At 47.7% G+C, this 142,550-nt stretch overlaps 3 protein-coding genes across 6 annotated transcripts; 1 reads left to right on the forward strand and 2 right to left on the reverse strand.

Moving 5' to 3' along the window:
- Positions 1-1,809: 1,809 nt before the first annotated feature.
- On the reverse strand, positions 1,810-33,599 carry GNPAT (glyceronephosphate O-acyltransferase). 2 transcript variants are annotated; one of them, XM_036827966.1, is made up of 16 exons: positions 33,528-33,599; positions 24,229-24,411; positions 19,222-19,398; positions 17,159-17,288; positions 13,964-14,091; positions 13,191-13,266; positions 12,787-12,938; positions 12,509-12,639; positions 10,804-11,027; positions 7,255-7,497; positions 5,761-5,840; positions 4,758-4,898; positions 4,383-4,482; positions 4,205-4,298; positions 3,663-3,724; positions 1,810-2,188 (listed from the first exon to the last, which is right to left on the reverse strand). In XM_036827966.1, the coding sequence occupies exons 2-16, from the start codon at positions 24,334-24,336 to the stop codon at positions 2,145-2,147; spliced, it is 1,890 nt and encodes a 629-aa protein (XP_036683861.1). In that variant the 5' UTR covers positions 24,337-24,411; positions 33,528-33,599; the 3' UTR covers positions 1,810-2,144. The 2 variants fall into 2 exon arrangements, with proteins under 2 accessions (XP_036683861.1, XP_036683860.1); XM_036827965.1 differs by lacking the exon at positions 33,528-33,599 and adding an exon at positions 32,793-33,049.
- C16H1orf131 (chromosome 16 C1orf131 homolog) lies at positions 33,044-54,283 on the forward strand. Of its 2 annotated transcripts, XM_036827967.1 has the most exons (7): positions 33,044-33,245; positions 35,190-35,533; positions 49,992-50,048; positions 51,017-51,112; positions 51,235-51,321; positions 51,886-51,938; positions 52,982-54,280. In XM_036827967.1, exons 1-7 carry the CDS (start codon positions 33,158-33,160, stop codon positions 53,118-53,120), a joined length of 864 nt encoding a protein of 287 aa, XP_036683862.1. In that variant the 5' UTR covers positions 33,044-33,157; the 3' UTR covers positions 53,121-54,280. The 2 variants fall into 2 exon arrangements, with proteins under 2 accessions (XP_036683862.1, XP_036683863.1); XM_036827968.1 differs by lacking the exon at positions 51,017-51,112 and having other exon boundaries at positions 52,982-54,283.
- Positions 54,284-57,483: 3,200 nt separating this feature from the next.
- TRIM67 (tripartite motif containing 67) lies at positions 57,484-110,409 on the reverse strand. 2 transcript variants are annotated; one of them, XM_036827964.1, is made up of 10 exons: positions 109,220-110,409; positions 76,893-76,988; positions 75,181-75,303; positions 73,999-74,109; positions 72,634-72,787; positions 70,453-70,598; positions 67,538-67,676; positions 66,143-66,446; positions 64,032-64,194; positions 57,484-62,888 (listed from the first exon to the last, which is right to left on the reverse strand). In XM_036827964.1, exons 1-10 carry the CDS (start codon positions 110,378-110,380, stop codon positions 62,823-62,825), a joined length of 2,463 nt encoding a protein of 820 aa, XP_036683859.1. In that variant the 5' UTR covers positions 110,381-110,409; the 3' UTR covers positions 57,484-62,822. The 2 variants fall into 2 exon arrangements, with proteins under 2 accessions (XP_036683859.1, XP_036683858.1); XM_036827963.1 differs by having other exon boundaries at positions 72,628-72,787.
- Positions 110,410-142,550: the final 32,141 nt, after the last annotated feature.

Consider the following 142,550-nt stretch of genomic DNA (forward strand, 5'->3'; position numbering starts at 1 on the left):
GTGGAGGGGAAGGCCTTAGGAACAGCAGTGTGGCTTGCAACTGCGGTGCGTGCAGGAGCTTGTGTGCGGCAGGGTACAGGATACACGCTTTGAAGCTCTGTCGGCATACGAAGCGTGCTGTTCTTTGACTAAGACTTTAGCTTGACTTTGGTGACTTGGGAGGGTTTGAGGAGACTGAGAGGGGAAAAGTGGCCCCTGCCATCTCCCACAGCTGTCTCCCTCTGCTGCAAGGCCTCATTTGGTTTGGGTTGCACCCCGTTTTCCTGCCTCTCCTCTGTCTGCTTACTTGTGTGGTTCTGATGCCAGAGCTGGCCAGGAGACAAGTCTAGAGCCACGTGCACCCAAAACTCCAAGGTCTTTGTCCCCAAACCTGAAACGCATTACGAACAGGTCTCAAAGTAGATAAAAGTCACCTTAGTCTTCAACACATATACTCATGGCATGAGAAGAAAACAAGTAACCAAACTAGGTGTACAGAGATTCTTTGTAAGGCATGCCTACGCAGCTAGAATTGGCCAGGACCCCGCCTCCCCACTGCTCTGGTCTCCCTGGAGGGCAGCAGCTCAGTGCCGTTTGGCTGGCATGCCATATAGCCCTCAGCCAGGAACAGCCCAATTGACTCCTCAGCTCTTAGGCAGCCTCAACACACGCCAGTCTTCTCTGGCTTCCCAAACAAGCAGAGCCACACGGAGGGCCCCTCTGCCCCCCACACACGGACTAGAGCAATGGCTCTCCAATCCGAATGTGCAGCAGAAACAGTTTGGCCTCTGGGGAACAAACGCACATTCCAGGAATTTGCATACAGACAGTCCTACAACCACATGTCGAGAAACTTTTCAGCATTTCCCATGGCACTTATATTCCTGTTCAAATGTTTTACAAGAGTCTCTAAGCCACTACAGATGTTGAGCCCTGCTGCTATGGACTCAATGGTGGCCCCCAAATTCAGATATTGAAGCCCTAATCCCCAGTGTGACATTATCTGGAGATGAGCCTTTGGGAAGTAATTAGGGCTAGATGGGGTCAATGGGGGTGGGGCCCTCATCTGACGGGGTTAGTGCCCTTCTAAGAATAGACAGCAGAGAAGACTGTTCTGTCTCCGGGTGCACAAAGAGTTAATGTGAACACACAGCAAGACGGTGGCCTCCTACAAGCCCAGAACAGAGGCTTCATAATGAAACCTACCTTGCTGGCACCTTGGTCTTGGACTTTCGGCCTCCAGAACTGTGAGAAAACAAATTTCTGCTGTTTAAGCCGCTCACTCTGTAGTATTCATATGGCAGCCCAAGCAGACGAATACACCTGCCTTTCTTTTAAATTTCACTTCCCATGACTCTTGTTTCAGCCACATTTCAGGTCCTTTGGAACCAATCCCAGGACATTTCGATCACTATTCTTTCTGCACACCCACCCGCCGTACCTCCTGTCACCTCAACCCCACACTTTGAGGACTGGCTCCTCTCACCCTAATTCTCAGCTTAAATGTCACTTCCAGTAGTGGCTAGCTGTCAAGTTTTTTGCTGTTCACCCACCTTATTTCAAACTTTTCTTCCCTTGAATTGTTAAGCCTATTTATGATACTTCTCCTAACTTCTCTTTGTTCCATGTACTTTCTCTAATTCAGTTTTATTGATTAAGGCCCTTAGGTGGCAAAATTTACTGTAAGCTAGCTACCATATTACAGATCTCTGTCAAACGTGCACTTGTTTGAGGAAACTTTAATTAAAGAAAGCCAGAAGTCTAAGATATGCCCTTTCTAGTAGTTTTCTTTTGATGGCCAGAGCCTTTAGACTCGATGCTGCACTTTAATCCAGAAGTCAACGTAACAGTTTAATACATGTAATAAGTTAAAAAGTGTTAGTGAAATAGGAGCTGGGTTTTGTTTTTCCAAACATGTTTCCGAAAGCCTGTTTTATTTTAAAACACACACGGAGTTGGACACAAATGCCTTTTTAACCATCGTGGAGGAGATTTCACGGATTGCTTAAATTGGTCACTCTTCCTCTCTATTGAGCCCGCCGTTCTTGATGCCTTATGAAGGACGAGAAGATGGGTCTCTTCCTTTGCTTCCCTCTTTGTTGTAATACGAGTCCTTGGATGACAGTAATTATACGACCAATTTTTCCGCAACCATTTGGCGATCACTAAAGCTTTGCAGTTGCCGGTTTTCCTACCGGTGTCTTACCACCTAAGGGAGAAAGACAGAGACGGCTCATGAAATGATATTGAGTTTGCCCTTCCTTGTACAACTGTTTAGGCACTGGCAAAAGAGAAACACATGACACTTGTGCAGAGTTTTACAGACTGACAAAGCACCAATGGAGACAGCAGCGCCCTTCGCAGAAGAAGCAGCGGTGTCTCAGAGGCGATGGGCATGGCCAGCCCCACAGCCATGTTTCCTGAACTTCACGTCTAGCATGGTCTAGTACATTCACACTCACATATCTGCCTTCCGAGAGGAAGAACTCAATCCCGTCGTCCTCACGACGAGGGCTTCGGGGTTTGTTTTAGCTTTACGCCCCTCTCACCAAATTCAAAATCGAGTTTCAAGGTTACGTATTCTGAAAGTTCAGACATACTATAAATAGAAGACTGGGGGGAAATTCCCTGGCGGTCCAGTGGTTAGGACTCCGCGCTTTCACTGCCGAGGGCCCAGGTTCATTCCCTGGTCAAGGAGCTAAGATCTCGCAAGTCGCGGCGCGGCCAAAAAAAAGAAAAAAGACTGGGATTTCAACCTACGTATTTTCTTCAACAAGAAATTAGTATTTTCACCTTCCCTATCTCTGTCAACTACACCTTTGCCCTCTATACTTTTTTCTTCAATGACTCTCCTTTAACCATATGCCTGCCCTGGTTTTCCCCTAATCCCAACAGACATCTATCTAAAGCTCTTCTATACAGGTTTGACAAGTGTACTGAGTTACGATTAGGTACAAAAATACTACTTGTAAGAATATCCACTCAGTGAGCTAGTCCTTTTTGAATATAATCAGCAGACAATTATTTTTTTCAAAAGCTAACACCCTCCCCTTCTAAAGTCACCCCATCATTCCTATGAGAAGTGTTCTCTACCTCCTCTGACCTTTCAAATCTGTTTATATCAAAAGTCTTGACTCTTACTGTATACCATAAACAAATGGCCTCGCCTTTTGGGGCTGGACTATTTCTTTATAAGCTGATAGGACCTGCAGAAGAGTCTGGATTGGATTATTCTCCCAAGGATGTGCTATCAGCCCCCAATTTCAAGTTCAGAGTCTACATATGATGTGGACATTGACCCCGACCCCTCCCACGGGAAAGAAGAGATCTGAGGGTGGAGAGGGAGCAAATGAATCCAAGGACCAAACCGAGAGGAATTTTCTTGATGTTCACCAGGGCTAGATGTAAAGGGTCTAGATCTTGGACCCTGATTAGTTATGTTAGGAGCTGATCATTTTTATGCTGTATAAGACCGCCTATTTTATGCCTGTTGTGTCTTCTCTGTTAGTTTTCTCCTTAGTTTCCTTGAGAAAATTCTAGATGATAGAAATAGTTCTCTGCGTATACTAAAACTCTACTGCTGTTCATTTTGATCAAGTATTTAGTGCCATACTTTCTTGTTTTACTATATGTTGATAAATGCAATGTGCAAACCCATCATATTTTTATTAAACAGCACTTACCAAGCATTTCTTCTAACTTTGTTGTGGCAGGTTCATTCACAGTAAATATATAATCATTATTTCTAGGAGAAAAAGTAACAAGCTTTCTTATTGAATAAACTAGGAGGAAAAGACAACATTCATTATTTATATAGTAAGACTACTTTTAAACAGTCTTCCTCAGGGCTAGTTTTAAATAGTTGAAAGTTGTGTGTATATATATGTAAGATTATACATACATACACACACACACACACACAAACACTACATGCCCCGCCCCCCAACTTTTCTTATAATTAACCTATAAATTTCCATATTAGGTCGAAGCTAAAACGCTGGCCTAAAGCACTTTCTTTCTTTGCTTCAATATGGTTTTTATTCACACCCACAATAAAATTCGCATGGTAACTCAGAGTGACTTAGCTAATCAGGACATGGATAAGTGAAGCATGATGTAATGTTTCCTAGATCCTGCATTTCCGCATCTCTCTCGACTTGGTGCTCAACTGTTCTGAGCTGTCGCTGCCCCGAGCTCACGCTGGGCGCCGTGCACAGTTACTTACACCTTCTTCTTCTGCACCACACCGAGCCTCACAAAAGCTGCTAAGGCATTTTTTTGTACATCGGAGGATAATACATCGTAACACTGTGAGGCACCTAAGAGAGAGGGAAAGGGAGAGTTAGTGGCTTACTTTCTGTGCTCAACTAACAGAAGTTACCCCCCACAGAGGTGTGACTCACCTTGATCGAGAAGCTGACCTGTGAATTTTCTAACTTTCACCAAGTACTGTTTCTCAGTGAAGTAGTCTTCTTCTTCGTTCAAGAGGTATTTGCAAATTATCTGAGTTTTAAGAGGGAGGATGAGAGGAACAGAAAGTGAAAAAGAGCAGCCAAATACAGGAGAAGAGTAAATAATTTTACACTGCCCCTCTTAACAGAATGATACATTATATTAGAGCAGAATAAAGACCTCCCCCCGAACCCCGCCAAAAAAAGTTCTACCTTTCACCTGGGGAAGACATTTGCTCTTCAGACCAGAAACAAGTACAGGGTAGGAAAGTCTTAGTTATATTTGCTATGGGAGGATGAAGGAGAACTTGCGAAAGATTTACACACCTGGTAAGATTCCACAAAAGGTTTAAAGAGTCCTATTAAAAACTCTAACACAGTATTTCCTTTTTCTGTAACTAGGATGTCCCTTGTCGTCACTTGCGCGGCCTCACTTTTACAAAGCAGGTAACAGCCTTCTTCAAAGTCCTGCAAGGGGAGGGGAGAAGACAGAATGCATCCTCTAATTTGTAACTCAGGTCAGCGATCCACTGCTGGGCTCAGCATGTGCAGCCCTGTGCCCTCCAAACAAGGGAGACACCGGCTAATTCTGCAAGCCTTCCCGGACTGTTGTGGCTGTCAGACAGGAGCCAGGGCAGCACTGTTCCAGCACTCACAATGCTGAACCTCAAATACAGCAAACACCGAAAACCTGATGAGCCTCAGAAATCGTCACCTGGGCCATAGATTTTCCTTCGCTTTGCACGGACGAGCCATACTCCTTGCACTTGAATAGAAGTGCATGCAGCAAGTCCGAAAAGTACTGAGAATCATGTTATGCTGAGAACGGCTGTCCTCATTTCCTACTGAATCAAACCTGTGGCCCTCAGCATAACGGACAGACACTTAAGCCAGTTGTCAATGCTGGCACTGCCCCCAGCCCAGCAGGCCAGAAGTCCAGCTCTGGGAGCCCGATCCTTCACCTGCTGTCTACACCCCCAGGCAGGACCACTGTTGTCTAACCGCAAAGCAAAAGGCCCTACTCATTCTAACAAGTGGTGCTGGAAAACGTGTGCTGGTTGCTAAATTTTCTGACAAAACAGAGTTGGTTTATTTACAGTGGCTGCACTAATGGCTCAAAGATTTGGTTCCTCTCACCAAATAATCCCTACATTATTGATTAAACCTGACCAAGAAGTAAAACAGTTTGTTGAACTGTGAGTGTCCATGTTTCTCTTTTGTTCTGCTGCACGTAGCCTTGAAGGAAGGGAAGACACACCCGTGAATCCAAGCCTAACATTTCCAGAACTCACACCGCAAACACACTTGCTCTTTGGCAGTAAGGATTTACCTTTAGTGCATTTCCTGGAAGAAAGATGAACTCATCTGAAAAAACATTGCATAGGAAGCGAAAGCAACTGTAGACATCCTCTGGAAATAAATTCATTACATAAAATTACAACTCTGCTTTTTAAACATTCAGGGAGTACCAAGAAGTCCATGATACTCCAAAATGCAGTATTTTAAAGGCATATTATTCATATACCAGGGACAAGAATTCAGGCCCCCAAAGGAAGCTATAACCAATCCAAATTTTACCTACAGAGAAACTACAGGCTAGCATAGTTTCAATGGTTGAGACTGAATTACAACCAGGTCTCTAACCAGTCAGTCTGGTAATGAGCAAGAGGCCGCATTCCGCAGAAGCCAGGGTACTTCATTTCCCCCGTATGTGGTTCCCTAGCAGAGAAGGAAAGGAATGGCTTCCTTCATTCCCTTCCACACTCGTATCTGCTGATGTCTCTACTGTACCCTTAGTGCTAGGACACACTGGCACACAATCATAGAGACTACTGTCTTAACCCTCGGGCGTGTAGGTCTGTCCTGCCCGTCGGCTATAGACCATCTTTCTGACGTGAATTTTCTCATTAGAAAAATATACATCCATATGGACACAAGCGGTTGCCTCCAATTTCAGGGTGTTCACACTGAAACACTCTAGAAGACCACGTATGTGCCCCTCGGTTGTGGACAAATCCCAACGTAAGAAGCCTCAGACAGAACTAAGATCAAGCTTTGAGCTTTCTGTGTCCTGAGCTAAGTTGTCTGACCTCTCTGGGACCCAGTTTCCTCATTCACAAAATGAGGATGAGCACTGGACCTCTGAGGTTCCTTCCAAGGCTAAAGGTCTGTGGCTGAGCCCAGTGTTTCTCAACTCTGGCTTTTCCTTATAATTATCTACAGAGCTTTGAAAAGCAAAAAACAAAAACATCGATTTCTGGCCCACACCCCAGACCAGTTGCATCAGAAACCTTTGGGGATGGGACTCAGCCTCCCAAAATCCTAAGGTGCAGCCCGGGTAGAAAACCCCTGACCTTGACTACAGGTTTCTGTGGAAAAAACCAGTTATACTCATTATTATACTCCTCGGTGCGACCAGAATGCTACCGTGTGCTGAGCTGGACTGTTTACCCGCCCTGCCTGCTTCTGTCAGATGAGGGAAGTGACGTCAGAAAAAGAGCATCCGACCAGCAAATGGGGAGCTGTGCTCTAGTCCCAGATCCTTAAGGGACCAGGAATCGCTGGGCCTCATTTTCCTTATTTACAAAAGGAGAGGTTGAGATGAGATGATTTCTTAGGTCCCTTGCAATTCCCAAATTCTACGGCCAGGTATGTAGGGGAAAAAATCCTAATGAGCTCTGACTAGAGGTCCCATCCCTTGCTGGTGTGTGGGCTGCAGGCATGTGACAGAGCATTATAATACAAGGCTTCAAACGTTGCTCTCTGTATGGAACTCAACGGCCAGGTCTCTTCCAAAACTCAAGACCACCTTCCCGCAAGTTACCTTTCCTGAACCCAGGCGTCATCTGCAATGCCACAGCTACTAAGGAAGGACGGACAAAAGTGTTGAGCAGCTGGTTCCTGTAAGCCGAGCACATGAGGAGAGTGACGTGCTGGAAAACAAGCCCGTCGACCACTTCTGCGTCTCCAGAGTCCACTTTCAGAGTCACCCGGTCTTTGGTGAGGCTGACGACGTTGGAGTGCAGAAGAAGGCTGGACTGGACCACTTCTTCAGCAAGTTCACCGTCTACGTGCACACAGACAATCCGTTCAGGCAAATGGCGAAGAAACGGGATGGTCACAGCCGGGAGTCTCAGGCCCAGCACGAGTCATCGCTAGTGACCCGACACGTTTATTCTCAAGCGCCGCGGACGGGTTTTACGCTCCACCAATTGAGGTAATGATACCATGTGTGAAGGATATTGTAAAGGCACTATTTCATAAATCAACTGCCTCTGAGGACATGTAACGTGCTTTCTTATCTACCCCAAATCTGTCAGGCATTCTGAAACGCACATCAATTCCCACTCTGAAAACCAACGCTTCCTCAGGAACCAAGGTTTTGTAATTGCAAGTTACATGACAAGAAAATCACATATATGGGAATGTAAGAATACTAACACAAGAAGACATGCTTCATACACACATACACACACCTCGCTTAGACCAATTCCGAGATGGCAAGAATATCGCTTTACAACTTTGCAGGTAAACCCAAGGGCAGCCCAGAGAGGCACTCTCCTAGCTTCAGGTCTCTCTGAGCACAGAGGGATGCCGAGGAGATTTTTCTGGTTTTCCTACATCAAAGATAACTAAAGAGGCAGGCTCATAACAGTTCCTGGTAAGCCATCACCTGACACTACACTGGCCTAGAGATAGCCAAGGAGTTAGAATTATAAGTATAATAAAGGGATGGTGATATTTAACAACATTCTTGATAAGGGAAATACTTTTATTGTTCCCCTGAGCCAAAGAGCTGGCTGACAGGTGTGCTAGGCAGGCACACTTCTGGAGCTGGGCGACAGGCTCTGCTGCTGCGTCACGCAAGGGACAAGTGGGAGGTGTGGTTTTCCTTTCGGACTCGATCACATTCGCTTGGACTAATCTGCCTTGTCTCAGCCCGCTCAAGGTAAGGGTGCAGCACATGATACCATATATATAATACAAGATGATTTATCTTACACACACAGTACAATGCTATGTATATCATAAAAAGGCCTAGATAGAATGCTTAAGAATATATGGGGTAATCTGGGTAAAAAAGCAAAAAGGAACCGAATACACATAACGTGTTCTAAATTAGGAACAGTGTTTGATAACTACATGATTTCCGGTACTTGGATACCAAGCGGCTCTCACTTTGTAACAACTGGAGCTGTCGTGGCAGCTGCACAGGTACTTTTCGCTGTGGACTGGCCACATATTTATCCCCTCTTGAAAAACCAACACCTCAGAAAGACAGGTGCCTCTGCTTTCCCACGTTTCTGGGCCAAACATTCCTCTTTCATGACTTTCTGCTTTATATTACAGTCGACATGTCCTTTGTTTCCCATCAGACTGTTAACAATACTGGGATTCGGATTCATCTTTACTTCCCTCCCGGTGACCAACGCTCAGCTGGCCGGCACTCCTGTTGGCAATTCTTCCCGGCCTCTCTCAGCCACACCGCCCTCTGCTGCTGCCTGGCTCGGCTTCCTGAGTTCTTATCTATGCACGGCAACCTTCTCGCTTGTCTCCCTGCCTCCAGTTTCTCCCCCCTGTGGTCCATCTTTAAAACTGACATCAGGGGACCTCCCTGGTGGTCCAGTGGGTAAGACTCCGCGCTCCCAATGCAGGGGCCCCGGGTCTGATCACCGGTCGGGGAACCATATCCCGCATGCCACGGGGCAACTAAGCCCGTGCGCCACAACTACCGAGCACGGGAGCTGCAACTAAGAGCCTGTGTGCTGCAACTAAGACCCAGTGCAGCCAAAATAAATTAAAAAAACAAAAACATACCTCCTTATAAAAAAAAACACAAAACCTGACACCAGGCTGCTTGCTAAAGGCCAATCCGTCACGCTTCCCTGCCTAAAACCCACGCCCGCGTCCTGTGACCTACAGACTCCAGTCCAGATCCCCAGGCAGCGGGCCTCTATGATCCAGCCTCTGTCCACATCTCCGTCTCCATCACTCCCTTCCCAGAGCCAGTGTTCTAATGTTACCAACCACCAGCAGGGCAAGGGATGCCCGGTGCTGTCACACCCACCATCGCATGCTTCCTGATCCCTACGTTAACAGCGCTCCTCGCCATCTGTCTTCCTGAAGCGCTCCTACTGTCCCACCAAGATGCGCTCAGTAACTTCTATGAAATCTTCCCTGCGCGTGGGCCCTTTCCTACACAGCAGTCTCAGCAAGCCCCAGCAATGTGTCCATAGCTCTCTGTCTTTATGGCACCCAGCCCTCTCTACTAGTTTACACATTACTACCCACCCTGTCTTCTACACACCAGCAGAACCTCCAGAACGGGGTTGCATCTAGTTCATCTTTGTACCCCTGGTAGTTCCCAGCACGCACTAGGTACTCAGTATAGGTTTAATGAGTGGAGAGTAAATACTTGACTATAAATAATTATCCGGTCTTAAAAAGACTGCATTTCCAATTGTAGTCAAAGAGATTGAAAACAACTTAAGCTAACTATTGTCATATACATCCCAAACTCCCAGCATAGTCTTCATAACTCCAATGAGGTTTTTACAAAGTTGTTATTATCAGAGAATTGTATACAGTTCTCCAAGATCAGCCCTTTAATCCTTACAATCCAGTGAGGCAAATGGGTTGCAAATATAATGTGGTAGAAAGAGGTGGGTGTAGGGGTTTCCCTGGTGTCGCAGTGGTTAAGAATCCACCTGCCAATGCAGGGGACACGGGGTCGAGCCGTGGTCCGGGAAGATCCCACATGCTGCGGAGAGACTAGGCCCGTGCGCCACAACTACTGAGCCTGCACTCTAGAGCCCATGAGCCACAACTACTGAGCCCGCGTGCCACAACTACTGAAGCCCGCGTGCCTAGAGCCCGTGCTCCGCAACAAGAGAAGCCACTGCAGTGAGAAGCCCGCACACCGCAATGAAGAGTAGCCCCCGCTCGCCTCAACTAGAGAAAGCCCGCGCGCAGCAACGAAGACCCAACGCAGCCAAAAATTAAAAAAAAATAAATAAAATTTAAAAAAAAAAGTTTAAAAGAGAAAAAAGAAAGAGGCGGGTGTAGAGGGAAGAATATGTGGAGTACAGAGTCATTGTTTAGTCTCCACTCTGCCAGGTAGCAAGGGCGGGTATTCTGGTCCTCTATCTACTCAGAGCCTCATAGGGAGAAATGACATGTAAACCGTTATTCTCAAATAACGGATATGCTACGTTCAATGTCCTAGAGTGATAAAAACAGATTAGGCTTTCTTTCATTGAGCAATGCTTTGCTTAAAGTCCTATATGGGTTTTTTTCACGTCTAGGCTACAACGTTTCCAAATTAAGAGATAAAAAAACAAGCATTCTCACCACATATGTCCCACATACATACCAGGCCAAGTGAGAAAACCCCCGAAGGCCTGGGCTAAGCCTTTCAGCCATAAAGTCTTTTCCAACAGGGCATCGAAGTCCATGGATGGCCGGTTCTGAAGCAGAACAGCAACTATTAGTGGCCACGGGCTCAGAACCAGGTTTTGAATTTGCAGGAGCTGCATTCTATAGGCAACTTCAGTGACAAAGGCATGCATGTCCTCTGACTGTTTCTGAGGAATATATCTAAAAGGAAGAAGACAGAACAACCAATTACAGTTCTGCTACTTAGACAATGTGAGTGGAGAAGGGAATGGGAGCAGACAGATCCTTTAGAAGGTTTCTCATACTTTCTGCCGACTGAATTCTCTCAGGTCACGCTGCAAAAATATACTTTCACTTTACTAGAGTGGGATCTGTCCATTCGTCTCTGGACTATGCTCTTGAGAGGTGCTTAAGAATACTCAAGGTAAGAGGGTTGGTTCTATTATCCCTGGTTCCAGGCCAAAACAAACAGACAAATAAACAGACAAAAAACACTTGCTGCTGCTTTGTAAGTGGTTGCATCACTTCTCCTGTGAAAACCGATGCCTCCTCCCGTGGACTGAACTGCTCTGTCTCCCGAGAATCCACAGTACTTTGAACACGTCTCTTGCAGAACACACCTAACAGGCGATGACATGATATGTATGGCAACTGCTCGTGCCTGTACTGACAGGCTGCACCGCTGGCCTGACTACTGCTACACCGCCCTTCCGAGCAGCTTCAGGGCACCTGCTAAGCACTGCCTCGGTCCTTGCCTGACAGATTCCTCATGCGTGGATCACCCAGCGTTGAGTCAGATGATAGCCGGAACCTACCCAGAGCCGGCTGGAGCGAGGATGTATGGGTAGGACCTAACAGCAGCCACATGATAAGGTGGCTTAATGTGAAAGCTGTAGCCAATGGGGACTCCCCGGTAATGGATACAACTGGCCAATTTGAGATGGACAAAGTGAAAGCTCGTGGCTGCAGAAAGCTAACGTCTGCTTCTGAGAGCTGACGAAGCTGCGAGCGCGGCTGCCGGCCGCTGTGGGGCCACTGGCGCTACAGATAAATTATGATGCTGCAGTCATGGAAGCCTGGTTGGGCAGGCGGTCTGTCCCCTTTACTCCTGCGGGTGTTTTTCTCTACATTAAGAAAACCCAAATGTGTATCTGTACCTGCACCCTGAAAGAAGCTAACACAGTTCCTTGCCCACAAAACTATAACCTTCTTGAGAACAGGGACTCACTCCCATTCATTATTATCAAACAATCCTTTCTAGGATCAAAAACAATACTTAGTACACACTTCGGCTGGCCTACCAATAGGAATTGTGCTCGACAATTCCCATACATGCACTTTTTAACACCAGCTTATTTCTTCACACTTTTAAGTCAGTAGGGTACTAGGGAGGGAGCTTGGGGAGAAGGAATCAAAAGAAGCATCTACTACTTTGACAGTAGGCAATGGGTTTTGCCTTTTGTTTTGTTTGTTTGAGCATTGTCTGGCTTTGCATGCTTAATGTATATATCCTGCAGTTAAGTGTCTGGCGAACATACTAATTGAAGCTTTCTGCTTCTCCGGGGTGTGATCTCAGATAACCAAGTTTCAGTGCCAGAAGTGGTCAACTCAAGAATCGCAGTTTACACTTTCAGATTTTCATCCTTGTTTCTATGTCAGTTATGAAAACACAGGCCTTGCACCTTGGAACCAAGTTATATGGGCTCTGATGCATCCTCCCAGCTGCCAGAGATCGAAGCGACACAGGGTCTCCGAAGTACACATGAATGTTTCCAAACTTTTCAGAGAGAATCTTCCTGGCTTTCAACAATCCCTGAGAGTACCACAACAGGGGAAAAGAAAACAGGAATACATTCAGAAATCAGTTGGTGTATAAAGTACATCATAAATAAATATAAATTGAAAGAAATTTAATTTCTTTAAATGCCAGTACAATCAAGCTTGGCTACCCTTTACGTACAGTTGTAGATTCTTTCGGCTTAGGAACCCCTAGGAGCTCATAAGCATACAGAGTTTCTTCCAATATCCTGTCGTAACTGATGCTGATTGGAACAAGGTAGGTATCAAAAACTTCTCTTTTAAAAAACGGTTCCATCACAATATTCAGAAGACCTGTAAACGTCGGGAGAAATGATTGTTCAAACATATTGAAAAGGAAAGCAAACAAGGCCGCAGGAACATACTAAAAGTATACATTATATACCAAGCCCATAAATAGAAACAGTTGAACTTAAAGAAACAGTTATACTTATGAAGTAAAGAACATCTTGCAAAAAAAGTGTCAAGTTCTATTTAGCAGCTACGATGACACCACGCCTGAAGCCTCTGGGTTTGTGTTTTCCCTTCAGTCTGTAAGGAACCTACCAAATTTTGGAGTCAGTGTCTTGGCGGAGCGGCTTCTGGTCCCTTCGAGGAAAAATTCAACAGGAGCATAACCATTCTTTAAAGAGAAAACACAAACAAACAAAACAAAACACAAAACCCATTGCCTACTCTCAAAGTGATAGATGCTCCTTTTGATTCCTTTTCCCGAGTTCCCTCCCCAGCCCTCTGAGCAAACACTGCTCACAGTGAAACTTAAACAAGAGAGTCACACAGAGTAAACAGATTGCGCAGGTTATGCACATTCCTCGAGGGGGAAAAACCAGCTAAGCAGTCCATTCAGAAGTTATGAACTTAGGGCTTCCCCGGTGGCACAGTGGATAAGAATCTGCCTGCCAATGCAGGGGACACAGGTTCGAGCCCTGGTCCGAGAAGATCCCACATGCCGCGCAGCAACTAAGCCCGTGTGCCGTTAACTACTGAGCCTGCGCTCTACAGCCCGTGAGCCACAACTACTGAAGCCCGCGCGCCTAGAGCCCCGTGTTCCGCGATGAGAGAAGCCACCGCACCGCAACGAAGAGTAGCCCCCGCTCGCTGCAACTAAAAGGAAAGCCCGTGCGCAGCAACGAAGACCCAATGCAGCTAAAAATAAATAAATAAATAAATTTATATTAAAAAAGTCTATTAAAACAAAAAAAAAAAACAAAAAAAACAAAAAAAAAGAGAAGAAGTCACGAATTTAAATAAGACCTTAGAGCAAACTTCAGTGAAAAGAAAATACAGCTTGAAAGTACTCGGTAATTATTTGCACCTACCCGTAACATAGTTTTCACATATTGGGAGAACACCGCCCAGTAGAGTTTATTGCCACCAAAGGTCCGCCGCATGAAAAATGCCCCCGACATTCGCAGCAGCTCACCAACCATCTTCATTCCTAGGAAGTCTACGAAAGAAACAATGGTTAATGTTTATTTGCAGACCTTGAAGCTTTCTATAAATATCTCAACTCAGATGCTATTAAGATAGATTTCACGTATGCAAGACACCCCTAATCTTAAGAAGAAACATCTAATGGAATTAAGGAAAGAAGGGACTCTGTCAGCAGGTGCTGGCTGGGAGGTTACCTTGTGCACCCCACTCCCCATGCACCTCTGCATTTACAACCAGACCAGCTAGATAGAGATGGGGGAACAGCAGGCAATGGGACAGCCTTAACTACGCCAATTTCCTTAGTCAGCACTGCTGCTGACCTCAGTGACAGACCAACATATATCCTCCATGCTCTGGACAGTCAGGCCAAACTAGCTCTCACCTTTCCTTTTTAACCATCAGGTGAAAATTATCAATCTTCTTTTAGTGGCACAGATTAAAAAAGAAAAGCAAGTCCAGAATGAGAGAAAGAGTTCTACCACCAGTTTTAAAACAGTTCTTTTCATTTTTCCCTAATTTTCAAATAACTTCCTCACGTGTCTATATAGATGGAAATGCTTTCAAAGTGCTTAAGGTCCTGGCAGTTTTTACCTTACTGTTTACTGTGTTTATTAGCAAAGGTGTAGGCTTGAACCCCAGCTTTCCTGGCTAGCTTATAAGGGAGATGATAAACAATTTATTTGCCTTAGCAATCCTACTTTTTGGAATCAATCCTACAGAAATAAAAGCACTAATATGAAAATATATTGAAAACTTGTTTGTAACAGCAAAACTACCACATTATGATACATATACACTGCTGAACATTATATAGCAATGAAAATGTTAGAGACATGAAGTTGGAGCCTTACCAAAAAAAATCACACCACATACAAAGATTAACTCAAAATGGATCAAGGACCTAAATATAATACCCAAGACGATAAAACTCTTAGAAGAAAATATAGGGGAAAAGCTTCATGACATTGGACTTCGCAATGATTTCTTGGATATGACACCAAAAGCACAGAAGATAAACAACAGAGAAACTGGACTACAGCTGTCCCTGGGGTTGGGGGGAGTCTGTGGGGCATTAATTCCAGGACTCTCCACGGATACCAAAACAAGAGGATGTTCAAGTCCTTTATATAAAAGGGCAGAGTATTTGTATATCACCTAGCACGTCCTCATACACTTTAAATCATCTCCAGATTACTTATAATTCCTAATACAATTACTATGTAAACAGTTGTAAATACCACGTAACTGCTGTGTAAATAGTTTCCTGTGAATGGCAAATTCAAGTATTGCTTTTTGGAACTTTCTGGAGTTTTTTTTCCTGAATATTTTTGATCAATGGTTGGTTGAATCCGTGGATGCGGAACCCGTGGATACAGAGGGCCGACTGTACACCAAAATTAAAAACTTCTGCTCATCAAACAATACAATCAACAGAGTGAAATGGGAGAAAATATTTACAAATCACATATCTGATAAGGGGTTAATATCCAGAACATATAAAGAACTCCTTCAATTAAACAACAAAGAAAACAAACAACCAAAAGGACTTGAATACTCCTCTGAAGAAGATATAGAATTGGCCAACAAGAACATGAAAAGATGCTCAACATCACTAATCACCAGGGAAATGCAAATCAAACTCATGATGAGATACCACTTCACACCCATTAGGATGGCTGTTATTAAAAACAAAAAAACAAAAAACCTAAAAAAACAGAAAATAACAAGTGTTGGTGAGGTTGTGGAGAAACTGAACCCTTGTGCACTGTTGGTGTGATTGTAACATGGTGCAGTGACTGTGGAAAACACTATGGCAGTTCCTCAAAAAATTAAAAATAAAATTACCATCTAACCCAGCAATTCTACTTCTGGGTGTATACCTGGAAGAATTGAAAGCAGAGACTCAAACAGGTATTTGTTCACCTATGCTCACTGCAGCACTAATCACAAGAGCCAAAAAGTGGAAGCAACCCAAGTGTCCAGGGACGGATCAATGCATAAACAAAATATGGTATATACATAGAGTGGAATATTATGCAGCCTTAAAAAAGGAGAATTCTGCCAGACACTACAATACGGATGAACCCTGAGGACGTTATGCTGAGTGAAATAGGACAGCAACAGAAGGACAAATCCTGTTTGACTCCATGTACAGGACGTATCTGGAGCCGACAGATTTCATAGAAATAGAAAGGCGAATGCTGGGTGCCAGGGGCTGGAGGGAGAACAGAATGGGGGGTTAAGTGTTTAATGCAGACAGAATTTCAGTTGTGCAAGGTGAAAAGACTTCTGTGGATGGATGACAGGACAACAATGTGAACTTAATGCTACTGAATGTGCACTTAAAAATGATGAAGATGTTAAATTTTATGTTTTGTGCATTTTACCACAATTGAAAAACATGGTAAAAGAATTTAGATCTATTTATTGACCTACAGAGATAGCCACTGATATATTATCAAATAAAAATAACAACAGCAAGTAATACATCCAGGTCGTATAATCTCATTTTTCAACCTGAACCAAAAACCCTATGTGCATATATGCTTGCTGACGTCTGGGTAGGCGCAGTAAAGCACAGTGCAGAGGACAGAATCCAAACTATTAAACACTGGGACTGGTAGAAAGAAGGGAGAGGGTTTCCCTGGTGGCACAGTGGTTAAGAATCCGCCTGCCAATGCAGGGGACACGGGTTGGAGGCCTGGTCTGGGAATATCCCACGTGCTGCGGAGCAACTAGGCCCGTGAGCCACAACTACTGAGCCTGAGTTCTAGAGCCCGTGAGCCACAACTACTGAAGCTCACGTGCCTAGAGCCCGTGCTCCGCAACAAGAGAAGCCACTGCCATGAGAAGCCCGCGCACCGCAACAAAGAGTAGTCCCCGCTCGCCGCAACTAGAGAAAGCCCGTGCACAGCAATGAAGACCCAACGCAGCCAAAAATAAATAAATTAATTAAAAAAAAAAAAAGAAGGGAGAGGTTATTTTCATCATTTTCTTCAAATAACCTCGGCACTGTTAAAATCATTCCCGTGAATGCCTTAATTTTTATAATTAAAAAAAGGGAGAAAACCAATGCATACCCATTCCTGCTGCTATGACCGGCACAGGTAAGTCGTAGTTGTATAAAAGAAAAGACAGCATCAGAAAGTCAATGTAACTTCGATGACTGGGCAACAGAACAACAGGATGCTCCTGGATGGCTCGCTGTAGCTTTAAAACAAATGTTACACTTTGAATAATTTCAGCTTTCATATTATTAAAATCGTATCTTAAATCAGAAAATGGAAGAACGTGCGTATGTACAGAGGGAATACGAGTAATGTTTTTCTGTCTCCCTACCACGTACGCAGAACTTATTTCAGAGTTCTAGTTAAATAATCTCCCATAACGCAAGAACAGCAAAAAGATAAATTTTACGGATCATAACAATGATGGTGATGATCACTAACACGTACTAGTTGAGAAGCAGACTAGGCACTTTACAGGCGCTGTTTAATGCCACGTGTTTGTACATAAGGACTAAGCCTCAGCTTCCTCATCTGTGACATGGCCACGCCTCTAACACATGGTGGAGCTAGGCCTGGATCTGTCAGTCTGAATTAAAAAGTCAACTGTCAGCCACTGCGCTAGACTGACTGCTAGTTTGTAGGAAGAGAAAACAAAACTCCTCTCAGGGAGATTAAAAACAATTACCAATTGTTAGGACCAAGGAAAGGACTGGTATTTCTCTATCTATGCACCGGGCTCACTGCCAGGGAGAGTGGGTGCCTCGTAGCAGGGAGGGAATGCATCCGAGCTCCCTGATCCACTCCTCGGGCTGTCAATCCCCAAAAATACCCACTGTGTCAAGGTGTGTCTGTCTTCCTGAAATCTAAATACGTAACCCACTGAGGCAAGGTGGTCTGCGGTCAGTTAAGACGTAGCCAGCAATATCCTCCGCTCCCAACACTGTAGCAAACGTTCTCCGACAGAGATGCAGATGGTAAGTCAGCAATCTAGAAATTAGTCATGGCAGGAAGAAATACTTGGAGGCAAAGTAAATGACTGAATAAAAACAAAGCATTAAAAGGCATGAGGAGGAAGGCCGGTGAAGGTAAGCGCTTCCTTGTAAGAGAAAAAAGGTATTAAAAACAAATGAACAGAAATAATCTTCATAGGGAAAGCTCTTACTTTCAGAAAAAAGTAAACAATTAAATGACAGGAGTGACAGAATTAGAAAAATCACCATTTGGCAATCATAAGAGTAATAACTGATTCAAGCAAAAAACATCAGTGGCTGTAAAAACGAGTGGAGGAAAGTATGATGAAAAACAGGACACCGAAGCATCCTTAAAGTCTCTTGTCCCAAGATACTTATTAATTACAGGGGGACAAAGAGTAACTCTACAGTGGCAAAGAGCACTGCAGCCAACTGACCAGCGTGAACATCACCAGGAACAGGCAGACAGAGGCCACGTGCTTCTGGGCTGATACACTGAGAAGGACACGGCCTGAGCCTAATCGAGAAGACATCCCAAACCCAAATCTAGGGACACTAGAATATAACTGGCCTGATGTCTTCCAAAGTAGTATCATGAAACACAAACAAAGACTAAGTAATTGTTCTAGATTAAAAGAGTCTAAAGAGATCCGGAAGCTGACTGTAACACACGACGCAGGACTCTCTTTTGCCTAGACAGGACACAGCTGGGACAGCTGGTGAAACATGAATAAGATCTGTACTACCAGCACTGTGTCAATGTTAATTTGCTTATTTTGATAATTACACCGTAAGACAATGTCCTTGTTTATAGGGAAAACACACCAGAAACGTGTGTGAGGAAAGGAAAAAGAACATGTTGTAGGGGAATCTTGGCGAAGAATATACAGAACTTCTTTGTACTACTTCTGTAACTCTGTGAACATCTGACTTTAGGTTAGTCTGTAAAGTCTGTAACTAAGTGACTAAGTTAGTTTGTCTGAAGCCCGTAGATCTGAAGGTCCGAGGAGAAAACACCCTGCAGAGAGGCGGAGTCTTTTCTGCTCAGGCTGGATGCCACCTGCTAACCAGGGCCTGCTCATCTAGTGCAAAGCGGGATGCCTTTGAGTTGAATAAATTGTGAGGGATTGAAGAAGAGGTTGCTTTTTTACAAGCAATACTCACTTTCTGAATACCTTCTTCATTTACACACACTTTCGAGAAAATTTGTTTAAATACTTTGCTCAGGGCAAAGGCACAGAACCGAATGGCTCCCAGACGCAGTTTGTGGTTCATTTCATCCAGGATCTCACAGGCTTCCTCTCGCAGGACCTCGGCAGATTGAAGGGATTCCCTGGAAAGCTACAAGAAAAGGGAAAGCAGGGATAAATTTCTGGAAAAAAAAAAAGAAGTCAAAATTCTTTTTGCTCAAATCAGTAGGACCAGTTCCAAATGGACCAATGTTATTCTATAACTCAAAATGGTATGTTTTCTTCTTAATTTAAATTGATATAATTTAAGCTTACATCCAAATTCTCTAAAATAAGTTGTTGCTCAAGATCTAGTGTCCGAGAGCATACACTTAGTAGTCACTTTCAGTAGATTGTTGCAGCTGATTTTTTTAAAAATTTATTTTATTGATTTATTTTTGGCTGTGTTGGGTCTTCGTTGCTGCGCACAGGCTTCCTCTAGTTGCGGCGAGCGGGGGCTGCTCTTTCTTGCGGTGCACGGGCTTCTCACTGCGGTGGCTTCTCTTGTTGCAGAGCATGGGCTCTAGGCACGCGGGCTCAGTAGTTGTGGCCGCGGGCTCTACAGTGCAGGCTCAGTAGTTGTGGCGCACAGGCTTAGTTGTTCCGTGGCATGTGGGATCTTCCCTGAGCAGGGATCAAACCTGTGTCCCCTGCATTGGCAGGCAGATTCTTCACCACTGCACCACCAGGGAAGTCCCACAGCCTACACATCTGAGGAATCAGGATCAGAAGGGAAGGAGAGAACTGGAGCATTAAAAAGAAAGAATACATTGCCAGGAGAGGACCTTCCTCGAGACAGAAAATGCTCATGCCCGTCTGAGCCAGTTGAGAAGGCTGGGGAGTAGGAAAGACAAGACCCCTGGGGACAGGAAGGACCTGGATAGGTGAAGAACACAGGTGAAAAGGCCGGTTTGTTTGGAAGGCACTGGAGGAAAGCAGAGAAGAAGAGAATGACCTGGCCTCTTAACCTGTGCACCTGGGCTTCTCATCTGCCCAACGGATACGCTGTCGCTACAGATCGCTCTCCCTGGAAACCTGAGAGAAGCGACGGTCTTACAAGTCCTTGCCCCCAGTGACGCCCCTCTTCAGCCTCTTCTCCACGTCACAGACCTGAGCAGTCTCCTCAGCGCAGAAGCCGTCACACCCTCCCTTGGCTAAAGCCCCTCAATGGCTGCGACTGCGCTGTGCGAGACAAAGGCAGCCTGCGCTAGGGAAGCGGCAGCAGGGATGGAAAGAGGTAGGCAAGTGCTATCTTTAGGAGGGTACATCACTTTTAGCAGAGCACATCAGCAGCTCTTAGTGCCTGAGAGCGTGTGAGAGGAGAGTAAGAAACTGAAGATGGCATCCAGATTTTTGGTTTGAGCAACTAGCATATGGGGGGGGGGCATTCTCAGAGACAGGACAATCTGGGTGGGAGGGGGGACTATACACAGTACAGGGGTGGGGTGGATCCAAGACTTTGACTTAGACATCTTGAATGCTTTTGGAGTGCTTTTGGAATTTCCAAGTGGATACCCAATAAACTATAAAAATATATGTATGAAACTCAAAAGAGATCTGGGCTGAAGCAACAGATACTAATTATCTATATTACTTACAATAATATATTATTTTTGTATAGTAATATTATAATACAGAGACATTAGCATAAGGAAGGTACTTAAAATTCTGGCAATAAATAAAACTGCCCAGCGAGTGGGTAGATAAGAAGAGGCTAGAACAAAATCTTGAGGAACAGCAGCATTTAAAGAGACAGGCAAAGGAAGAGAAGCCCATAAAGACAACTGGGAAATAATCAAAAAGATGTGGTGGGCAAGCGGGAGAGTATGGTGTCAGGGAAAGGAGAGAGCGTGTACCAAAAGCTATCCAGGATTTGAATGAGGTTGATTTTAGCCACGAGGAAGGAGGTCATTCACCATCTTGGGAAGAGCTCCTACAGGGCGCTGGAAATCAGATTCCAGTGAGTTGAGTGGTACACGAAGGGTGAAAAAGTAGGGCAACGAGCATAGAAAACACAGCCAACTTCTTCAAAGGGCAGAGCAGAAGTGGGAAAGGAAGAGATGGGTAGTAAGTAGAGAAGGAATGTGGTCAAAGGAAGTCTAATTAAGTTGGAAGAGAAGTGAGCATGTTAAATGCTGATGGTAAAGAGCCGGTAACAAGGAAGAAGTTCAGACAACTGAGGGGACAGAGGACAGAGCAGAGTCCCCGAGGAGGAGGGGGAGGTGGAATTCGGAGCAAAGGAGCAGGGTGGGGATTAAACTCGAACAGAAGGGGACCCCTGTTCCATTCTAGTAGGAGGGAGGAAGAAAATGATGGGTGTTAGATGCTGGTGAATTAGGAGCCTGACTTCAGGGAGCTGAAACAGCCCTCACTTACATAATGGCTTACATTTTCTTTGTGAAGTAGGAAGAAAAGTCATCTGTACAGAGTAAGCGGAGAAGGTAGGGTGGGAGGTTCAAGGAGAATGGGGCAACTGAAACTGCCGTTTTGGAGACAGGGAGAGAGTTTACTAGGGAGACAATCAGTGACTGGGTAACACAGAGGGCCCAAGGGTGCTGCGTAACCGAGAATTTACAATAATTCCAATCTACCTCGATTATATGATTCTTCTCAGCAGTACATTCAAGTCTGAAAAACACTGGCTTAAATCAGTCACACTTAACCTGGCTGTGCATTAGAATTACATGGGGAAACTTAAAAAAAAAAAAAAAAGAAGAAGAAGAAGAAGAAAAGAGAAATGCCTAGGTCCTAACCTAGACCAATTAAACCAGAATCTCTGTGGATAGGACCAAAGTATTTTTTTTTCATTCATTAATTCAAGAAATATTTATTGAATGTGTACTACATGCTAGGCACCAGGAATACAGCAATTTAAAAGAGACAGAGAGAGAGAGAGAGAGAACTTGACTTCACTTATGAAATAAGTTCAGTCAGACAAGATTAATAGATTCCCCAAGATAGATCACAACAATACGATTAAGAGCTTAGGTCATATGCCCGAATCAGAATAAAAGAGACAGCAAATAATAAAGACAATAAATAATTTTCCTGGGAGCTCCCCCGGCGGTCCAGTGGCTAGGACACCGTGCTGTCACTGTCTGGGCCCGGGTTCCATCCCTGGTCCACTGGCTAGGGCTCCGCGCTGTCAGTGTCTGGGCCCAGGTTCCATCCCTGGTCGGGGAACTAATATCCGGCAAGCCATGTGACGCAGCCCCCAACCCCACTGCCGCTGCAAAATGAAGAATTTCCCCAAGGCCACAAACCTGACTAACCTCCAGTTAAAAGTCAAAGAAGCAGGATCTCTCCGTGAACCTCAAGGCGCAAGAGCACGATACGATACAAGAGCCCGCCATCGGGGAGCTCCGATCATGCCCACCAAGGACCTCTATCTGGATGTCCTCAAATGACGCGTGCAAAACGGAGCACAGCTTCTCTCCCAAGCCCTCTTCTGCGTCCCTGTCTCAGTGAATGGCTCTAACAGCCTTGATTCTCCCTTCCTTCACTTCATGCACCCAACTGGCCACTTCTTAAGTCCGTCCACTGCTCTGTTTCTGTAACCACTTGCCAGCCCAGGCAGCTACGACCCTACCAAGGGGTTACTGCAGGAGCAGCGCACACAGCCCTCCCGTCTCCTTCTTCGGCAGAACGGCGCCTCTAAAACATAAACTGACCGTGCCGCACTGCAACCGGAAACCCTTCCACGGCTTTGCGCTGTACGTAGGATAAATCTAATTCCTTTGGACGGTTCACAAAGCCCTTCATGACGCGGCCCCGGCTTTCCCCTCCAGTCCAACTCTTGTCACTGCCCCTCCTTTGCTCTCTTCAGTCTGGTCCCATCGAACACCTCTCTACACCATGAACATACACGCGGTCTACTTAAAATAAGCTGGTGGTTCCCAAACTTCACTATACTTGGGAATTGACTGGGCTTTTAAAAAACTTCGGACGCCTGGTTCCTCACTCCTGACATTCTGATTTAACTGGTGTGAGGGTGAGACGTAGGTACAGGGATTTTTAAAAGCTCCCTGAATAATTTTTTTTTTAAACATTCTTTTAAAAAAAAAAATTTATTTATTTATTTATTTATTTTTGGCTGTGTTGGGTCTTCATTGCTGTGCACAGGCTTTCTCTAGTTGCGGCAAGCAGGGGCTACTCTTTGCTGCGGTGCATGGGCTTCTCATTGTGGTGGCTTCTCTTGTTGCGGAGCACGGGCTCTAGGCGCGCGGGCTTCAGTAGTTGTGGCACATGGGCTCAGTAGTTGTGGCACGCGGGCTCAGTAGTTGTGGAACGTGGGCTCAGTAGTTGTGGCTCGCAGGCTCTAGAGCGCAGGCTCACTAGCTGTGGTGCACGCGGCATGTGGGATCTTCCCGGACCAGGGCTCAAACCCGTGTCCCCTGCATTGGCAGGCAGATTCTTAACCACTGTGCCACCAGGGAAGCCCCTCCCCGAATAATTTTAATGTGCCATGAGGTTTGAAAACCACAGGGAAAAAGTTATTTGGTCTGCTAGGAACACTCTTCTTCACCACTTCACCTGGAAAACCCCCAAACATCTTTCAGGCCTCATTTATAAAATCACTTCTCTAACTCACTACACAAAATTAGTTGCTCTTATAACTAATTAATGCCCCTGTACACTGGCCTCCCATTAGCAATGTCTTGTATCATATTTCACTGTAATTGACTGCACAACTGTCATCATTCCCTATTAGACTATACACTTAAGAGGTCAAGAACGCTGCTCAACTAGCTATTAGACACAAAGTCTAGCAAAGAGGCTAAGACGCATTAATGGGTACAATAAACATTTGATGAATGTGCTGAATATAGCAAAATCTAAAAAGATACATTAAAAATAGCAAAATAAATTCACAGAATCAAGAAGAGATAGAACTTGCTGACAATGAACAAATCTGGCTATGGCTGAAGAGGGACTCACTTACCTGTTTAATGACATAATGAATCTCTTCAGAGTTGAGAACGTTACATTTAATCTCACTTGGCTTGCAAGGAGTAATTCCCTTGTAGACAAGAGGTGTGTAGCATTTCATGGCAAATTTCAGGTCGCTGACATGCCTCCTCTCCTCCAAAACATCTTCAAACTCATCCCACTTTTTGAGCTCCTTCTGTGGGTAAGGCAAATGAAAGAAAGTGATGCACATGCTGTAAAACTGCGTTGGTAAGGTTTCATCGTAGCCCAAATTCTTATTCTGTGACACAGAGTCAGAGGAGAGTGTTCTGATGTTAGGTTTTCATACAGTAAGAAAAAGAAATGTAGCTATTGGACTTCCCCGGTGGTTGAGAACCCACCTGCCAGTGCAGGGGACACGGGTTCGAGCCCTGGTCCGGGAGGATCCCACATGCCGCGGAGCAGCTAAGCCCACGTGCCACAGCTACTGAGACTGCACTCTAGAGCCCGCGAGGCACAACTACTGAGCCCTCGTGCCACAACTACTGAAGCCTGCGCGCCCTAGAGTCCATGCTCCACAACAAGAGAAGCCACCGCAATGAGAAGCCCGCACACTGCAACGAAGAGGAGCCCCCGCTTGCCGCAACTAGAGAAAGCCCACGTGCAGCAACGAAGACCCAACGCAGCCAAAAATAAAAATTAAAAAAAGAATAAAATTACCAAAAAGAAAAAGAAATGTAGCTATTATTAGGATCAATGAATTGATGATATTGAATTATAATATTTTATTATCATATTTCTGATTGCTATCTTTATAAAGCCAGTGCCCCTTTATGAAAGTTAACAAACATAGCAAAGGTGGGACATTAGGCTCTAGAGTAATCTGATCAACTTTACAGGTTTCGTCAATCACATCAATACACTTGTTTCGTCTGCCTCTCTCACTTAGTTTTAAAAATTAAAGCGTACATCAGAGAGTCAAGATTATGCCAAATCAAATAAAACTACATGGGTGCAAACCCAAGACAAACGTGCTCTCATATAAGCTACTACGAAGCAGTCTGTATTTTGCTGTGTTACTTTCTTTTCTCCTTTCAACCCACTGCAATTCAGCTTCTATCCAACCAGCCCCTGAAACTGCTCGTTATTAGGCTACCAACGACTGCTGAATTGTTAATTCTTAAAAGTTTGTTTTCCTGATGATAAAAGTAATAGCAGTAATAATAAGTACAGCTAACACGCGTCGTTGCTTCCTGAGTGTCAGGCACTATCCTGAGAACGTTACCTGTATGAAGGGGCAATCAATCCTCACAACAAACCTATGAGGTAGTTTTCATCACTACCACGTTTCACAATGGGGAGACCAAGGCACAGAGAAGCGAAATAACTCAGCCAAGGTCCCACAGCTCTCAGAGGGCAGAGACATGATTCAAGCTGAAGCCTTATCGCTTCACAGACCTTGCTCCTAACCACTACCCTATACTACTCAGCATGCTAATTATGGAAGATTTGGAAACGTGGAGACATACAAGCAAAGATAAACTGCCCACAATGTTACACTCTGGGAATAACTACTCTTAACACTTACTAGTTCCCTTATTTTTTTCATTCATAGATACAAAAATACATATTTTTAAATTTAAAACATGGACCCTACCAAATATAGTTTATCTTGCCTTATCAACTGTATTCTGAATACTTCCCTATATTGTTTTAAAATATTTTAGTGGCTGCACCGTCACCTTTATATTCCCTAATTTCTTAATATAATATTTTAATTACCAAAGTGATACATGTTCATTATAAAAATTGAGGAGATACAGAAAAACCCAAAGAAGAAAATTAAAATCAACTGTCTCCCAATGAGCCAGAGACCATTTCAGTGAATGCTTTTTTCTGTGCCTGTGAAAAGTCCCTCCCTCACCACACGTACATTTTGATTTGTCTCCTGATTTTTTTTTACTTAATGTTATAAACGCTCCTCCATGTCATTTAAGTTTCTCCCACAATATTACTTTTAATGTTCGATATTTGGACTCTTTTTTTCATTCATTGCTACTATAAAAAGCGTAACAAACATTAATATTTCTTTCAAATCTAATCATTAGACCCTGGCCTCTTGCAAGTCTTTGTCCTCCTAGATCTCCCCACCGTGGGACACCATTCTCAAGCACTCCTTCCTTTTATTACCTACAACTATTCTGAAATGTTCCTACTGTGGTCTTTAATTCATGACTCTGTCACAGCAGAAAACCCACCTCATTTCTCTAATCCAGAGATTCTCAACCTGGGGGAAATTTTCCTCCCCCGGTTACAAATATGCCTTCTTTCCTCCCACTTCCTTTAATGTATGTTAACATCTCCATCCCTCTTTTCTTCACGCCACACGGTGCTGAGTACTCTCACCTACTCAACTGGTTTCAAATATTTATGCTTCTGAATCCCTTGCCCTGTCCTCCTCTCCCATCTGGCTTTTCCAAAACTGAACTCACTTCTCCTCTGCACAATCCTACAAGCTGATTATTTTCCTGAAATCTCAATCGATAACCCCACACCATCTACATCCCTCTGTCTACATCACTCTAGCCCTTTCCTCCCTCACCCTTCACATCCAATCCGTTCCATCCTGCTAACACGGCCTTTAAGGATCCACCACGTCTACTCCTCATTCACATGCCCAGCCTGTGCTCTTTATCACAGCGGCTTCCTCACTGGTCTCCTTGCCTGTGCTTTGTCCCTTTGAATCAGCCTTCCATGCCACCATGCGCCCTTTTCAAAACACAATTCTGGCTTAAAATATTTACATGACACCCCTCACCTCCTTCAGAATAAGACCTAAGCCACTGCTGGCGTCATATGAGAACCTCTATGACCTGGCTTTTCCTTCTCACCACACTCATGGCCCACTCAACAGTGAGTGATTTGATTTCCCCAACAAGTCCATCGCTGACAGGCCTCGGGGCCTTTGCACGTGGCCATCTCTGCCTGGAATGCCCTTCTGTTCCTGTCATCCTTGCTTTGGCATCACTCTTCTGTGACAACTCTCCTTGAGTTCCCCTGATGGAATGACTCTGCCTTCCTCATTAGGACTTCTTTACCTTCTACATACGTCTATTGTGGTATGTATCCCATAACATGTAATCGTTTGCATGTCTGTCTCCCTACTAAAATGCAATTACCTTGAGGGCAGGACAGTTTGTGTCCTCTTTGTATTTCCATCATCTAGCTGTGTTTGGAATACAGCACAATTGATCAATAACTGACCAACTAAATGTTAAGGTAATAAAAAAAAACAAACAGAAAAACTGAGACCACCATTAGGCACGACGAGAATACAAATAGAAGCAAAGAGCATTTATAAGGAGTTTAAGTATAAAAGGATAGCATGTAAAACATGTGAAATACACAAACATGAACATTTTTATGCCTACATATATAAGTATAGAGAATATATGAGGGGAAAATATTCGAGCTTGGAATTCTGGTGTAAAACTGCAGTCGCTGTAACATATTGCATACTCCTGCTCATAAGGCTGAAGAACCTCAAATTTCACAGTTCTCATTAATGAAGTAATGGCGTAAGTTATACAGGCTCAGACTTGGTAGAATGCCACAAATTACCATTATAAATGATATAATTTTAGGGACAAAAAAGATCTTAGAGACTTCCCATTTAGCGGTCCTGGGTGTGGGAACAGAAAAGGATCACAATCAGTTGGGGAGGTGTGTGTGGGGTGGAGGAGGTGGGGGGGTTGGGGAAGAGAAAGAGAGAGCGGAAGGGGAGGAGAGAGGAAAGGGGGAGAGGGGAGGGAGGGCGTCCTCAGAACAAGAACCTGCAAGGCAGAGCAGCACGTATGTAGCCAGCAGGTATGTAACCTTGCCAGCTGTGATCATGTGCAATCCTTCCACGGTTCTGTTAACTGCAGGATCAAGCTCACACTTCTCAACACACGAGCCAGCTATACAAAGACCTAGTTGCCTAAACAAGCTATGACACCTCATGGCTCCCGCAGCTTTGTTCAAGTCACCTCTAAGAAGGGCATTCCTATCAAACACCTGAGCATCTGTTATATGCGTGCTATTGTGGTATGTGTTGGGGATATGTGTTGTCTAACCAAGACGGACACAGCCTCTTTTGTCAGTAACCCTGTGCATGGTGGTACCAGTTGTTGAGACAGGGCACTTACAAATGGCCATTCGCCACCGTTCACCTGGAAAACACTCAACCATCAGCCACAGCTTTTCTGTACACCTCCTCTGTGTACCACTTCCAGAGTCTCCCTTTAACGCAGGACCAAAATGGTCATCTTCTCCGTTGAGTCTTTAGGGAATCCTCATTACATTTTCAGCTAGAATACTTCACTAAACTTGTCTTTGGTGTCTCCCCTACAAGATTGTGAACTTCCTGTCATGTGTCTTATACATTTTTGTATTCCCAGTCCTTCAATCATTGTTTGTGGAATGAAGAAATAAATTACTAAATGAAGCCACTTCTTGAGCCCTGTTGATGACAGCTCTCCAACATTCACAGTCTAAAGCTCACACTTCTCCCACTCTGGTCTAACTGAATGTCTAATCCAGTGGTTTTTAACTCAGGCTGCACATTAAAATAACTCGGGGAACTTAAAATATTGATGCCCAGGCCCCCCCTAAAGATTCTTGATTAATTTGGTCTGGGAGGGGTACCTGGGTTATCAAAAGCATTTTTGAAAGTACTCTAAGTGATCCCTACATGCAGCCAGGGTTGAGTGTTACTGCTCATTAACTGGCCTTCCCTACGCCATGCTGGAGAAGTATTTACCATCATAAAATAAATACTCACCCAGGAGCACGATACAATGAGGAGGCCAAGTGAGAAGAATGAGGTGAAGGATTTTCCCCCCATTGTTCGTCTTCCCTATCTTACTTTGCAGAGTGGGCCTCTCCTGATTGCTAGTTAAACAGGCCTCTCCTTGTACCTCCCTTTCAACTGCTCTGGTGGATCCATCCATTCGACAGTTACTGACAGCCCCAAACGTACCAGGCACCGTTCTACAGGCTAAGAACACGGCATGAACACGGTGGACAAGGAGCGTGCCCTGAGGGAGTTGAAGGAAAGACAGACAACAAATAAACAAGGTAAGTTCACTTAGGGATGCCACCAGTAGCATGCTGGTAAATGTGCAACTACGGGAGAGCCCTGGTTTATAGCACCTGCCAGTTTCTGGGGTACACACGCTTCCAGCGTGGCAGATTTCAAGCTACCAATACGACCTCACTGAATGTGGAGTTGGGAGGAGATGCAAGGAGCCACCGTTCTCCAGGATTTCCACCTTACAGTGTGACAGATGGAAATAACTTCAAGAGCGTGGATAACAGGAAAATTTAGTAAAATAATTAGGAAGTGCTGAGTTCTGAGTATTAACTATTTTTAACGGAATTTGTTTAATTGTAAATGTATATAACAACCTTTAATTTTTAATAATGGCAATGTTTTAACAATAGGCTCGCAAGCTTCATACAAATTTAACAGTCAGCTTTGAGAGCCAGTATAAGACTGCTGTAGCACAACACTGACAAGAGAATATAAACAAAACAGAGGAACTAATGAGGAAGAGTGACTGGAGAGCTACTTTCGATTGAGTGGTGGGGAAAGGCCTCTTTGAGCTGGGACCTCAATAATAAAAAAAACAGCCAGCAATGCAAGGTTCTGGGAGAACAGAGCACACCACACAGAGAGGGCTACAAGCACTCCGAGAAGGAAGCATGCTTACTTCTGAGAAACGGAAGGCCAGTGCGGCTGGACCAGGGAGCAGGACCGGTCAAACCAGAGACGGAGCGATTACCTAATTACGTAGAGTCTTGTAGGACACGGTAAAGAGTCTAGACTTCCCATTCAGACTCCAACAGGGAGCCATCATTTGGGTTACGGGTACACCGGTGATTACGCAATCCCGGTCTGCTTTTCATCTGTGGTCTCATTGGAGGATTTCAAGCAGACGTACGGCTTCGGACACCACCTACTGGCGGAGGCTGCCATGTCTGTATATTTAGGCCAGACCCTCCTCTTCTACTCTGGTACCGCACTTCTAACGCTCTTTGGAGGTCTCCCCAACACTTTGTGAGGTATCTGGTCCGTAACAGGATAATCCACAAGTTAAAAATCATTAATTTTGCCTCTTCCACCTCAAACTCAACACATCCTAAGTTGAAATGACTGTTCTATTACCCCGACTAAATCTGCTCCTCTTCCTCTTTCTCATCAGTGAAAGGCATCGTCGTCTGCCCAGTTACCAGATCGCAGAAATGGGGAGTCAACTTCAGACTGCGGCCTCTTCCCTAGCTGCCACATTCAACTGCCCTGAATACCACACAAACTCACCCGCCTCCCTCCTCGCCAGACTCACGGCCACTGCCTCACTGCAGGCTTTCGTCACCTCCCTGGATTACTGCGACAGCGTCCTAACTGACCTCCACGCTTCCAGTATCAGATTCCTTCTGCAACGAATTCTCTTTCTACAGCCTCTGCTTACACATCGATAAAAGAGGTTACCCACATAATCATGCCAGAAACCTAGTAGTCTTCTCAGACTTTCAAAAATACAAATCCGATCATCCTTAAATGGTGTCCCATAGAATGAAGATTTTATCCTGAAGGGAGTTTAAAAACATATAAAATTCCTTTAGGAAATATCCTCTGCCTACTTCCTTAGTTTCGTTTCTCACGTCCCCTTTATTCTACCCTTACCTATCTTGGTTCCCCCAAACATGCCAAGGAGTGGTCTTCTTACACTGATGCCTAGGACAGCCTTCCTCTCCCTCACCTCCCGTTCATACCTCAAAATCTCAGCTCAGGTGTCACATTCTCTTAGAAGCCTCCTCCAAGTCCCCAGACAGGTCAGGTGCTCCTTCCCAGCCCTCCCACAATATACTGTGCATGCTTCAATCATTGGGCTTCTCTCACTTAACTGCGATTACTCCTTTATTCTCATGACACCCTTTGAAGTCCTTAAAGGCAAAGGCTGGATCTTTAACTTCCATATCTTGCACATTGAGAATACTGACTAGCACACAGTTAAGTACCTACAGCTGCAACGTCTGCTGCAATCAGCAGTATCTTAAATATCTCTAAGACTAGATTAGAGTATTGCACAATAAGAGTGTGGCCCAGGAAAGAAACAAGGGCAGTCTGAAACAGTAAGAAAAAGTTCAGGTTAACATGAAAGTTAAGACTGCCGTCACAGAGGAGTGAGGGCGGCTGTCCAGCTTCAGAAGCAGTAACGGCTTACATGCAATTAACTGCTTTAGTTTTTCACGTGAAAAAGGTGACCAAAGTCTTATCATTGGTGAATGGGGAAATAAAAAACCAACTCTTTCCTTCAATACACATGTGGAAAATTGCTGTAATTCACAAACAGTTTAGGGCTGAAAAAAACTACCCATGGGAAGTCAGAGCTACACAGCAACCCTCTTTCCCTACATTTCGAGGTTGAACTATTTCACCACTGCGCTGTGTGGTGAGGTCAACGAAGAGAGAGGTCCAAGTGATAAATCTTGGGAAAGTGGACAATTTAGCAGCAATCATAAGCCCAGAGCTCTTGACAGCAAGGGAACAGAAGTTTCCCCATGTTCCACTGGTCTCCCAATTTGAAGGTAGCCATAGGTATATACATTCTTTTCTGAAACTGAGTTTTTTATCTTGCTCTTTCGTGTTTTCCCTGTTATGACCTTCCTACATAAATTAACATTATATTTAAGCCAGAACATTGGTAACATGACTTTAAACTGCATTCTTTTATTTCCTCCTAAGGTAGATAAAAATTAATTTGGTTAAAAAAAAAAAAAAAAAAAGTCAGTTGCCCCAGGGTTGTGAAATACTTCCACCTGGTAATTTCTTCATGACAATTCTGAGTGACCAACATTCCGTCGGCCAAAAAGACCAGTTCAAATTAGAAGAGGGGGTTGTGGGGTGAAAGGGCCAACTGGAGAGAGGCCGGGGGGCATTAGTTCTCTTCCAAAATGACTTGTGGAAAAAGTACAATGATGGGCAGAAGACAGAAACACAATACAAATTTCCAGAAACTCCAAATCTTCTTAGATGAGAAACGTAAAGTCTTAGAAACTCAATGCCCACAGACAAGCCAAATACTTTTTCTCCCGGGAATATCACAGCTGCGAAAGAGCGGGGTGGGTGGGGAGCCACGGGCTACCTCGGGCTGAGTCAGACCCGCAGGTTCCTCGGGTTCGAGCGAAAGGTAGCCCGACACGCCTCGCAAGAGATAGAGAGACTCCAATTCTCCCCGCCTCGTTCCCGTGTCAGGGGCGTTCTGAAGGCCCAACGCCTGGTGGAGGGGAAGGGAAGGAACGAGCGGGAAGGAACCAGCGGAACCATCACCAGGAGAAACTTCTAAAAGCACACGGACATGCCCACACGCAGCGATACAACGTTGCCCTAGAAACCAAATCAACCACCTAATCTCTCCTGGGGGCGGGGGGGGGGACGGGGAGGCTCGGACCCACTCTTCTGGGCCCTGGGTCGCAGCCCGGAGGAACCCGGGACCAGGAGAAGGAGGTCCTCTCCCGCGGCCCCGCCCCGGCCTCGCTCCCCCGGGCGCATACCGAGTAGAGGAGCACGACAGCGCCGGGACTGGTGGAGCCGACGGAGAAGCAAGAGCTGGACGACCTGGAAGAATCCATGCTGCGGCCGCTGTCCCGGGCGTGGCCTGGGATTCTTAGCTAAGCGGTGGTTGGGGTGCTGCTGGGGGCGGTTCTTCCGCACGGGGCGGCCCGACCTCGCCTAGGGCGGCAGCACCCTCTACGGCCCCTCCGGAGGACCCCGGGCGCCGCCATCTTAACCAGGACGGAAGCCGCGCGGGGACCTGCAGCGCGCGCGTGCGCAGCACATCGGAACCCGGAAGCGGGCGCCGCGCGGACGGAGTCCCGCGCGTTCCGCGCTGTCCCGCCACGCCCGGCCGGGCCCCACGATGGCGCAGGAGCCCGGGTTAGCCGCCTCCGCACCTCCCGGTTCTCAGGCCCTTCTGGACGTTGTGCTCCAGAACCTCTACGACTTTGGTGAGTACGGGCCTTCGGAGCCCACGTGGAGAGCGGACTTGAGCAGCCCGGAACTGGGCCGGCCTCCGCTTTCAGGCTAAAGGTTCTTGAACGTCGAGCACCTCTCGGCTCGTCCGACCCGGTTCTGACAGTGGGTCCCCCACTCGCTTCCGTCGGAGATCACCCTCCCCCCCTCCCCCGTGACCGGAGTCTGTTGAGCGTTTTTTATGAATTAAACCTCCCAGCTCGTCCCTCGGTGGGGACCGGCTTGCGTGTCGGAAGCACCAAGGCTTTCAGACTTACCGGGGAGGTGTTCGCAGGACCTCGGGCTCTCGAAATAGCACCCCTTGTTCCCGAATCGCTTTCCGCCGGGAAGCCCCCTTTCCCCACGCACCCCCCAGACCCGCCTGACCCTCGGGCATTGGTGCCACCTTGTCACGTGGGGATCTCATCCTTCAGTGTGTCCCCTGCCAAGGACTTCGGAGGGCGGTTTCACAGGAAGCTTTTCATGACCTGTCATCCCTAAGTTGGCTGACTTATGCTCTCCTTCCTTTAACTTGACTGGGGAAGAGGAAGATAAAAGAGCTTACCGTTAAAGATTGGCAACTCCTGGCACTTCAGTAGGGAGACCGTTGCATGCACTCTGAAGAACTTGCCCCAGGGAAGGTGACATCCTTTGTTCATGCACCAAAGGTAATCGTTAGGCATTAGTGCCTTTAAAGGCCAAACGTATTTCTTAAATTTGTAGCGTGATGTTGCTATTTTATTTTGGAGCCATTGCTCAAAATTCTAAGCTCATTACACAGTAAAAATAATAGCTAAAAAAAAAATAATAATAATAGCTAAAATCGTATTGAGAATTTACCATACACTCCATGCTTTACAGGTATATACTCGTTTAATTTTCACAACGATCCTATGAAATAGATGTTGTCATTAATACCATTATTACAAGACAAATCCCATTATTGTAGAAACAAGCACTAAAGGTTAAAAAACTTGAAGTTCACCCAGTTAGTAATTTGCAGAGCTTGGGTTCCAAGCCCTACACTCTCTGGCTCCAACCCCTGCACTTGTTATCGACTTGAACTGTGGACAGAGCATCTCTGTGCCCTTGGGAATGTTGGAAGACAGAGAAGACTTAGCCTCTGACCTTGAGAAGTCCTAGAGGAAAGGACTATTCTGCAAAATCCTAAATATAGTTCGTGTTAACACAGCCTGGAAATTATGCTTGGAGCTCTGAAGGCATGGGCTGTATCTACTCATTTGTATATGCCTAATGCCAAAGGTTAGTTGACTCTTAATACGTATTTACTGAATCAAAGACTGAGAAAATAGAAGCAAACATAAATAGCTGATGTTTGGAGAGCTCTGTGATATTCATACTGTCGATGAATCGTTAGGCCTAGAGTTCTCATCAGAACCTTCAGGTGACTGGTCGGAGTTTGAACAGCTGAAACAGAGGGGAGGTATGGAGATTTAGTTGAAAATAAAGGCATTCAAATTAAGCCAGTTGTCTTAGGTTCATCTTAATTCATAACCGCGAAAGGAAATAGGAAGACCACGGTCCCCACCTGTAACCCTAGAAAGTGTTAAAAAGAAACACCGGCTGCAGTGGCAGATGTACTAACATTTTCACTACGAAGTGTGAGCCAACGGGGATTACCAGTTTCTGGGGTATTGCGATGATGACACTTAAAGTCAGGACCAAGGTGAGGACTAAAGTAATTGTGCTAGTAAGAGTCAAAGACGTAAATATAGTTACCTGGGGAAAGATGACTGTGCACTTTGGATTCTATAAATTGTGCAAATACGACCCTCTTGGAAGAAAAATAGTTTTTGTCTTTGTGTGTACTTCTGCGTGTTTGTAGCTGTGACACACGTACACGTGCATTCGCATGATTTGGTACTGGTGATAGCTAAAACATAAAATATTGATTTTTCCTTTTGTGTTTGAACAAACAGGAGAGACGGAAGATGAAGCAGAGCAGAAAAGGATCAGAAAGAAAAGAGAGAAGAAAAGAGAGATGGGGACCCCAGCGGCCTTGGTAGCAGAGCCAGCTCTCCAACCTGGATCTCTTGTCAGAGGCCAGAGGAAGAGTGCTTCCGGCTTCTTCCAGGAACTCCAGGAGGAGCTGCAGGGTGTTCCTGCCGTGACCCCTGGTGGTTTCCCTTCAGGACCTGTTGTCTCTAGTGCTGCGGTAGCCCCCTCTCCCCCGAGGAGTGACAGGGAACCAGTAGAAGTGGTGGAATTTCACAGCAGAAGTAGAAAAAGAAAACGGAAGCCCGATCAAGACGAGAACACAAAGGTAATGAACTGGCTTATGTGGTGAAAACACCGATGTTGTCCTGCCACCGTTCTGGGCCCTGGGAACAAAAGGCAAAAACTGCTTTTTGTTCCAAAGGCATTGAACAAAAGGCAAAAACTGCTTTCTTTCAAGGACCTTGCATTCTGATGGAAAGCAGTGTGACTTTGCTGAACAGCAATCTCAGGCTGACTCAGAATTCAGTCTATGAGAGAGGCATGGGTGCTTATCCAAACTTTTTTCACAAGTTTTTGTCCAATTCATTGCAAAAATCCAGACATTACATTTCTGTTACTTTCCCCATGTCCTGTACACTTTTGTCTGTCATAAAAAGAAAGAGGATTGTCTTAGTTTCCTGGGGCTGATGTACAGAAATGTATTCTTTCACATTTCTGGAGGCCAGAAGTCCAAATCATGTTGTTAGCTGGGCCACGCTCCCTCTGCAGGGAGAGGGTCCTTCCTTGCTGCTTCCAGCTTCTGGCGGCTGCAGAGCTCTGGGCTCTTCCTCTGTCTTCACATGGACTTCTTCCTAGTGTCTGAGTCTCAAATCTCCTGCCTTTCTCTTAGAAGGACACCCGTCATTGGATTTAGGGCCACCCTAAATCTAGGATGGATCTTATTGTGAGATCCTTAACTTAATTACACTCCAAAGATGCTTTTTCCAAATCAGGTCACATTCTCAGATTCCCGGGGATTAGTGCATGGACATATCTTTTTGGAGACCACGATTCAACCCACTACAAAGACAGTTAGGCTTGCGTATTCTTGATGAACATGTGAACACGTGCTAGTGACTGGTGTTTACCACATCTTTTCTAGAATTTAGGTAGTACTTTATGTCAAGCTCACCAGCATCTCTTCCTCAAAGATTATTAATGCATTCTGTAACCATATCTACCTTTATTTTAGGATTCTAGGTCAGCTTTCCAATTCTTATAGTATCCAAATACTGGGGCAATGGGAACTGTTACAGGCAGACCAAGAAATGGACTCCTTTGGCCCTTGCAGCCAGAGCCTCCAAGCCGGCCAGCCAGGGAGCTTCCAAAAAGACTGGTATTACCACAGTGTACCGCAGTGAGCCAGACGTATATTAGTATTTTCTCTGTGTGCCACGATGTGAAGAAGGTTGGAAAGCACTATTGTGCAATACAATTACGTGTTTGGAGAATTTAACTGACATAAAGCATCTAGGCACCCTCCCTTGTTTCCTCAAAGGTCTCGGTCTTCAGTTTCTTCTTACACTCACTCGTGTTCATCTTCTGGAATAGAGAGTTTTCTTTCTAATAGAAAGGACAAAAAAGTTGGCATTGAATGAGTCTGTATCTCCCTGTCTCCTAATAATGGAACATGTGTAGCAGGCTGTTATTCTTCTTCTTTCTGCTCCAAAGAATCCCTTTTCCTTGTAGTTGGCTTTTCTCAGGAACCTCAGCTCGTTTTACATTTTGGACTTCCTCAACTTGATGAAATTTTTAGCTTCCTTGGTGGTTCTCCCCTTTTCTTTCTTTCTTTTTTTTTTTTTTAACTGGAGTATAATTGCTTTACAATGTTGTGTTAGTTTCTGCTGCACAGCCAAGTGAAACAGCCATACCCATACACACATCCCCTGCCTCTTGGACCTCCTCCCGCCCGCCATCCCATCCCACTAGGCCATCACAGAGCACTGGTCTGAGCTCCCAGTGCATTACAGCAGGTTCCCACTAGCTAGCTATTTTACACATGGTAGTGTATTTATGTCAAACCTAATCTCCCAGTTCTTCCCACCCTCTCCTTCCCCCCATATGTCCACACGTCCATTCTCTACATCTCCCTTTCTATTCCTGCCCTGCAAATAGGTTCATCTGTACCATTTTTCTAGATTCCACATATATGCATTAATATACGATATTTATTTTTCTCTTTCTGACTTACTTCACTCTGTATGACAGACACTAGGTCCATCCACATCTCTACAAATGACCCAATTTCATTTCTTTTTATGGCTGAGTAATATTCCATTGTATACATGTGCCACATCTTCTTTATCCATTCATCTGTCGATGGACATTTAGGTTGTTTCCATGTCCTGGCTATTGTAAATAGTGCTGCAGTGAACATGGGGGTACCTGTGTCTTTTTGAATTACGGTTTTCTCAGTAGTGGGATTGCTAGGTCATATGCTAGTTCTATGTTTAGTTTCTTAAGGAACCTCCATACTGTTCTCCACAGTGGCTGTATCAATTTACATTCCCAACAGTGCAAGAGGGTTCTCTTTTTTTTTTTTTTTTTTTTTAGAGGGTTCTCTTTTCTCCACACCCTCTCCAGCATTTGTTGCTTGTAGATTTTTTGATGATGGTCATTCTGACCGGTGTGAGGTGATACCTTATTGTAGTTTTGATTTGCATTTCTCTAATAATTAGGGATGTTGAGCATCTTTTCATGTGCCTCTTGACCATCTGTATGTCTTCTTTGCTGAAATGTCTATTTAGGTCTTCCGCCCATTTTTTCATTGGGTTCTTTGTTTTTTTGATATTGAGCTGCATGAGCTGTTTGTATATTTTGGAGATTAATCCTTTGTCTGTTGCTTCATTTGCAAATATTTTCTCCCATTCCTTGGGTTGTCTTTTCATCTTGTTTATGGTTTCCTTTGCTGTGCAAAAGCTTTTAAGTTTAATTAGGTCCCATTTGCTTATTTTTGTTTTTATTTTCAGTACTCTAGGAGGTGGGTCATAAAAGATCTTGCTGTGATTTATATCAAAGAGTGTTTTTCCTATGTTTTCCTCTAAGAGTTTTATAGTGTCCAGTCTTACATTTAGGTCTCTAATCCATTTTGAGTTTATTTTTGTGTATGGTGTTAGGGAGTGTTCTAATTTCATTCTTTTACATGTAGCTGTCCAGTTTTCCCAGCACCATTTATTGAAGAGGCTGTCTTGTCTCCATTATATATTCCTTTGTCATAGATTAGGTGACCATAGGTGTGTGGGTTTATCTCTGGGCCTTCTGTCCTGTACCATTGATCTATATTTCTGTTTTTGTGCCAGTACCATACTGTCTTGATTACTGTAGCTTTGTAGTATAGTCTGAAGTTGGGGAGCTTGATTCCTCCAGCTCTGTTTTTCTTTCTCAAGATTGCTTTGGCTGTTCGGGGTCTTTTGTGTTGCCACACAAATTGTATAACTTTTTGTTCTAATTCTGTGAAAAATGCCATTGGTAATTTGATAGGGATTGCATTGAACCTGTAGACTGCTTTGGGTAGTATAGTCATTTTCACAGTCTCAATTCTTCCAATCCAGGGGCATGGTATATCTCTCCATCTATTTGTGTCATCTTTTATTTCTTTCATCATTGTTTTATAGTTTTCTGAGTACAGGTCTTTTGCCTCCTTAGGTAAGTTTATTCCTAGGTATTTCATTCTTTTTGTTGTGATGATAAATGGGATTGTTTCCTTAATTTCTCTTTCTCATATTTCGTTGTTACTGTATAGGAATGCAAGAGATTTCTGTACATTAATTTTGTATCCTGCAACCTTACGAGATTCATTGATTAGTTCTAGTAGTTTTTTGGTGGCATCTTTAGGATTCTCTATGTATAGTATCATGTCATCTGCAAACAGTGACAGTTTTACTTCTTCTTTTCCAATTTGGATTCCTTTTATTTCTTTTTCTTCTCTGATTGCCATGGCTAGGACTTCCAATACCATCTTGAATAATAGTGGCGAGAGTGGACATCCTTGTCTTGTTCCTGATCTTAGAGGAAATGCTTTCAGTTTTTCACCATTGAGAGTGATGTTTGCTGTGGGTTTGTCATATATGGCCTTTATTATGTTGAGGTAGGTTCCCTCTGTGCCCATTTTCTGGAGAGTTTTTATCATAAATGGGTGTTGAATTTTTTCAAAAGCTTTTTTTGCATCTATGGAGATGATCATATGGTTTCTATTCTTCAGTTTCTTAATATGGTGTATCACATTGATTGATTTGCGTATATTGAAGAATCCTTGCGTCCCTGGGATAAATCCCACTTGATCATGGTGTATGATCCTTTTAATGTGTTGTTGGATTCTGTTTGCTAGTACTTTGTTGAGGATTTTTGCATCTATGTTCATCAGTGATATTGGTCTGTAATTTTCTTTTTTGTGGTATCTTTGCCTGGTTTTGGTATCAGGGTGATGGTGGCCTTGTAGAACGAGTTTGGGAATGTTCCTCCCTCTGCAATTTTTTGGAAGAGATTGAGAAGGACAGGTGTTAACGCTTCTCTAAATGTTTGATAGAATTCACCTGTGAGACCATCTGGTCCTGACTTGTGTTTGTTGGAAGATTTTTAATTACAGTTTCAATTTCATTACCTGTTCATTGGTCTGTTTATATTTTCTAATTATTCCTGGTTCAGTCTTGGAAAGTTGTACCTTCCAAGAATTTGTCCATTTCTTCCAGGTTGTCCATTTTATTGGCATAGAGTTGCTTGTAGTAGTCTCTTATGATCCTTTGTATTTCTGTGGTGTCAGTTGTAATCTCTCCTTTTTCATTTCTAATTTTATTGATTTGAGTCCTCTCCCTTTTTTTTCTTGATGAGTCTGGCTAAAGGCTTATCAATTTTGTTTATCTTCTTAAAGAACCAACTTTTAGTTTTATTGATCTTTGCTATTGTTTTCTTCGTTTCTGTTTCATTTATTTCTGCTCTGATCTTTATGATTTCTTTCCTTCTACTAACTGTGGGTTTTCTTTGTTCTTTTTTTTCTAGTTGCTTTAGATGTAAGGTTAGATTGTTTATTTGAGATTTTTCCTGTTTCTTGAGGTGAGCTTGAATTGCTAGAAGCTTCCCTCTTAGAACTGCTTTTGCTGCCTCCCATAGGTTTTGGATCGTCGTGTTTTCGTTGTCATTTGTTTCTAGGTATTTTTTAATTTCTCCTTTGATTTCTTCTGTGATCTCTTGGTTATTTAGCAGCGCACTGTTTAGCTTCCATGTGTTTGTGTTTTTTACAGTTTTTTTCCTGTAACTGATTTCTAATCTCATAGAGTTCGTCGGAAAAGATGGTTGGTACGATTTCAATTTTCTTAAATTTTCCAAGGCTTGATTTGTGACCCAAGATGTGATCTATTCTGGAGAACGTTCGGTGTGCACTTGAGAAGAAAGTGTATTCTTCGGCTTTTGGGTGGAATATCCTATAAGTGTCAATTAAGTCTATCTGGTCTATTGTGTCACTTAAAGCTTGTGTTTCCTTATTTATTTTCTGTCTGGATGATCTGTCTATTGGTGTAAGTGGGGTGTTAAAGTCCCCTCACTATTACTTTGTTACTGTTGATTTCCCCTATTATGGCTGTCAGCATTTGCCTTATGTATTGAAGTGCTCCTATGTTCGGTGCATAAATATATATAATTGTTATGTTTTCTTCTTGTATTGATCCCTTGATCATTATGTAGTGTCCTTCCTTATCTCTTGCAACAGTCTTTATTTTAAAGTCTATTTTATCTGATATGAGTATTGCTACTGCAGCTTTCTTGTGATTTCCATTTGCATGGAATATCTTTTTCCATCCCCTCACTTTCAGTCTGTATGTGTCCCTAGGTCTGAAGTGGGTCTCTTGTAGACAGCATATATGTGGGTCTTGTTTTTGTATCCATTCAGCCAGTCTGTGTCTTTTGGTTGGAGCATTTAATCCATTTACATTCAAGGTGATTATCGATATGTATGTTCCTATTACCATTTTCTTAACTGATTTGGGTTTGTTTTTGTGGGTCTTTTTCTTCTCTTGTGTTTCCTGCTTAGAGAAGTCCCTTTAGCATTTGTTGTAAAGCTGGTTTGGTGTTGAATTCTCATAGCTTTTGCTCATTTGTAAAGCTTTTGAGTTCTCCGTGGAATCTGAATGAGATCCTTGCTGGGTAGAGTAATCTTGGTTGTAGGTTTTTCCCTTTCATCACCGTAAATATATCCTGCCACTCCCTTCTGGCCTGCAGAGTTTCTGCTGTGAAATCAGCTGATAACCTTATGGGGATTCCCTTGTATGTTATTTGTTGCTTTTCCTTGCTGCTTTAATATTTTTTCTTTGAATTTAATTTTTGTTCGTTTGCTTAATGTGTGTCTTGGTGTGTTTCTCCTAGGGTTTATCCTGTATGCAACTCTCTGTGCTTCCTGGACTTGGGTGACTATTTCGTTTCCCATGTTAGGGAAGTTTTTGACTATAATCTCTTCAAATATTTTCTCAGACCCTTTCTCTTTCTCTTCTTCTTCTGGTACCCCTATAATTCGAATGTTGGTGTGTTTAATGTTGTCCCAGAGGTCTCCGACACTGTCCTCAATTCTTTTCATTCTTTTTTCTTTGTTCTGCTCCATGGCAGTTATTTCCACCATTTTATCTTCCAGCTCACTTAACTGTTCTTCTGACTCAGTTATTCTGCTATTGATTCCTTCTAGAGTATTTTTAATTTCAGTTATTTTGTTGTTCATCACTGTTTGTTTGCTCTTTAGTTCTTCTGGGTTCTTGTTAAACGTTTCTTGTATTTTCTCCATTCTGTTTCTGAGATTTTGGATCATCTTTACTGTCATTACTCTGTATTGTTTTTCAGGTAGGTTGCCTATTTCCTCTTCATTTATTTGGTTTTGTAGGTTTTTACTTGCGCCTTCATCTGTAACATATTTTTTGTTGTCTCATTTTTATTGATGGGTGGGGCTGTGTTCCCGTCTTACTGGTTGTTTGGCCTGAGGCGTCCAGCACTGGAGTTTGCAGGTAGTTGGGTAGAGCTGGGTCTTGGAGCCGAGATGAGGACCTCCGTCTCCGGGAGGCTTCACTCCAGTTAATATTCCCTGGCGTCTGAGGTTTTCTGTTAGTCCAGCGGTTTGGGCTCGGCCCTCCCACCACAGGAACTCAGGCCTGACCCCTAGCCTGGGAACCAAGATCCTGCAAACTGTGTGGCACGGCAAAAGAAAAGAAAAAAAACGGAGCGGTACAATAACAAAGAATAAAAAATAAAATAAAATTAGAAAGATAAAAAATACATTAGGAAAAATAAAAGTAGAATTGAAACAGCTACAACAAGGTAAAACAGAACCGCAAGAGAAAAAAGAAAAAACAAAGAGGAAAAAAAGAAAGGCCGGGAAGGGCCTTGGCTGTCGGGGGCAGCGCTTAGGCCGGGGAGGGGTTTAGGGTGGGGCAGGGCCTCGGCTTCGCACCTGCGCGATGCTGGGGGAGAGGCAGCGTGGCCCGAGGGGGCCTCTGGAGTGTGCAGTTCCGGGGTTTGGAGGTTGGGCCCTCGGTGAGGGTGTGTGGGTGGGCTTAGGCCCAGCATAGCTGGAGGGGGTCTTGGAGTGGGTGTAGAGGCGGGGCCCCGGGTGGGGGGCAGGGGCGGGGCTTGGGCTCTGCGCTGCTGAGGGAGCCTCGGAGGGTGGGGGATTAGGCCCCGGAGCGCAACAGGCTCCCTGGCGCCCGAGTGGGCAGGGAGAGCACTGGCCGTGCTCCCTTCCGTGCTTCCTCTCCCCTGAGGGTCTCCCCTGTCGCCGCTGAACCCCTAACCGTGGGTGGGCTCCGTGGAGGGGAGGAGGGGAGAAGGTATGAGAACTCCTCCCCTCCCCCAGCCGCCCCTCAGGGGTGCCGGTCCCAGAGGTCCGACCTTTACTTCTGCTCCCCCTTTCCCCACCCCGCCCCCAGGACCCGCGCGGCTGGAGGGGGCCTTGGTGGGCAGAGGATCAGGCCCGGGATCTCAGCAGGCTCCCCGGGGCCCAAGTGGGCACGGGAAACGCTGGCCACACGCCCTTCTGACCCTCTGCCCTCCCAACGGTCCCTCCCCTTTCCCTCTCTGGGCGTGGGATCCCTTCCCCTCCCCCAGCCGCCCCTCCCCGTCCTGCCTCCACTTCTCCTCCTTCACTTCCCCGCGTGCCCCACGTCCTACCCACTCGCTGGGGGTTCCTCCTGTCCCCTTAGGTGTCCGTGGTCCCCCACCGGGGCCTGGTAGGTGCCCTAGTTGTGCGGAGACGCAAACTCCGCGTCCTCCTAGTCCACCATCTTGACCCTTTTCTCCTTTTTAAAGTTTATCTTCTGAACATGTGAATGTGTGTGGCTAAGGAGACAGTATATGTGAACACAGTAAAAACACATACGCCCATAAAAAGACTTCAGAATGTTGACATTGCAACATATAAATAACTGCAAATTAATATAGAGTTAGTTTTTGTGGCATATCCTGGGTATAGGGCATGCCAGGCAAAGGATAGACCATTGGAGTAATTAAGACACATAGTGCTATGCTAAGAGTTTGTGCAACATGGGAGCATGTACATGTGGCCCCTGCTCTCTGAAGACTTACAAGTCACTGCAGGACAGTGCAGACAGACATGGGGTCTGCAAAAATACGTGATCAGATAATGATAGCCTCCATTGACAGTTGTGCAATCAGCTGGCCATCTTTGAAGTTTTCTTTTTATTTCTGTTTTCCTTTTATTTTTCCATTTATGTGGCTCCCCCCACTAGTCGAGTCTCCATGTGAGTTCCTGTTGCCCTCTGTTGTCTGAAGTATTCTTGAGAACACAAGAGGTACTGGCAAGTAAATGACCTTCTTTTCCCAGAATTTAGGCTTGTGCAATAAATAATGATTAAACTACATTGTGTATTGAAACAGATTTTCATGGGTGTGATATGATGATTTATAATAAGAAATATTAAATATTTGTCCCTGTTTCTAGCACAGAGCTCCTAAAACCCTTGGAATTTCTTAAGAGATGAGAGCAGTAAAGGTGTCTTTTGTTGTGTTAGTGAAGTGACTTGGAAAGCGTCCTTGAATGGGGACTGGTTGCCAGGAGAACCAACCTTGTGATTAGAGAACCTATGCCCTGACTTCTGGGGAGGGCAAAGGGGCTAGAGGTTAAATCAGTTGCCAGTGGCCAATGATTTACTCAATTATGCCTGTGTGATGAAACCTCTGAAACCCCAGAAGGACGGGGTTTGGTTTGGAGAGCTTCCAGGTTGGGAGAGTGGAGCCTGGAGAGGGTGTGGAAGTTCCTCGCCCCTTCCCATGAGGCTTGCCCTCTGCATCTCCTCCATCTGGCTGTCCCTGAGTTAACTCCTTTTAGAATAAGCTGGTGATCTAGGAAGTAAACGGGTTTCTTGAGTTCTATGATCCGCTCTAGCAAATTAGTTGAACCCAAGGAGGGGGTCATGAGAACTTCCAGTCTGTAGGCAGTCTGTCAGAAGTACTACAGGTAACAACCTGGGCTTGCATTTGGTCTCTGAAGTGGGGACGGTATTGTAGGACTGAGCCCCTTCACCTGCGGAACCTGTGCCGTCTCTGGTAGATAGTGTCAGAATAGCACTGAACTGTAGAACACCTGGCTGTGTGGGACCGTTGCTCCCATGTGTGGGAAACTCTCCCCCCTACATCAGAGTTGGTGACCAGAACCCCTTTTAATGGACTTATCTGGGAACTTGGTCAACATTTGTTTAATATTTTACCCATTCCAGATAGCTGACCCATAAATGAACTTCCTGATCATGTCCCATTTGTAAAGTTCTATAGATGTAGTCTGCCCAGAAATCTTATTCATTCATTTATTCCACAAATAATTGGGTGCCTACTCTGCCAGGCCCAGGAGATCCCACAGTAAACAAGGTACAGTCCTCTGCTCTCATGGAGTATATGGTTTACTGGTGGGTTAGGCAAACCCAGGATAAATTAATACCAATAATATACTTAAGGACTTCCCTGGTGGCACAGTGGTTGAGAATCCGTACGCCAATGCAGGGCACATGGGTTCGAGCCCTGGTCCGGGAAGATCCCACATGCTGCAGAGCAGCTAAGCCCGTGTGCCACAACTACTGAGCCCACGCACCTAGAGCCCATGCTCTGCAACAAGAGAAGCCACCGCAATGAGAAGCCCGCACACCGCAACGAAGAGTAGCCCCCACTCACCGCAACTAGAGAGAGCCCGTCAGCAGCAACGAAGACCCAACGCAGCCAAAAATAAATAAATAAATAAATAAATTTATTAAAAAAAAATACTTAAAAAGAGCTATAAACCCTCTGAAGGAAAGATACAGGGTCCTGAGAGTAACAGGGAGAACTTCCTTTAAAGCCAGTGGTCAGAGGTGTCCGAGGAGGTGACTTTAGGCTGATGCTCTGTTGCAGGGTGCTGGGAAAGGAGGGAGCAGAGTAATGCAGGCGGAGGGAAGCTGCCTTGTAAATGCTCTGAGCTGTAGAGAGGCCTGCTGGGTTCCAGGAGCTGCTGGAAGACGAAGGGGAGGGGGACGGAGGGGGGAAGGTGTGGGCTGTTGGAGAGACAGGCTGAGGCCGGCCCGCACCAGGCCCGGAGACATAGAGCCTTTGGAGTTAGTTTAAAGCACATGGAAAGCCACCAAAGAATTTAAGCAAGGGCACGAAGTGATCTGATTTATATTTTAAAAAGATGGCTCTGGCCCCTGCGTGGTAAATGGATTATAGGTGAGCAGTAGCCAGAGGCATGAGGGGACCGAGTGAGGAGTTTACTGCAGGGGTCCAGGTTCAAAACAGGGTGGCCTGGACTTGTGATTTGAGGATTGAGTGGATGAACTCACTCTTTAATGAGTGCAAGGCTGCCTATAAGGAAGAAAATTCCTATGCTCTTAAGAAATGAAAGGGTCAAGTGTAGCTTAAAATGATTCAAGTATTGTCTGGCCTTCAGAGGTGTGTCTGATCAATGTGATTTTTCCACCTCTAACACTGGTCCATCTCATGAACCTTATGGCCTCCACAGAAAAGAGACAAGAAAGATACAGTAGAAATAATAGAACAGTGTACTGTAGGTCAGAAGCGACGCCTGGATCCTGTGGCCTGGACTGAGGTACACATACACTGCTTCTGAACGTGTAAGGAATTGCTGAGCAAAGATTTACCAGTATTTCCTGAGTGCTTACTGTGTACTAACCGTGATTATTTACGTTCATTAACTAGTTCAGTATCTCATTAGGTCTTCACAGCGTGACCTGTCTTCATTTCCCAGAAGAGGTTGATGCCTAGAGAGGTTGAACTATTTGCCTGCATTTAAGCAGGTACCCCACCATCCCATATCTGCAGTTCCAAAACCCCAGAGCTTTGGAAACCACAAGTTAGGTTGTGTTTTTAAGTTTGACGCAAATTTATTTGGCAGTAAAACCCAACCTGAACTGAAGTGAGGCTTAAGAGTTATTTCTGTTGGTTCCACTGGGCGTGAATTGCTGCAGAAACGTGAATATGCTTAATTACGGGATGCTGTCTTGGACAGTATTCAGTATATTCACAGCATTACCATCTGAATTGTCTCAGAATTCCAGATAAAGGATTGTGGATGTGAAATAAGTGCTAGAGCTCAGGTTCAGACCCCAGGCTTTCGGGCTTAAAAGCTGTGTGCCCAACTCCTACACAAGCGAGAGGGAATGTAGGTTAGTTAGGCTGTCTCTTGAGGAACACAAGTGTACCGCACCAGAAGCTTCACTAGACATAAAGACATTCTGTCAAGTTATTGCCCCAGGTTCTTTTTTTTTTTTAATGTTTATTTTATTTTTTATTATTTATTTATTTATTTTTGGCCACGCCGCATGGCACATGGGATCTTAGTTCCTCGACCAGGGATCCAGCCTGCGCCCTCTGCATTGGAAGCATGGAGTGTTAACCGCTGGACTGTCAGGGAAGTCCCTGCCCCAGGTTCTTACTGCCCTCATAATCTCTGCAGTATCCCAGGGCTGCCCTGAAGTCCATCACCCTTTAGCTGTACCATGTCCTCTACTCTTTAGTACATCCAGTGTCAGATAGGTATTAAGAAGAAAGTAATCTAGTTGAAATAATTTACGCTCAAGAAGATATGAAAAAATTTCTCAATATTCCCAGAACTGCTGGCATAATTAAAAAGAGAGTGTTTATTTACCCAACTCTTCTCTAATTGGACAAAGTTTGGACAGTGTAACTAATAGAAGAAAAATCTTACCAGTGCAGGAGAAAATACTTTTGGTCAGCAAGTCAGCCCATGAGAAAGTTCCCTGAGTCTGGTACTCAGTCTGAGTCTGCTTCTTATAGCTTGCTTGCTTCTTCACTACCTAACAGACAGGTTCTCACAATCTCCAAACGTTTCTCTCTCCCGTGTGTGGGACAGTGAGGCTTTATCAGTCAAGAGAGGGGAGACAGGGTTCCATAACAAGTAGTCCCTACGTCTCAGTGGTTTAAAGGCAGAAGTTAATCTTGTTCTCGTGTTACATGTTCATCAGGATTGTCAGGGCAGACGGCTGTGATTCACACCATCCTAATCTAGGGACCCAGGGTGATAGGGGCTCCACCATTTGGTGGAGAAGGGGAGGTGATGAAGCCTTTTTAAATTTTTTTATTACTTTTTTACTTTTTTGTTTTTTGGCTGTGTTGGGTCTTCGTTGCTGCGTGCGGGCTTTCTCTAGTTGCAGTGAGTAGGGGCTACTCTTTGTTGTGGTGCGCGGGCTTCTCATGGCGGTGGCTTCTCTTGTTGTGGAGCATGTGCTCTAGGTGCGCAGGCTTCAGTAGTTGTGGCTCGCGGGCTCAGTAGTTGTGGCTCGCGGGCTCTAGAGCACAGGCTCAGTAGCTGTGGCGCCCGGGCTTCGTTGCTCCGCGGCATGTGGGATCTTCCCGGACCAGGGCTCGAACCCGTGTCCCCTGCACTGGCAGGCAGATTCTTAACCACTGCGCCACCAGGGCAGCCCCGATGAAGGCTCTTAGAGGTTTCATGTGGAAGGGGCACGCTTCCCTCTGCTCACACTTTGGCCAAAACAAATGATGTAGCCGTGCCTAACTTCAGGTTGGCAGCAGAGCCCAGTTCTCCTGTGAGCCTAGGAGTGGAGGAGGACCCGGTATTGCCTGTGGGCAGTAGTGCCCCCTCCCACAGTGAGGGTAGGGGAAAGAAAACGGGGGAGACCACTGATTATTTCTAAATGCAGGTGCTGCATTGTGAATAATGTACTAAAGTGGTTTTAAAGCTAAAAGTAGAAATTAAAGTTAAGGTAGTGGTGGGGGTCATGCTAATAGACTCAGCATCATGATAATTAGGCAAGAATTTTTTTCCAAATGTTTGCTTTTATTATAAAGAAGGATCTGTTACCGAACCAGGTCCATTTGCCCGACGTGCAGCAAGCCAGATGCCGAGATGCCGAGGTTTACAGTTTATTCACGAGGCAGCCAAGTGAGGAGATGGGAGAACAAGTCTGAGATCGCCTCCCAACAGCGAGGGGGCTGGGGTCTTTACGGGATGAGCACGGTGGTCTTAGGCGTGGGGAAGGGTGATGGGAGGAAGGGGAAGAGGTGAGGTAATCAGTGTTCTGCGCAGGCGTATCTGGGTTACAGGCGTCTGTGTTCACAATGAGGTGCTCAGCACGATTGGAGCTTCCTGGCCCCTGACCTCAGAAGGCCCTTCCTCGGACACCCGCGCAGGCGCAGCTTTAGGGCTGATGACCCGGCCAGCCTTAGCCAGCTCGCACGGGGCAGGAGCTGACTCCAAATTCCTGCAAAACACCTGGGCTACGAGAAGTTGGGTAGGTATGCAGTTAAAAAGAGGGGAAAGGAAAGAAAAAAATAACTAAAGCGAGCTTCATCAGTGAAGGCAGGTTACAAGCAGAAGGGTTTTAACAAGCCATTCCCCTGTCCGTTGCTCTCCGCACAGACTCTGCCCTGCTGAGCCGGAGGCCAGGACTGCTTTTCTAGATGCTGCACGGCTGGGATGGCCTGAGGTTGAGTAGAGACAGCTGTCCTTGGCCAGATTTGACAATAGTTTCCTTGAAGTCTCAAACTTCTGGTCAATTCTATGGATTGGTAACCACAGCCAGGGGATATATTGATGTAAAGAGTCACATATTTTGATGGCATTTCCAGTATCATTATTTTCTGTGGGGAATTATAAACCCAGTCTCCATCATTTCTAGAAATCTGATGTTCCTGAAAGAAATTTTCGACTCAAGAGAGTTTAAGAGAGCCATTATTCCAGTGGCTGGATAGGAGGGAAGAAAAGGGAATTCTTTCTCTCTCTCTCCCTCCCTCCCTCCCTCCCTCCCTCCCTTCCTTCCCCTCGCAGCTTGTGGGATCTTAGTTCTGCGACCAGGGATTGAACCCTGGGCCATGGCAGTGAAAGCGCCAAGTGCTAACCACTGGACCGCCAGGGAATTCCCGAGAATTATTTAAATATGACCTTTTTACCCTCTAAAATTCTGCTCAGTTATCCTTTTCTAAACCCCCCACCATACAGAGTTTCCCACATTTGGTGTGTGAGATACAGCCATTGGTCTCTCTCTTACTCTCTTTTCTTTTTTCTTAGTTTCTCGTCAGTCTTTTCTTAAACTTTGAAACCTTAAATTTATTTTCTCCATTTTTCTTCCATTAGCTGTTAATTAGGCTTCTGTGCAACAAGCATGTATTATTGTTTGTTATTTAGGCATCTGGGCCAGTTTCAAGGCTTTTAAAAACATGAGTGTGCTCTTGGTGTGGTGGATACTATAAGGAACAGATGACCTTAATAAAGAATGTTTTCTTTTCCTTTTCAGACCAAAACTAGTATCCTCGAGAAAGATGTGGATATACAAGAGTTTAACTTAGAAAAGGTATGTGCTTTGAAATTATTAATTTTTTCAGCTTTGTAATACCAAAAATGAATATGTTTACATGTTGTCCAATGGTTGGGGAAATGGTGAAGCAGATCACACTACATTTACTTGATTGAACAGTGTGCAGTCGTTTAAAACATGTCGGTTTTGTGACTACAGTGTCAGCGATACACTGGTAAGTAGGAGAAGCAGGGATGTGTGTGTCCTGTGGTTGTAACTAGGTTTAAAAAATGTGCGAGAGAGGCTTCCCTGGTGGTGCAGTGGTTAAGACTCCACCCTCCCAATGCAGGGGGCCCGGGTTCGAGCCCTGGTCGGGGAACTAGATCCCCCGTGTATGCTGCAACTAAGAGTCCACGTGCTGCAGCGAAGGTCCCATGTGCCTCAACTAAGACCTGGCGCAGCCAAAATAATACATAAATAAATAAATAATTAAAAAAAAATTTTAAAAAATGTGTGAGAAAAAAGGAAGTAATTCAGCTGCCAAGAGTGGGTATTGGTGACTTTTTCTCTTCTACAATATGTTTTTAAAGAAAGAACATGGACCTGTGTTTGAAGCTGCTGTGATAAAGGGTTTCCACGTGTGAGTAGATGTGTTTGGGAAGGTACTTTTAGTTGTTGCCTTTATGGATAGTAGCTTGTTTTAGGGCACATCCTAAAGTACGGCAGAGCTCTGCGGGTCACCCTCGTTTTGTCACTCATTTGTGTGGAGATAAGTCTTTGCTTCGACTGCCCACATTCAATGTGGGAGAATGGCGTGGGGAGGTTATGGACCTTTGTGAGAGACTCCACAAAGCTGCTTAAACCACACCGTGACAGCACTCTTGCGAGCTGTAGCCCCTGCAGGTCCTCCATAAAAGTGCTGGGCGTGTAGCCCATCGCGTCTGGCAGGCAGCACTCCTAGGGCTGTGTTTCCTCTGTGGAGTTTCTGGAAGGCACTTGGGCCTGACTGTGCTTTGTGTCTGCAGGCTCGTTTGGAAGTGCACCGGTTTGGGATCACAGGTTATGGAAAAGGAAAGGAGAGAGTCCTGGAGCAGGGACGCGCCATTATGCTGGGCGCTAAGGTGAGGGCTGCTTCTGCCTCCCACCCCCAGACGGGGTACAGCAAAGGGGGGCGGCCCGGGCAAGGCAGGGCGGGGGCAAAGGCAAAGTCAAAAATGATGCTGAGTGTCCTTTCTCATTTCAGCCTCCCAAAAATAGTTATGTGAATTACAAGGTTTTGCAGGAGCAAATCAAAGAAAAAAAGTCAGCAAAGGAAAAAGAAAAGAGAACGGTAGGTGTGATAGCCTTTTCTTAAACTGGAACAGAAAGGTGGTTGCAATTTGCTGGACCCCGCTGCTTGGAAAGCAGTCTAGACAGCAACAAATCTAGAGTTAGGTGAATGTTCTTCCCCTCTGTTCAAGTCAGCTACATTTGGTGATACCAGCCACGTAATCTGACTTATTTACCTGAAAGGTTTGCTTTGAGATAGCAAACTCCTGTTCAGGTACTGTGAGCTACTTTGACCTTTTCCCTATATGCAGTCATTTTTTTTTTTTGCCTTTTACATTGTATAGAACACACGGGCTTCTGAAAAACCACAAGGGGAATAGATGTTACACTCCCTCCCTTTCGCCTAAAATGGAAGATTTGACATTTCTACTGTCCGTTTTCTCTGAATGGCCTTTCACAATCTTGAAAGGGTTTTAGGATGAAACTTTGTATAATTAACATGCCTACTTGAAAAAAATATTAAAAATAAATGGTATCTCTGGCTTTTGGTCACAAACCTCTTGCCTTTTTTTGAATCTCCATTATCCATTACTGATACATATGTTTTCTTTAATTGTGAAATCAGGCCCAGGACACAGATATTTTCAAGAAAAAAAAGAGGAAAGGACAGGAAGACAGGTGAGTGATACCATCAGGTACTCGGGTGGAATGATTTGGATAAACCTATTGGTTAGTTCTGAACATAGTACCTTGAATTGATGTGGTGTTTCTAGCCTGTTACAGTGCTGCACTGTCTCTCCTGAACCTAAATCAAGCCCTTGAGGGGGGAGACAGGATTCAGTAAATTGTCCAAGATCAGACAACTCCCTCAGAATTGAACTAGGAACCTTCTCCAGTCTCCCATTTTCAAAGACCAGACATGCGCAGTGACTAGTGGAAAAGCTGAGATTGACGTTTCCAGCAAGACCTCTGTCCCCTCCTAAGAGAGCCTGTGCTGCCTGCACTTCCATGACCACATGAGGGAGAGCACCGTGGTTTGAGTAATGGAGTATTGATTTTGTGCCTTTCTGCTTGTTTCTTAGCTTTTGTTCAAGTACCTTTTTCTCTCTCCTCAAATTACTGTTTCAAAATCTACTTTTGTCTTGAGCTTTTTCTTGGAGCCCTAGTGAGCTTGCGCATGCTGGAAGGTGGTCATCTGTTCTGGTAGTATGGTCTGTCAAGGGCCCACTGTGCGCTGGGCACATAGGTGTCTAGGTGTTGGGCTTACAGCCATGATCACACTGAGGGTCCCCGCCCTGGAGGAGCTTACATTTTAGGGAGGGAAACACACCAAAACATCTAAACAGATAAGTAAGGGCATGTCAGGTCCTGGCAGGTTTCGTGAGGAGGTTGAAACAGTGCATCGTGAGAGAACGTCACTGAGGGTGGGCTGGTGTGTCGTTCTAAGGAGGCCACATCTGAGTCGAGAACTGAGTGGGGAAGATCCAGACAGATCTGGTAGCAGAATATTCAACGTGGAAGAAACCAGTGCAAAGGCCCTGGGGCAGGAGGCAGTTGGCATGTTCAGGGATGCAGGAAGCTAGTGGTGCTGCAGTGGGGCGGGGGCCTTGCATGGGAGGGGCCGGGAGGTTGCAGGGCCAGACCTCGGTGGCCTGGTTGGTGGTGCTGAAATCCTTTTGTATAAGCTTAATTATAGTACCTTCCTCTCACTTTAAATGTAGGAAATCCAAAAAGAAGAAATCGGCTCCCAGTATTTTGTCAAGTAGACGGATTGGACAGGTTGGAAAATTCAAAAATGGGACACTGATTCTGAGCCAAGTTGATATCAAAAAAATAAATTCTTCCAGAGTGGCTAAATGAAGTACTTTATAAAATAAAGAGAGAAGTGGGAAAGTGCCAATGTACTGAAACTGGACCCCTACAAGACTTCCAGATTATTCTTATTTATTTCATATTTCATAGACTGCTCTTTTATTTTAGGGAACAAAATCAAATTGAAATAATAAAATTTCTATCTGCTGAAGTGTCTGATTTTTTTTTCTTTTTGGTGATAACCGTGTTGGGCCAACTGTGATGTGAATCTGAAGTAAAACTGAAACCGTGTAACTCACTCAGATTGGGACTTGAACCCATGGTCTTTTAACTGAGATCACACACCTGGTCTTAGGACTTAATGAAGCTCAGGTTCTGGATGTCTCATCACAGAAAGAATTCAGCGAGAGACAAAGTGATAGGTTTATTTAGAGAGAAATACACTCCACAGACAGAGTGCAGGCCATCTCAGAAGGCAGAAGTGGCACCAGGGTTTGGGGTTGTCCGTTCTTACAGGGGTGGGTAATTTCACAGGCTAAGGAGTGGGAGGAGTATTCCAGCTGTTTTGGGGAAGGGGCGGGGATTTCCAGGAATTGGGCCGCTGCCCTCTTTTTGACCCTTGTGGTCGCTCTTGGAACTGTCCTGGCACCTGTGGGTGTGTCATTTAGCTTGCTGATGTGTTACTGTGAGTGTATACTGGGGCTCAAGGTCTAGTGGAAGTCGACTCGTCCGCCATCTTGGACCCATTTGGTTCTAATCAGTTTACGTCGTGTCCTCCGGCTGTGTCATTCTTTCAGAGGTTGTGCCCTGCCCCCTTCCCTCCTGTTTCAAAACTATTGAGAAGGATGTTTTAATATTCTCCATCAGGGTTCACTCGAGTTTCACTTTCACTGGTGTTCTGTGCATTTGCTTGTAGATATTTCATAATTTTATGGATTTGTAGATGCTAATAATTAGCTTAAAATTGTTTTTTAATTTTCTAAAAATGATTTAATGTTACTATATCATGAAAGAACTAAGAATGTGATCATTTGTCAGTTTTGTGGGAAAAGCATTTTCGATTTTCAGCCAAAGTGTATAAAATCTACTTTGTAAGAATGTGTATAAATAAAATACAACTTTTGTGGTAAAAATGACCATGACTATTAAATAACACAACAGATGAGTTAAGCAAATGTTATCTCCTTCTAAGTCATCACCTGGGGTAATCATACATATATTTTTAAATAATATTGCCCATGTTGAAAGTGTCTGGAACTTCTCAAAGCTTGTGGAACTTTAAAAAAAAAAGGTCTTCAATTTTGTTTTGTTTTGTTTTTCATTGCCAAAAAATTCAGATCCAAGCCTAACAAATAATAAAGTTTTGGTGAAAACAGAGGGGTACTTCTCACTGCTGGCTGACTTTCTTAAGTGACTCATACATTGACTCTGAAGGCATTGCCATTGTTCAAAATATGCTTTGAATTGAAGCAAAATTGGAAATGTTTTATTAAATTAAAACACTGTAATTGTTTTACTTTTCAGGTTCATTTTGAAAGGCAGTATTCGTTAGGGTGTATATTTTGGCAGTTTTTAAGAGGGACTTTTTAAGAAGGTGTAGAAGATCCCAAATATGGCAAAAACCCTAGGAAAAATCTCAGGAGCTGGAAATAACCTACTGGAGTGGACACCGGACCCGTTTAACTCCCTTTATCTGCAAGGAGCCGGGAAACCTAGCGGCTCCACCTCACCCCACCTCCCACGAGCTTCAGTGGCTCAGATAACTGAGCACTTGGCCCCACTCTGGACCAGAGCCCCAGGCTAGTCAATTCTGGAAAAGCATGCAAATTCCTAGTATAAATTGCTTATCTCGTTTTTGTTTCACCTTTTAAATATTTACAGAGCAGTTTTGTGACCACTGGGTGCTCTGGAACCACCCAGAGGTCTAGAGGCTACAAGCAACCTGCACGGTAAGGACTGATGATGACGCATAAGACTGTTCTTTTATCTCCCTCTTGATGAGGCTCCTTCAGCCAGGATAGAAGCGGAGAGAAGTGACAACGGAAAAGGTTCTTCGTGGAAGACAAGGGGCGTCTGGCTGCAGCCACAGAGGGAGGAGCCCTGGCCTGGGTGCGCTGGGTAAGAGCTTCGTCGCGGTCTCTTCCATACTCACCGCCCTCCCCCCTTTGCAGAGTGCCTCCCCGGTCGTGGACACATCGCGTGGATCGGTCCTGGTGCCACGCGACACTCCCGCCTGCCCTTGCTCCCGGTGGCCCGCTTAGGGAACTCGAGGTTCCCGTCCCCAGAACCCTTGGCCTTGTGGACCTAGAGCCCCTACTTTGCAAAGAGGGAAGCAGAGAGCACAGCTGTGTCCCCCTGAACTGAGGCTGTTGCCTGCGCGAGAAGAGACACCACCTCGCAGGGGTGATTGGGCCTGACCAGCGAGAGCAGGTGGGGCTGCCGGCACCCAGGGGCCAGGGAGGAGTCAGTCTGCGCCCAGGTGGTCACCCAGGCATCTCTAGTACTCCCTGTCCCCAGTGTCGGTGGTGAACAGACAAGTGCCGGAACCCTGGACTGCGAAGGGCCCGGGGAGCTGAGGCTCAGGTCCTCCCCGCCCGCCTGCAGGAGATGAGGGTCTGAAGCAGGTGCTGGGCGAGGGCGGAGGGGGTCTAGGATGAGGAGGAGAGGGCACTGACGGTGAGTGTCTGTCTGGGCAGCGCCAGGCCTGGCGAGCCTTCCTCGGCGCAGCTCCCCTTGCTGGGGCTCTAGAGGAGCTTCTCCCCAGACTTCAGGGAGGCGCAGATGGGTGGCACGGGGGTGTGGGCCGGTGGGCCCTGCGATGTCCCCCGCAGACCCCCCGTCGGGAGTAAGGACTTGGTCCCTCTGCTACCCTGAGTGCTGAGCACACAGCCTTCGGCGGCCAGCGCTCTTCAGGGACTGCCCGCCCCCTTCCCGTGGTGGCCACGGGCAGCGATGATTGACCTGAGGGTATTATTTTTCTTATTTTTAAATATTTATTTATTTTAAATTTATTTGGCCGCACGGGGTCTTAGTTGCGGCATGCAGACTCAGTTGCGGCACGCATGCGGGATCTAGTTCCCCGACCAGGGATTGAACCGGGCTCCCCTGCATTGGGAGCGCGGAGCCCTAGCCACTGGACCACCAGGGAAGTCCTGATGTGAGGGTGTTCAAGCCCAGGCTTGTCATCCCAACTCTGGACAACTCCAGTTGAGGTGTGAGGCCTTCGCTGAGTCTCCCTTGGCCTGATTCCGCTTCCTTCTCTTTGTGTTGATGCCAAGAGCTCTCTCCAAGGGACGTCCTGCCCTCTGCTCTCAGAGTCTGCAACTGCCCCCGACCCTGCTGAACCACTCAGTGGTCTGGCAGGTGACTGATGGCTGAGGCCAGGTCCTGGGCTGGGGGGGTGGCGCACGGGAGATAGCTGCTCTTGGGGAGCATAATTTGAGGAAAGTTAAGAAGGGACAGAGTGTTCAGTCAGACAACAGGCTCGGTCTGTGGGTGAAGGGGCTGGTCAGTCTCCTTCATGCTCCCAGGTCACTTAGGACGTTTCCCCCAAATCTTAGCTTCCACTGTAACCCATGATCAATTTTTCATATGTGAATTTATCTTTAACCGTATGTTAACTGTTATCAATGTCCAGCCTTATTACCTCTTGCAAAAATGAATTCCATGGACTGCTTGAGATGGTACCTTATAAAAGAGAGTCAAATGTAATCACTTCACGATTTCCTGGGTCACGCCGCAGAAGCACATTGACCTTGGGGTCCCTCCACCCCGCCCCACAGTCTCTGCCCCATCCAGCTGGCACTTAGGCCACTTTGGAGAGAGGCAGACCTTGCCGCTGAGCAGTAATCACAGACCATACCTTGTCTTTCAGCTGTTGGCAGTGTCAAAAGAATTTATTTCAAATCTGGCTTAAGACTGTGGTAAAACTCAGGTTTTCCAAAAGGCAATACACGAAGTTCAACCAACCCCCAAGGACCAGAAAACACAGTGTCTGCAATTCAAAAAATACAAACGCTTGGGATACCAATACAAAAATTAGAAAAAAGTTGCATACCTTCCCCCCACTTCCCTCATCCGTGTTTCCAGTTGAACGTGAACACCGACGGGACCAAGAGCTGCCACCAAATGCCAACAGCTCCCAACAGAAAGTGGGTGCGGTGGGGGAGGGATGGGGGGAGGGAGAGGGCGGGGTAAAGAAAGACAGGAGGATGGAGGTTCTGTCGACAGCCGAAACAAGGACACAAAGCTTTTTGTTACTCTTAAAATTCCTTTGCCAACGTTAAACACACATCTCTCATGCTTGATACAACAGTTTAGTGTGAAAGCAGCAATCCTACATCATGCATTTCACGTTTTCTGCTTTGCTCGCTCTGCACTTCCTCTTGGTGCTGAGCAACCCCGGGGTCTGGAGTCCGAAAGGCCCTCCCCAGGCCGCAGCCTCCCCCAGGAAGCATCCGCCACGCTCCTGCGTCCACAGCCGCAAGCAGTCACTTTTCCGCACCTGAAGCCTGTCTTGGACTCTCCTTGGAGGCTTCCTGAGGGCCTGGCCTGGGGACCAGTGCCCACCTTGCTGGCCCTAGAGTCCCCTGGGTCTCCCGGGACCCGGCCAGGCAGCCCCCGCCCTGTGGGAGCCGTGCCCTTTGAGAGAAGGCGATGCCTCCCGCGGCTTAGAGATTTGCCTGGACCCTCAGCTCCCACCTCCTGACTCAAGGCGTCATGGTTCATCGCGAAAGCCAGGAGCCCCCCTTACCAGGTAGCGCAAGTGAGTCCCAGCCTGTGATGAGAGCAGCCCCGCCACCTAACCGGCCTTCCACGCTTAGACGCTGGCTTTTAAAGCTGCTCCCTCTGCTGAGATCTTTGGAAACAGAGGAGACACATCATCGGCTGGGGGACCCCTTAGATACTAGAACTAAGGTAACCAAGGAGGCAGGAAGGCGGTCACTCTCCTTGCATGTTTCAAGGGGGTCTCTGCCTGCAGACGCCTTTGGGGACACTGCCGCGTAGCCTGCTGACGGCTCCTCTGCTCTGACAGTGGGAACAGCTGCTGTGTTGCTCTCTCTGTGCTCACGTGAAGCCGGTTTTACCCCCTCGCGGCCAGGCAGCTGTGTAATCAACACGTGCTCCTGGTCGCAAGAGGCTCGGGTGGAAGACACTGGTCAGAGAATGCTCGGGAAGGTCACCGCACGTCCTCTGAATGTGAGCTCTTAGCCTGGGCTCCATAGACGAAATGCGCCACTTTCTTCTGTAAGGAGCGTTCTCCTGTGTTCCTCACAGCACACCAGACGAGGTAGGTTAGCGTGGCCGCTCCCACGTTCAGGCGGGGAGACTGAGGCACAGAAACACTGAAGAGATTTGGCCGCACCGGTACCAGGTTAAAGGAGAGGCGTTTCTGAGGGCTGAGCCTGGTCTCCCGCCCCAGACCGACTCTTCACTGTCTTAGAGTCCGTTGAAAGTTAAAGCTGTGGATCAAGGAATGTGACCAATGAATAGCTCCTGGCTCACTTGCAGAAGAAAAGCCGAGATTTCCCAGGACCTGCATAGGCCTTGAATAGCTTTTTTTTTTTTTTAACATCTTTATTGGAGTATAATTGCTTTACAATGGTGTGTTAGTTTCTGCTTTATAACAAAGTGAATCAGTTATACGCCTTGAATAGCTTTTTGATGATAGCTGATTAGATTTTTTTTGACCAGCTGAAGGCCACACCCCTCCGAAGTTCCTTCCAGTCAAAAGTGGAAGGCAAAAAGCGGGCAGGCAAAAACACAGGTAAGGAGTTTTGCTTTCTAGGAATGAGGGTGGGTTGGGGACATTTGGGGAATACAGAGTGGGACCTGACGGATTGGCTTCTGTGAGAGGCTCCCCTCATTTTACCGACCTGCCCCACCTGGCAGGACACTGCAGACCTGGGAAAGCCCCAGGTGAAGCCCCCAGCCTCGCGGTACAGGCTTTCCGGGGACCCCAGCGTGGACGCCTCACGCGTCACTCTACGTATGGACGCGTGACGGACTGCCAGCATAACCTGGTGGTTCTCAGCCAGGGAGTCTGCAGACGCTTCTACCTGTCACGACTAATTTGGGGCGTTACTGGCATCTAGTGAGTCAGGGCTGATTCTCAACATCCTGTAGTGCACAGGGCAGGAGCCCACAACAGAGAAATACCCCTCTCACCCTCGCCCACCGTGCCAAATGTCAGTAGTGCTGAGGCTGAGAACTCCTGGCATCGCCCACGGTCTTGGGATGGTGTTTTTCAGCATTCGCAGGCTGAGTCCCCTGGGGCTGTATCCACGCTCCCGACCTCACAGCCAGCAGGCGCCCTGGGACCAGCGGCAGCTTCCTGTACGAGTGGCCTGCTCGCCTGCTCTGAAACCCGCCTTCTCAGGGGACCAAGCCTTTCAGTTGCAACTAGAATTAAGGCTTAAAAGCAAATATCCCTGGAAGAAGCACACATAGATCCTGTGTCCTGGTCGTTTCCTGAGTGCTCTGGTAGGCAGAGGGCAGGGGCACCAGAGACGTGGGGCAGTCCTGGGCGCTAAGAGCGAGGAGGATGGGCGTGTCCCCATCGCTCTCTGAACCCCTGTTCTGCCCAGGCTCGCGCCATAAGCATGACCCTGCCCAGTGTCGGCGGGCCACAGGGCGCCTGAGGTTGCTGTCGAAACTACAGATACGTACGTATAGGGCTGAAGGCTCAGCCTATAACCATCTACAGTTTTATAGTTTTTAGGTGAGTCACTTCGTGGGTCAGGATGACGGATGCCCGCTTTAATTGGAATCGTTGTTTTCCCAAACAGGACAGGGGGAAGCCGGGCTGTGTGTAATGTCTTACCTTGCTTTGAATTAGGAGCTAGGATGTTATGCAGTGAAATGCTATTGGATAATTTTTAAAGAGATTAATTCTAAAAGGAAAGGCATACACTTGGACCAGACTGGCTCACTAGCAAAGAACAAACTGCAGAACTACGTTGCCGGGGGGGTGCGTTATTTACAATGTAATGGAACTTGACACTTTAAATTACTTTGAATTCCTTTCTCACCGAGACCGCTTGATAGACGAATACCAAGTTATCCGTCAGCCAGCCCGACCAAAGCATCATCTTGATATCATTTTTATGTACAAACATGTCACCGCATTGTAAAGGAACGGGGAATTCCATGGTAGATGAGAAGCCCGTGACCTGTCGCTTCTACTCTGAATCCCAGGCCTCTCGAGAGGGTGACCCAAGGCCACGAGTTGTTGACGAGTCCCTTCTTCAGTCTGCTGGTTCCTCGAGAACACAAGTGTGCAGCACGGACCTGCCTTCTCCCTGAGGTCCCTTCTGGTTCCTAGAAGGTGTTTTGTGCTGAGGACAGGAGAGGTGGCTGTAGGACAGCCTGACGCGGTCCCCAGTATCAGCTGTATTGCTTCTGGGCCCCTGGAGGAGCTGGGAAAGGCACGTGCTCACCGGTTCCGCACTCACAGCCCCTCTGGGCCGCCGCGGCCGTGGGGAGAGAGTCCCGGCGGCTTCTCTCTGAGCCGCAGGTCACGTTCTCCCTAAAGAGGCCTCCCGTCTCCCTTTCCCATCTCCCTCTGACCCAGGTGCTGGCTCTCCCGAGGCTGGGACCAAGTCCAGGCTGATGTCCAGGAGCTCCTCCCCAAAGATGCAGGTCCAGGGCCACATGGTCACCCGGCTTCCATGATTCTGGGAGCTCCCCAGCCTTTCACCCAGACTCCACCGAAAAGAGCCACTTCCGCCGGCCGGTCCCACGAGCTCATCTTTCCCAAAAGACATTTCCCAAAGCCGACGCATCTGGCTCCCTCAGCCCCGGGAAGGCTGTGCCTCCTCTGGTTCCTCCAACCTTCAGGAACCTTCCGCACCCTCCAAGCCGAGGCCACCGGGGCCGTGGCCCAGGAGTGAGACGGAAGGGCAGTGGCAGCGGAGATGGGACAGGCGGCCGGGCGGATGGGGACCCGGCAGCCGGGGCGCCGGGCCGTGCGCATCACCTGCTGGGCTCCGGCCGGGGCTTCGGGTCGGGATGCGGAGCACCTCGGGGTGCCCTGAGAACCACCCGCCGGACGAGGAGGATGGGGCAAGACCTCGACTGCACCGAGCGGGTGGTTGGCAGGACCTGGGCGGCCGGGGCGTGAACACAGCACCAGGCGGCTCCTGCAGACGCGGGGCAGCCGGCCTCGCAGGCCACCCCTGCGGGCGCGGCCAGACAGACAGCCTTCCGTCCAGGAGCGGGGGCTTGAGGTAGGATTGTCGGATCTGCTGAATAGAGGGTAGGATTTGCACAGCACTGGCCGGGCTGACTCGGAAAGCAAGTGCAGTGTCTAAACAAGCAGGTAGAACTGAGTAAACACAGTTGGTGCCGGTTTCCGGGCTAAGTTTTATAAAAATCCAACCCAGCAAATAGACAAGTTACCCCTCGCCCTCAAAAATAATGCTTGATAAAATATATTCTTTTAAAAAGGAGAGAGAAAGGCGTACTACCAGTTGGAGATGGAGGCGGTGGAGGACAAGGAAGAAGAGACGGGGGAGGAGGGGGAGGGGCTCCGGGGCCAGGACGGCGGCCGCTCCGGGCTCAGACCCTGCGGCGGGCTCTTTCTGAGACGCGGACTCAAGGCAGAAGGTTAGCGTTCCCAGGAGGCAGGGGAGGGCTCACCCCAGAGCCCCGCCCTGGCCACGTGGGCTCTGCACATCCAGGCTGGGGGGCAAGCAGGGAGACCAGGAACACGATGTTGTCATCTGTTTCCTGCCTTCGGCAGAGTCCTGCCCGCCCCGTCAGGGCAGAGCCTCCCCTGCCATCGGGGCCACTTCTTGCTCTCATGATGCTTTCACGTTGACAGTAGATGGTCTCAAAGTGAAGGTGGACTGAGTATGAGAGACTTCCCCAGGGTCTCCCATCTCATACGCTCGTGAGTCTGACAGCCTCCGAGCTCGGAAGAGTAACTCAGGTTTGCAGCTAACTTCGTGGGGAGTCAGCTCCCGAAAAAAGCCATCGCCACGTGGAGACTCATCACATAGTGATTCAGATTCCAGTGTTTTCTTTTGTGTTTAAGAACTGAGTGAATGAATTGTAGCAGACTGGTGTGTGTGTGTGTGTGAAAGAGAGAGAGAAAGACAGAGACAGAGAGAGAGGTTGGTGGATTAATGAAGGACCTAAGGAAACCATTTTAAAAAGTTCTCAACAGTTCAACGAGAGCGGCAAAGATCATGATGAATGATTAACATCCCTCTCTATCCATCCTGGATTAGGTCTGCAAGTGGCATAACGTACTGAAGTCTCCAGAACCGAAAAGCTAAAGGATAACAACGTTTCCTGGCAAAGATGGGAACCTGCACCCTTGGTTCTCTGAAGGAGCAGAGTCCAGCAAAGACTTGACGCTGAGGCCACGAGATTCCCAAGCGTCCCCCTGCCTCCCGCTCTCAGGATTCACGTCTCAGAGCCTGCTCTCCTCTTGCCCCCCAAAAGACAAGCTTTGAAATCGGAAGGCAGGAAACAAAATGAAACCCCGAACGCTTCCTTGCTCCCTTGAGAAAGGTCCCTCTTCGTATTTGCGACGGCGGGTGGAATGAGGGGAAACACACACCCGTGTTCACCACCGACAGGGGCCGCAGTGAGCACAGCCTGCAGATCATTCTCCGTCCCCCAAAGAAAGCGGGTCTCTAAGATGCTCAATGGCTGCTGGGTTGCACCCAAGTTGTCGCTGTGCTGCCCTCGGGGTTATGTGAGTGCAGTGAGGGACAGCCGTGCAGAGCAGGGCCTGAGAGGCTAGTTGCCCGACAGCTTTGGCCGCCCCAGGTTGGTTGGCACTTCCAATCCCGTGTGCAGGGTGACCTGGAAAAGAAGGTGCGGTGAGCGAGGGCAGGAGCTGCCGCCCGTGAACCCTGAGCGCCGAGAGCTCAGCAGCTGCGCCGGCCTCTGCTCCGGGGTCCCCACGGGCAGCAGCCCGCCTTCTCCGCGCTGTCGAGTCTGCTGTTTATCATGCTCGGCCTCACTAACATCCGGCCCAGGAGTCTGCCCCGAGGGGCTGGTCTTTGCCTCTTTGCTCACACCACCCCAGCTGCCAGGAGCCCCGGCGAGGCTGACGCTCTTTGACAGTCGGGGGACTGGGGCTCCGGGTTTATACTCGTTTCTGCTTTCTTTCCATGGCCCTCTTTCCTACATCTGTTCTATTAACACTGTGGAAGAGCAGCCCATATTTCAGGCTGCCCCAAAGCCCTTTTGCAAGGACTGGACGTACAAATCAATCAATAAGTGACAGTATTCAGGGTGAGTGGGCACCACGAAGCAGGCCTCTGCCCCCCACCCCATATACCTCCCGGGGGGAGGAGCAGCGTGCCAGAAACAAAGGCTGGCACCCTGTTCCACGCTGCCCTCCAAGCTTCCCTCACACCCTCACCGGGCTCCCATTTTGCCTCTGTGTGTGTCGGGCCTCCTGGGCCGGCGGTACCTCCCCAGCCCCCAGGACTGGGCCCGGCCCTGAGGGGCTGCCTGCTTCACGCAGGAGCCAGAGGGGCAGGGAGGGTGAGAAGGAACCCTTAGGAGAGGTCCTGCCTCAGTTCAGTCTCTCCTCTCGGGGGAAAGCCACGTGGAGGCCCAGCACACCCCGGGCCATCGGGGCCCACGCCGGGCAGGGGCACCGACCTTCCTCTCTCCCAGAACATGGAAGCAGGACTTGCCTTCCTCCTCCCTGGCCCTCTCCACCCTGCCTGTCACCCGCCCCCTTCGCACCCCGCCCCGAAGCCGCCACCTAGAGCCTCTGCTCGTTTCAAGCGGACAAGCAAGTAAACATCATGCCGGAGAGGGGCGTCTCCAGGGGATGCCCAGGTGGGCCGGTAGGTAAGCTCCCTGCCTGGGCGGCACCGCGGGTGGCTTCTTTAGAGCCCCCTTTGCCCGGCGCACTTCGGAGGCCCACGGGCAGCGGGGCCGGGGCCGGGGGGGCGGCAGACCGGCCCCAGCCTGGAGGGTGCACGGTACCTGCACGTTGCGGTTGAGGCTGAGGGCCGGCATGAAGACCCCGTCCACGTGGCTGAAGGCCGTAGGGCCCTGCTGCTGCCCGTTGATGAAGAAGGTCAGGGTGTGCTCGTTCAGGTCCAGCAGCACGCCCACGGTGGCCCCCTTGCACACGCCGCCTTCCGTCCTGGGAAGAGGAGCCCGGCACGCAGGTGAGGACGGGAGATCACCGAAAGGATGCTGGGGATACCCTCGCCTAGAAACACAGCCCCCGCGGCGGGGCAGGGCGCTGGCCGCCCCACGGTGACCCGCGGCGGGGCACAGGGCGTGCGTCGTGACGCTCCTGGCACCTGCTGCGAGGCTCCGTTTCGTGGTGGCTGGGATTCGCCTCCACCGGGCGGGGCCGGTCCTCAGGCGGGCAGCACCAGGCGGCCGTCGGACCGTCCCGTCCCGTGGCTGGGGCTGAGGTCGGCCGGCCTTGACACTAGCTGCTCTGCTCGGATCACCAAACCATCCTTGTCCTTTCCTGACTGGGCATGAGCTGGTCAGCTGGAGGCTGATGGTGGGCTGGGAGCACGGGAAATGGCGAGGAGCGCTCGCTGGGTGTTTTCAGAGGGCAGGTTTCCCGGAGGGTGAGCCGGGGCCCAGGGCAGGAGCCCGCCGGTGGGGAAGGGAACCGGCAGCGGGCCTGTTGGTGCTGTTCAGATGCTGACCACCAGGTGGCGGTAGTGACCCGCCTGAGGCACCGGCGTGAGTCCCGCCCAAGCGGCAGCCTCCCCCGGGGTCCCCCGGCCTACCCCCCGCCCGCTCCGCCTCGCCCCTGCCCCCCGGAACTGGAGCCGGCATCCTGAGTTAACCCCTGACACCGCCTCTAATGAGCCCTGTGACTTGGGCATCAACCTTAAGCCCCAATCTCATAATGTGCAAAATGGCGATCACACTCGCACTTTCCCGGGGCCCAGATGGAATCGTAGGAGCCAGGGGCTTCCCGCAGCATGGGGCACGAAGAGAAAGCTCCGCACCTGCCCCCTCTTGTTACGCCCGTCCCAGTGTATCTGGGCGCCTGCGTGGCCTAAGCATGTAGAGGCGGAGCTGGTGGGCCTGGCCTCGGCCCCTGCGCGGTCCCGTGAGCAGGCAGCCCGCAGCGCCCGCGCAGAGCTGCCTCTGGAGAGACGGCCACTGCCAGTGAAAAGGCAGATGCGAGGGGTCCGATCGGCCTCCATCCCCGCCCCCCATCCCCCCGAGGATCCTCAGGCAAGTCCCTGCCCCAGACCAGGACCCCTGGGCCCATTTGCAGGAGCTGCAGGTGGGCCCAGAGCACCGAGAGCCCCCAGAGCTGACCTTGCCCAGCGCTGGCGAGCAGGGAGGTCGGCCTCTCGGGGCCCTTCGCCTCTCCCCGCTGGGGAGAAGGCCCTCAGCAGACCGGGAAGGAAACCCCACAGCAGGGAGGCGGCTCCGAGGGTCACAGCCCTCCACTTGTGGGTTCCTCGGCCAGGGCAGCCCCAGAGGGCCCGTCCCCGCAGCATGGGAGTTTCCCGTGTCCAGCCTGGTGACACCACTGCCAGGGCCGGACTCAGGGTGAGGCAGTGCTGGGGGTGCCCGGGACAGAGCCACCAGCAAGGAGCGCCCCAAGGGTGCCGCACCTCCCGCCAGGCTGATTCACAGCCCTGCTGGGCTGACGGGTGTGGAGGAAAGCAGAGCCGAGGCCGGAGGAGAACCAGAGCCGAGGGGCGGCCTGCACACCCGCTGGCTCTGCTCTGCTCTAGACTCTGTCCAATTCCCCCCTCTGCGCTGCGGGCCAGCGCTCGCTTCTCCCTGGAAGCTGGACGCCAAAGTGGCCGAAGACACTGCCCGCCATCCCGACCCTGGAACGTGGGAACAGCAGGAGGACCCTCAGCCCTAAGCGCCGCGTCGGGGAGGCCGGGGGCTCGCGCACCTGTTGGTGCGGGCGCTCCTCCCTCAGCCCTAAGCGCCGCGACGGGGAGGCCGGGGGCTCGCGCACCTGTTGGTGCGGGCGCTCCTCCCTCAGCCCTAAGCGCCGCGACGGGGAGGCCGGGGGGCTTGTGCACCTGTTGGTGTGGGAGCTCCTCCCTCAGCCCTAAGCCCCGTGTCGGGGAGGCCAGGGGCTCGCGCACCTGTTGGTGTGGGAGCTGCAGTGCATGAACCAGCTGCGCTTGCTGTCCACGTACATGGCCCAGGCCTTGTCGTCCTTGCCCAGCATCGTGTCCTTGACCACGCTGGCCCGGGCCACCCCGAAGGCGGGGTCCGGGTGGTTGTCGTAGCGGTCCACGTGCAGTTCCCAGTAGTGCACGCCCTTGGAGAAGGCCGCCGTGCCCAGCACCACCCGGTCATCGTAGCTGCTGCAGGTGGCCGTCTGGTTGTCGTTGGATAAAATGATGTCCCGGTGTCCAGAGTTGGGGTCAAACGTGAACCAGGCCACTGGAAAGGAAGGGGCGAGAGGGGCAGGGTGAGTGGCAGCCTGTGACCTGGGCTCGGAGACACAGACTCACCGGCATCTCTCAGGAAGCGGGCACCCGGTGTCGAGTGTCCTTCCCTGTGCGATTCACACACACACACACACTCACACTCATGTTCCCTCCTATGTGTTCATCCAAGATCCCAATCCCATGAACCCAACCTCACCAAGGAGCACAGACATTCAGGCCCCCAGTCTACATGCTTTTGTGGAATCTTGGTTTCTAAGCCCCTCCTGCACGCTTCAGGCACTGTTAAGAGTGAGAGGGAGTAGATATCCAGACCCCACCTCGTGGGAGGGGGATTTGAGACGCAGAGGGGTGAAGTGAGGTCACCAAAGGTCCAGAGCTCCAGGCTCTGCTTCACAGCCCGCTGGCAGGTGAGGGCCCCCCGTGGGCACCCAGCTGGTGAGCCCATCCCGGGGCGAAAAGCATCATCTGCTCCCGTCCCTGGGAGACAGCCCAGGCTGTCACGTGTTCCTCAGGGTGGTCAGAGGATGTGCTGGGATAAACAGTGATACTGAACACAGGGCTGGCACCGTCCTGGGACCCCTACATCATCCCTCGACGCGAAGGACTCAGATGATCAAAATCCCCGGAATGTCAACGTGCTCTTGTTGCCTGAAACCTGAAAGGATGAAGCGCGGTGGGCACGCCTCAGATCTGAGCTCTCGCGCTGGGTATTCGAGTGGTAGGTTCCTCCCTGGCAGCTGCGTGCCTTCTCTTCTCTGGGACCGTCCTACCCGCTCTCGGCCCCTTGGAAGTGGGAGTTTAGCCTCCCTGTGCCTCTCAACTCCTAGCCTCCCTTCCCAGCTCCAGCAAATGGGGTGAAGGAGTATCTCTTTCCTTCGTGACTGGGGGGGGCAGGGAGGTGAGGCGTGGAGCCAGGTGAGCGGAGCAGGGGCGGGGCTGGAAGACACAGACTCAGCTCTTTCCTCCACTCCCTCACGCTCCCTCAGGAGCAGCTCACAGATTTCCCTTGTCTGTCTGCCCATCTGTGGGATGAAATGTGGGTTGGGCCTGAATCTGTTTCCCCCGAGACACCCCAGGGCTCACCGTCCGACGTCTGCAGGACGACGGTCTTACTGTAGGGCCCGACGCCAGAGGAGTTGAAAGCCTTGACCCTGGCATTGTAGGTGCTGTTGAAGTGAAGGCCGTCGATGGTGCACAGGGTCTCCTTGCCGACGTATACCTCCTGGAAGAGACCCAGATGGCTCGTCAGGCGCCTCCGTTATGTGGAAAACTTCTCCTAGCCACACGGTGAGGGCAAGAGTGCTAGCATCCCAATGGAGTTATTAATAAGGGGATTTTGGACACGTGGTGGCCGAGCCTCAGGCCACGTCCAAGTTGGACACAAACCCTTCCTACTGGCTGATGGGCCCTCTCCTGTGAAGGTATGAGGTGCAGTAGCGGGGATGCTGCCCGAGACCGTCCTGCCTCCGCAGAGGAGAGGCCGGACGGACAGGACTCTGGAGCCCGGGAGTGGGGCTGCAGAAAACCCCACGTCCTTCTCGGTTGGAGCAAGAGGAGATGATTGGTTTCCAGTGGGAAATTAAGTTAGAAAAAACATGGGCTAAGCATCTAAATAAACAAAACAAAAGATATTTGAAAGGGAAGGGTCATCACACATGATGGGAAAAAGCAGATGGAGGAAGGGTGTGGCCAGGCGCAGGTGGTTCAAGTTGATTTGGCCATTTCTGGAGTAAGATGGGCACTCCACCTCCTTCCCTGCTTCTCCCACCGCTGAGGCTGGCCTCTTCCTACTCCTTGGGACTCCTGGAGCTGCTTTTCTCGTGGCCTCCCCAGAGGGTGGGACATTTCTGCATCGGACCCCAAAGGTCCTTTTCTAGAACATTTACTTTGTTCCCCGTTTACTTCAAACTTCCTCTGTCCTATTAACTTCCCCCAAATGCAGAGCCTTACACCTCACCTATGTCATTACATTCAGCTTAGTTTGTCTAAAACATCTTTCCTGCTTGATTACTTAGGGGTGTTTCTCTTCATTTGTTTTTCCAAGTTACTGATAATAGTAGCTGTGTGCCAGGCATTGTATAAGGCATCTTTTAAAAAAATGTTTATTTATTTATGTTGTTATTATTTTGGCTGCACCAGGGTCTTAGTTGCGGCACGCAGGATCTTTGTTGCGGTCTGCGGACTTCTTAGTTGCGGCATGCATGCAGGATCTAGGGATTGAACCTGGGACCCCTGCACTGGGAGCACGGAGTCTTACCCACTGGACTGCCAGGAAAGTCCCTGTATAAGACATCTTAATCCTCATACAACCCTGGGACATTGCTATTATTTTCGTTATTTTCTTCACAAGGATACTCAGAGAAGGTAGGCAACTTGCCCAAGATCACAGTTAATCCATTTAGAAGCCAGCGTTCAAATCCAGGTCTGTCTGCATTCAGCGTCCACACTTTTCCCACTATAACACATGGTTCCTCATAAATTCTAGCCCTTTGGTGGAGCTTTTGTTAGTGGTCATGCTTCAAAGGGGAGAAGCCATCTTCAGTTGAGCCCTGTGGCTGCTTCTTCTATTTTTATTTTTTAAAGATTTATTTATTTTATATTTATTTTTGGCTGCGTTGGGTCTTCGCTGCTGTGCGTGGGGGCTACTCTTCGTTGCGGTGCGTGGGCTTCTCATTGCGGTGGCTTCTCTTGTTGCGGAGCAGGGGCTCTAGGCGTGCGGGTTTCAGTAGCTGTGGCTTGTGGGCTCTAGAGGGCTTAGTTGCTCCACAGCATGTGGGATCTTCCCGGATCAGGGCTCGAACCCGTGTCCCCTGCATTGGCAGGCAGATTCTTAACCACTGCGCCACCAGGGAAGTCCTGGCTGCTTCTTTTAATATCTCAAAGTCTCCTCTTTCTTCCCATTTCAAAACCATAAGCTCTCCTCCTGGTTTCTGGTTAGTCAGGGAGCTCTGTCAGTTCCTAGCTCATTTGCACGACCGGAACGGCTGAGGTTCTGGACCTGGTGTATGACCCGCTATTCCTGGCCAAAGCAACCTCAGCTTCTCAATAAAGAGCCCATATCCCCAGGGACTCAAATTATTCCCAAGGGAGTACTGCTGTGATTTCCCCAACTCCGAAATTCTTGAAACAAAGAAAAGAAAAGACATAGGCATCAATCCAGTTGAGGGAAACAAAGAGAATATTGACCGTTGGCAAGAGATGTTGAATGGGTGCCACTTCCCAGGAGAAGAAGTATGAGAGTTGTTATGACTGCGCTGGTTTGTTAGAACGAGTCTTTATTTGGTCTCTCGGGGACAGAAAGGTGGCGCTCTCAGCAGACCCAGAGTTTGTGCTCCCTGGTGTTCCTGTCAACACAACAGCTGGACGGGAGCCTGAACTTCACTGTGTGACGTCTCACGGTAGAGATGTGTTAGGGGGCTGGCTTGGGGTGGGGAGCCATCCAGGTTTGCTACCACGGGCCGAGACTAGAAGATGCACTTGTGACTCACTAAGGATATTTACTGTCCGCACAGACTTCATCACTGGGGACATGAATGTAGACGGTCACCCCAACCCAACAAACATTTCTCAGGTGTCTTCCCGCCTTGCCAGGTGAACTAAGCACTGAGCCGGGCAAGGCAGCTGTGAAGGAACCTCGAGGGGATGGGGAGCGGCTTTGGGGTGCTGGGTGGGAGGGTGCTGACCAGATACCACTGCGCTGCTGGACCGACTGGAAAGTGGGTACTGCGGGGGACACCTTTTCGGAGCTCTTCCTCGGCCTCCGACCTGTGTCAGTCTTCACAGAAAAACCATCCAGAACTTTCTGGGGCCGCCGCCTCTGCCTGCCCAGACCCAGCCCTCGGTAGGGAAGCCTCACGTCCCGTGAGCCCAGGCCCACTGGCTCTGCGTCCTGGGGGCCAATGCCCTCGCTGGTGGCATCAGAGCTAAGGGCAGCCCCCCCGGGCTGGGGCAGAGGCTGGGACAGCACGAGTTCCCCCCAGCAAGCAGCGGGGCCTCACCCGGAACTGGCCCCCGTCTCCGTCATCCAGCTCCAGGATGTAGCCGTCCACGGTGCTGTGGGTGAAGGGCGGCGTCCTCCAGGCCAGCGTGACGCTGTTGTTCCGGGTGCAGCACTTCTCCAGCTGCAGCAGGGGCACGGGCGGCACTGTGGCGGGGACAGGTCAGCTTTAGTGCACAGACCCCTGCAGGGCACAGGGCGCCGCCTGGACCCAGCCGCCCCCCAGGAGGAAAGGTGGCCACCCTGCGTCACTCCACCCCTCTGGGTCCGGAGCCCTGAGGAAGAGCTGCCCCCTGCCCACCTGCCCACTGAGAATCACTGGTTTTGACTCGGCCCCACGAGCAGCTGGGGAGGACTTGCAGCCCGGCCTCTGCGGACCCTCTGCACAGGGCAGCAAGCAGCTCACACCTGGGGCCCGGAAGGTGCTCTTGGGGGTGGGGAAGGGCAAAATGCAAAAACCCACTGAAACCTTTGTCTGGAAGCATGTTAAAGGCCCAGGGAACTAGATCCCGGAAGGAGAGGCGATCTTACAGTATCGGGCAGTCAGTCCGTGGAATTAGGGATTTGAGTCAAGTGTATCATAAGTTCTATTAAGGTGAGATTGGGAGAATGTTTTTATTCTCTAGTTATGTTCAGGCTCAAGAGGTTTTAGAAATAGTCCGTGCTGACATTTTCCAAAGGGAAAACTGCAACGTTAGTTTTTGGAAAAACTACAGGTTTCAGTTTGGGCCCAAATGTTAGGTCACCATCTTCCACATTCGGTTGACAGTTTAGTTGGGTGTCACCCCTGCCTTTGTCCCGGGGGGACCTCGGGTGATGAGCGTGGAGGAGCCCTCTCTCCATCCCTGGGCTCTGCTGCTTGCTCTCCCGCTTCCTCTGTGAATTCCACCACCCCGTCCCTTCGGGAGCAGCTCCAAGCCGCCAACTTTCCAGAGGCCTCCACCTCTGCTAGGCTCCCTCTGCTCCCAGCACCACGCCTCATTCACACCTGGGGCAGGTGGCATTTCCAAACCTCACCTGAGGTGCAAATGGGAAGGTGCTCTCGGGGGCGGGGAAGGGCAAAATGCAAAGACCCACTGAAACCTTTGTCTGGAAGCATGTTAAAGGCCCAGGGAACTAGATCCCGGAAGGAGAGGCGATCTTACAGTATCGGGCAGTCAATCTGTGGAATTAGGGATTTGAGTCAAGTGTATCATAAGTTCTATTAAGGTGAGATTGGAAGGTGCAAACTGAGTATGGGAGAAAGCACAGAGATGCACAAGAGACTGGGTGTCTCTGGTTTAAAAATGGCCACGTATTTTGCAAGTAAGGATTTTCCTGAGTTCACAGATTCTGTAGGTGTGGCACTCAGCCCTTGGATATATCGGTCTAAAAAAACCAAAGAGCTTCATTCCCTCTCCTGAACGTACCCTTAATGTCTCTGGAGAGGCAGGGTGACGTCACTTGCTAATTTTGTAACCTGGGGAAAGTTATGCAAACTTTACTTAACCCTTAGCTCGTGTCCCCCGTGGGTCTCTGAACTCACTGCTACGATCCACCACCTTCTCCCGTCTGCTCTCACCTCTGACCTTCTCGCTCTTCTTGGAACATAGAACACTTATACCTGCCTCGGGGCCTTTGCACTCACCACCCCCCGGCCTTCTGGAATGTTCTTCCCTTACATTACATCTCTTTCCTCCTCACCTCAAAATACCTCCCCCCCAACCCATGTCTACTAATGCCCCCTTCTCAAAAGGCACCTTGTTTGTCCCACCTGCCACTATCAGTTTACATTATACTCTCTGTTGTATTGTATTATCGATGTGTTATCTATTTCCTTCTCTAAATATCAGCTCAGTCTAGTGAGGGAGTCTGTAGACTTGCTCATGGCTGTGTCCTGAGCACCTAGGATGGTGCCTGGCATGTGGTAGACACTCGATAGGTGTCTCTGAATGAACAAATGATCCCCTTTCACAAAGGGGAAAAGTCTGGCTCAGGCTGGGGGCTATCCACAGAGGTCACCCAGCTCGCGGGTGGCTGAGCTGGGACCTGAACCCAGGTCTGTGACTCAGGAGTCCCTCCCTCCCACTCGGCGTCACACCAGTGTCACAGGTCTTCTGATGGCCCTAAGCTGCGCCGCAGAGTGGATGCCTCTTCCAGAAGAAGCATCAACTGAACTGGGCCGACCACGGCTCACCCCTACATTTCATCTGGACGAAGTCCAGCTGGTGAATGGCCTGCAGCAGGGGCTCGCTGTCCAAGGTCAGTTCAAACTCTGCAGACACCTTGGGCTCCAGGGCACCTTTGACCCACTGCTCTTGAGACACCTGGACACGCTTGATCAGGGCGTCCGAGATCTTAAAGGAAGCACAGAGTTTAGGGTTTCCGCGTGCAAAGGGAAAATAACGTAGCAGAGGGTAAGGAAGGGGCAGGGACTTCTCTGTGGGCTCAGGGGGCTGCGGTGGCTAAGCACGCCCACTCAAGCCCTGGCAGAGATCATCTTTTAACAGCTTAGTCATGTTAAATGTAAAGAAGCACTTGCTGTTTTAGGCTAAACCCTTTTGTGACGCAAATGATACTTTTTAAAAGAATTTTTTTACTTTATTTATTTATTTTGGCCGCACTGTGCGTCATGTGGGATCTTCCCCGACCAGGGATCAAAACCACGCCCCCTGCAGTGGAAGCGCGGAGTCCTGACCACCGGACCACTAGGGAAGTCCAGTACTTTTAAAATATACAAAGACAGTCTTCACTCTACCTCTTTTGCTAGATCTAGCACTTTGCAAAGTGAAACATACGAGTGGTTTGTCCCAGGGTCTGAAAGCATCTCCTTCATCCCCAGGAGCGTGAAGCTCCCTCCCTCCCACTGTGTTTCCTCCACGGTGTTCTGCAGTTTCTGCTCCAAACTCTCACTGCATCAAACCCACAGCTCTGTTCCCCTCTGCTGGAAAGCCCTGCTCATTCAGACATTTGCACGTGTCCCTGTAGAGCCATGACCCCATGCACCCTTCCTGGGGACCGATCCAGGAGATTCATCATGTCCCCCAGAGACGGAGGACAGAGCTTCCGTCCGAATCACAGACATGATCCCAAGAGGTGCTCGTGACCCCGAGTCAGACTGGCTGCTGGAAGGATGCCCAGCAAGGCTGCACTGGCTAGGCAGGCAGCGGTCATGTGTCCAGACCTGCAGGACTCCGCACCCTGAGGGAACAGGTCATGTGGATTCTGCTGACTCACTTCTCCCTGTGCCATCTTTCCAGCTTGATTGGCAAAGACTGTCTTTTCTCATCTGTGGGGAATATGTTGAATTGGGGTTTCAAGTCGAGGCACGAAAGCACGGCATTTCAGCCCTAGAGATTATGATGTTTGATCTCCTCATTTAAGGATGACACAGAGCCAGGGTCACAGCTAGCGAGACGCAGAGCCAAGATGAGAACCTAGGTCTTCTGGAATCGCTGAGCACAGGAGATTCTGCTCAACTCCAAGCCGCTGGGAGGGACCTTCCTAGAACCTCGGCTAGTCTGGGGCATGGCAGTGGATTGGGAGGAACAATGCCCAGCCCGCTCACCTGCAGAAACCCGGAGGGGTCGTTCTCCTTGATGACCTCCAGGCAGTACTCCATCAGCCCCGTGGACTGGCGCAGCTTCAGCGTGCAGTGGTTGATCTGGTCCCAAACCATCTGCCACGAGAAGTATCCCTAGTAACCGTCTCATCGAGGAAGAGCAGTCGCCTGCAGTGGCAAGCGGCATTGGTCCCGCCCGCCTTGCCCCCTCCCCTGCTGCTGCTCTGTTCCTGAGCTCCACGCGCCCCTCCACGCGCCCTCCTTACGGGGGCGGTAAAGGGACCCACTTCCCAACAAGCAGGGTCGCCACACCCAACAGGGCAAACTTCCTGAACTCTGGATAGAAAAGCAGAGAACGTACACCCTCTGAAACCCTCCTGGTGACCGGTCCGTGCCCCAGTCTCACTCGTTGGGTGGAAACTCAAGGGGCTCGGCTGCTTTGCGTGTAAACCATGCATCATCCCCAACACTCACTCCTTCTTTCCTTGAAAGTAACATTTTCTGATTCAGCTGGGAAATGTCTGTAGAACAGATCGAGCCCAGACAATGAGGTGAGTGGTTTCTGTCAAGGCGGGGTGTTCACGGGGCACCTGCCTGGCCCGGGGACCCAGTGCCGAGTGAGGGGAAGCCTCCCCCTCCCGCCGTGGCCACCTCTGCTCTGCAAGATGAGAACAGGCAGCGTCCCTTCGACAGAAAACAGGGGCCGGGAGAAGATGGGAGAGGGTGGCCTTCTGACTGAAAGCAGCAGGATTCAGGCATCTCCCTCCAGCTTTGGAGGGGGAGCAGGGGTGCTGATTGCTTCAGGGAAAGTAACACGGGTGTAAGTAGGTCCCGGGTCAACTTGCTCAGCCTTTCCTCTCCCCATTCATTCATTCATTCATTCGTTCATTCATTCGTTCGTTTGTTTGTTCATTCGTTCGTTCGTTCATTCATTCGTTCGTTCATTTGTTCGTTCGTTCATTCATTCGTTCGTTCATTCGTTCGTTCGTTCATTCGTTCATTCGTTCATCCATTCATTCGTTCATTCATTCGTTCTTTCGTTCATTCGTTCATTCGTTCATTCATTCATTCGTTCATTCATTCGTTTGCTCACTCAGCTAACACCGACCCAGAGCCCACGCTGCATGCTTCCCCAGGCTCGGCTTGGAGGCCGCGATGGGACCGAGGGCGTTGGCCGCGGGGACGCACCTTCAGCTTGTGTTCCCTCTCTTTGGTGACCTTGGTGAGCAGCTTGGCCTTCTGTCGGGTTAGCGCGTCCACCAGCGCGTCGCACTGGGCCACCAGGCAGGCCTCGTAGTCCAGGCCGTTCTCCTGCGGGACGCAGAGAGCTTTAGCGAGAAGGCGCTCAGAAACGCGGCCAGCACCAGACACACGGGGGCCCACCAGCAAGCTCGCCCCGGCGTGAGCTGTCCCGTTATTAGACTGGAAACAGTGCACACGTGCGTCTCAGCACATCTATAGGATGGAGTGAATACTCAGAGTCATCCAAACCATGAGGGTTTGTGAGGGTTTTCAGTGTCATGGGAAAAGCTCATGAGAGAGACCTGAGAAGAAGAAGAGCGGCTGCAAGTGTGTGCAGCATAATTGCACACTGTACGTGCATGTGTGTGTGTAGAGTAGTGGAACAACATGTCAAAGTGGTGAGGGGGTCACCTCAGGGGCTGAGATATTGGTGAACCTTTCTTACTTCAGTCTGTTATTCTCTACCTTTCAAAATTTCTGTAACATACTTTTGCTTTCTCTAATCAGAAAACAGTAAAACAAACAACACCCACTGTTCTTGCTATAGGATCTGTCTCTCTCAGTTCTAAAAAAAAAAAAAAAAAGTCTTTCAACGTAACTCAGGTCAGCCTGGATTCAGACCTCGTGTCATGGGCCGATGGTGTTCAGCCCTCCCACCCCTGCCCCAAGTTCCTATTTGAAGTCCTACCCCCCATGACCTCAGAATGGGACTGTGTTTGGAGACAGGGCCTTGAAAGAAGTCAGTTAAATGAGGTCATCAGGCTGGGCCCTGATCCAATCTGACTGGTGTCCTTACAAGAGGAGATCAGGACACAGACACACACAGAGGGAGGACGGTGTGAGGACACAGGGAGAAGACGGCCGTCTACACGCCAAGGAGAGACACCTCAGGAGAAACCACCTCTGCCAACACCTTGATCTTGGACTTCCAGCCTCCAGAACTATGAGAAAATAAGTTACTGTTGTGGAAGCCACTCAGTCAATGGTACCTTGTTACAGCAGCCCCATCAAACGGATACCTCCGTTGTCCCTGAAAACATCAGAACCAGGACAGGAAATGCCTGGCGGCTGAATTCTGTGCTTTCACTTATTAGGATGGTTTTTATTGGCTGGTTAAGAATTCAGTACCCTGAGTCCTCTTTCCCATCCAGACACCAGAATGCTCTACGGTCCGTGATCTGTGTGAAAGTTCCTCCACACGTGCATGTATTTATTCGCTCTCTCCCCAACAGAGCTCCTGGGGACAGAGGCTGTGCCTTATTGATCTGCGTTGGGCTTGTATGTGACACAGCATGGGTGCTCATTAAATACATTTGTTTAGTAAATGATGCTTTTATATTTTGATGTGTTGGTACAAAAGCACCGTATACAGATACCGCCTAGGGCTACGTGGCCACGCAGAGTGCTGCATTATTTCCGCCCAGCTCTCTTTCTAGGATTCTCTCTGAGTTCATGCAAAATCCCTTTCCTATCAGATGTCACAGGGGTGTCAGTGGATTGAGTGGGTGATGTCCTCAACACCTGAGGCAGTGCAGTGGGACAATTAGGCCTTCTCATGTTCAGCACTGAAAAGCGCCTGCCACGGGGCCTTTCCTTTCCTCTGCTAAGCTTCACGTACCTCCTGCACGGACTCCCCTCCCAGCGGGAGCTATGCTCACCTGGATCTGCTGCAGAATGTTCTTCAGCTGAACTAGAAACTCCTTGGCTTCTTTTGCCTTATCGGAAACTCCATTTAAGGCCTGAGACAGTTGGGCCTAAAAGATATCAAGGTTGAAAAGGAAAATTAGGTGTTAAAGGCACTTGGTCTGCACTTCATCATAAAGGCTTGTGTTTATAAGAGGGTAGAACCCAGGAACCGTCCTCACTTATGAAGGGACCGCTATTGACTCCAGGACTCTATTGCATGTGCTTATTTTTCCAGCAATGGTTGATAAAGTGTTGGTTGACCAACACTCTTCTGTCTGGACCCCAAAGCTGGGTAGAAGTAAGGAGCATTCAGCTAATTGGTTCAGGCTGACAGGACCCAGGACAAGAAGGCAAGTAGAGCCTTGGCCGGGTCTGGCCCCCTCCCTGCTGTAGCAGTTGTACCCCCCATCAGTAGGACACTCAGACACTTGTGCGAGGGAATCCCAGGTGCCAGGCCACGCTCTGCCCACCCCACCCCTGCACAGGCGCCTTTTGGCCTGAGCGGGATGGGCAGGAAAGGGACCTGGAAGTGAGCCTGAGCCATATGGACCGGGGGTCCCAAGGCATCATGCGGAAGGGGATGATGGTGGCCTCCTCCTTAGCACTAGGGACTCCTCACCCTGCCCGGTTGCTGGGACCCAAAGGCAGAGCTGCAGGCTGGGGTCAAATCTACGGCCTTTAGCCTCAGGCTTCTTTTGAATGAAACACATACGCACACCATCGAATTTGTCTTCAAAATCTTGCTATTGAATAGACTGGTGCCCTTGATTTTTAACATGACTCTCATGTTTCAGAGTAAAAAGCTGAAGGCAGAGCAAAAACGGGGCCAGAAAGGCTGGGTCATACCTGCTCTCCACTTTCTTTTTTTTTTTTTTTAATTGGAGCATAATAGCTTTACAATGTTGTTTCTGCCGTACAATGAAGTGAATCAGCTATATGTATACATATACCCCCCCCTTCAGGGACCTCCCTCCCTCCCACCCCGCATCCCACCCATCTAGGTCATCACAGAGCACCGATCTGAGCTTCCCGTGCTATACAGCAGGCTCCCACTAGCTATCTATTTCACACATGGTAGTGTATTTATGTCAAACCTAATCTCCCACTTCGTCCCACCCTCCCCTTCCCCCGCTGTGTCCACACATCTGTTCGCTACATCTGCATCTCTATTCCTGCCCTGCAAATAGGTTCATCTGTACCGTTTTTTCTAGATTCCACATATATGCGTTAATATACAATATTTGTTTTTCTCTTTCTGACTTACCTCACTCTGTATGTCAGACTCTAGGTCCATTGACATCTCTACAAATGACCCCATTTCGTTCCTTTTTATGGCTGAGTAATATTCCATTAGGTCTCTGCTCAGATATGATCTGTCAGTGAGGCCTCTTCCTTTGCCCTGCTTTATTCTTCTTCATAACGTTCATCACCACCCAACACAGGTTTGTTTCCTGTCTGTCTCTCCTCCCGAAAATGCAGGCTCCCCAGAACAGGGACCTTGCCTGGTTGCTCACATGCAGAGAGAGCACCATGCCCATGGCAGCATGAAAGAAATATTTGTTGAATGAATGCATCAATGAATGTGATTCTCTGGACCATATCCATGGTTTTCAAAGTGTGGTTCTTGGACTGACGGCACCAGCATCGTCCAGGAATTTGTTAGAAACACAAATTCTCTGGCCTCACCCCAGTCTTACTGATCAGAAACTGGGGGTGAAGCCCAGGAATCTGTCTTTTAACAAGCTCTCCAGGGGGTTCCGATGCAGTTTGCGATCCACTGGATGGTACAAACATAGCCACGGAGTGGAGGAGGAGACACAGGGAGAAGGAAGGGGGCCTCAGACCAGGGTCACCGACGTTCAAGGTGAGGTCAAGGTGAGGTCTGGGCTCTGTCCTGCTGGGAGACGGCTGGGAGCCTGAGGTGTGGCTCAGCAGAGGCAGATTCTGGAGAAGCTCTTCCTTCTTCCACTGGCTTCCCCATGCCCCCCACCTCAGCTGGTGTAGGCGCCCCCCCTCCACAGGCACCTGGCGTGGACCACTTTCTGTTGCAATTATCCACGCAGGAAGAATATCCAGTAGACCTTACAGGAACAGCAGAGCGTTCTGTGTCTGCTCTAATACAGCTGCCACCCGCCTGGGCGGCTCTGAGCACTTGAAAGGTGGCTAATGTAACTGAGGGACTAGATTTAAATTTTATTTAAAGTTTTCGGCCACCACGGTTGGCCAGCGGCTGCTGTTCTGGGCAGCACAGATCTTTTTTTAATTTTTATTTTTAATATTTATTGATTTATTTGGCCGCGTTGGGTCTTAGTTGCGGCGCGTGGGCTCAGTTGCCCCGCGGCACGTGGGATCTTAGTTCCCCGACCAGGGATTGAACCCCCGTCCCCTGCACCGGGAGGCAGATTCTTAACCGCTGGACCACCAGGGAAGTCCCTGGGTAGCACAGATCTTTGCACCCATCCTTAGAGGGGTCCAGGTCCTCGGGAAGCTCAGCCTGTCCCTGATGGCTGTGCTCAGGAGGAACCGGAGAAGTCAGCATCACTCGGGCCCGTCATCGGCGCCCAGAAAAGAGTGGCACCTCCCTCCCCACGACAGTCACCCAGAGCAGAGGGCCCACTGAGGCTGCACCCCTTCCCTCCCCAACGAGGGACCGATTCCCAGGAACCTATACAATCCTTCATGGCGGGGACTTTGTTTTTTTGTCTTTGCCTTTCTAGCCAGGCACTGGCACAAAGCAGGGGCTCAAAAACTGCTCACTGTCTGAATAAAAAGCAAAGCAATTGCTCCACTAGAAGCGGATGCTAAGCTAAGACGGGTCCCTGTAGATCCATCCCCACGGCGACCACCTTTTCCGGCGAGAGGCTGCATTAGTGAGAGTCCCCTTCCCTCCACCCGGGGAACTGGAGCCAGCGGGGCTCTGTCCCCGCCAGCCCCGGCCTCCCCGCGGCCCGTCCCACCCCAGGGCCTGTGGACCTGCTTCCTGCTTGGCAAGTAGACCCAGGACCTTGGCAAGGAGCGCAGAACACAGTGATCTTTGAAGGCCTCCAGGGACCTTAGGCAAACGCCCAGCTGAAAGGGGAATGATCTCACAGCTCAGTAGACACGGCTCCGGGCCCACCAGACTTGCCCTTGATCTTGCCCTCTGCTTTCTCTTGACGCCGTCTGGCCCCGGCCCAGCAGGGTGCTCGCCTGCACAAAGACCTGTGCCCGGTCTGCTGGTCGCCGGGAAGAGCCCAGACACCCATGTGAGGTCCGGTCGCCGTCGAGGGATGTCCCGACAAGCACACACTTGAACCTTTCTTGACCCCAGTTCCTTCCTGTGTGATGTGGCCACGAGACACCTCTCTTTGCCCAGGTGACAGCACTGTGGAAACGACCTGGTTATTCTAGTGGCAAAGGAGTCAGGGTTTGGGCGGTGAAGGTGGAAACCATTTCTCAAGGGACAAGTGGTTCACTTATTGGCAACGTGTTATGGGTTCACGGCATATTGTATTTGGCTTCAGTTTTTTGAAATATGCTCTTCCTCTTTTCCACAGGGACTGCCTAGGGGCCAGCAGGGGACACTGAAAATTGTGTCTTTCTGGTCTGAGAGAAGAGCCTGCCGTCTGAGAAATGAGAATGGATTGTTCTGTCTCTGTGGATGTTGGTTATACTATCCTCTTGGAAAGAAAGGAAATATCCAGACTGAAGATAAATTTTTTTAAATGACTGAATGGATTTTAACTTGAATCAAACATTGTATTTTATGCCTTTTTATTCCTCTAAGGTTAGAACTACATTGCTGCAGAGTCTCTAAGGTTAGACAGACAGCTTAAAAATGTATTTCCAAGTGGGTCAAACCACCTGCTTCCTGACCTAGCATCACATCTTTGCCTGCATCCCAAAACAGTAGCTTCTAGGTACATGGGGTAGCTTTCTGCCTTTTTCCTCCCATTCTGGATGGTGTTATAGGGCCTCATACTGCATTAAGCAAGAGAGCTCTGGGCCAGTACAGTCAAATCTTGGCTCTGTCATTCATTAGCTGTGCATCTTGGGAAGATTCTTCGTCTCTTTGTTCTATAGGGTCCTCCCCTGTAAGGTGGGAATAACAACCCCTACCTCATACGAGTTCTTACTATTATGCTTAGAAATATAGCTGAAGCTTTCCCGAAATCCTCTTAATTGTTCAGTCTGGGTCTATCATATGTGGGTTGTTATGGACTGAATGTGTCCTCCCCAAATCCATATGTTGATGTCACGTAGGTGTAGCCCCCATGATGGGATCAGTGCCCTTAAAGAAAAGACATGGGAGAGCTCCTTCCCTCTCTCCTCCCACTGCACGGAGGAGAGGCCCCGTGAGGACACGGTGAGAAGGTAGCTGTCCGCAAGGCCCGAAGAGAGCCTCACCAGGAACTAAGCTGGCCGGCAGCCGGATCTGGGATGCCCAGCTTTCAGAACTGTGAGAAAGAAATCTCTGTCGTTTTATGGGATTTGCTTACAGCAGCCCAAACAGACTAAGACATGAATTATCTAAATTACCCAACTAAGACCTTTCAGAGATAATTCTCATGTTTGCCACAGACTCTGTGGAGAAGCCCCTAAGTTGTCTCCTCTTATTTATCTTTAAAAATTAATTAATTAATTAATTTGTGGCTGTGTTGGATCTTCGTTGCTGCACGCGGGCTTTCTCTAGTTGCGGCGAGCGGGGGCTACTCTTCGTTGCGGTGCGTGGGCTTTTCACTGCGGTGGCTTATCTTGTTGCGGAGCAGGGGCTCTAGGTGCGTGGGCTTCAGTAGTTGTGGCATGTGGGCTCAGTAGTTGCGGCTCGTGGGCTTAGTTGCTCCGCGGCATGTGGGATCTTCCCGGACCAGGGCTCGAACCCATGTCCCCTGCGTTGGCAGGCGGATTCTTAACCACTGCGCCACCAGGGAAGTCCCAAGTTCGCCCCTTTTAAACTTGGTCTTTGTTCTCTGACATCAGGGTTACCCAGTAGAAGTGCAGAAATTAGGTACCAAGGATCTAGACATGGCTGCCAAATGCCACCTCCTCTTGATGCTTTGCTCCCCTCCGCAAATGGAACGTGCCCTTGGCACTCCTTCCAGGGCGTGTCTCACTCTCCTTGAGACGGGCAGCCCGGGGGAAATGCATCCACTCCCCTGTCCTGTCGGCCGCCCTGCAAGCCTGTCCTGTGCACTTCCGTGCAGGCAGCGCGGGCCTCACACCTAGAATGTGCTCCGCAGAGATCCAGTCAGTGGATGGATTCTGTTCTAGATTTTGGCTGACTAGCTGCCCCGAGCTAGTCACGTCTCAATCCTCTTACACGCTGGGCTTAATTAAAATGGCCATGTGGCCACTCTGGACCCGCCATTTCTAGGGCATGAAGCCCCATCTGGTCCTGGGCACTGGCAGTCCAACCCTACCCTGCGGATCAAAACTCTTTTCATGACTTCTGGGTATTAACTGTTTCTAGTTAACCGCTGGCACGGATCCTGCCCCAGTTTAGTCCTACTCGACAGAACCTCTGACGCCCTCCCTCTCCCTGCGTCTGCTGGAAGACCAGAGGGTTCCTCCACCTAGGCCTGCTTCCCCTTTCCTGATCCACCTGCCAACGGCTGCAAAAGCCCCGCTGAAGCGCTGGAAAGGCCCTTCGCCAAGAGGCCAGCCACCAAGATAAATGTGACTGCCCTGGTGGTCAGCCTAAAGTGAGGTTCAGTGACACGGCAGGGGGCCTTGGGTGCCCTTACTACGGAAGCAGATGCGGTGACAAAGCTGGAGACTGCATGAGAGAGTACTGTCCCACCCACAGGGACCACACCTGGGGACAGGAGAAGGTGGGTGAGACGGGCACATGGAGGGGGTGAGGGGAGGACCCATACAGGGTGCATGAGACCCCAGCCCTACAGGATCCCCCTTCCCTGTCTGCCCCCATCCAAGGGTCCAGGTTGTAAAGGATGTGTCACACAGGGTGTGAAGCACTGATGCTAGGGCTCCAGTGGAGCAGGGTGGGCCTCGGGTAGAAGTCTACCTAGAGAGCGATCAGATGAGTATTTGCCGGGTGGCAGGCCCCTTCCATGGCAGACTGTGGGTCCCAGGCTGAGGGCCCCCCAGAAGCAGAAAGGGTTGTTGGCAGGAGAACTAGGATCCAGGGGCGATGCAAGCAGCCTCTCTATTCAGTGGATGTGACCCGGATTTGGGGGGGTGCCCTGAGGCAAAACAGCTCAGAGGATCAGCTCCTGTCCCAGTGGCCCCCTGTGTCTCTGGCCACTGAGCCAGTAAGGAGAGGGGGGGTTTGAATGGGGGTCTCCAGACGCTAATCCAGTGCTCTGTTCTGTGCACTGAAGCCACCTCCAACTCCCAGAACCTCCATATGGAGGCCGCTACCATGACTGCCAGCACTGAGACGTGTTGTCTATGAGGACTCCACGGCCCCTGAGAGTCCCCCCCCAGGACTGATACTCCGAGAGGGTCTACCTTCCCTTGACTCCCCACACTCATTCAGCCCCTCGTATTGTGGGTTCTCATGGTATATTAGCTTCTTGTTGCTGCTATCAAGAATTACCATAAACTCAGTGACCTAAAGCAACTCTGGTTTATTCTTTTGTAGTCCTGGAGGCCAGAAGTCCAAAGTGAGTCTTACAGGCCAAAATCAAGCTGTCAGCAGGCCTGCTTCCTTCTGGAGGCTCTAAGGATGGACCCCTTTTCTTTTCCTTTTTTTTTAAAAACATGCTTTTGGCTTTATTTATTTTTAAAATATTTATTTATTTTGGCTCCACCGGGTCTTAGTTGCGGCACGTGGGATCTTTGTTGTCGCAGGTGGGCTTCCCAGTTGTGGCTTGCATGCGGGATATTAGTTCCCCGACCAGGGATTGAACCCAGGTCCCCTGCATTGGAAGTGTGGAGTCTTACACACTGGACCACCAGGGAAGCCCTGAGAGACCCCTTTTCTTGTCTTTTCCATCTTCTAGAGGTTACCTACATCCCTTGGCTCGTGGCCCCTTCCTTGCATCACTCAGCCTCTCACTTCTGTCCTCGTATCTCCTACGACTATGGCCTTCCTGCCTCCCTCTTACAGGGGCCCTTGTGATGCCCTTAAACCAGCTGAGCAATTAAGGATAAGCTCCTCACCTCAAGGTCCTTAATATAATCACACCTGCAAAGTCCATTTTGCCACGTAAGGTGACATGGTCACAAATTCTGGAGGTTGGGACGTGCACGTTCTTGGGGGCCTTTATTCAGCCTGCCATACCTGGCAACTGAACTGATCTTCTCTAGTCTCATTTCACAGGTGACGGATGAACTGTTCAATGTCTGCTACTTCAGAGGCCTGTGCGCTGGATGAAGTCGTATTGCGCGTACGCAGTGCCGTATTCCCAGCTCGGGCCAGGTGCCAGGCACACGGTAGGGACCAGAAACCATGCCCCATTGAAGGTCTGTCTCCACCTGGATCCTCAACTCCTTACTGAGGATGCAGGACAGGCATCAGGATAGGACCCACCCATAGAACTAACATCTACCCCACAAAGACCCTCCCTTAAGGCCAGAATAGGGTGTTTTTTGTGCCACAGGGTAAAACGCAGGCTGCCTGGACCCGGCTGCAACCTGGCACTGTGGCCTCCCCTCTCTTGCCCCGGTACGGCTCTCTGATGCTGATGACCCCGGTCAATAGCTACGGTGACGATGGCAGACGGCATTCACTAAATGCTGACACTAAATTACGTGTCTAATGTTGTTGGTTTCTCACAGCCTGTCAGGGGGGTGCTAGCACTTTCCTCATTTTTACAGAAGAGGGGACCGAGGCTCAAGGTCACACAGCTAGAAGCTGGTGGATGGAGCCAAGGCTCCGACCAAGGTTTCTCTGAACCCAAAGCCATTGCTCCTAGCACTGGGCTGCCTTTCAGATACTCAACCAAGACAGAGGAAGGAGAAACCCCGATTTCCAGCCAAACCCTCCGCAGGCTGGCTGATGGGGAGGGACAGTCCACCCTCTCCTGGCGGCATCTTTACTGTCCCTCACATGCTTCCCGTTCACGTGGGGCTGCCTGTCCGTCGAGTGACTTTCTCCATCTCCCCTCCATTAAAGTTTCAAATGTGCAGCAGCCTAGGGAACCAGAGCAACTTCCGAAGTGTCAAAGCAAGGCCGCCTTCAGCCTGGGTGAGGTGGTGGTACAGCAGTGAGGCGTAGCCTCCCACCCCCCGCCCGCAAGGAGGCAGCCAGCTGGGGCAGGCAGGACCCAGAGGGCGAGTCCTGATGCAGCTGAGGGGTGGGAGGGGTTTATGCGGACAGCCACAGGACACAGAGCTCAAAAAGACGTTTCTCTCTGCGAGTCTGACGCCAGTTTCAACGTGTGGGTTCTTTTCCCCACACCAGGCGATTCTCCAGTGCCAGCTGGCTGTCCTACAATTCAACTCAGTTCGGACACCTTCTATCTGGAAAGAGCGTCAGATCCCGCAGGTTAAGGGCTCAGCCCACACGTCTGTCTCCCCTTCAGCCAATCGCAACTCCAGGTTGTCACCTGTGCTTCCCGCCGAGTGCCCAGAGATAGGATGTTCCCATACCTCCTCCTTGGGTTTGATGACTTTGCCAGAACTCAGAAACACTTTACTTACTAGATCACCAGTTTGTTATAAAAGGATGTAACTAGGAACAACCAGAGGGAGGAGACGCAGGGGGCAAGGTCTGGGGAAGGGCACAGAGCTTCCCTGCCCTCTCCCCACACCTCCGCGTGTTCCCAGCCCGAAAGCTCTCAGGACCCCATCCTCTTGGGGATTTATGGAGGTTTCATTCCATAGGCATGATTGATTAAGTTGTTGGTCATCGGTGATTGATTGAGCTGCCAGCCCTTCTCTCCTCCCCAGAGGTTGGGAGGAGGGCTGAGTGGGGGACTGAAAGCTCCAGCCCCTACTCACACGGCCGTTCCCCTGGCAACGAGTCCATCCTTAGGTTACCTGAGGCTTTCCAACAATCACCTCATTATAAAAGATATTATATCGCTCTCATCATTTAGGAAATTCCTAGAGGTTTAGGAGCTCTGTGCCAGGAACCGAGATGAAGACCAAATATATATTTTATTATAAATCCCAGTATGACACTATTACACTGGGAGGCTGTGTAATGCAAGAATGGAGAGGTTGGGGGAACATGTAAGCAGCTACACTCTGGGGGAGAATAAAAGGAGGGTTTGCTTTTATCTGCGGAGGGTACGCCCAGCGATTCACTCTCTCTGCTGCCCCTAAAGCTAGATACCCTGTCCCTCAGCCTAACTGCCTTCCCACGGCTCCGGGGGGAGCGATTAGGAGCCTCTGTGCATCCGCCGGCCGGGAGAGCTAGCCGCCCAGCTCCCGCGCTTCTGGGGCACACGGTGAAGGACAGCCGAATTTTCACCGAGTGTCCGGCACGCTCACTCAGCACAGAGGAAGAGGCTGTGAAATGGGGCCACGGGGCATTTCCTCTCCCCTTTTCCTCCTCCACTCACTAATAGGTGTTGGTTTTTTAAATTCGTGGCTGATGATAATCCCTAAAATGAACTAAAAAATGTCCTAATCCTTTGACAGAACAGCAGGAATAAAAGAGTGATGTGGAGAACTCGTTTAAGAAAATCAAAAGTCAGGGGCTCCTGGATAAGCAGAGAAGCTACCTCTGAAGCACCCTCCTGAGAGGCCTGAGCGCTGCGACCACTCACTTCCCACCCAAGCAGGTAGCCACCGCACCCTCCCATGGTGAGTCCCCCTCCCCGCTGGGGAAGTCTGAATCGATGGAGGTAGATATTCTCCCTGCATCTTCTCAAATGCTCCCTCCTGCCAAGGGGTCCCAAGGACCCAGCCCCTGGGACACCAACAGCTAACCCAGTGGTGACCTCCTGGCCTTGTCACGTGCCCGGGGAGCTTCTGAGCTTTCCTCTCTTAGGTTTATCTTCTGTTTAAGACTCATATGCCCGTTAAGATAAGCAGCCCAACTGGCCCTGCTGATTCGGCAGACGTGGACGTCATGGGCGTGTGTAGGTACAGGCCTCTGGCAGGAGGAGAGAAGCAAAGCGGCCAGAGCGCTACCTCTCTATCATCCAGCCCTTCCCAACTCAAGGCTGCACCCGGGGCAGCCTCAAGGGGAGGTGTCATGGGTTGAATTATGGCCGCCTCAAAAGACGTGTCAGAGTCCCAACTCTTAGGACCTCAGAATGTGACCTTATTCGGAGACGGTGTCTTTACAGAGGTACGCAAGTTAAAATTTGGTCATTAGGGTGGGTCCTAATCCAATGCGGCTGGTGTGCTTCTAAAAAGGGGAAATGTGGACACAGAGACAGATGTCCACAGAGGGAAAACGCCACGTGGAGATTGGAGTTATGCTACCACAAACCAAGGAACTGCCAGAGGCTGGGAGAGAGGCCTGGAATAGATCCTTCGCTAGAGATTTCAGGGCCCTGTGACACCTTGATCTCAGACTTGCCCTCCAGAACTGTCCCTCATAAAATGGTGTAGTATTTGCATGTAACCCGCACACGTCCTCTCACATACTTTAAATCATCTCTAGATTACTTCAAATACCTAATACCATGTAAATGCTATGAAAAGAGTTGCCAACATGTGGCTAATTCAAATTTTGCTTTTTGCAACTTTCTGGAATTTTTTTCCTCACTAATTTTGATCCACAGATGGTTGAATCCTTGGATACAGCGGGGCAACTGTAACTTGATACACTCATATCACACACTAATACAAAAGGGTTTAAAGTGAGAGGTTCCCAGCTGTCTTGCTTAAATCATAAACCAATCATAGACCCTGATCTGTTCTGTCCTGCCTGGAAATGCACTCTTCCTTCAGTAAGAAATTCTGTCTTTGCTGGAATCTCCCTCCTCCTGGCCCTTGGGGCTCAAGGTCTCCTCTCCTGTGGCTCTTGCTGAACAAGGTGGGAACCCTTCAGCCTGGCCGTCAAGACCTTCACCCAGTCACTGGGTGATTCGTCAACAGGCACCTGTTGGCCACCTACAGCTGAAGAGGCCCAGTGGTGTGCCGGGGGGGTCAGCACCTCCGCCCTCCCTGGGGCTTTTGAACCCAGACCCCGCCTTCTGGCAGACCCGCTCCCCTCGCTTCCCCCCCTGCATTGTGAGCCTTCTCCCAGCCGTCACTTGCCCTCACAACGCCCACCTGGAGCCCTGGATCAGCCTGCCCAAGGCCAGGTGCACTTCTCCTTTTCCGTGAAGTCTTCCCGGACTCCACGAGACTGTGGGATCCTCCTCTCCTCTGCTCCCCCTTGGCCTCTTGCTTACCCCCAGTTTTAGTCCTTGTCACCGTCCGTCTGGCATCTAGTTACCTGTCCACTGGCCCTCACTGGAGCGAGGCTCCCCCAGTGAGACGTGAATTCATCCACGTGCCCAGCGCGGGGCCTGCACACAACAGGCGCTGGCTCGCTCGAGTGGCTTGTGAATTGACTGAGTTTAGTGCCGTGTGCTCTGGGGCAGCAGAGAAGCAGGGGTGAGTCTTGGCTCCCTCGGGCGGGGTCCCGGGGTGCAGCTGGAGGCGTCTAGCTTGACTTCTGGGGGCTCCGACGCCTGGCGCCTGTGGCAACCCCGCCTCACCGCCTGGCCCGGCCGGCCCATCCTGCTGGGCCCGGGGCCTCTTCCCGGGGCTTCTCCCTGGGGGCCCCGCCCTGGTGGGATCTCTTGAGCACCACTCCTTCCTCACTTCACTTGAGTAAAAATAGAGCTGGATACCCTCTGACTTTCCTCCCTCGGTCCCTCCAAAGTGGTGGGTGGGATGCAGGGTGGTCCAGGGGATGGAGGTTTGAGATCACAGAGTTGTGAATCCTGACAACGGGGGGAGAGGGCCAGGAGTGGACGAGGTGCGACTACACGGTGGCTGGTTTGACATCCCCCGTTCCCACCCCTGAGCCAGCCACTCAGGCTTTGGCGGATGGGAGGCGGTGACGGGGGCAAAGCTCCCCAGAAGCTCAGCTCAGCCTCGCACTAACCAGGCCAGAGAGTGGACTAAGCTCCTGGACCTGCCAGCCACGTGCCCGGAAGCCTTGCCGTGTGCGGACTGGACTGTGGAGTCAAGGGCTGAACTCAAACCCTGATTCTATGTGACCAAGTTTCTTTGTGAGCCTTTGTGTCCTCGCTGTGAGATGGGGGCAGTGCTATGCACCCCAAGGGCTATTGCAAGGTTTAAGAGAGAGCCTACGTGGAGAGCCCTGGGCTCAGGGGCTGGCACTCTAGTGACGGGGGTTCTGAGCACAACGAGATCCCAGAGGGGGCTTCTCCAGACCATCACAGCCACCGCTGCTTCCCTGCTGTTGGCCGTCCATCATCCTTCCTAACGGTACTTTTGTTTTGCTTTGAGAAATTGCCTCTTTCCCTCTAGGTACCATCTGGTAGGACTGAGATCATGGCCCCAATACCACTGTCATCACTCAGCAAGGGGCAGGCACATGCCCTGCTCTAGCTGGGAGTATGCCAGCTCCCTGGAACTCAAAACTGAGAAAGGGGCAAAGAAACGCAGAAATACAGGCATTTGTTCTATAGGTCCCTGACCAGACTCCTGGGAGTAGACCATTCTTGTAGCTCCTGCTTCTTAGGGCTCGAGAAAGCCTTTGGAACCAGAATGCCAGGTTTGGATCCCGACTCACATCCTCTGTGTCCTTGGGTGAATTGTTTAATCTCTTCCTGAAGGAGGTACCTTGTGGTGTTATCGTGGGATTAAGTGAGTTGCTACACGTGAGGTGCTGAGAACAGAGGCTAGCAAACATGCAGGGCTGTATGTGATCCCTGTTGTAATTTTGAACATGGCTCTCAAAGCTCCCTCGGATTCGGTAAGTGCTTAGAAACAAGTATTATTTTTCCAATAAATTTTCTTCAATTCAAGTGAACCAGAGTTGGTTTCTTTTGCTCTAACTGGCTAGGAGGCTAAGCAAACACAGAGATATCTATGCTGTAATTAGTGATTCATGCTGCAGCTGCATAAGCTCAGTCCCTCTGGAGACGGTTGATGGCGACAGGCCTCTCCTCCTCCCTGGCCACAGCTCAGCTTCAGACTCCGATTCCCCAAAATGCTGACAGCTTAGGAGTTCTCGGTGAGCTCCTGCCCCAGGTGTGCAGGGGGAGCAGTTCAGCTTGTCAACAGGGACTTTTAAGCTGCCAGTATTGATCTGTCAGAGCCACCAACCAAACTTCCTTGGTTAGGACTTAACGCTGAGGTCAAAAATGAGGCAGACCTGAAGGGAACTGGCTACATCACTGCATGTACCCGTGGGCACACGGTTGCTTCCCATTCTGATAAGAGGGTCAGTTAGTGCCAAATGACCCTCAAGAGGGACTTCCCTGGGGGCGCAGTGGTTAAGAATCCACCTGCCAATGCAGGGGACACGGGGTCGAGCCCTGGTCTGGGAAGATCCCACGTGCCGCGGAGCAACTAAGCCCGTGCGCCACAACTACTGAGCCTGCGCTCCTAGAGCCTGTCAACGAGAAGCCCGCGTGCAGCAATGAAGACTCAACGCAGCCAAAAACAAACAAACAAACAAACAAACAAACAAACAGGCAAGGGCAGCAGCCTGTACCACCTTCAAGACACAAGCCACCTCAGCACGACCTGCCAGGCGGCTCCATCCCTCGACACCCTTGCATCTCTGTTCACCTGCCTGATGTGGTCTCCCCCTTGCTTTGCCAGCACCCACAAGTCATCATTCGAAACTCAGCTCAGACATCCCTCCCTCATGCTGCTTCCCCTCCCTGCCACCCCCTCAAGGCTGGTGGAGATGCTCCTCTTCTGGGCCCCCGTGCCACCCCACACCTCATTATAGTGTACTATCATCATGCATTTACCCTTTCTGCTCAGTTGTGTGGTCTTACAGGATGGGTACCCTGGTCTGCTTCATCTCTGTGTGAGCTATCGGTGTATAGTCAATAAGTATTTGCTGAACAGATGCATTAATTAGTTATTTTTTTATTGGACAATATGGCGGAGAAGTTTATAAAATGAACCAAGGAACAGAAGCAAGGACCAGAGCTCCATTTCTGCTTTGTATCCGACATGCAGTGTAACGTTAGACTGGTCATGGAATTTCACTTCTTACACTTTGGGGGTAACTTACTATCAAAAAGGATTATATAGCCTTCATTTGTCACTAACCATGTAGAGATATTAGGAGGAAAACAAGCTTGTGAGGTACACTACGTGTCTCACACTGTCACTTTCAAACTTGCTCAGGAAGTGCTAGATTTATGTTTCTCTCAAAAGAGAACACATGGATTTCAAGCAAAATGAAACTATCCAGAAAAAGGTTCAGAGTAAAGACAAGGAGTTCAGAGAAGACCCAAGTAATCAAAAAGGCATCCTTTAGTCACCTCCAGACAGCATGCCCGATTCCAGGAGCTGTATGTGTGACAGGGAACGCCTGTCTCTCTATGGTTCAGGGATCATGGAAAAAAGCCCAAATTAAAAAAAAAAAAATCAAGTATGAAAGAAATCTAGGTATGGATCTAGTAGAGAACACTGCTAAATTTAAAAAAGTGTTTTGGGACTTCCCTGGTGGCGCAGTGGTTAAGAATCGCCTGCCAATGCAGGGGACACGGGTTCGATCCCTGGTCCAGGAAGATCCCACATGCTGCGGAGCAACTAAGCCCGTGCGCCACAACTACTGAGCCTGCGTGCCGCAACTACTGAAGCCCGTGTGCTTATGGTGAGGGCTAGTCCTCCTCTGTCTGTCAGGCACGGCTGCTCCAGGCGCCTTCTGAGACATTCCTCCCAAAAATCTGCTCCATGGACCAAGAGACCCAGAGACCTTCAGCATCCTCTAAAGGAACTTGGTGTCCCTCCCAACCAGTATTCTTTGGCTCCACAACACAGCCCACAAGCACCGCATCCCATGCCCATCCCCTACCCAGTCCCCAGGAAGACACTCCTCTCCCTGCCTCCAGATGGGTTACTTCCTTCAGCTCACAGCCCTGGCCTCCATCCTCTATCAGGGCTGGGACAATCTGCCTTAATCTCCATGAAGAGGCCGAAAATGCAAAAGCTATTTATTTGGTTCCTGGAAGTTGTATGAAGCAAGGCCAGCAGTGTTGGTCTGGTTGTAAAAAGAGAAGACACACTGGTCTTTTATTTCTTATAAATCGCTGTTCTCTAGGTGTTGCTTTCTCCTGGATATTTACAAGAAGAAGGCTGCTCCACGGGACCCACAGCTCCCTCTGCTTGTCTCTGTCTGCAGAAATCTCCCTACGTTGGCATCCCCAGAAGCCTTTGCAGCCTCCTCTCCTTCTCTTGTGGCTCCGCAACAAGAGAAGCCACCACAATGAGAAGCCCGTGCACCACAACAAAGAGTAGCCCCTGTTTGCTGCAACTAGCAAAAGCCCGCGTGCAGCAATGAAGACCCAAAGCAGCCAAAAATAAACAAATTAAAAAAAAAAACCTGTTTCCTCATTCTTCTGCAACCAAAGGAAAAGATAGAAGTATTTTGACCAATAACCAGGGCATGGCTCAGGCAAGAGACACAAGACAGTGAAATGGAAAGAGTGTGGTTGTATTAGACAGCCTCAGCTTGGTAAGCTGCAGTAACAAACATCCCCCACCAACTCAGAAGCTTCCAACAACAAAGGTTTACTTCTTGCTCACACTGGATGCCCACTGTAGGTCACATGCCCTCTTTGCTTCAGGATCCAAGCTAAAGGAGCATATCCCATATTTGAGACATCCTGGCCTCACAGCAGAGGAAAAGGAGCTATGGCAGAAACACACCTTGGCTGTTAAAGCTTCTCCTGGGAGGTAGCACACATCACTTCCTCTATCATTCATTTGCCCGAGCAAGTTACACAGCCCAGCCTTATATCAATGGAGAAAGAAGTACAGCTCTCCCACAAGGAGAGCAGAAAATATTTTGAACAAATAATTAAATCTAGCAAAACGGTCTCTGGAGTCAGGCAGACTTTGGCTTTCCTTTACTAGTCATGTGCTCTTGGGCGAGTTCTTACTCTCTTATTAGAATCTACATGCTGGGGATTATACTACCTACTTAGCAGTGACAATTCAAATCAAATAACACATTAAAACACGAGAATTTTTTCTTCCTTCCCCTGGGTCACCCAACCCCTCCTTCTACCATTGCCTTCTCTCTCCATCCTGCTGCCGACGCCAGTGCGATAGGTTTGGCAGGAGAGTGTTTGCGAGAGGAGCAGGAGAGGAAGATGGCACTCGGGGAGACATGGAGCAGCTGAGAATTGCTTCTTATTTATTTATTTATTTATTTATTTGGCTGTGCTGGGTCTTTAGTTGCAGCACTTGGGATCTTCAGTTGCAGCATATGAACTCTTAGTTGCGACTTGTGAACTCTTAGTTGCAGCATGTGGGATCTAGTTCCCTGACCAGGGATCGAACCCAGGCCCCTGCATTGGGAGCGTGGAGTCCTAGCCACTGGACCACCAGGGAAGTCCCAAGAATTGCTTCTTAAAGACAAGATCCTGGCTTCATATTTCAGGGAGAGGTAAGAAATAAATCCCTAAAATGTTTTGATGTTTGTATAGGACTTTATCCTAAAGGGAATAATAGGATAAGCATCCAAAGATGTATGTACAAGAGCGGTCATCGCATTATTAAAAATAGTAAAAATTTGTACATGATCTTAAATGTTCAGGAATAATGATTAAATCAGTGATGCTTTATCCACATAAATGAATACCCAGCATCCATTAAAATGGCAACGTGTTTCTATATTGATGTAGAACAATCTCCATAATAGATTGTTCAATGGGAAGAAAAACATTATACCAAAAGCACATGTAAGAAGAGCTCATTTATTAAAAAATTATATACATATATATATATATGTGGTATATATATGATCACTATTAAGGTAATTATATAAATGTGTGTGTGTATCACACATGTAAGAATTGTAAGAGTATAGGTGATTTTTCACATTTTTCTTTGCATCTCCTCTGTATTGTCTGAATGTTTAAAAATAATGCATATTATTCTTTTATAATTAGAAAAAACAATAAAGTTACTTTCATTAAAAAAATTCATACGTTACTAAGATCTCATTTGAAATTTCTACCCTGGGCAGCTAAACAATTTTACAACTGAAAGCAGTCACATGCTCTTTCCCCAAATGCCCTCTGATTCAGGACATGTGAACTTCAGAACAATGTCTTGATGCAAAAATACTTTCTTATTATAACCCTGGATGGCTAATATTTTCAACGTAATTGATTGTGGTCATCTTCATGAGGGCTCAGGGAAAAGTCGCAAGGACGACAAGGCGCCCTTTGAGAGCCCCCTCTCTCCTCCACCCCCTCTCCTGCTCTCCACCCAGAGTCTCCAGGGCCCTTGCTGCCCACCCAACACCACAGCCCCTCTCCCACCTCAAAACCTTCATTCTCCCCGACCCACGACCGGAATCTGAACTCCCACTCGCCTTAGTGTGCCTAGCCTCTGCTCGAAAACAATTCAAATTCAATCCAGCCAAACATTTTCACAGGGTACAAGGAGACAACCAGCTTCCTCTGCCTGGTTGGTAACTTGCAATTGTCTTTCACTGTCCTGATCCTCAGTGCCTCCGAATGTGACTTATAGGGTCACTGCAGGTGTAGTTAGCTAAGATGAGGTCATAGTGGGGTAGAGTGGCCCCTCATCCAGTATGACTGATGTTTTCAGAAAAAGGGAAATTTGGACACAGACACACACACACAGGGGGAAGATTGGAGGTATGTAGCCACAAGCCAAGGCACCGCCTGAAGCCAGGAGAGAGGCCTGGATCAATGCTTCCCAGAGCCTTCAGAGGGAGCACGGCCCTGTGACACCTTGATCTCTGACTTCCAGCCTCCAGAGCTGTGAGACAACAAATTTTGGTTGTTTTAAGCCACCCAGTTTGTGATAATTTGTTACAGCAGCCCCAGGAAACTAGTACGCTATGCACAGTTTTTATTGCTATTCTAACACATGTTCTTTCATATATATTCACTAAATGGAATCATATTACACATAGTCTTTCTCTACACCATAAAATGGGCTTTGGGTTCTTTAGAGAAAAGGGGACACAGCCAAGCTGCTTGTACCTTCAGGAAAGAAGTTGGGGGTTACAATAAACTGAGTCCCCTGAAGCTACCATGCGTACCTTTACTTCATCTCGCTTCGTCCTCATACCTTTCAAGTGTGGAAACGGAGGCTGAGAGACATTAAGAGACCTATCTCAAGACATAGCTCCAAACTGAACCCAGAGCTTTTGATTTCAATCCAAATCCTTCCCATGATATCAGTCAGTGATGACCAGAAGATTGGTGCGGGCAGTCCTAGGATAGATCTCTCTAGCACCTGTTCACGTGGTGTGGTGAAGAGGCCCCACCAAGGGGACAACTGCATCATTAGGGTGATGGCTGTGTCTCAGCCCTCCCACAAGAGGGCTCTTGGGAACAACCTCAGACCCTGAGACAGTCGCCTCTTCTTCCCCACCGTGCTTGGCCTTGACACTCATAATAATCACGATGATGAGGCTGATTATGATTCTGGCTTTCTTTCACCGACCACTTACTATGTGGTGTGCGCTGCCATGAGTTCTTTTTGTTTATTTATTTGGTTGCGCTGGGTCTTAGTTGTGGCAGGTGGTCTCCTTAGCTGCAGCTCGCGGGCTCCTTAGTTGCGCAAACTCTTAGCTGCGGCATACATGTGGAATCTAGTTCCCTGACCAGGGATCGAACCCGGGCCCCCTGCGTTGGGAGCACGGAGTCTTAACCACTGTGCCACCAGGGAAGTCCCCTGTCATGAGTTCTTAAAATGCATGATCTCATTCCCTGGCAAGTGGTAGAGTTTTAGGAGAGTTGTCTCTAAAATGAACTTTCTTATTCGGTGCATTCTGCTACCTCTGGAGCACTAAAGAGTTCGGGAGTGGCAGTCTAGTAAACTGAGACTCAATCTGTTCTCTGGACAAGATGCAACAGCTAACATCTGGGAAAAATCCCACCAATATTTCCAGCTGGCTTCTGTCTTCCCACGAGATCAGCCGATTGTTTCCAAAACCATTAGCTCATCTAATGGGGGAGGGGTGCACCATGCTAATGAGTGTGAATGGCTCTCTTCAATAAGAGGCCCAGAAAAATGCATAATTCCTCCTGCCCTCATTTTCCACACTGTTCCCTGGAGTGCCCCCTCCTGCATGAATCACTGTTCCATGAAGCTAAAAGGGACCCCACCGGAATAGTCATTTACGGTGTTGATATTAGAATACATTTTGGTGTTGTCACCATTCACTTATTAAATAGATGCTTCTTGTGGCTTACTGGGTGCCAGCTGCTCTGCTGGGTACTGGGAGTACAAAGGCTTCCCTGGTGGCGCAGTGGTTAAGAATCCACCTGCCAATGCAGGGGACATGGGTTGGAACCCTGGTCCGGGAGGATCCCACATGCCGCGGAGCAAATAAGCCCGTGCTCCACAACTACTGAGCCTGCGCTCTAGAGCCCATGCGCCACAACTACTGAAGCCCGCACGCCTAGAGCCCATGCTCCGCAACGAGAAGCCACCGCAATGAGAAGCCTGCGCACCGCAAGAGTAGCCCCTGCTCGCCGCAACTAGAGAAAAGCCTGCACGCAGCAACGAAGACGCAACGCAGCCAAAAATAAATAAATAAAATAAGTTTATTAAAAAAAAAAAAAAAAGAAACTGAAAGCAGGATCTCAAAGATGTATTTGCAAAAAAAAAAAAAGTCATTCAGATCATGTTCCAGTGGTAGCAAACCAGCCTGGGATAGGATGGTAGGCGCACAAAGCCCCCTGACCAGAATCCTGACTTTGTCCTTGTACAAAGGCCATTCACGGGGCAAAGCCACGTGATGTTTTTTTATCACCCGTAACCCAAACTGCCTCTTCATTGGGATCAGGCCAACCGCAGTCACTGGCAACCATAATAGGATGGTTTTTGTGACAATCATGTCTGATGAGGACTTGTCTCAGAGTTTTCTATCCATGGTCAAATTACAAAAAAGGACACTCTCCTTTCTGTTTGGAAACCTCCCTCCTTTCACCTCTCCAAATCCTCCCAGCACTTTGAAACCCAACTCAGCTCCAATGCCCTCCGTGCAGCCTTCCCCGCAGTCTGCCATTGATCTGACTCTGCTCTGCGCCCATTTACACTTAAGGTTTAGCCCCAGTTACCTGCGCTCTGGTACTGTTCTTTATTTCTTGTGAGGAAATGGACAGACAGGCCCTCCTGTCTATCTAAAAGGCTAGAGCTAATGACCAGTGCAACATCACCTTCTTTATCAACCTTTTCCCAAGTTCCTTCCGCCGCTGCCTTGCTCCTTCTTTTCCCATAGTTTCCTCACTTCTTTTTTGACCCCCTTCTCCTCTTAACTTAGCAAAGCAAATCGAGATGTTCAAAAGGGTTTTGCTGCCAGGTTTTACTGGCAAACAGGATAAATATAACAACCTGGGAAAAGAATGCAAATTTATAAGAACCTCCAAAAGGATTATAGCAGGCTATCCCTGTTCTTCACTGAAATTTAAATGAAGCCAACGTTTAATCTTTCTTAGGCTCTCAAGCTAGCTGTCCCTTTAAAGGTGGCTTCTGGAATCCATTTATCCCATCGTTCTCTCACCACTCTCTCCAGATCCCAAATGTTTTCTGTGAGTCTCAGATGCTAAAGGATGGGTAATTCAAGTTCCCTCACTTTTATCAGAAGTGGTGTCACAGTTCTCAAGGTCCCTCTGCTTCGTGTGAATATACGTTCATCCCTGGTGCTCGACCAGCAGATAATAAGCTGTTTGAAAGGAGGAGCTCGATTTTCAATATCTTTTTTAACATCTCACACAATGCCATACATTTAAGTCTCTCCTTTCTTTCCCAACTAATAAAACTCCTACCCATCATTCACGACCCCAGCTCAAACACTATCTTCTCCTTAATCGCCCGCTCACTACCCTTTCCACTTCCCCTTCCAAATCTCCAGGCGGAATTAACTGCCTTCTCCTCTCTCGTCCCTCATCAGTTTATTCACATGACAAATATGGCACTTATTCCACTTTTTTATATTGTTTGTACAAACATTAGGTTGGAGTAAAATCATCCTCTCCTCCAGTCGTCTGTGAGCTCCCTGCAGCCTGTTTCAAGTGTATCCACAGCCCTTGGCACAGCCTGTGGGTTACAGTAGGTGCCCAAGGCATGCTTGTCCAGTGGAATGTTTCAGTTGCATCATACAGAGTCATGAGATGCTGTTTGTCTTCCACGTGCTAGAGGAGACACAAATGGACTCAGGAATGAAAGCCCCCTTAGCTGTCCTCATACTTCCTGTGGCCCACACCGCAGACATTCCACCACCTTCCTCACCACCATCACCATCACACCATCCAGAAAAACCCTGAGGTCTGTGTACCCCAACCGAAGCAAGGAGTTCGGAGAACCAGAGGAGCTTGGAGAAGTTACCCACAATGTATACAAGCAGAAATCACTTGAGGAACTACCTGCATTTTGATTTAATCTTCCTGTTGGAAGATAACTTTGCTTTCTTGGGTTTTTACAAGTGCTGTCAGTGAGGCACTGATTGCTCTTTGTTCTGGCTATCTTTCCAAGGATGTCTGCGTAAACAACCTTGGAAACTGGACTTGCTGTCTCCCTCTGGAGCAAAGAGCTCGGTGCTTACTGCATTTTACAAAAGATTCAGCTTCCCTGAGCTCAGGTTCCTCTTCCGTAATGCAACCTACTGTGTGTGTGGGTGTTATCTGGCTCTCTTCACATCACCCTGGGGGAACTGGGCTCAGGGAACTGGCACAGACGTGCTGATTCTCTGACTGCTGCTGCTGCTGTGAGTGATAAAACCGTCCTCCAACTCTGACCCAGGAGTCTCACGTCTCCTGCCCACATCCAGGAACTGTGGCAAGAGCATGTGTTAGCTTGCACACAGGCAGAAATCTCAAAGCTCTTGTGGTTCCTGACACCCCTCAGCAGGGTCTTCTGGCCTTAACGTGCCCTGACTTCCCTTCTGAACATGTTCATATTCCCAACAAGCTACAGGGGTGGAACCCTGCCGGGCTGTGTGAAGGACAAATATTCATCAGTGATAAGCTGCAAATACGTGTACAGGAAGCCGGTTTGAGAGGTGATAATCACACCCTCAAAACAAACTGAGGTATGTGGTGATATTCACATGAAAGATGTGAACCAGGACCCATGATCCTGCTGTCAAGACCAGACACAGTCATTTTGGAGTTTCTTTATTATAAGGGACTAAAAGGGAGAAGGGAGCAGTCTTGTGTCCCAGTGACTGGGAAAGCCGCTGTTTCTTGATCTGAACATTTCAAACAGTATTTAGCTTTTGTAACAGTGACCGAGCACTGCTCAGAAGTAGGGGACTATCTTTTTTTTTTTTTTTAAATATTTCTTTATTTATTTTGGCTGCGCCGGGTCTTAGTTGTGGCACTCAGGATTTTCGTTGCAGCATGCGGACTCTTAGTTGCGGCATGCGTGTGGGATCTAGTTCCTCAACCAGGGATCAAACCCGGGCCCCCTGCATTGGGAGCACAGAGTCTTACCCACTGGACCAACATGGAAGTCCCAGTAGGGGACTATTTTAATGAGGTTTTCCAGAAGTTTCTTGTTCCCTGTGGTTTTACTCAAGCAGGCGACTCATTTATTTATTAACCTAGTTAGTTCAAAAGGGATTTAAGGCAGCTTGCAAGGGTCTATAGAATTCAAGATTGCATAACTTAAAAGAAAGAAAAACAAGGGTGGGAGCATAAAATGGAGCCAGAAATAAGGCTCAAAATTTGTAACATAATTACATCCATCGTGCACACACAAAATATTTGGCTCTAAGCATTTTAGCGGCCAAAGAGAAAAGTGAAACCTGACCATTTGCACAATCTAAAGTGTCTATGAGATTAAAAAAGGGAAACATTTGCATCCCAGAGCTGGCTTGAAGGAGAGATGTGACAGTCACCACAGGAAAGTACAAAGCCCTACCAGGACCCTTATCCCCTCCAGAACAAAAACCTTAAGCCACTGGGGACAAGCAGCAAATCCTGTCCCTCCCCCCCTCCCCCCTGAGCAAAGTGAAGACCCCACGTGGCTGGAGATAGGGAAAAGAAAAAACCCAATCTTCCTGGAGAAGATGCAGGAAACAGTCATGGGTCCAGACCATTCAAGGCTTCCTATTGCTGGGGAAGGGGCAGGACAACGGAGAAGATGGAAAGGGACTAATCTGTAGACTTGACACAGCCTAGGAAAGAATCAGTGAACTTAAAGAGAGGTCAATAGAAATGAATGAAACTGTAACAGAGGCAAAAAGAATGACTACAGGAAAAAGAACAGAGCATCCAAGAACTGTGGAACAATATCAAACAATGTAACATATGTGTAATTGGAATCCCATAAGTATGAGAGAGAGAGGGCCGAGCAAAAGAATCATCGGAAGAGATAATAGACGAAAAGTTTCCAAAAATAATAAAAGACATCAGACCACGAGTCCAAGAAGCTCAGAGAACCCCAAGCAGCATGTGAATGCATACACTTATCTCCATTCCTGCTGCTTCCCTCCTAGTTCAAGTCCCCATCTTTATAGCTCAAGTGACTCTCATAGCCTAGGAAGTGGTCTTCCTTCCCCTACTCTTGTCCCCCTAACACATTTTCCAACTGCAGTCAAAAAGATCTTTTAAAAAATAGGGGACTTCCCTGGTTGCACACTGGTTAAGACTCTGCACTCCCAATGCTGGGGGCCCAGGTTCGATCCCTGGTCAGGGAACTAGATCCCACATGCGTGCTGCAATGAAGAGTTTGTGTGCCACAACTAAGGAGCCCACGTGCCACAACTAAGACCCAGTGCAACCAAATAAATAAATTTAAAATATATATATATTTAAAAAAATAAACATCGCTCCCCAGCTTAAAGTCCTCTAGTCACCTCTCTTTGCATTTACCATAAAATCCCATCTGTTCCCTGTGGCCTGCCAGGCCCTGCGTCCTCTGGACCCTGCCTGTGTCTCTGCTCCTGTACCTTATCCACCTTTTTCATCGTCCTCCAAAGGCACGTTTCTGTCCTTCAAACACAGTGGGTGTCCCCCAACTCTCGTTCTCGGTTCTTGCTCTCCCTGTGAAGCGAGCTGCCTTCAGAACTGTGCTGGGCTGGTTACTTCTCAGCCAATCTTCAAGTCTTGCTTTTCCAACCTTCCCTCTGAAGAAGTCTGCCCAACTGCTTTTTATCACATTATTTTACTTCCATCGTAGTACTTATTACTATCAGAAATTATCCAGTTTATTTACTTGTTTATGCATGTGTTGGTTCTCTCTCTCCTGTGAGTAGATCTCTGTTCTTTGAGGGAAAAGAACATGCCCTTCCATGGCCTTGGTGCTTACAATGGTGCCTGGTAGGATACCGGCAATGAAGAGTTAAGTGTTGACTGAATAAGGAATTAGGTCGATTGAAGAATAAATACTCATTAGCGGCACAAGCTCAGGGAAATGACTTACAGGTCAAGAGACATCATCAGTTTTTAAGTTATCCTCAGTGAGTGCCAGAGCTGACTTATGGTCATGTGGGTACACAGCTCAGCTGATAGGTAGCCAGACATTTGGTAACACGTTATTTATGGAGTGATGTAAGCCACAATTCTCTGCTTTAAAGAGGACTGTCATTTATGATTATTCATATTTTATTGGTTTCTTGGTTTTATAGATATCACCCAGAATCAAACGATAAGGAAGAACTGGGAGATTGGATAAGTACAAATATTTGCCGAAATTTCCTAACACAACCTTGACCTATTTTTTTTAAACTATGCACAGTCTGGATAGACTTTTCAGATGACATGTGACCAAGGCCCAGACCCTCCTGCTGGAGGGGTCCAGATTCCAGTCTGTTACATCTGTCATTTAGACCCCTTCCAACTCCCTCACCTCCCTCCTTCTGTCCCTTGTGGATCCTTGCCTACCCTTCCCTGCAAACCACTTCTTCCCTCTGCAGCCACATGAAAAATGAAGAGACAGAGCTATTTGATCTTTTAGATTCCCTCCAGCACTCAAGTTCTTTTATCCTATTTGCTCCAAACAAGATGAATTGTGTCCTCCTCACCCTTTTATCTCCTTTTCTGCTGCCCATCTCAGATGAATAAGGGAGAGGTTGTTGCCCCACTCTCTGTCCCCACTTTCTAGACTAGGTGTCTGCTAACCCTATATTTTTTTCATTCCTAATTACTCTTTAGGGAATGCTGTAGGCACCTGTTTTTGTTCAGATACACAGAGCATTCTGTTATTTTTATAGTTAATCAAAATGTACAAGGGAAGAATCGATCATGTTTTTACGGAATCATTTCACAAATTGCGGTGCAACTGTAGCAAGCCCCTCGGCCTCACGTTCCTCACCTGCAAAAGGAAGATGCTGGAATTTATGATCTCTGTTAGGAAACAGGCTACCCTAGGAAGGGCAAGTGCCAAGCAGGGAGGGGTGAATTCATGAGAGCCCCGCAATATCTGCCTGGATTCTCTCCTGCTCCTTTAGGTCTCATGGCTCTGAGAGTTCCAATCTCCTCCACCCTCGGGCCAGGACCTTTAAAACTGCCTAAAGAGTGGACAGAGCGCCCGCTTTGCTTCTTTATAGAACGACGAAGACACAAACCCAAAGGAAACCCAGAGATACAAACAGCAGTATATACGTTTCTGTTTAAACCCAGGGAAGCAGCAAAGAGCACCTGTCCACAATTCCCTTCTCATGAGTCACCTACACTCTGGCCCAGGAGGGCTCAGACAGCACCACCACCCCTCAGAGGTTCCTGCCCATCTCTGGGTCAGGTGGTCTTTGAGCACCATATTGCCTCCCAGCACCCAGACTTTGGTGAACCCGAAGATTCCCAGAGTAATTAAGACTCTGGTTCAAACCTCCGGGACCCTCTAGAGTCCACTTCACACTGCTGTAGATGACTTGCACACTTACACTGTTGGGCCCAGCGCCCTGGAGCCCCCAAAGCATTCCCATCAAGGTTTCTCAAACTTTAACGTCCATCTGAATCAACTAGGGACCTTGCTAAATTCAAATCGTGAGTCGGTAGGACTGTGGCGGGTCTCAAGAGTCCGCATGTGCAGCGAGCTCCCGGCACTGCCACTGTTGTTCTTCGGACCACACTTTGAGTCACGAGGTCCTAGTCTAGAAGTCGGCACTTTTATTTTAATTTTTTTCCCCATAAAGAACCAGAGAGTAAATATTTTCGGCTTTGCAGGCTGCCGATCTCTGGTCCCAACTACTCAGCTCTACCGAGAGCAACCATAGCCAAAAGCAGCCATGGGCAAAATGTAAACAAAAGAGGACGGCTGTGTTCCAGTAAAACTTTATTTACAGAAACAGGCGGTGTGCCAGCTTGTTGACCCCTCTACGCAGTCTCAGAGATTGAGAGATCCCTCTCCTCTAGAACAGTCCATTTCATTGACATCCACAAGTAAGGTCCCATCCACCAAGAATCTCGACCCAGATAAAGGACCTCCCACTGCAGGCTAAAAATAGAACACCTTAGCTGTGGAGTGACCACCAGAGCGTACACTAGGAAACACATTCTTCAGTAGTAACATGGTGTTGTCCTTTCACAACCTCTAAGGTCCTCCTCAACTCTGAACCCTGATACTCCATAAATAATCTTCAAAGAGAAGAGAAAAGCAATTCAAGTTATGGGTTCTTGCCTTCTGTCAAACCCACTTTTTGTTTTCCAGATGTGTGGGATGATGAGGAAAGCATGTACTTCAAAGCTTGTAACATAGGGGTTCTTTCTAATAGTTGTTCCTGAATTAATGAGCTCCTTGGAATTAAATCCAAGCACAAGGCAGGCTACAGCCCCGGTGGCTTTAAAGACAGTGGTGATGTTAACACAGAGGGTGGTTTCAGAAGACGTGGCAGCCTCTACTTATTGGAGTCAGCTCATGTTTCTAGGGGTCTAAGCAGAATTGCCATTGGTTCTCAGTCAGTCTGGGGCAGACGGAACAGAAGTCAGCCTATGCACTTCATTGCCCAGAGCTTCAGAGTTGGTGAAGGATTCAACACCTCAAAAAAATCCAGGCTTCCACTCAGATTGTGCATATTTCCATGCCACATGCTCTGAGGGCCCTGATGGATTTGTTTAGCAACTCTCAGCTTGCAGCGATTAGCCACAGAGATGGAGACTTCAGACCTTCCAGAAGATTTTTGCCAAACATTTCTCTCTACCTAACCCTCTTTTTCCCTGTTCAAACCCCGCTCAAAAGTGCCTTAGGGCCTTCCCTGGTGGCGCAGTGATTACGAATCCACCCGCCAATGCAGGGGACACGGGTTCAAGCCCTGGTCTGGGAAGATCCCACATGCCAAGGAGCAACTAAGCCCGCGTGCCACAACTACTGAGCCTGCGCACCTAGAGCCCGTGCTCCGCAACAAGAGAAGCCACCTCAGTGAGAAGCCCGCCCACCCCTGCTCGACGCAACTAGAGACAGCCTGTGCGCAGCAATGAAGGTCCAATGCAGCCAAAAATAAAAATAAAGAAATAAAAAAATTTTTTAAAAAGTGCCTTAGATGGGCCCTGAAAGCTTGGTCTTTTCAGGGGCCTTAAAATCCAAAAGGGGCTATTTAGGCACTAGTTATGCCTATTAAACCAATTTTTGAGGGAAGGCAGATCACTAACTGGTAGTTAAAAATATAAAAATCTAGATACTTGTGATCCTCTTTTTAAAAATAGTTCTAACAATAATGTAATGAAAGTAGCAAACAGTTATTACTAGAAACAAGGCAACCCACCTTATTGTTTTCCCCAATGGTCCCTGTTTACACGAATTTTTAATTTTTTATATAATTTTGCTCTTGGGAGAAAAAATAGGTATAAACGTTTTGGGAGGCAATTTGGCAACGTTAATCAGACTGTCAGAAAGACAGTTCTCCTTTGATATAGCAACTCCATATTTAGAAACTTAACCTGAGGAGATTATTAAGAATAAAGGCATGGATTTAACTTGAAAAATGCTCCTAACAGCAAAAGACTGAAAACACCTAGATGAAGTCCAGCATCAGGCTGTGGATCAAGTAAAATAAAAAATCCTTACAATGGAATGGCATGCAGCCACCCAAAATGATGTTCATTAATTGACATGAAAGATATTTGTACTGTATTATTAAAGGACAAAAAGAAAGACAGCTACAAAATAAATATACAGTAGAATTCTAGAAGAAGAAACTCCAAAACGTTAGAAATGTTTTTTTCTCTGCAAACTGGAATTTGGGGATGATATTTAATTTCTACATCTCTACCTCTGTAATTCTAATTCTTCACAAAGAGCATCTATTCCCTGTGTTATAATGTACTACAAATATTCGAATAAGTATACTTATGATCGTATACAGTTATGATTACACGTTCTGCTTTGGGCATTTATGTGTTATCTCTTTTAATGGAGGAAGTCTTTCCTCTGAGGCTTTAAAGGCTAAAAGCCTTTCTTTATCTCTTTGATAAAATAAGGTAGGACCAGGCTGCTGAGAAGCCAAGTGTCCTTTGGCAGATCCTTGGGGCATGGGAGTAACCTGAAGTCCTGGCTTTCCCGTGATTTCCAGACCTCGCTATCTCCTTTGCTCTTGTGAAGTGCTGACTCATTGGGAACAGTAATCCTGGGGTACAATGAGAGTTTTGTTTTGATTCTATTCTATTGTCCATGGTTCTCAAAAGACTTCTGAAAAAAGGCTTATCCAGCTGTCCCTTCCTCAGTTCAAGAATCAACTTTTAACCATTTTTAATTCAGAGTCCTGCACCCAGCAGGAATTACAGTGGTTGCTGTCATTCTGTGACATGTCACGCTAGGAAGAGGTACATCCCACAGTGACCCTCTCCTTCTGGTTTCAGGAAAATTGGAATTCCACAATCAATAGGCAAAAAGACAAAAGCACTCATGGAAAGCTTCCCTTCCCTGTCCTATCTTTCACAACGTATAGTTTCTTCACATCAGAAGTTCTTTGAAATTACTAATCCTCTTCCAGGAGAATCATCTAAAAATGTGTTTGGCCAAGACCTAAAGTGTTTACACTGTTTTTTTTTTTTTAACTTTTTATTTTATATTGGAGTATAGCGAATTAACAATGTTGTGATAGTTTCAGGCGCACAGCCAAGCGACTCAGCCATACATATACATGTATCCATTGTCCCCCAAACTCCCCTCCCATCCAGGCTGCCACATAACATTGAGCAGAGTTCCCTGTGCTGTACAGTAGGTCTTTGTTGGTTACCCATTTTAAATATAGCAGTGTGTTTACACTTTTTTTGAAAAGTGATAATCAATCTTGTTTCAAAGCAGATTTCAGTGTCACTTACATGTCTCTCTCCCCAAGAATCACTAATTAGATGGTAAGCTCCAGTCACGCTAGAGAGGAATTAAAGCTTTGTTTAAGGCTTCTCCAGTCATAGGGATGTTAGGGAAATATTTCTGTCCTGATTCTCGTTCTGGTAGTGTACCAAGCTTTGTCATGGCTCCTGGGATTTTTAGACGACGACAATGACAACAACAACAAAATCCAGAGACTTTTAAGTTTTACTAAAGAACTTAAACTGCCCTGGTGGGAGTGTGAAATTGAGTGCTCTAGTTTATCTCTCAAAAGTAGTCACCTTCACAGCTCACAATGGTGGTCTAGACGCCTGCCCACAAAGCAAGACCAAACGGTCCATCAAGGCTCCCTCTGTTATCTTTTGATCTGAGCCCCTAGTTGAGATGCTCATTAAGAAGCACTGAATGATTTCCCTTTCTGTAGAAAAACAGCACCTGCTGAAAGAGAACAGCAGAACTTCTTCTCACTCTTGAAAACAGCTTTTCACAAAAGTATCTCAGAGAATTCCTTCTGGACCTAGGAGGATGTCTTAGTTCCCTGAAGACGTGGCATTAAATTGAGACATTTAGATTCTGCATAGCTGTGTTTCCCACAGATAACTGTCCCACTCTACTGAGCAAATATCACATATTCTTTCCATATTTCCTCAGATAGAAATGTTATAAAACTGCTGTGGACACCAAATCAAGGATGACCAATGTTTTCCCTGCATGATCTTGGTTCCTGAAACCATTTGGTCATTATCCAACTCACTTTTCCAGGTAAGAGGCTTAATCTCTTTTAAGACTGCAAACTCATCTCAACTCGTTTTGGTTTCCACTCTTCCCTAAGTCTAAAAGTTTGGGTGGCAACACCCAGAATTAGTTCTAGCCTTCTAGGCTGTGAAAATTTACCAGCTCAGAAACTCTGAATGTGAACCTTGTCTTGGTAATTGATCACAGCCTCTTTGCAAAACAGTTCTTCATTTGTAAAACGACTCTCTTCACTTGAAAGATGAAATAAGCAAGGCAGCTACAATTACCCTGAAGCAATATGCAACAAAATGTCATATGAATGTTAACTCACTCAGCAGACATTCTCATTTAGCTCCAAGCTATTTTAGGACTCAACATAAACACTACCACCTCCTGTGTTCTCCAGGTTACCAAGTCCCTGAGGTCAAATAAGTGCTCTTTGCTGCTGCCCTATAGCTTTCTGCAAGTTTGGTGGTGTTAAGTATTAGGACTATAATAATAATAATGATAAATAATACATATTGGTTACTGTGAGTTGGGTACTGTGCTAGAGGCTAAACATACAGCATTATACTTACACCCAACAACAATTATCTGAGTTAGATATTATTCAGTGGGCTTAAAATTGTGCCTCAACGCTTACAGCAAGTAAATTACAAATGCTGAGATTTGGATCCAGGTCTGTGTAACTTACAACAGGGTTTCTGTCAGAGGCACTGTTGATATTTTTCTTGGTTATTGTTTTGCGGGAGGTTTTCTGTGCCCTGTAGCAGTCTCCTTGGCCTCTACCCCTAGATGCCAGTAGCAGCTCCTAAGTGGGATAACCAAAGTTGTCTCCAGACATTGGCAATGTCCTGGAGGGGGAGTGAAATTGTTCCCAAATGAGAACCACTGTTCTAGAATTAGGGATTTGACTCCAGATCGCTTGCCCTTTTCTGACCTACTATGCAAATTTCCCTCTCCAGGGTGGATTTCTGAAGTGTTCCTCATTTGTTCTTTCCTAATTTTTTTGTTTGAAAATGTTGAGTTACAGTAACAACAGGCATGTTGTAGCAGAAATTATACAGTAACTGTATGTAATAAATCTATAGTATGAATGGTTGGTCCCTTCTTCTCCTCCCATCTATGCTCCCCTTTTTGTCCGTTTCCAGTTGGATGATATGCTCTCATATGGCAAGTTGCCTTACTTTCCCGTGTCTTTCCTCCTCAGTCGGAATACATACTTCCTGTTGGGCTCTTTGGAGATCTCCTGCCTCTTTGTGGGGTTAAGAGTTTACTGGAAAGAGGATACTGCATGATAAGCGTCCAAATTTGCAGTTGGAGTTCTTGAACAAGGGACCCGGATCACTGACCTCGGTAGTGAGTCCAGTTGCACGGCCTGGCCTTTGATTAGGAAATCAAGGTGAATGTTAGAAAAGCTGACCCCACTCTTGCCTTGGGGTCTGATCGAGCGCCTGACCTGATTTTGAAGGTTTCTCTCCTTCTGGGTCAGCTATGAGGATACACTGGCAACCACAGGTGTGTGCGAGTTGCCTGTAGCAGCTGTTCCTTCCCACTTGGGAGGTGGCACCTCCAGGCAAGTCCCTGGAAAGATGGCCCACAGCAGCCTGCAGATGAGTGCGCCCGGCTGCCTTACTAAGTGCTTACTCCACCACACTCCTGCCACCCGGAGTGCCAGTAAGAGAAGGTCTCTCAGGGGGAATGACGTTCCCTTCTTAACAGGGCACATGCCTTAAGTCTCAGATAAGGCGCATGAAGAATTACATCTTCCCTTTAAGCTGAGAGGCATTCTGGGGTTAGAAAGTGCCGGAGACTAGCTGGGAGAGTAGGAAACTTTCTGCTCTAGAAGCTGATGGGAATTCTGCTCTAATGGAGATAGTGTATCCCTTCACTGAGGGTTGGGATAGAACCCTTCCTGCCTTCAGAGAAGATTAACCAAGCGTGGGTGGCATCAGACATTTTCCTGCAAGCAGGTGGTAACACTTGCACTTATAAAAAAAGAAAAAAGAAAAGAAAAAATATATATATGAACTTTTTAGAGGGAGGAAGGGGGCCCTGGGTGTCATAAATCCAGAGGGGCCCTCAAGGTAATTTATTAGTCAATTTTGGGAGTGCAAGAGTCCTGCTTCTGCATTCTAGACCACTTTTGCGTGGAATCATAAAGCCTCAGGCGGGAGGGGACCTAGAGTGTCATCCTTCCATGCCCTTCCCACCTCCAGCGCTCAGCTCAGAGTACTCGGAGCTTATTTAACGAAGGGGAGCGCCCTTTTCTTTGCGTCCGCGCCCCACGCCCTGCCCAGCGGGCGCTCACCTTGTGCTGTTTCCACGTGGCCCCCAGCGGCTTCACCTCGTGCTTGCCGTGCCGGGCCTCCTCCAGGCACAGATAGCACACCGGGGCTCGGCAGCTCACGCAGTACATGCTGTAGTTCTCCATTTCGTGGTCAGGGCACGTAGGGTACTTGCGGGCCGCGCCGCCCCCCGCCGCTCCGGCGCCGCTGGCACCCGGGCTCTTGCAGCTTCCGCCGGCGCTGGGGGCGCCCTGGGCGGCGCCTGGAGACGCAGAGGCGGCCTCGGCGGGCGCGCGCGGCGGCTGCGGCGGCGGCGGCGGCGGCGGCACCAGGCGGTGCTTGGCGAAGGGTCCCCGGGATGGATGGCACTTGAGCTGGCAGGCAGCGCAGTAGAGCACGTCGCACTGCTCGCAGAGCGTGACGGCCGGCTCGGGCGGGGTGCGGTCGCACAACTGGCACACGGCCACGGCAGCGGCTGCGGACGCCCCCTGCACGGCCCCGCGGCCCTGCTGATACCGCTGCACGATGGCCTCGAGCAGTCGGTTGCGCCGGAAGCCGCGCAGGCCGCGGTGGTCCAGGGAGGCGCTGCGGTGGCACTGCGGGCACGTGATGGAGCTCGAGGAGGCCGAGGACAGCGAGGAGCAGGCGGCGCCCCGGGCGGCGGCGGCCGAGGAGCCGGGCGGCGCGGGCACCATGGGCAGCACGCGAACCCCGTTGGGGGACTTGAGGCTCGGGGTGTACGAGCCGTAACCGCTGTCTGTCTCACTGTACAAGCTCAGCTTGTCCGCGTGGTCGCCGCCGGCTGCGCTCCCGCCGCCGCCGCCGCCGCCGCCGCAGGCCGGGCCAGCCGGCGTCTCGTGGTCCGGAGGGGGCGCGGCGGCGGCGGCGGCGCCTGCGGGCAGCCCTGAGCCCCGGGAGTGCAGGAGCGGCGGGGGCAGGTGCTGCTCACCGTCCGGGGTCTGCACTGCGATGGTACGGGCGCAAGGCAGGCAGACGTTGTGGGAGCACGGCAAGATGATGGGCTCCCGAAACAGCGAGCCGCACACGGGGCACTTCAGCTCCTCCTCCATCGCTGCGCCGGCGGAGAGAGCGGCTCGGGGCGGAGGGTGGAACGGCCCAAGCCCCGGAGACGGGCAGAGGCGAACAAGCGTGCTTAGCGCCAGTGAGAGGGGAGGCGGGCGCATCACACGGGCATGACTGCTTCCCAAGCCGGGGGCACGCCCCTCTCTCTGTCCCGGGGCCACCGCCCACAGGCGACTGGGGGCAAGAGGAAGGAGGGCGGGTCCTCACCTCCTGCCCGCGAGGCTCCTGCACCGGCGGCTTCAACCGGCGGCCAGAGTCCGGAGCTGGTCGGCTGCCCTCGCGGTGGCCTGCGAGATGCTTTAGGGGATGAATCAGCACCAGCGCCGCCGCCGGCTGCTGCGCGCGTCTCCCCTCCACATCAGGACCGGCTGCCGGGCTGAGGTTCGCTGGCTCTCCTCTTTCAGCCCCTCGGTTGCAGTGGGCAGCTGCCCAGGGGCCCCTTTTGCCCTGGCCGGTGGGCAGGTGCCCCAGTCCGGGCGATCTGTAGGTGAGAAGGCGGGCGAGCAGGCCTCTCGGCCGTGGGGCTGGGTTCAGCACCACGAGGTGGCGGACAGCGCCTGGCAGCCGAGGCGGGAGCCCGAGCTCCGCTCTCGCGGACCCGGGGGCCTTCACCTGCCCGGGCCTCTGCGCCCGCGGCTACCTCGGGGGGCCCCGCCGGCCCGGAGACCTTCTCTCGCCTCCCTCTCCGGCCGCTGCCGACGCGGGCCGAACGCGCCCTGGGGCCTTCTTTCCGCGGCCAGGACGGCCCCGCTGCTCCGGTTCGCCGCTGCGGCTCCCGCGGCGCCTCTGACCTTGGCCGCGCGACGCGGCAGCCCGCGGGCGGAGGGCGAGCGCCCGGCTGGCTCGGGAATGCCCTCCGGTCCCCGTGCCGCCGCCGCCGCCTCCTCCCGGCGCCGCGCGCCGAGGAGTTGTAATTTCCAGGGCCGAGAGTAGTGGTGGGGCGGAGGGAAGGCGGAGCGAGGAGGGGCCCGCTCGGCGAATGAGGGCTCGCCTCTCGCTGCTAGGGGAGTCCTGGGGCGATGTTAAGGGTTCGCAGAGAGGATCACTGTTAAAAGCAAGCTGTTATTTGGATGGAGACTGCATCCTGAATTAGCACAGCGACCAGTCCCGCCCCGCCCCTGCCAGCATCTCTCCCGCCCACTCCCCTGCTTCCACCTACCACCATAAAAGGGGAACAACAGGGACCTAGAAAGCCGGTTGTTTACAAATGGAGAGGTAGCACAATTGGCCGTCGCTCCAAAAAGTGCAAGCCACAAAATGTCGGACAGCCTGAAGTCAAAGGGTGAGGTTTTATTTGTGGGTTGAACCACAAGCCATCTCGTCTCTTCAGTCGAGAGTGCCCCTCCGCGATCCATGTCAGTCGTCTCTGCAGAGGGAGGACACGACACGGGGTTTATAAAATGGGGCTTCCCGGCGGAACGCGAAAACGGGCCACTTTAGGCCCGTTGGCCCTCGGAGCAGATTCCCGGGACCCAGGCCTGCCCGGCCGCAGATGGGGCGGCGTGAGGCCGGCGGGAAGGCACCGAGCGGGGATGTTCGTTTTATGAATGAAAAAGATCTCCACATTCCGCCACGCCAGCCACGAGGAGAGCCTCCCACCCGCGGCCCTGGCTGCTTGGTGTGCGGGGAAGGATGGGTGGGGAGGCCGCGCGCGCCCAGGGAAGCGCTCGCAGCGCAGCCGGCTCTGCCTACGGACGCTTCACGCCGGCGTGAGACAGACACAGGTTAGGCAATCGCTTGCTTAAAAACCACAGGAATATTGAAGTCACGCCTCTCTCTGTTCTCGGGCTCTCCGGCACTCAAACAAAGGCCGGCGAGGCGCCGCCGCGCCGGGCGCGGAGCCGCAGCCCTGGGGAGGCCCCAGGGCCCCTGGGGACGGGGCCGCGCGCAGGGGGACCCCTGGGGGAGAGGCGTGCTGACGCGGCCCTGACAGAACTCTGCGAGGCAGGATCCCGGGTGGGAATCTCAGCTCCTTTACGAACCAGTCCCCCCACCCTGAGCGGTCTGACTGCGCTTTCCTAGTCTCTGATCCTGCATCTGTCAGCGAGGGTTGCAATGATACTTCTGTGTTGAGAACTCAACGAAGCCGTCGTAAACACAGATTGCAGACCCGGCTTCCTGCTCTAAAATCCTGTGACTGTTCAGTTCAGCTTTGCCCACTGTTGGGCAGCCTGTTTCCAGTTTGTCTTGAAGTTGAAGAGCAGGCCAACCGCGTGCCAGATAGAGCAACACAGAGTTAAAAGACCTGACCGGACTTCTCGTCATCTGCAGGGAGCTTAGAACAATGATGTAACCAGGCGTCAGTATCCCCAGATGGCGGATGGTGACAACCCCGTCCTAATCTGGCTTCTATAGATAAAGCCACAATATGCTGCATCCTGCCTGCAGAGCTTTGATAAGCCTTCAAGAGAGCTGCTGTAGCGTTGCTACACTGCTGAGGGGGGCCGGGGGGGGGGACACATGGGTTTAGGTAGGTATGTGATTGAATCATTCACAAATGCACTTCTTGTGCTGCTAGCAGTGTCGTCACTCACCCCAGCCCAACTCAGCCTTCCTGGTGACTACAAAGAAAATAATAACCTCTTATGGTTCTACTGTGAACAGACATGCCTCACTCCCCACCCCAACCAGTGGTCATGTGTCTGAGAGACCTCCTCTGCTTTGTCATTTTCAGACTGCTTGGGGGGTGGGGGTGGTGAGGTGAGGGTGGGGAAGGGCTCCTGGAGGGGGATGGAAATATCCCTGTACAGTAGGACCGACAATTCCAGCAACTCTGTCGCTCAGACTGAGCATGATTTTGTTTCCCATGGGGAGGAAGCTAATCTAATACTTCGGAATTCTCCACCTATGCCTTTCCCACCTGCCCCCATCCCATCCCCCCCAATCTCATCCCCCTAAATCATCCCCAATCCCCCTAAATCAGCTTAACCTTGTACCGCACTGTTGCTAAGGCATTGCTCACTGGGGGGATTGGCATCCTTCAGCTGCTGTGTAGGAGCTGAGGTTACACAGCAATTCCAGTAGTTCACCATAGCCATAATCACTAATGGTTGTCAACATCGTCCATAAAAAGTCCTCTTTCTGTCCCAACTGAGTCATGTACCATATGTATACAGAAAAGCAATCTTACTTCTCTGATCCTCAGTTTTTTTCTATTATAAAATTTAAGGATAGAATTCATTGAACTTTAAATTTCCTTTTAGTTCTAAAAGTCTCTGCATATTAGTAGTTGTTAAGAATGATAGGGCTTCCCTGGTGGCGCAGTGGTTGAGTATCTGCCTGCTAATGCAGGGGACACGGGTTCGAGCCCTGGTCTGGGAAGATCCCACATGCCGTGGAGCAACTAGGCCCGTGAGCCACAACTACTGAGCCTGCTCGTCTGGAGCCTGTGCTCCACAACAAGAGAGGCCACGATAGTGAGAAGCCTGCGCACCGCGATGAAGAGTGGCCCCCACTCGCCGCAACTAGAGGAAGCCCTCACACAGAAACGAAGACCCAACACAGCCAAAAATAAATAAATAATTAAATAAAATTAAAAAAAAAAAGAATGATATAACCTCCTTAATAAAAATGACTCTCACAAAGAAATTTGATCCCAAGATTGAATGGCATATCCATTTTTCCAAGTCATTAGTATTTTATTAATGTCTGGGACTCATGGAGATGGTGAGGCAAGTAATAATACTTCCATTGTAGGACTTGACAGTGTGTCCTCATCTGTTCAGGCTGCTATAACAAAAATGTCATAGACTGGGTGGCTTAAACAACTGAATTTACTTCTCACAGTTCTAGACGCTGAGAAGTCTATGATCAAGGCACTGGCAGGTCTGGTGTCTGGTGAGAACACACTTCCTCGATGCCAGACAGCTGCCTTCTTTATGTATCCTCACGTGGAGAGAGGGAGGGCAGAGCAAGCTCTCCTGTCTCTCCTTACAAGGGCACTAATCCCATTCACAAGGGAGCCACCCTCATGACCTAAGGACCCCCCAAAGGCCCCCCTTCCTAATATATTACAGTGGTGGTTAGGATTTCTATATATGAATTTTGGGGGATGCAGACATTCAGTCCACAGCACAGTGTGAAATTATATTCTTGTATATAATATCATTTAATCCTCACAACAACTCTGGAAGATCACCGTATTTTCTTAATTTTATGATGTACGTATTTTTACATTTTAATGTTGCTGAAATCGGGACGTATACTACAATTGACACATACTTCTCTCTCCATGCTTACCTTGAAAATTTCTTATTAAATTGATAATGCAGCTTCCAATCACTTAAAATCATGGAAATATTTTATTATTTCCAATTTACAGACAAGGAAACTGAGATGAGGAAGTTCAAGATCTTACAACTTTTAATGGTGGATCTAGAACTGGTCTGACTTCAAGTTCAAAACATTTTCCTTTAAACCACAGTTGCTAATGAGGACTTCCCTCACAGTTACTGGTGGACAGTCTAGGGGAGCTCAGGAATGCAGAAGTCCATGCTCCCTTTCTGTAACAGGGAAGAACAAAATCTGACTCCATGTTGGATCTGTTTCTTTTACTTTAACCTTTGCTCTTCATTGCTTTTTGTTACTATAATCAGTAAAAGGATGTTGTCTATAGCTATTGGCATACATAATGGCCTGCCTCAGGGAACCCTGCCCCTCCACCTGAATGTTACTAAAGTGGCTCTGTTCAGCTCACAGGGAGACAATCAGACCCTGTCCACCTGTGGATGCCTGCAGAAAAGAAGAAATTAACATATCCCCTCCCCGAGGGTGGCCATTCCAGGAGATATTTTGCAAGACTAATGGCCTTTTTACTTTATTTCCTCACTTCCTCCCCCTCTCTGTTCTATAAAAGAAGCTGACATCCAGACCCCAATGAGATGGTTCTTTGGAGACACTAGTCTGCCATCTTCTCAGTCTGCCGGCTTTCCGAATAAAGTCGTATTCCTTGCCTCAACACCTCATCTCCGATTATTGGCCTGTCATGCGGTGAGCAGAGCAAGCTTGGATTCAGTAACATTTTCTCACCCAGGGCCATTGGACATGCAATTCTCTGCCTTCCCAGGCTCCCCCACCCTCCAGGTTAGCTCCTGGAAGTACCCTGTATTATTCCTCTGTAGCCCTATCATTGACTGCTATTTTTGTTTATGTATCTCTCTCCTTTAGACAAGAAGCGCCTCAAGGATTGGGATCGTGTCTATCTTGTTTCCCGGGTGTATTTCCTCTGCCATTGTCTGGCTCTGACTAAGTTATCCATTTTTGTGGACCAACTGACTGGTTTTCAGTTCAAGAATATCCATCCCCATAAACTTCCTTGAAAAATTCTGGTGGAAGTAATTTTTTTTTTTCCTGTAGAAGATGTCAACAGATCCACAGGGAAATTTTCTCTAATTCTGAGGTTCAAATACGTTATTTAGTTTTTGTTCTTTGGGGTGTGTGTGTGTGTGTGCACACACGCACACACACCCCTGCATGTCTTCTCTTAACATCCTTTATTTATTCTTTTTTTTTTCAGATTTAATTTTATTTATTTTTGGCTGTGTTGGGTCTTTTTTGCTGTGCTCAGGCTTTCTCTAGTTGTGGTGAGTTGGGGCTACTCTTCATTGCGGTGCGTGGGCTTCTCATCGTGGTGGCTTCTCTTGTTGCAGAGCATGGGCTCTAGCTGTGCGGGCTTCAGTAGTTGTGGCACATGGGCTCAGTAGTTGTGGCTTGTGGGCTTAGTTGTTCCGTGGCATGTGCCATCTTCCCGGACCAAGGATCGAACCCACGACCCCTGCATTGGCCGGCGGATTCTTATCCACTGCGCCACCAGGGAAGTCCCTTTTATTTATTCTTGATCTTCTTACTGTTTAACCTGATTATTCCTACTTGGTTCTTTCCTCCTTGATCACCTCCATCTCTATTCTGAACTACTTACAGATCTCAGAAAAGTGGCCCTATATTTAATTTCTAGTGTCATCCCAGTTACTCCATTTTCCATGGCCATTTTTCTTTTAAAAGGGAAGCATTTGGACACATCTGAACAACACATTAATAATTAAAATTCTGTGATGCACTGTCATCAAGGCAGAGAAAAACACCGTGTCATGAGTTACTTTATGCTCTAGCATGATTTTTATGCTTAAAGTCCCAGAAACACTCAAGACATAAGATGTTACCTCTCCTCCTCAAAAAGCACAAAGAAGTTAAACAATTTACTCTGGGCAACACAGCAAGTTACAAGTAAAACAATCAATCTACTTTGTCCTTTGAATTTTAAGTGTAAAATAGAGTGGGATTTAAGGCTTTATCAGCTAAAAATAGATGCTGTGATCTCAAGCGTAAGAATCCCTGAAACAGATTTTGAAATGAAAGCTTATGATATTTTTCTTTTGAGTTACCTTTTGTTTGTTTATTTGTTTGTTTTTTTACAATGGAAGAGGAGTCAGGAAATTTAATAATAAAAATCTACAGCCCAAGAACCATATGGTCTAAAATAATTAGCATTTAACTAGAAGAAAGCAGCCACATCTACCTCTATGCACAGCACACCGCTTCTTTATGGCCAAGTTAATGAGGAACAATTATCACTAGCAACACAAAGCCTCCTCTCCAGGGTGTACAACTGGCTTCTTTTCTGGAAGACAGATTCTATAGAGGAAACTTAAAATCCAGCCACTTTCCCCTTCAGACATCCTTGACTGGTGCTTAACAGTTTCCTCTGTTAACTTTTTGGATGCCAAATAATGACTGTCTCTGCGTCTCTCCCTGCCCTCTCCAATTCTAGACTTTTCTTCTCTATAAATCAGGAGACCTGTTCTTAGAAAGCCTGCCCTTCTCTCACTGCATCTTTTGCAAGCAAAAGGTTTAGAATAAAATCTCAGAAGAAGCAAATTGATTCCAATTTGCAGGACTCTATATATCTAGGGAATCTTTATAATGCATGGAAACTAATATTATTACCACAAAAGCAATTTGGGCTTCAAATATTTCCTTATGGTTACACATTTCAGCCATGAAAATTGTAACAGTACTTTCCATTTTCATGGCACCTTTTCATATATATTCTCTAATCTGATCCTTACAGTAACACAGACTGGCTTGGGAGATGGTAAAACTGAAGGAGGGGCCCAACCCCCATAGTAGGTTCTCACCAGCCATGCTACTACAACTTGACCCCAAACCTAGGCACAATTGTTTAGTCCAAGGGTAGTACCTGACCAGACTAGGCCAATCAGAGAATCTTTTCTTCCTGAAATGTAAAACTGAAATCCAGAGAGAGAGTCTGGATGGGCCTCTAACACCCAAGTTAAAGAGTGCTGTGGTCCTAGAGAAAGCAATAGAAACAGTGAAGAATAAAGCAGAAATGCAGAGACAGCAAAGAGAGAGGGCCTCTGAGGGTCCCACATCCTTGCACGCTTCTGAGACCCAGCTATACTCATGCTGTTGGGTTCCATAAAACACCCCTCTACCCTAATGATATTATGATACTGTATTTTCCTTTCAGAAAAGATAGGGGTTCCGAAAGGAGTTCAGAAACAAAAGATTGGGTTGACCCATGTGCCTATTCAAAGGACTGAGGTAATGTCCTTGTTTAATTGGATACTTCAGTCACCTCTTTTTGGGTGTTGAAATTGTTCTGCTCTCTCATTCTATTGGATTCTGGCCTTGACTGTTCATTGGTTTTGCTCTTTTCATTCCTGCATGCTGTTTTCTTCCCACAGCTTGACCTTTCCAGTCTGCTAAGCTTCCGCTCCCCCTTTGCCCTCACCCTGACTACCACTGTACTGGGCCATTGCTTTCCCTTTGGGGAGCCCCCAGCTTCCTCTCCCTGACCATGACAGGAGCCATGGCTCCGTGATGTTATTACTCTCTCCACTTGATATTCTCAGACTGAAAACCAGTGGGATGTTAGAATGTACTTTGTGGTACCTGTAAGTCCAATAGCCTCCAATAGTGAGACAGAGGGCAGACCCTTAGGTTGGTAAATGGTAAAGTGCTGTGCGTGGAATAATAAGTTGGTTACTTGGTGGGAATAAGAGAGATCAGAAAAAGTTGTGGAATATTGTGGGGAAGTGATTTCAAACTCTGATAGCTTTATTCACCCAACGTCTCTGCAAGGACACACCACCAAGGAGAAGGAACTCATAAGCCTCCAGGAAGGGCTGCTTCCCTATGGCGGAGTGCTGAAGACCAGCCAAAACAATATTGCTGTCCATCTCACTCGCCCAAAGCATTACTTTTGTCAGGGAAGTCACTACACACTTAAGCAGACAGTAGCTTCCTAACATCAGTCATATTTGACTTAGTTCTACCTAAGAATCCCTCGAGTTTCGGTAGAAATTTGACTTGACAAACCTCCTGGGGTCTGAGGCAGTGTAGACATTAGGAGTGTGGGTTTTGGAGCTTGACTGGATGGGCTGGAATCATGGCTCTAGCCGGGGTAACTTTGGCAAGATGCCTAACCTCTCAGAGACTTGTACTCCTCAGCTGTAAAATGGAAATAATAACAGTATATGCCTTAAAGAGTTGGGACAACTTAATGAAATGCATATAAAACACTAAGAAAAGTGGGCAATGCTTAGTGCTCAACAAACATGACATATTACTACTCTACTACTTTTCTGCCTCCCAACAAATGTCATATGGTTGATTCCCAATAGATATTCATGAATAAATGAACTGCAAGTAGACGATTTTGCCTGGAGTCTAGGGTTGTATTTGGGGATAGTGGGAAAAGGGAGCCGCATATCTTGCAGGAGTTAGAGGAGGAGACGGGAGAGCTGTCAGAACCAATCTATCAGGAAATGAGTGTAGTTCCTGGGAAAAATACAGCCTCTGCTCCAGAGGAGCCTAATACCTAAGGCAGATGTCACAGTCAGGGCAAAGAAAACACAGAAGCAGTAAGCTTGCTAAAAATAGACAACAAGGGTTTTTTAAAATACAAAAGAAACAAGGAGAGACTTTTAAGTATTTACACTATTCATAGGTTAAGGGTTGAACGTTGATTTTAAAACTTTTAGTGAAACAATGCTAAATAAAGAAATTGTGACCAGCTTTTTTTTTTTTTTTTTTTTTTTTTTTATTTATTTATTTATTTATTTTTGGCTGTGTTGGGTCTTCGTTTCTGTGCGAGGGCTTTCTCTAGCTGCGGCGAGCGGGAGCCACTCTTCATCGCGGTGCGCGGGCCTCTCACTATCGCGGCCTCTCTTGTTGCGGAGCACAGGCTCCAGACGCGCAGGCTCAGTAGCTGTGGCTCAGGGGCCCAGCTGCCCCGCGGCAAGTGGGATCTTCCTGGACCAGGGCTCGAGCCCGTGTTCCCTGTATTGGCAGGTGGATTCTTAACCACTGCACCACCAGGAAAGTCCCAGGTTGTATTTTAAAAAGCAAGAAATCTACTTTAAATTTAAAGACACACAAATAGGTGAAAATGTAAAATTATGTAAAAAGATATTCTGTGTTAATACTTATCAAAAGAAAGCTAGAGGGACCATACATTCAAAGTACATTCAAAATGAGAAATGTTGGCAGAAATAAAGAGGAATATTATATAATTAGAAAGGGGTACTTTTTTTTTTTTTGGCCATACCTTGTGGCATGGGGGATCTTAGTTCCTTGACCAGGGATCGAACCTGTGCCCCCTGCATTGGGAGCATGGAGTCTTAACCACTGGACCACCAGGGAAGTCCCAGAAAGGGGTAAATTTAAGAAAACATAACAATCCTAAATGTGTATGCAGAGTGTATTAACAGAGCTTTGAAATATATAAAGAAAAAAATGGAAAGCATTGAAAAAGAAAAAGTCAAGTCTATAATTATAGTTGGAAGCTTCAACGCTTCCCTCCAATGGTTAAGGCAAATAGACAAAAAAATCAGAGATGCTATATAAGACCTGAACAACATCACTAACCAACTTGATCTAATTGACAGTTATAGAACATTCCATCCAACATCAGCAGAATACATAGTCTTTTCAATTGCACATAAAACATTTACTAAAGTAGTCTACACTGTGGGCTACAAACAAACAAAAACAAAAAACCCTCAATAAATTTAAAAAGATTCTCATCATTAAAACTATGTCTTCTGACCACAATGAAAGAGCAAAGCATGACCAAAGTCAGCATAAGAAAGGAAATAATGAAGATCAGAGCAGAAATCAGTGAAATAGAAAACAGAAAAATGACAGAGGAAGTTAATAAATCCAAAAGTTGGTTCTTTAAAGATCAATACAGTTGATAAATTCCTAGCAAAACTAATCAGCAAAAAAAGAGAAGAAACAAATTACCAATATCCGGAATTAGGGGACATCACTATAGAGCCCTAGTCACTAAAAAATAATAAGAATTATGAGCAATTTTATGCCAGTAAATTTTATAACTTAGATGAAATGGATTAATTCTTTAAAAGACACAAGCTACTCAAGAAGAAATAGATAAGCTGATTAGTCCTTATCTGTTAAATAAAACGAACTCATAGTTAAAAACCTTCTCACAAAGACTACTCCAGGCACAGGTGGCTTCACTGGTAAATTCTACCAAAAATTTAAGAAATTTTACCAAAAATTTAAAATATAATAGCAATTTTGGGGAATTCCCTGGCGGTCCCGTGGTGAGGACTCCACGTTTTCACTGCTGTGGGCCTGAGTTCGATCCCTGGTCAGGGAACTAAGATCTGCAAGCTGCGTGGTGCAGCCAAAAATAAAATAAAATAAAATAAAAAGAGTTCAGATAGGGATATGGACCTTTAAAAAAAATAGCTATTTTGCATAAGCTTTTCCAGAAAATATGAGAAGGCAACACTTTTCAACTTGTATTACCAGCATAACCCACTTTTCAACTTGTATTACCAGCATTTCCCTGATGCCAAAACAAGGCAAAGATCTTACAAGAAAAGAAAGTTACAGACCAATGTCCCTTATGAACACAGCAGCCAAAATCCTTAACAAAAATTTTAACAACTCAAATCCTTCAATACATAAAAAGGATAGTACTTCATGACCAAGTGGGGTTTTTCCCAAAAATGCAAGTCTGTTTCAGCATTAGAAAATTAATTAATATAATTCAGTCTATTGATACGCTAAAAAAGAAAAAAAAAAACCTATGATATGATCATGTCAATAGATGAAGAAATAGCATGAGACAAAATTTAAGATCGATTCTTTATTAAAAATTCTGCACAGACTAAGAATAGCAGGAACTTCCTTAACCTAATAAAGAGCATTTACTGAAAACCTATAGCTAACAGTATACTTAATGGTGAAAAACTGAATGCTTTCCCCTTAAGCTCAAGAACACTGCAAGGAATGCCTTCTACTACTTCTAGTAAATATTTTGCTTGTGGTCCCAGTCAGTGCAATAAGTCAGGAAAAAGAAATTAAAGTCCTACAGATTAGAAAGGAAAAAGTAAAACCGTATTTGCATACGACATAATTTTCAGCATAGACAATCCCAGAGAATTTACCAAAAAGGTACTAGAACTAATAAGTGGGTTTAGCAATGTTGAAAAGGTCAAGATTACAAAAATTAATTGTATTTATATATGCTAACAATGAATAATTGGACATACAAATTTAAGTACCATTGTATAAGCATCAACAAATTAAATATTTAGGGAAAATATTAGCAAAATATGTGTAAGGCCTATGCACTGAAACATATAAAACGTTGTTATCAGGAATTAAGGAAGACCTAAATAAATGGAGAGATATGCTGTGTTCATGGATTGGAAAACTCAATATTGTTAAGGTTTCATTTCTTCCCAAATTAGTCCATAGGTTCAGTACAATTCCAATCAAAATCCGTGAAGGTTTTTTTCATAGAAATTGACAAGCTGACTCTAAAATTTACATAGAAATGCAAAGGATCTAGAATAGCCAAAAGGATTTTAGAAAACAAACAAAAAAACAGTTGAAAGACTCACACTACATGATTTCAAGACTTACTATAATACTACAGTAACCAAGACAATAAGTATGGCTTAAAAAAAAGATATATATATATATATATATATATATATATATATATGGGCAAATAGAACAGAAGAGATTCACATGTACACGGTCAATTGATTTTTTTTACAAAGATGCAAAGGCGGTTCAATGGAGAAAGGACGCACTTACTAAGTGATTCTGGAACAACTGGATACTCATAAGCAAAAACCAAGCCCTTACCATTACCATGCATCATATACAATACATTAATTTCAAATTGACCATAAATTTAAATATAAGAGCTACTGTGATAAAACTATTAGAAGAAAAGCTTTGTGACCTTTATTTAGGCAAAGCTTTTTAGATATGACAGAAAAGGCACAAACCATTTAAAAAGTTGATAAATTGGTCTTCTTTGAAATTAAAATTTTCTGCCCTTCAAATGACACTGTTAAGGAAATGAAAAGACAAGCCACAGACTGGAAGAAAATATTTGCAAAATGCATAGCTGATAGAGGACTTGTATCCAGAACATCAAAAAAATATATATGGGTGAATGATTTGCACAGACCCTTTACCCAGGAACATTCACAGATGGCAAATAAGCACATGAAAAGAAGCTTCACAACATTAGTCATTAGGGAAATACAAATTAAAATCTCATGGGGCTTCCCTGATGGCGCAGTGGTTAAGAATCCGCCTGCCAATGCAGGGGACACGGGTTCCAGCCCTGGTCTGGGAAGATCCCACATGCCACGGAGCAACTAAGCCCATGTGCCACAACTACTGAGCCTGTGCTCTAGAGCCCATGAGCCACAACTACTGAAGCCCGTGCACCTAGAACCCCGTGTTTCGCAACAAGGGAAGCCACCGTGATGAGAAGCCCACGCACCACAATGAAGAGTAGCTCCCGCTCGCCGCAACTAGAGAAAGCCCGCACGCGGCAACGAAGACCCAACGCAGACAATAAATAAATTAAAAAAAAAAATCTCATGAGATACTACTGTATACTCACATGAATGGTTAACATTTAAAAGTCTGACAATGGGAAGCGTTGATGAAGATGTGGAATAGCTGAAACCTGCATCCATCTCCGGTAACAACGTGAAATGGAACAGCCACTTCGGAAAACACAAATATATCATACAGTCCACACAGATATTTACCAAGAGAAATAAAAATACATTGTCTACACAGAGACATATTTCATGCAAATATTCAGAGAAGCTTTATTCATAATAGCCGACAACTGAAAACAATCCAAACCTACATCACAGGTGAAGAGATAAATTATGATACATACAAGGGAATATTACTCAGCAATAAACGACTGACCTAATACATGCAACATCACAGAGGAATCTCAAAAGCATTGCATTAAGTGAAATAAATCAAACACAAAAGGCTATCTACTTTATGGTCCATTTATATGACATTCCAGAAAAGGAAAAAAAAAAAAAAAAGATAGGAACAGAAACACAGTTCAGGGACTGGGGACTGAGGCAGAGAACTGAATGCAGAGGGAGCTTTTGGAGTGATGGAAATGTTCTGTATGTTGATTATGATGGTAGGTGCATCAAAAACTTTATGAAAACTCACTGAGCTGACCACTTAAAAGTGAATTTATTTCATGCAAGTTATATCTGTTAGTTTTCTATTGCTAACAAATCACCATAAACTCATCCACTGAGCTCACAGCTCCGTGTGTTGAAGTCGGGCGTGCTGTGGCTGGGTTCCAAGTTCGGGATAACACAAGGCTGAAACCAAGGAGTCAGCCAGCCGAGTTCTCGTCTGGATACTCTGGAGAAAAATCTGTTTCCAAGCTCATTCTCGTCATTGACAGAATTTAATTCCTTGCAGCTGTAGGAATAAGGTCCCTATTTCCTTGCTGGCTGTCAGGCAGGTCACCTCTCGGGTCCTAGAGGCCACCTGTTCTCCTTGCCAGTGGCCTCTCCATCTCAAAGCCAGCAGAGGCAGGTCAGACCTCTGACTTCCTCCTCTGCAGCCAGCCAGAGAAAACTCTCCACTTTAAGAGGCTTATGTGAGGGGACTTCCCTGCTGGTCCAGGGGTTAAGAATCCGCCTTCCAATGCAGGGGACGCAGGTTCCACCCCTGGTCGGGGAACTAAGATCCTACATGCCGCGGAGCAACGAAGCCCGCGTGCTGCAACTAGTGAGCCCGCGCGCTGACACAGCCAAGAATAAATAGATAAATCAATAAATATTAAAAAAAAAAAAAAGGCTTTGTGAAAAGGGCAGGCGCACCTGGATAAGATCCCTGGTTTAAGGAATTCCTGGGGGCCAACATAGAATTCTGCCTGCCACAATACCTGAATAACTCTTTCTTTAAAAATTAAATTTCATGTAATTCTACATTTAAAATGTTACCTTTTTGAAAATGATAAAACGATTTACATTTGGGACTGTCCCAGAAAATCTGGTACATATTGCTGCCATATGATGTAGTTACTTTCCTGCTGCATACGTTAGGATAGGACAGAGGGGGACTAAGCTAACATATTTTGAATGCCTACCATATGCCAGACACATGCTAGACATTTTACATAAATAAAGCATCAAAGGGTTGCTGATTCAAAGGGAATGGGAGGAGGAGGGGGAGATGGACACGATTTCCAATCAGAGTTGAGACAGTGGAAATGTCAGAATGCAAAGCTGGGTCATTCTGGGATTCTGTCCCCAACAAGGCTGAGAAGAAGGGAACCAGAATGAAGGGCTGATAGAGGTAGAGCCACAAGTAGCCCCCATCTAGGTGTCTTGGGGCACAGAGCTTCCCAGTGGAGGGTCTTGAATGGGTTACGGATTTTAGGGGCTGGGGAAGCCAGGGTAGCCGCCTCTGTTTACCCTGCAAGCTGTACCAATGTCATCATTTTTAAAATGTGCTATCAGGGGCTTCCCTGGTGGCGCAGTGGTTGAGAATCTGCCTGCCAATGCAGGGGACACGGGTTCGAGCCCTGGTCTGGGAAGATCCCACATGCCGCGGAGCAACTGGGCCCGTGAGCCACAACTACTACTGAGCCTGCGCGTCTGGAGCCTGTGCTCCGCAACAAGAGAGGCCGCGACGGTGAGAGGCCCGCGCACCGCGATGAAGAGCGGCCCCCGCTTGCCGCAACTAGAGAAAGCTCTCGCACAGAAACGAAGACCCAACACAGCCAAAAATAAATAAATAAATAAATTTATTTTAAAAAAAAAATGTGCTATCAGGTAAAAAAGCTTGAGAAGAGCTGGTCTGGGGTAGAAGACAAGCTTCCTGCAGAAGTGAGAAAGAACACAGAGGACCTAGGCAGAACAGAATCATGTTGCATAAGGAAGGGTTCTGGGTTGGGGATCTGTCCCTCAGTCCCACGGAAGTGCTGGCACATCTTTTCTAAACTATATGGCAGCAGAAAGATCTGGGATTTAGGCGTTGGAGGACCAAGGGTTATTGATATGCTCCCCCGACTGCAGACCACAGAGGAAGGAACAGGACAGGCCCTGTGAAAGACTGGAGAGCAGGTTGAATGGTGAGCTGCCTGCTACCGCTGCTGCCTGCCCACTGTCCCCAAGGGCCCCCCAGCACTAAGGCCTTGGCACATACAACGAGCCCAGCCCAGTCCTGAGCTGAGCCAGCCCAGGTGAGGCACTGCGGTGGAAGGGCCAAGGATTCTGGAGGGAGACTCACCTGAGGTCCCCTCCTGATTCCACTGCTTCCCAGCTTTGAGCTCCCAGCAGAGGCCACCACTGCTCTGAGGCTGTGTCCACATCTACAGAATGGGGCTCAGGGGGTGGTGAGCATGACACGAAGTTGCTGTCTGCCTCAACGCTTGGCAAGTGGTGGGCATTCCGTGAACGGGAGCTTGGATCCACCTGATGGAGAGGCCTGGTGTTATGGTGGCCTGGGGGTGCGGTGCCTTTTGGAGATGGGAGAGACCACATACCTGTCCTCTGCTGGGTTGACCCAGTCTGCATATCGGGACTTTCTTCCCTGCCCAACTCTTGCTTTTCTCCTTTCCTCTCCCTTTGGGGGTTGGACCCTGTCCCTTGTCCTTGTGGCTGCGTATCAATGTTCTTCTTCCAGTAAGACCATTGCTCAGGACCACAAGGAAGCTGCACCTTGACCTTCCTCCATCGCTGGTTTAGATCCCTCAGTTCCAAGGCTGGGCTTTTCCATACATCTTGAGGCTTGTTGGAGTCTGCTGGAGGCTGTACATTTGGAGGCCTTTCCTGTACAGGATTAGCTCCCCTGGCCCTGTTTGTTTCCCTCCTTTTCCATCCCGCACTGCCAGATCTCTGAATGGTTTAGTCTGTCTGTGTGCTGACAGCTGAGGGTCAAGAAGCAAGTAAAGGTGACACGAACATGCACGGGTCCCCTCCTCACCCTGGAGAGAGGGCTTGCTGGGAAGGAGCACTGCGTGGTGAAGAGGGAGGGAAGAGGCTTCCCAGGGGTGGAGCCGCTCAGGCCAGGTGCCCGGGAGGACGGGAAGCTTTGGGGTGGGGTGGGTAGAGACACCCACCCCAGAGAGCCACTGCTGACTTGTATCTCATCTTTCCTCCCCCAAACTGTCCTGTCCCCCGTTACTGCTTTGCTAAGATATATTCCTACCCCCAAGCTTTTCTGTATCAGAAAGTTGCGCTGGGACTTCCCTGGTGGTCCAGTGGGTAAGACTCTGTGCTCCCAGTACAGGGGGCCCGGGTTCCATCCCTGGCCGGGGAACTAGATCCCGCATGCCTGCCGCAACTAAGAAGTCCACATGCCACAACTAAGAGTTCGCATGTCGCAACTAAAGATCCCGTGTGCTGCAGCTAAGACCTGGGGCAGCCAAAATAAATAAATAAATATTAAAAAAAAAAATGGGAAAGGAAAGTTGCACCGTCAGCCACCCAGTTGCCTAAGGAAAAACCCAGCGCTCACCTTGGATTCCTCACATTTATCTCACATCCCGGTTCACCAAGTCCTGTTGGTTCTGCTTGTAAAACTGATCCGCAGTCAGCCCTGCCTCACCCAGCTCCATCCTCCCTTCTCTAGTTCAGGCCACCATCGTCTTTCCCCTGGACTATTCCAGTACCTTCGTAGCTGATCTCATTTAGTTTACTCTTGCCTCCTTCCTCCCATCACTATTCAGTAGCCATAGTGACTTAAAGCACACACACTCTCACGCTGTAGCACCCTTACCACGGCTGGAAATACTTCTGGTGCCTCCCCTGCTCTTGTGATAAATTTCAGCTTCCCAGTAGGGCCTCACCCCTGTGAAGACAGAGACCCCACTGCCTCCCATTTCATCTCCTGTCCTTCTCCCCTTCGCTCCCCGGCTCCTGCCCCACTGGCCTCCTTGCAGCTCCCAGGACCCTGCAAGCCCTTCCTACCTCCTGCCCTGCAAGGAGGAGCCCCTGCTGGGAATTTCCTCCACTGCCACCTGCTCCTGGAGAGCCTTCTCTGACCAGCCCCTACTTTTTTTATCCTGGGTTTGTTTTTTTGGTTTTTGGTTTGCTTTGTTTTGTTTTTAGTTAAAGAACTTTTCACAATCTGCAATTCTCTTGCTTTCTGTTTATTGACTTTTCTGTGGTTTGCTTCCTGGGTGAAAGTACGGTCTGGAGAGAAGAGACCACGCCTGCCTTGTTTACTGTTCTCTCTACAGAGCCTAGCACAGTGTGTGGTACATAGTAGGTCCTAAACGACATTTGTTATTTTATTTATTTATTTATATTAATTTTTATTGGGGTAGAGTTGCTTTACAACGTTGTGTTAGTTTCTGTGGTACAGCAAAGTGAATCGGCTATACGTATACATATATCTTCTCTTTTTTGGATTTCCTTCCCATTTAGGTCACCACAGAGCTGAGCAGAGTTGAGTGGAGTTTCCTGTGCTATACAGTAGGTTCTCATTTGTTATCTATTTTACACACAGTATCAGTAGTGTGTATATGTCAATCCCCATCTCCCAATTCATCCCAGCCCCCCTTCCCCCTTGACATTTGTTATTGACGGAGGCTGGCATTACCACAGATAAGTAGGTGGGATGAAGTGCTGGCCCTGGGGTCTTTCTCAGGACGTGTGTCATCTACATTCTTGAACACAAGGGGGAGGCTGGGGCATGGTCTGGGAGGAAGGAAAGCCTCATACAGGTAAGCACCAGGGCTGTGCACGCGCCCAACCTTCAGGGGGGCACGGTGTCCTCCCGAACCCGCAAATGGGTCCCCTGCCCCACGTCGTGCTTCCCGGCTGTGGAGATGGTGCAGAGGCTGAGTTACCCAGGCAGCCTGCAGACTCATACATGGCGGAGATTAGAGCAGAGCCCCGCGGGGCCCACTAAGCAGCTTAAACCCCAAATCTGCCTCTGCTGTTTGCCAGACATTCCAGTACATTCCGCTCACCCTTCTCTCCGGCCTCCAGCAGAGGCAAACTCATAAAGACCTCTTTCACCATACACACATGCACTGTGTGTACCAGCTTCGGGCTATTTCAGCAAGACCTAGAACTGGCTGTATTTCAAAGATGAAGGGATTCTGGTATTTATAGCTTTAGTGAGGGTTTGGGGCCTTTTGGTTGGAAAGCACAAGTAAACTTCAGCTCTCGGAGTTCAGTTCTCTATGAGGTTACTGAATAAAAAGTACAGTTTAACAGCAGTTCTGACTGCAACCCTTGCAGAAAAGGTTATAACTTGCTCACCGTGGTCAGCACACAGCTCCTTCCCCAAGACACACTGTGAGGGCATTCTCAGGATTCATGCTTTGTGTTTCTTATTTCCAAGGAAAGGGACAAATTCCTGTTAAGTGGAAGAGTGTGTTGCCCAAAACCAAGAGTGGAATTTGTGGATTTACCACTGCCTTCTTCCTTTTTCCCTTAAGAAAAATTTTATCACTGTTGCCGGTGAATTTAAGGTTCCTTCTTCGTCGTGAAAGAATTCGGACATGAAGTGATAGGTGAGAATCAGATTTATTTAGAGAGGAAGCACACTCCACAGACAGAGTGTGGGCCATCTCAGAAGGCGAGAAGCAAGAGGCCTCAAAATATGGCGTGCTTAGTTTTTATGAGCTGGGTAATTTCATAGGCTAATGAGTGGGAGGATTATTCCAACTATATTGGGGAAGGGGTGGAGATTTCCAAGAATTGGGCCAACCACCCACTTTTTGACCTTTTATGGTTGGCCTCAGAACTGTCATGGCCCTGGTGGGTGTGTCACTTAGTGTGCTAGTGTATTACAATGAGTGTATAATGAGGCTCAGGGTCTTCTGGAAGTTGAATATTCCACCATCTTGGACCTAGTTGGTCCTCACTAGTTTTCGTCATGTACTATGGCTATGTCATTCTTTTAAAGGTTGTGTCCTGCCCCCTTCCCTCCGTTTCATCACCACTATGAATCTAGTTACTCTGTCTGCATGCTGGGTCCAGAAATGATCTGCCTGGAGCTATTGTGAAAAATGGGGGAAAACACTCCTAAAAATGCTAGGTGTCTCCACCAGCAATGCTCTGGTCACTGAACTTGCCAAAAAAGAAGAAAAGGAAGAGAAAGAATTCAGGAAACGGGTTGAGGCCACTGAAGGGAGCCAAAAGACAAGGATATTTGAAATGTCAATGGCCGGAGGTATTTAGAAGGGAGCTGCAAAAAGGAATCAATAACTCATAGGGGAATGAAAATTCCTTGTGGGCCAGAACATAAAGTCACAGGATGACTTGCTGATGGTCTTAATGCTTCTAGAATATTTATAGCAAAGAAAAGAAATCAGTAATTTGGCTAAAAGGCTGTGCATGAAGCCTCTGTCTAAGGTTGGGGAGCAGGCTGTGTTTGAGATGGGAGGCCCAGCTGGGGGGCAGAGGGCCATACATGCTGCCATTAATGAAAAGCTCAGGATGTCTGGGAGTGTTACATCTCTTGTCTTATCTAAACATTACAAACACCTCTAGAAAGCGGGCACCATCATCCCTATTCTACAGAAGCACAAACTGAGGTTCAGAAATGGTTAAATCTTTTTTTGTGTGTGTGAAGTTACAGAGCTCATGTTTGGTAGCCCACATTTTCCTTTCTTGACCCCGCTGTGGAATAAGAAGAAGCAGCCTGGTGTAGTGAACATGGTATGGATTCTGGAACCAAACAGGCTCAGGTTTGAACCCCAGCTCCAAACACCTACTAGAGGAGTAGCTGTAGAGAAATTGTCTCACCTCTTCAGAGTTTAATTTCCTCATCTGTAAAAATTGGGGCAGTTTTTAAATAAAACACTAGCAAACAGAATTCAACAACACATTAAAGGATTATACCCCATGACCAAATGGAATTTATTCCTGGAATGCAAAAACTGTACAACATACAAAAGTCATTCAATATACCACATTAACAGAATGAAGGGGGGAAAACACACTATCATCTCAATTGATGTAGAAAAAAGCATTTGACAAAATTCAACACCTTCTTGTGTTAAAAACACTCAACAAACTAGGAATATAAGGAAACTACCTCAACATAATAAAGGTCATATATGAAAAGGCCACAGCTAACTTCATACTCAATAGTGAAAGACTGAATGCTTTTCCTTTAAGATGAAGACAATGACGCCCACTTTCCCCACTTCCATTTAACACAGTACTGGAAGTCCTAGACAGAGGAACTAGGCAAGAAAAATAAAAATAAAGGCATCCAAATTAGAAAGGAAGAAGTAAAATTATCTCTGTTCGCAGATGATGTGATCTTATATGTAGAAAACCTTAAAGATTACTTATAACACACACACACGCACACACACACACACACACAAACCTGTTAAATTAACAAATTAATTGAGAAAAGTTTCAGTATACAAAATCAGCACACACAAGTCAATTGCATTTCTATACACTAACAATAAGCAACCCAAAAAAGAAATTAAGGAGACAATTCCATTTACAATAGCATCAAAAAGAATGAAATGCTTAAGAATAAACTTAACCAAGGAGGTGAAAGACTTGTACACTGAAAACTAGAAAATGTTGAAAGAAATTTCAAAAGATGCAAATAAAAGGAGAGATATCCCATATTCACGGATTGGAAGACTTAATATTTTTAAGATGTCAGCACTACCCAAAGCTATCTAAGATTGAATGCCAACCCTATCAAAATCCCAATAGTAGTTTTTGAAGAAACAGAAAGATTCATCCTAAAATTGATATGGAATCTCAAGGGACCATGAATAGCCAAAATAATCTTGAAAAAGAAATACAAAGCTGGAGGACTCACACTTCCGGATTCAAATCGTACTACAAAGCTATAGTAATCAAAACAGTGTGGTGTTGGCATTTGACAGACATGCAGACAAAGAAATAGACTAGAGAGCTCAGAAATAAACTCTCACATATATGGTCAAAGGATTTTCAACAAGGGTGCCAAAACAATTCAATGGGGAAAGGACAGTCTTCTCAACAATTGGTGCTGGGATAACTGGATATCCACATGCAAAAGAATAAAGTTGGACCATTACCTTATGCCACATACATGAATTAACTCCAAATGGATTGAAAACCTAAACTTAATAGCTAAAACAATAAACTCTTAGAAGAAAACAGAGAGGAAAAGCTTCATGACATTAGATTTGGTAATGATTTTTTGGGGTATGACATCAAAAGCACAGGCAACAAAAGCAAAACTAGACAAATTGGACTGTATCAAAATTTAAAACAGTTGTGTATCAAAGGACACAATAACAGAATGAAAAGGCAACCAATGGGATGGGAGACAATATTTGCAAATCATATATCTGATAAGAAGTTAATATCCAGAATGTATAAAGAACTCTTACAACTCAAGAAAAACAAAAACCAAACAACTCCATTAAAAATGGGCAAAGGCCTTGAATAGACATTTCTCCACAGAAGATACACAAGTGGTCAATAAGCACATGAAAAGATGCTCAATGTTAATAGACATCAGGGAAATGCAAATTAAAACCACAATGAGATACCACCTCACACCTATTAGGATGGCTATTATCAAAAAACAAAGCAAGGGCTTCCCTGGTGGCGCAGTGGTTGGGAGTCTGCCTGCTGGTGCAGGGGACACGGGTTCGAGCCCTGGTCTGGGAGGATCCCACGTGCCGCGGAGCAGCTGGGCCCATGAGCCACAGCTGCTGAGCCTGTGCGTCTGGAGCCTGTGCGCTGCAACGAGAGAGGCCACGATGGTGAGAGGCCGGCGCACCGCGATGAAGCGTGGCCCCCACTTGCCGCAACTAGAGAAGGCCCTGGCACAGAAACGAAGACCCAACAGAGCCAATAAATAAATAAATAAATAATAATTAAAAAAAAAGAATGCTTGTTTATAAAAAAACAAACAAACAAACAAACAAACAAAAAAAACAAAGCAAAACAAAACAGAAACCCAGAAAATAATAAGTGCTAAGGAGGAAGTGGAAAAACTGGAACCCTTGTGTACTGTTGGTGGGAATGCAAAATGTTGCAGCCACTATGGATGTAGTATGATGGTACTTCAAAAAATTAAACATAGAATTACCATATGATTTAGCAATTACATTCCTATGTGTACATGTCACAGAGCTGAAAGCAGGAACTCAGATATTTGTAGAGCCATCGTCATAGCAGCACCAGAGCCAAAAAGTGGAAAAACCCCAAGTATCCATCAATAGAGGAATGGATAAAGAAAATGTGACGTATCCATACAATGGAATATTATTCCACCTTAAAATAGGAGGGATTTCTGACACATGCTACAACATGGATGAACCTGGAGGTCATTATGCTAAGTGAAATAAGCTGGTCACAAAAAGACAAATACCAGATGATTCTACTTATATGAAGTACCTGGAGTAGTCAGGTTCATGGAGACATAAAGCAGATTGGTGGTTTCCATGGCCTGGGGGGAGAAGGGAACAGGAAGATTCAGTTTGGGATGACGAAAAGAGTTCTAAATATGGTGGTTATGGTTGCACAATAACGTGAATGTACTTAATGCCACAGAGCTATACACCTAAAAATGGTTAAGATGGCAAATTTTGTTATGTGTATTCTACCACAATTAAAAATCCTGTTTAAAACATTGGGATAGTGACCTGTACCTTGCAGGACTGTTGTAAGAATTAAATAACCTGTGGGGAAAGGCTTAACTCACTCGCTGGCACATAATAGGCTTTTGGCACATGCTAAGTTACAGTCTTTTCTTCCAGCAGTGAACATAGAACTCACCTGGAGCCCACGCTTCTCAACAACATGATAGTCAAGAAAAATCACTCGTTTTCTTCATTGTTTGTGTTGGTAGCTTTCCCATGTGGCCCACGTCTGTGTCTCAAGGGAGTACTCCGTGTTGAGGAGCACCAGAAGGTGCAGATGACAGCCGAGGCTTCTCAGACTCTGCTCACGCTGCGTGGGTGTTGAGTGGCACCCACTGGACTGGAGTAGCTGCCGTTGAGACAAGAGCCAAGCTGGCAGCAGCCGAGCCGGGTGCTTCTCAGCCAAGACCAAAACTCCTCAGACGGAGCTGAGGTGAGCTAACTGGGGTGGGAGGGGGGGGTGCTGAATTGCCTGGATCAAAGTCCAGGGATTTGGTTGTTTGTCTTTCTTATTTTATTTTATTTTTATTGGAGTATAATTGCTTTACAACGCTGTGTTAGTTTCTGCTGTACAGTGAAGTGAATCAGCTATATGTATACATATATCCCCTCCCTCTTGCATCTCCCTCCCACCCTCCCTATCCTACCCCTCTAGGTGATCACAGAGCCCTGAGCTGAGCTCCCTGTGCTGTACAGCCGGTTCCCACTAGCTATCTATTTTACACATGGTAGTGTATTTATGCCAAACCTAATCTCCCAATTCATTCCACCCTCCCCTTCTCCCCCTATGTCCACACGTCTGTTCTCTATGTCTGTGTTTCTATTCCTGCCCTGCAAACGGGTTCATCTGTACCATTTTTCTAGATTCCACATATGGTTGTTTGTCTTTCTGCTGGAGGAGGGCTTTGGAGTTGTGACACCTGAGACTGAAGTCTCAGCCAGCATATAGAGACTATTTCTCTACAAGAAAGATGGAGGCCACCAAGAGGGAGGCCAACAGAAACCTTTTCCCATGAGATTTTCTTGGGTGTGTTTTCCAGGAGTATTGGACAAAGGAGTGTGGTTTTTTGTCATATTGCTTTTATTGACAGCTGGAGCTGCTGTGACAAAGTACTGTAGACTGGGGGGCTTAATCAACAGACATTTATTTCTCACAGTTCTGGAGCTGTGGAGTCCAAGATCAAGATATGTTCATTTTGAGGCTTCTTCTCTTGGAGGTGGCTGCCATCTCACTGTGAGCTCACATGACCTGTTCTTTGTGCACGTGTTGAGAGGGTGAAGGAGCAAGGCACTGGTGTCTCTTCTTACAAGGGCGCTAATCCCTTTGGACTAGGGCCCCACCCTATGGCCTCATGTAACCTTAATTTCTTCCTTAGAGGCCCCATCTCCAAATATAGCCACACTGGAGGTTAGGGCATCAACACATGAATTTTGTTGGGGGCGGGGGCACAAACATTCAGTCCATAACAGTTGGCAACTTGAGGAACACCTAGAAAAGCCCTGGCTCTCTGGGGGGAATGTACTCTCCTCACTGATAACAGGAGGGCCATGTAGACCCACAGAAGCTCTTCTGCAAATGACATGTGTGAGGCTCTGGCTTATGGATGCCCTTTACCAGAAGGTAATTGATACTGAGAGAAGTAGCAGAAGAAGCCTGGAATTCAGAGTCCAAAGACCTGCTTCACAATATACTAACTTTGGACACAACCTAAATCTTCAGAACCTTAGTATCCTCATCTCTAGAAGAGATGAAATTACATCTGCCCTGTTCTTGGTCACTGGGGTTAGATGAGATGTCGGACATGAAAGGCTCTATAAGTTTAAAAACCTGTACAAAATTTCAGGCAATTTTTATTGTGGTATAATATATATAACATAAAATTTACCATTTTAACCATTTCTAAGTATATAATTTAGAGGCATTAAGTACAACCATATTGTTCTGAAACCATCACCTCTACCTGTTCCCAGAACTTTTTCATCATCCCAAACTGAAACTGTATTCATTGAACACTAACTCCCCATCCCCCCTTCCTCACAGTTTCTGGCAGCAACAATTCTACATTTTGTCTCTATGCATATGACTGTTCTAGATACTTCATGTATTTGTATTTGTCTTTTTATGACTGGCTTACATCGTGTAGTATAATGTCCTCAAGGTACATCCATGTTGTAGCATGTGTCAGAATTTCTTTCCTTTTTATGGCTGAATAATATTCCATTGTAAGGATGAACCACATTTTGTTTATCCATTCACCTGTCAATGGATACATGAGTTGTTTTTACCTTTTGGCTATTGTAAATAATGCTGCCATGAACATGGGTATACAAATATCTGTTTGAGTTCTTGCTGTCAATTCTTTGGGGTATATACCTAGGAGTGGAATTCCTAGATCATAGGGTAGTTCTATGCTTAATATTTTGAAGAACCTCCATACAGTTTTCCATAGGGACTGCAATGTTTTACATTCCCACCAACATACAAGGGTTCCAGTTTCTCCACATCCTCCCTAACACATCTTTTTTTTTTCAGGTTTTTTGTTTGTTTTTTTTTTTGTTTGATAAAAGACATCCTAATGGGTGTGAGGTGATATCTCATTGTGGTTTTGATTTGCATTTCCCTGATGTATAATAATGTTGAGCATCTTTTCATGTGTTTAATGAAAGACACGTGTTTCTTCTTTGGAGAAATATCTATTCAAGTCCTTTGCCCATTTTTGAATGGAGTTGTTTTGTTATTGTTGTTGATTTCAGGCATTTTAAAATTCAACAAATGTTTAGTATTTATCATGCAAGAACCCACTTCAGTCAGCAGGCAATACAAAGATGAATGAGACAGTGGCTCCCATGCAACTTACCACTGTGGTTCACACTGTGTGGGGAAATGAGGGTGAACAGCTCACTCAGGAGAGACAGTGCAGGGTAATGTGGAGCTCCCAAGGTACAGGGGGGTAAGGGGCCAGGGGAACAGGCAGGTTCCATGTAAAAGAAGACGGCATTTGACTTGGTGGTGAAAGTAAATGGGATTTCAACAGATAGAGATGGAGCAAGGAAATGGCCCAGAGAACATATGAGCAAAGGAACAGCCTAGAACAGATTCAGTTGTGTTTCTTTATTAGTTGGAATGTTTGATGGAGACATTCAACTCAAGGACTTAAGTAAAATGGGAATTTATTGGCTCATGTAATTAAAAAGCCCAGAAGTAACTGGCCTCAGATATTGCTGGCTGTGGGTACGCAAAAGAGATTATCAAGGCTCTCTCTTGGACAGGCTCTCTTGATGAGAAGAGCATGAATCCCGGCCTTACATTTCACTAATTTTGCAAGTCCTCTCAGGGAGGACTTGACTGGCTGGGCTTGTTCCCCTGTCCATTGTCCTGTCAACTGCTGGACCCCCGGGCTGGGGCAGTGGGCTGGATAGGGATTCCTGATTCACTTGCCCGTGGAGTGGAACTTAAGACATCCCCATCGAGAATGTGGCTCCTCGCATTAAAGTGAGCGCCTATTGTAAGAAGGAGGAGGAAGGGACTTCCCTGGTGGTCCAGTGGCTAAGACTCTGCGCTCCCAATGCAGGGGGCCGGGGTTCGATCCCTGGTCGGGGAACCAGATCCCTCATGCATGCCGCAACTGAGAGTCTGCATGCCACAACTAAGAGTCTGCATGCCGCAACTAAGACCCAACTCAGCCTAAATAAAGAAATAGTTATTTTAAAAAAAGAAGTAGGAGGAAGAAATGCTGAGGATGTGTGAACATCAAATGTTCACTACAGACTAGCCCTTTGGATGGCTTACAGTGAGTTTTCCTAAAAGAAGCTGAAATGAAATATTCTCAGCTTGTGTAGGGATGGATGGGAAGGAAGGTCCGAGAAATCTGCCCTCTTCTAGTATTAAGTGATGCCCAGGCCATGCCCCAGCTCCTGAGACCTGTCTGTTTCCCGCCATCACCCCCCTGTACAAACACACACATGTACACATGCATGCCCACTTGCATGTGCACACACAGGTCCACTTGCATGTGCACACACAGGTCCACTTGCATGTGCACACACAGGTCCACTTGCATGTGCACACACAGGTCCACTTGCATGTGCACACACAGGTCCACTTGCATGTGCACACACAGGCACAGGCATGCACACATGGAGGTTTGTCCCAGGCAGTCCTGCACCTCCAGGGTTCCTGGGCTGCACTGATTGTCTGGGGTGGGGCTCAGCCCATCACCATCCCCTTCCACCTTCTCCTCTACATCACACAAGGGAAGCTTGGGACGTCATTTTCCAGAATCCCCCTCCACATAGTGTTCTGGTCAGAGTTTCCCAATAAGAGGCGCTCCTGAGGCATAGCAGCCGGAAGAGAAGGAGAAGTGATTCTTGTCTGGAGGGATCTGTAGGCAGACCTGAGGTTTGCAGCAGTTTCTGGGCAAGCTCCTGTGAGTCACCCATTTTCAGGGTACAGGCAGCTGAGGGAGCTGGCAGCTGTTTCTGAGAATCGCTCATCTGTGCTGCAGGCTAACGCAGAGCGAGTGGGAGCTTCCAGGAGGTTCTTGGTCATTGGAGCAGCTCCTGGGTGAACTTCTTGAGAATCGCCCCATTGTGGACTGAGATAGGTGGGAGAGTAACCCCAGACTTCATGAGATTTGCAGTGGTTTCGGGGTGGATTCTTGAAAACCACTGCTTGGCTGTGCAGGCTGAGAGGAGGGCTGTTGTTTGTCTGACTGTCCATCCTCCATTCTCTCCAATGGCTCTGTGACCTCCTAGCCCATCTAATCAACCCTTCATCCCTGCATACATGGAAGGTTCTGCTTCCCTGACCCAGCCTCAACTGATGAGACGGCCTCTCCCAAAGGACCAGGGGCGCCAATCCCAGCCGGAAGAGAGCCCACCTGCGCATAGACTGAGCCAGCACTTCTCTTTCCTGGGAATTTACAATTGGGACAAAAGGATTCCTAGTGGTTGGTGGAATGGAAATGAGAGAACATTAAGAGGACTGCATGAACCTTGTTCTTCTAGAAGGAAAGAAATTGAGTTTGTGGAGAGAAAAATCAGGTAGATGCTTAGAGAGAAGCAGAGATGAGAGGCCAAAAACTTCCAAAAAGAAACAGAAAGGAACTGTCTCTGGCTTCCCAGGTGCTTGTTCCAGTACCATGTGAAGCCCAGCATCTTGCACTTGGTTCCGTGAATGTTCCTGCATCTTTTCACTTCATTGTCTTCTTTTTGTTTAAGATAGTTTGAGTGAGTTTCCATGACTGGCAACCAAAATAGCTTTGACTACAACTAGAGGAGGTCCAGGGTCATTCTTTTGGATCATGAATTGACACAGTCCCTGGCATACGAGGGCTTAAAAATATTGATGAATTATTTAATTAAAGCCCAACCACACTCCTGGACAAAGCCCAACAACTGAAATAGTTTATCTTTGGGAAGTAGCCTGTGAAGTAAACACCTATTGCCAAATCTTTTTTTTTTTTTTTTAAAGAGGACTCATTCTCACGAATAACACTTCCTTCAGGGTCATAATTCATCACACAATGGCACAGTTATGGGAACAGAAGCAAGAGGCTTAGAAATAACTTGGATTGGAACCTTAGCACTTGGAGTAAATAAGGGTTGTGACATGGCACAGGCTAATAAAACTATCCTAACTAGGGTGGCAGCTTGCCATCTCTGTGCTCCCATGGCCTCAGGGTGGTTTGGGATTTTCTCTTTAAAGCAGAGGTGGGCTGCTTGAAGAGGTCTCTTGTTTTTGGTCCATGTCAAGTCTCCTGAGAAGGACACTAGCTGGAAACGTGTCTCCTTAAGCTTTGAGCTGCCCCTCCCATGGGACACATGACTATCAAACTCAGCCCAGATCAGCCCAGGATTTCCCGACACAGCCTTGGAAAGGATATTTTTAAATGGCATTCATTACTTAAGGAGCAAGTTTTTATTATTTTTTTGTAGGCATGTCTTCAGAGTAGGCAAGTTTCATAATCATATTAATTGGCTATTCTTCATTTACCATTGAAGCTAGGAGGGATAGTCCGTTCTTCATATGGAGAAAAAATTTTTGAGACTACCACCTCTCTCCCCTGCCAAAGAGGTTGAATGACTTATTCAGATTATACAGTGAGTTAGTGACAGAGCTATCTACCCTGGAGGAGAGTCATTGAGCCATTTATGTTTTATGTGTAACACAATAACATGTCCTGGCCAAAGTCAGCTTTTCATTGAAAACGTTTATCTTGGTGGGCACTTAAAGTGTCTAGTATATACTCAAAGAATTTTCAGACTTGCCTAGCAGAATGAGTGAACCCTTAATAAAGTACATAGCTGAATCTCTAGGCATTCATTAATTTTTTAAAAAATAATATCTGAGTACCTACTACATGATGGCACTGCGGATACTGCAAGAAAAACAACAATCAGACATTTCCTTCCCTTGTGAAATTTATAGTTTAATGGGAGGTAGATTTTAAACACAGAATCATACCAACCAACGTATGTGTACAGGTTTCTTTCTTAGAAAGAGAAAAAGGCTCCTCATTTTCCAAAGCCACCTGCTGGATCTTGGAGAAAATTTTAAACTGGATTCCAATCTGTTAAGCTCAGTCCAATCCAGTGCTTCAAATCAGTTCCCTTTGGAGAATTCATTTCCTCACCCTGCACTGACTTCTTTCCAAAACGGCGTCTGGGTATGTAGGGGTTTGTGTGACCACCTTGAGTGGAGGGAAGGGGCCAAACAGGCACCAGTCCCTGGGTGTCACTGACTGGGGTGTGATTAGTGGGGTCATCTGCAGCTGAGGTCATACTCTCTCAGCCTCTCTGTAGCGCTAGGCTCTGGTGTCACGGTGCCTCAGTCTCCACCTTTGTCCCATCCTCCTTTCTGGCCAGCTCCCCCGAAAGTCTCAGGAGAGGATGGGGACCCCTGTGTGGCTCAGGGCCCTGCATGTGTATGCAGGAGGCTCGCTCTGCCTGCCCGTGCAGCTGCCCCAGGCTGAGCAAGGACCTCTCCTCCCAGAGTCCCAGATGGGAGCCTGGGCACATTCCCTCTGCTTTCTGCTTCGCCTTCATTCCGTGCTGTAGCCTGCTTCCCCACCCTGGGACTTCGCCCAGAAAAGGAGGCCGAGGACTTCCCTGGTGGCGCAGTGGTTAAGAATCCGCCTGCCAATGCAGGGGACATGGGTTCGAGCCCTGGTCCGGGAAGATCCCACATGCCGCGGAGCAACAAAGCCTGCGAGACACAACTACTGAGCCCATGTGCCACAACAACTGAAGCCCACATGCCTAGAGCCTGTGCTCCGCAACAAGAGAAGGCACCGCAGTGAAAAGCCCATGCACCGCAATGAAGAGTAGCTCCCACTTGCTGCAACTAGAGAAAGCCCGCACGCAGCAACGAAGACCCAATGCAGCCAAAAATAAATAAATAAATTTATTTAAAAAAAAAGGAAAAGAAAAGGAGGCCAAGACACATGTGTCTCCACACGCTTCCTTCCCCACAGTCCGTGGGAACAAAAGCAGTGATATCTCACCTTTCCCTTCTGTTGCATCATCTTGATCCCCTACGTCTTATTCTCCTTTTGGAAGTACTAGCAGCCTTCCCACCTTCACTGGAGAGAGAGCAGAGAGCAGGGTGCCAGGATAGAAAAACGGTTTACCCATAAGAAAACCTAAACTGAGAAGCACTTCAAAAGCATTAGCCCCCTAATTCTAAATTGTGAAAATTGTGAGGCCGTTCGGGGCATTATCATGAGAGCGTTTAACAGAGACGTGTAGACGAGACGATTGAGGAAGGTTTGTTTGAGTGAAGAATGTTTAAGCAGAGACTTAAAAGCTGAGGGAGAAGAGAAGGGAAGAGGGAGGTTCCTGTGACTGCAGTCAGGTAGCCTGAGGGATCCTTGTGATAGATCCTTGTTCTGTGCCTTGACTGTGGTGATGGTCACATGAATCTATACGTGTGATAAAATTGTACAGCACTAAATACACACACAGGATTCCACGTAAACTGGTGAAATCTGAATGTTGATGAATTGCGTACACGTCAGTCTCCCGGTTGTGATATTGTGCCATGGTTATGCAGGGTGTTATCGTTGGGGGAGACTGGGTGAAGGGTACAGGGGTCTCTCTGTATTATCCCTTACAACTGCGTATGATTCTAGAATTTCCTCAAAATGAAAAGTTTATTTTAAAACAAAGAAGAAAGGTGATTAAGCAGTTAGCCTTGTGAAGAATATTCCAGGCAAAGGGAATCACATGCCTGGAGGTGGGGAAAGGGCTTGACAACTTGAGGGAACTAAAGGAGAGAGTGGTCAGAGCTTGGACAGCAAGCAGGCGTGTGGGCAGCGATGAGGTTGGGGAGGAAGATAGGGCTTACCACGTGGGTTTTATGGTGCTCTCAGCTCTTTGGGATTTTTATCTTAAGTGCAATTGAAGGATTTGAAGCAGGACAGTGATGTGATCAGATCTGTTCTTTAGAACCATCTCCGACTTCATGGAGAATGGCTGGGAAGTAGATGAGAGTGGAAGAGGGGAGACTTCTGCAAAGGTCCAGGTGAGCGAGGATGTTGACCTGGACTATAATAGATGGGGGTGATTTGGGGAGATATGGACACTTTTTAGAGGTATTTTGCAGGTAGAATTTGCACAGTATAGTAATGAAATGTATGGTGAGGGATAAAGAATAGGGATGTGTCAAAGAAGAACTCTATGTCTCTGAAATGAGCAACGGGGTGGATAGAGGTGCTTTACTGAGATGGGGAAGATGGAGAAGAGTATTTGGAGGGACACCAAGATGGGCTGATTCTCACACCAATACCACATGGTTCTAAATCCAGAGCTTTTAAATACGTTTGGTATCTGTGGGACAATTCCCCCAACTTCACTTTTCGTTTTTCAGATTTTCCCTGGCTTTCAGTACCCTTTTATTTTTCCATGTGATTAGAATCAGTTTATCTAGTTTAAAAAGTTCATGTTGGCATTTTTACTGGGATTACAGGAAATATGTAAATTAACTTAGAGGTAATTGGTATCTTTATGAGGTTAACTTCCTCTTCGGGGACATAATATACCTTGCCATATGTCTAAGTCTTCTTTGGAGGGACCTCAATAATATTTTCAAGTTTTCTATAATTCTTGTACTTTTCCTATTAAGCTTATTTCTAGTTAATTCATCTTTTTATTGCTATTGTAATGAGGTCTTTTCTTCCGTTGTATCTTCTAACTGGCTATTATTTGTACTTTTGAAGGCTGTCGATTTATCTTTATGATTTTCTATCTACCTTACTGATTTCTCTGGTTGATCTAGTTTTTAGATTATTTTTTGAGGTTTCCTAGGTATAAAATACTGTTTGCAAATAATGATGATTTTA

This window comes from Balaenoptera musculus, chromosome 16 (genome assembly GCF_009873245.2).
Source record: "Balaenoptera musculus isolate JJ_BM4_2016_0621 chromosome 16, mBalMus1.pri.v3, whole genome shotgun sequence".
Lineage (NCBI taxonomy): Eukaryota > Metazoa > Chordata > Mammalia > Artiodactyla > Balaenopteridae > Balaenoptera > Balaenoptera musculus.

Coding starts and splice junctions, on each gene's coding strand:
- C16H1orf131 (XM_036827967.1), top strand. CDS start 33,158: ATGGCGCAGGAGCCCGGGTTAGCCGCCTCCGCACCTCCCGGTTCTCAG. Junction 51,113..51,234: donor CCATTATGCTGGGCGCTAAG/GTGAGGGCTGCT, acceptor TTCTCATTTCAG/CCTCCCAAAAATAGTTATGT. Junction 51,322..51,885: donor AGGAAAAAGAAAAGAGAACG/GTAGGTGTGATA, acceptor TTGTGAAATCAG/GCCCAGGACACAGATATTTT.
- TRIM67 (XM_036827963.1), bottom strand. CDS start 110,380: ATGCGCCCGCCTCCCCTCTCACTGGCGCTAAGCACGCTTGTTCGCCTC. Junction 70,599..72,627: donor CGTCCAGATGAAATGTAGGG/GTGAGCCGTGGT, acceptor TCCCCGCCACAG/TGCCGCCCGTGCCCCTGCTG. Junction 64,195..66,142: donor TGCAGCTCCCACACCAACAG/GTGCGCGAGCCC, acceptor TCCTCTTCCCAG/GACGGAAGGCGGCGTGTGCA.
- GNPAT (XM_036827965.1), bottom strand. CDS start 32,870: ATGGATTCTTCCAGGTCGTCCAGCTCTTGCTTCTCCGTCGGCTCCACC. Junction 17,289..19,221: donor ATGAAGAAGGTATTCAGAAA/GTGAGTATTGCT, acceptor TTTGTTTTAAAG/CTACAGCGAGCCATCCAGGA. Junction 7,498..10,803: donor GGGTTTTCTCACTTGGCCTG/GTATGTATGTGG, acceptor GTGTGCACGTAG/ACGGTGAACTTGCTGAAGAA.